Genomic DNA, 121,896 nt, shown 5'->3' with positions numbered 1-121,896 from the left:
ATGGGAAGAGGGAGGGTAATTGAGGCGTTGCCTAGTACACCAGTTCGTAGTGCAGGCTCCCCAGCTTTCTGTTCCACTCGCATACTTGGTTGCACATCTTCCAGTAGTGGTAAAGGTAAATCATTCTCAGACCCTTCAGCCACAGCAGACCCAGCATTAAATGACCTGATAACACACATAGCTCAACAGGTGGGGCAGACCATTAGGGAACAGTTGAAAAAGGAATGTGGGGAAAGGGATGACGGGGCCGCACAAGCTCAGAGCAGTGTAAGCCAGCCACCCAGCGAGCCCACTTACCTTAACCTGACTGGGGCGAAGCTAGTCCTGCAGTCAGATGCGAGAGAGCCTCCAGTCTTCAGAGGAGATGGGTCGGATAAACATACAGTCTGTGAGTGGGAGGAGCTGATGAGAATGTATGTCAAGAAGCGAGCAACACCCCTTCAGGAACAGTACCAAGAAATAATGTTCAAGTTGATGGGCAAAGCTAAGGACATTGTAAGGATAACTCTGAGAAGCACCCCATCGTTAAAACCTTGTGAGAATCCAAATGTTATATATGACATACTGAGGCAACATTTCAGTGACATGACATATTCGTGTATGCCTATGGCCGATTTCTACAGCACAGTTCCAGTGCCAGGAGAAACTCCTGTAGAATATTGGGTCAGACTGAATAAGGCAGTTGATGCAGCAGAAGAAAGCCTGAAGAGGCTCGGACGGCACATGGAGGATCCCTGCCAGGAGGCAGCTATGATGTTTGTGAAGTACTGCCCTGATCCCACCCTTGCTGCTGTTTTCAAGTTCAAGGCACCAGATAAGTGGACAGCCAGTGAGATTCAGGAGCATGTGAATCGGTACCAGCTTGAGATGAAAGAGCGTATGCTCCCCAGGTCTAAGTGTCTCACACCGGTTAAAGCTAACATCCAGACCCCTGCAGCTGATGGTCTAGCGACATCAATGCACCCGGGAGAAACACAGGTGCAGGCGGGATCAAATGAGACAGTAAAGGCCCCTTGTAACGACAGTTGCCTGAAATTACTAATCAGCCTTTTTGACCATGCTTTGTCGCAGAATAACCAGGTTGCAGACAAGCAGCTTCCTCCAGGTCAGGCCCGACCCAGATGTTGTAGAGTATGCCAGTCCCCCGAACATTCTACCCTTGCGCATTGTAGGCAGAAACACCTATGCCTTGCATGCTTTGAACCAAACCATATTAAGAGAAACTGCCCTCGTCGCTCACCTATTCAAAGGCACCCTGCCTCCCAACCTCATGACACCCAGCCTTTAAACTAGCTGGCCCGCATTTGGTGAGGGGATGTGTGGGCACAGATGTTGAAACCCTCGGCAGTGATGATGTTGAAAAGCATTACATTAAAGCATGTGCAGCCGCACCAGATGGTGTTAAGGTGGTAGTACAAAACACACAGAGAGTTGGCCCGTTTGACAAACTGTTTTACACTCCTGTCAGCATTAATAACAGACACCACATGCAGGGTATGCTTGACTCTGGTTCCATGGCGTGCACACTCAGTGAGCAAGCAGAACAGAGTATGCTGAGTGAGAATATACTGCCAGAACCCACTCCCCTGCCTCAAGAAATAGTGCTAGTAGGCTGTGGTGGCACACTTACCAAGCCCAAATGCATGTATGAAGTTGAAATGAAACTGTATGGAGAGACCTGTATTGTTCCCATCCTTGTAGTGCCAGGTCAACGTGATGATATAATCATTGGCACAAATGTCATCCAGTTTCTCATGCATCAGTTGAAAATAACCAATGACTATTGGCGCCTCGTGTCAGGTGGCGGTTGCCCCCCAGAGTGTGAGCAGTTTCTTGACCTCATGGCTAATTCGTCCCGATGGAGAGGTGAAGAACTCCCAGACAAGATCGGCACAGTCAAGCTTCAGCAATCAGTCACCTTGTTAGCAAGACAAGAGCATCTAGTCTGGGGCAAGCTGCCGAGTAATGTTTCTATGTCACCAGGGAGCACAGTGATTGTTGAAGCCACTTCATCAAAGTCCATGCCACGTAACATCATGGTTGGCCGCATCATAACGCCATTGTGGGGTGATAGGTGGGTTCCCATGAAGGTCACTAACCTGTTGGATAAACCAGTCACCCTGAAAAGAAACAGTAAGTTGGCTGACGTGTCCCCTTGTGTTGCTGTTGAGGATTTTGAAGTTTTCCAGGGCACCTGTCGACCCCAGAAATCTGTGCAGGAGGAAGAGAAGGATGATGCACACCTCACTGATTTTAAACAGAGACTAAAACATGTTGGGCTCAGTGAAATTGATATTGACCTGTGCCATGTTGGTCAAGGGGGGAAGGAGAAATTGGTTAAAATGCTTGAGAAGTACAATGACATTTTCTCCAAGCATACACATGACTGTGGCAAGGCCGAAGGCTTTGTACACCGCATCAGGCTCACTGATGAGAGGCCATTCCGCCTTCCTTACCGCCGAGTCCCTCCAGCACATTATCAAAAGCTGCGACAAGTTTTGTCTGAAATGGAAGAACAGGAAATCATCAGAAGGTCCGTGAGCGAGTATGCCTCTCCACTGGTGTTAGTGTGGAAAAAGGATGGTAGTTTAAGAATCTGCACTGACTTCAGATGGCTGAATGCAAGGACCCTCAAAGATGCACACCCACTGCCACACCAGTCTGACTGCCTTGCTGCATTGGGTGGAAATACCTACTTCAGCACCATGGATCTGACCTCGGGATTTTATAACATCCCTATGGCAGAGGAAGACAAGAAATACACAGCATTTACAACCCCAATGGGATTGTTCGAGTACAACAGAATGCCCCAAGGACTCTGTAACAGCCCCGCCTCATTCATGCGAATGATGCTCAGTATTTTTGGGGATCTGAACTTCAGTAGTCTGCTGTGCTATCTCGACGATCTGCTTGTATTTGCTCGGACAGAAGAAGAGGCCTTGGAGCGGCTAGAGACTGTGTTTCAGCGCTTGCGCATCCATAACCTCAAACTAAGTCCTAAGAAATGCCACTTAATGAGGTCATCAGTCAAGTTTTTAGGCCACATTATAGATGGCAATGGAGTGGCTGTGGACCCAGCAAAGGTTGAGGTCATAGCAAAGATGACAAAGGCTGAATTGATGGAGGATGATGGCTGCACCCCGTCAGTTAAGAGGATTAAGTCATTCCTGGGGATGATATTCTACTATCAGCATTTCATCCCTAGCTGCTCCTCTATGGCCAAGCCTTTGTTTGCCCTCACTGCTGGACAAAAGAGGAGAGGGAGAGTTAAAACAGGCACCAATGCTGGTGTATACAGAAAGCTGAAGCCCTCTGACTGGACAGATGAATGTGACGCAGCTCTGTCTAATCTGAAAGAGAAGCTGTTGAATTGTGTAGTCCTTACACATCCAGACTTTTCTTTGCCTTTGATATTGTCCATTGATGCTTCATTAGATGGGCTCGGTGCTGTATTGTCACAAATACCAGCTGGACAGCAGAAAGCTCGTCCAATTGCTTTTGCAAGTAAGACCCTGAGCAATTCACAGAAAAAGTACCCAGCCCACAGGCTAGAGTTTTTGGCATTGAAATGGAGTGTGTGTGAGAAGTTCAGTCACTGGCTAAGAGGTCATCCCTTTACAGTGTGGACAGATAACAACCCTCTCACCTACATCATGACAAAACCAAAGCTTGATGCTTGTGAGCAGCGTTGGGTGTCCAAGCTTGCTCCTTACACATTTGATCTGAAGCACATACCTGGTACCAAGAACGTCGTAGCTGATGCTCTCAGCAGAGACCCCTTTGCAACAACAGTCAGCCATAGGCTGATCACAGAGCAGTACAGTCACCTCCTTGCTGAATCTGAGAGTGTCAGTTCTGAGGGAATACAAAATGCATTCCGTTTGAAGGTCCAAGGTCAACGTGTGGACACACCACCTTTCCGCACCACAGGACTGCAGCCGCCCTCGTCTCAGCCTGGGTGTGATGCTATGGATGTTAAGGCAATCCTGGATTTTCACAGTGAGTGGGATCTGGCTGCTGAAACAAGGGCTGTGGAACTGTTCCAGTCAGTTCAGGACTTAGTGTTGCCAGGACAGGAGTCATTTCCTGTGTCCACACTAGAGGAACTCCAGCATAGCCAGGAACTTGATCCCAGTATTTCAAAGATCTTACCATTTGTCACAAGGAGAAGGCGACCTTCCAGGCGTGAAAGGGCAGGATTTGATGCGAAAGCCATGATGTTATTTAAACAGTGGGAAAGGCTTAGGATCCAAAATGGAGTTCTCTATCGGATCACAAAGGACCCCCTGGGTAAACAAAGGAGACATCAGTTTGTTTTGCCTGACAGTCTCAGAGCAAAGGCATTGAATGGTGTCCATGATATTGCAGGACATCAGGGGCAAGCGAAGACTTTATATCTGGCAAGACAACGGTTCTTTTGGCCGAAGATGGAGTCTGATATAAAAGAGTATGTCAAATGTTGTCAAAGATGCATCCTGGCCAAAACACCAGAACCCTCTGCTCGAGCCCCACTTGAGAGCATCAGAACCTCCGCCCCTATGGAGCTGGTGTGTTTGGATTTTTGGAGTGCGGAGGATAGTAAGCAACGCTCAGTAGATGTTCTTGTCCTTACGGATCATTTCACTAAGCTAGCCCATGCCTTCCCTTGCACAAACCAGACTGCAAAACAGGTGGCTAAGAAACTATGGGACCATGTTTTCTGTGTGTATGGGTTTCCTGAGCGGATTCACTCCGATCAGGGGGCAAATTTTGAAAGTGAGCTCTTGGCAGAACTGCTCAAGTTCTCGGGGGTCTCCAAATCCCATACTACGGCATACCATCCCATGGGAAATGGAGGGACTGAGAGGTTTAATAGGACACTTGGCAACATGCTTAGGTCCTTGCCCCTCAGAGAAAAGAACAAGTGGCCTCAACAAATACAGAGTCTAACATTTGCATATAATGCAACTGTACATGAGACCACGGGTTTTGCCCCATTTCAGCTCATGTTTGGCCGCATCCCGAGGCTCCCCGTTGATGTGATGTTTAAACAGGTGCTCTGTGATCCTGTAGTTGTGGATCAAAAAAGTTATGTGAAAACACTCATGTCACATCTTCATGAGGCAGCTAAGATTGCCCAGACTCATGCCATCAAGGAACAAGACAAACAGGCAAAAGGATATAACAGAAAAGTAAAGGGCACTCATCTGAACATAGGAGACAGAGTACTCATTGCAAATAAGGGTGAAAGAGGAAAGAAGAAACTTGCTGACAAGTGGGATGCAACAGTGTACACAGTCAGAGACAGAAATCTGCAGACTCACACATACAAGTTGGAAGATGACAGAGGCAACATAAAGGTGGTACATCGCAACCTGGTTTTAAATATCAGCTTCCTGCCAGTAGAGACCGCTGAACTGTGTGACACTGGATCAAAGGGAGGGTCATGTGCGTCAGACCAGTTAGATTCCTTGGATGAGGAGACTGCAGAGGACAGGACCAGTGCTTGGATCAACTCAGATGATGATGAGAGTCAGGAGACCCTGAGTGAGGGACTCTCAGGATTGGGCAAGACAAGTCAACAAGCTCCAGAGGTGGTTGCAGGGGATTCAACCCAGTGTTCCCTGGTGGGAGAGGACTGCCCAGACAGAGACACAGACAGTTTGGTAGCAGAACCTGACTTAGACTCCCCGTCTGTGTTAGATACATTTTCTGAAACTGCACTCACTCACTCGCATCCATCATACACAGATCGTGATGCACACACCAAGCCCCTACCAGTAGCCCCAGTGCATGTCGCCGACACGCGGATGCCTCCAACGGATGTTTGTCATGATGTGGGTCCACAAGGACAGCCACGGGCAGGCCCGGACAATGTTGTCATGACGCGAGCCGGCCGAGTCAGTAAAAGAGTTAATCGACTCATTGAGTCCATGGTTCAGAAGCCTTTTGGCTTTAAGCGTTTGGCAAATTCAGTTAGCAGAAGGTCTCAGTCTCTTCTTACGCTGTTTTAAGTAAACCCAGGTGTTTAGAGATCTTTCTGTACTTTGATTCTAGGGGACAGTATCATTATGGCACAATTAAATACATAGTGTGTTTTTAAGGTATTGATGTGTGTGGATGGCCGGGAATGTGTGTGGTGTAAATGGCATCACACTGATCTAAGAAAGGCTGAGGCCTGATCACCCTCATGCTCTTTCTGAACCTATCTGGTAGGTGGCTTATACAGCTGAGACTAGAGCTTATAGCTCGGAGGTTTAAACCCGTGCCCAGGAGCCATAAATTCTGTAGATTTGTCCCTGTGTTCCAATTAGATTGTTCACCTGACTGTTCTGGATTTTGGTGAAATCTAGGAGGGGTGGATGTAACGGGTGTATTAAAAAATAATTTATATTTCACCAAAGATCCATCCTGCAGTGTTATCTTGCTTTGTCAGTATTGGTTATGTATATGTGTTTATTTATATATGTTTATTTTCTGTATTTATATTTTAGGAGCTTTTATTTTGTTTGTGTGACCTTTGACTTCCCGCGAAGTCACTTCCTGTAGCTGCGCGCTATTTTCCTCAGTCGCCTAGAGGCCCCGCTGAGGAGAGGTGAGCGTATGCTAGTGTTCTCAGTTACAGAGCGAATAAACACGGTTAAAGTAACTAAAAGTAATTCAAACACTGCTCGTTCCCTTTGTGCATTTTGTCTCACAGTTCTGTTTGATGTTTTAGTGTAAATTAGTTTTTCTGTCGAGTACAGCACTTTATTGTAACATGCTAGTTAGCTAATCTCAGATGAGAGCATAGGAGCATGCACGTGGCTTCACATGTGGTCCGCTATCCTTCTCTCTCCCTTGAAGGTGTTCATGCAGAAGTCCAGTAGTGAAGTGAAGTCGCTGTACTGTTTTGTTTTTATTTTAAACAGGTATGTGAGCTCCCTCTTTTATTTTTGTGTCATGTGAATTGGTTATATCTTTTGTTTGTGATTTATGTTCACTGTTTCAACTTGCTGTTAGATGCATGTAACTAAAAAAAATATGTAAAATTGCCACTGGTAAATGAAGTCTCCCTAAGGTATAATTTTGTTGATGAAGTAATTGTCACTATATATATATATATACTATATACTATATATATGTTCACGATGCAGTGCATTTTCGTTTTTTATATATGATTATAAATACATTTTAGCAGTATTGGTTGTTAATTGGATTTATTGTGATGTTGCACCTCAGTCGCCTAGAGGCCCCGCTGAGGAGAGGTGTTCATGCAGAAGTCCAGTAGTGAAGTGAAGTCGCTGTACTGTTTTGTTTTTATTTTAAACAGTTCTGGAGAATAAATCCATCCAGCTGGCAAAGTGAGAGCTGACTCCTCTGGTCATTCGCACAACACAACGCAGAGAATTAACGGCAATCAGAGTTTAAGGCCAGACCGGCTACACAAGCTTGTGTGCGCACTTTGATGTGTTCTTCTTGGATCAGGAGAGCAAGCTCTGTGATTGGCAGCGCTTCGGAAGCTGTGTGGAGAGGAAGTGAGTGAACAAACTGCCATGCATCATGGATATTCCTCTCAATCCACCTCACCAGGTACTTCTCTAAAAGTGTGACTCAGGTCTGTTGCCCCAAAGGATACAGGAAACGCACCGATTTCCATGACACAATCGTGTCTGTTTAATGCTCCGTGATGATAACTTTCCTATGAGCGTTTAAAGATCACTGACATCATGGCTTTTAGCCTCATTGTTTCCTCAAAGAGATTTCCCCAGTCACTGAATCTTTTGATGAAATATATTTTTATGCCTCTAGAGGATGGAATATTTTAAGTTTTTACAACTTTACACTTGGGAACATTATTCTGAAATTGTTGCACAATTTGTTAATGGAGTTTTTTTGCAGATTGATCAACCTCTGCCCACATTTACTCCAGAGCAACTCTGCTTCTCTAAGATGCTCTTTTAAAATCATGTAACTGACCTGTTACTGTATGTATGTAGAACTATGTTTGTACAAAGCATAATCTGCTCGCTGTGAACTGTCACAACATCAAACACACGCTAAACCACTTTATATACACTACACTATACCGAGCCACTTCAAGACCTTCTATACAGTTTTTTATTTGTTAATTATTTACTGTCACTGCTTTATAGTTGTATTTATCAATATCAACAGCTGTAACTTTTAGATTAATCAAGTTGACCTTATCGAGATTGTTTCAGTTGTAAACTTTCCACTTCACAACTTCCATCTTACACACTTTAAAAATCACTCAACATTTTTTATTGTCAGTATCACACAGCTCGTTCTTGTATCTCCACTACTCAATGGTACATAGTAAACACGTATTATAACTTTTCACATTATATGTATCTGTCACGGGGTGGAAAGGGACAAGTTTCTAGGTTTTTTTTACTATGCATGTTTTGTCGTGTTTTACCTTTTTTAATATTTTAATATTGTACATTGGTTTATTTTTATGAGTTTTATTGCATGTTTTTTATGGTATTTATTTGGCGACTTGTCCTGGAAAGACTCCGCCCCTACCTGATTACAAACCTAATCACACCTGGGAGGTCCCAGAGGCCAATAAGAGGGCCTGACAGACCACAAAACAGAGGCTTGAGGAAGGAGGCTTGAGGGACGGGCAGGAGCGACGGGCAGGAGCGAGTGGTGTCAGGCGGCGGCGCCTGCAAGCCCGGGGGCCTGGTGGAGCTTGGCGTCAGAGAGGAGGATACAGCGCCTGCAACCAGAGACGCAGAGCGAGCGGTCCGATTGCTGCAGCAACAGGGGGCCAGAGTACGCGTCTGCAGAGAATTTGGAGGCGACGAGACGGGCCGGTGCCAAGTGGCAGTTACAAAGAAGCGGCGGGCGGAGTTGAGAGCTCTGCCCACCCGGGGTAAGTCTCTTGACTTTCCCCTTTTAATGATTCAAAGCTGCCTAAAAGAGTAGTAACTGCCGCTGCCTCCCTCCTTTAGCGCACCGGGGCGCAGAACGTGGAGAGGAAGGCGAGGACGCCGCCGGGTTCCCCTCCTGCACCGCTCCGCTGGATTTTTAACTTTTAGTGACTCTTATATCGTGGCGGACGCCACCGGACTTTTAATGTTGTGTTTTATTGATCTTTATTGTGTTGTCCCCTGGCCAGGGTTGTTTTAATTCATTTTACATTTTTAACTATTTAAATATAATAAATTATATTTTAATTATACAGTTTTAAATTCGTGTGCTTTCCCTTGGCGGCTCCACTGCTCTGTCCGTTTTGGAGGAAGGTTTCCCCTCCTTTAAACGAACACTGTAAGAAAAAACATCACCTTCGCTCCGTTACATATCCAGTCACCTAGATATTTTGAAGTCTTTCCACTTGCTGCTATTATGTTTCAGTCATTAATTGAAGTGTCTCAGTGATATGTGGAGTCCAGAAAGTATATTAAGCCAGTGATGAGTTCAATACCATGACTCTCTCTGGGGCCACTTAGTGGATTAAATAGTTCTACCACTTGCTCCCTATTGCCAGTCTTGGCAGCCGGGGGTCAGTCCGCCAGGGCCTCCGCTCCTGGCCGTCACCCGGCACACAATGCACCCGACCCCTATGGTGCCTCCTGCGGGTGGTGGGCCTGTGGGAGGATGGGCCCATGTCTCCTCTTCGGGCTGTGCCCGGCCGGGCCCCATGGACTAAGGCCCGGCCACCAGACGCTCGCCCTCGGGCACCCTCCCCGGGCCTGGCTCCAGGGCGGGGCCCCGGTAACCCTATCCCGGGCAGGGTAAACTGTTCCCTCGATGTTCTATTCATAAGGGTCTTCTGAATCGCTCTTTGTCTGGTCTCTCACCCAGGACCAATTTGCCATGGGAGACCCTACCAGGGGGCAAAAGCCCCCAGACAACATAGCCCCTGGGATCCCTGGGACACACAAACCCCTCCACCATGATAAGGTAGCGATTCATGGAGGAGGATAAATAACTCATCTTACAAAAGTGTTTTTGTCACATAAGGTCATAAATTCTCTTTTAAGCAACGATTTGCACTGGGTATCACCCGATTTTAATCTTTCATTGGCTTGACACACTGACTCTTTCAAGTCGTCGTGATTATGATAATGATTGTAAAGTCCGTTCAGAGCAATGGTCTTTAACAGCTTGTTTTTGTGGTTGGGGAGCCACTCAAAATGTATATCTAACATAGTATAACATTATTAATATTAATAAATCAATTAGGGAATGTGTATTACACACAGTGAATTAGTGCTTGTGTTTTTTAACTATAGTGTTAATTACAGTAATTTGCACTGTAAATTTAAAATTTAGAAATTAAAGATCATTTCTTAGCAAATAAACGTTAACAAGGGCTGTGCTAGTTAGCGCGTGTATGTCCAAAAATCTAAATGCTACCTGTTATGTTGTTGGCATAGAAAAAGTCACCAAAAAGATTTTTTCGCATCATGCGTTTTGGACATCACTAGAGTGTGGGTACTTGGAGTGCCCCAAAAAGTCTATTAAACTTAAATGAAGAGTTCACATTTCATATGTTATTGTTGATCAGTATTGCAAGGTTGATCTCAGGATAACAGATATGTTCATATGGTTTGTTTTTCTTTGTATTAATTTTAATTTGTCTCAAAATTTCAGGACCTGCACTTTCTCAGTTTTTGGAAAGGCAAGTAATGTAACAAACAATAATGTGATAATAATATACACTTACAGCACAATAAAGGTATGATGTGTTAATGTCACCCATATGGAAAAGATATATATCTAAATTTTATAAAGTTTGTATCTGTCTTGTGTGAAACTTGTATGAAAAGCATACAAGAGTAAAAACAGATATAAGATCCCTTGAAAAATTATATAATGAAACTTGTATGTTTTGGATACTTACTAAAACAATATATGAAAGTAATGAGAAAGTGGCCACTTTCATGAGTTAAGTTTTCTTTTCCATATCGGCACTGTTCTCTTTTACATTAAAAGGCACGGACAATTTCAAAATCCCTGCCAAATATATTAGAGGTCATTCACAAGTAAGCTGAACTCGGGACCAGTCTAAAGACCTGCAGTGTTCTCAAAGTGCATGGCTTTTGGGAAAATGTCTCAAGAGATTTGGGAGTGCCTAATACATGTCTTAATAGGAAAAAAATTCTCAAGGCAGTCCTGCTGTATGAAAAGGTAAGCAATGTTCTTTTAGTATTTATATTTAGTCCATTTAAAAAATACTTAAAAAAAGAACAGATCTTTCTTTGGTAGAACTTCCTGTAATAAAAATTATTATGCAAAAATCAAATATTTTTACAGACCACATCAGAGGTAGAGGGTCCATTGCTACAGACTGATTTTCCTACTGCAGAGACAACACTTGGAGATGAAATGTGTCATACACTTACTGTCAGATTTAAAATTTTGAAGCCAACCTTATCCAGCCATTGTAGAGATCCTGCTTTTTAGATACAAATAAAACAAATTCACTCCAAAATGTCATCTTGAAAATAATTTAAATCTTGAAACAGAGTAATAATGAGTCATATGGGGAGCAAGAAAGTAGATTACAATAGACTTCACAGCAGGTAAACACATATGAAAGCAAGCCACCAAACCATGAGGTGTAGAGCACCCACAGGAGAGCCACACAAAGACCTGAGTGTCACATCTGACCCCATTTTAAAGGAGTAACCAACTCATCCTCCTGCTGCTGACTAACTTTTCACTCCATGTCTTCCACTCTTCTAATTTCTCCATTTGATCTTGTTATTGCCCAATCAACTTCCAAAATCTGAATCAGAATATTACTTTGTCATTTACAATAATTATAGTACTAGATTCCTTTGCTGAATATTTTTGCCTTATAAAACCGTCATTACATAGTGATTCTTTTCAAAATATTTTCTAACAATGTGTGTTAACAAAGACATACAGAAATTTCAGTCTAATTGTTATGTTTTAATTAATTTGTGATTTGTTAGAATGAGGAAGACGTTGTTGCGCCAAAGTCTCCACAATCTGTAGGAAATGTACCTTTACCTTCAAGAAAAGAGGTAATTATTTGTATTTTATTCAGTATTACATTGTGATGCTTTGGAAAACAGTAATTTGTAAAGAGACGAAAACGCTTTCTCTTCCCAGGATGCACTTCAAAAAACTGCAGAGAGCGGCATCCATACCCCAGACACACAATCCCTCAAGAGTGACTCTAAATCTTCGTCTTCAAATGCAAATGCTAAGGTAATTTCATAACTTTCGCTGTTTTTAATACACAACAGAGAAAGAAAACACAGAGTTTATATGTTTGTTAAACACTATCATGTAATTATTATATTAAAAATTGTGTTTTGAACAGTAATCCAAAGTTTGAATTTAAAGTTAAAATCTTTCTGTGATGATCTTTCGAGGTAAAATAAATATTTCTTAGTCATATTCACTTAAAGACAAATTTCCTAAGATAATGTCAAACTTGTCCTGTGGGTTCGTTAGTGAAATTGTAACATAATGATGCTGTTGGATTTTCATAGAGACACTGTAGTGACAAACATTGAAAGTGTTTATATATTTTTTTAAAATGTTTATCTGAATGAATCAGATGAATCAGCTAAGGTCAACACAGACAGTAGCCGTTCAGAAGAAAAGTTTTCACATCTGGTTTGCCACAGCAGAAAAGTTTCTTCTTCATAAATGAGAATGAATGGAAGGAGTTACGGCAACATCAGTCAGGAAGAATATTTAAAGGACTGCAGTGGACAAATATAATTGCCAGTGGAATCACAACCCTTAATCGGTACTGCAGTTTTGGATTTCGGAGACACAGTGTGAAAAAACTCTCCTCAAGATCAAAGGCACCTGTTTTCAGGTGTATGGGGTACTGCAGATTTCAGGACTGCCCTGTCACTGTGGCTGTGGTGGCTTATGACGAAGAGACACTGAAAGCAGAAGTCGTTTTCAAAGGAGGTGAGGTCTGCCATAATAACAAAGGCGGCCTGTGCGTGCACAATCACATCAAAGTGCTGGAGAACTCCTCAAAAACAAATTACCAAGGAGCTTGTACTTGGAGTCTTTACAGAAAGTGCCACAAAAGGTGATCCAATCTGGCAACAGGGATGATGCTCCAATAAAAGAAGTCTTGAAAAACATTGCATGGTCTGAAAGAAAAGCCAGTAGAGCAGATCCCAACGAGTTGATTAGATTACAAAAGATAATTCAACAGTATCAGGACACTGAAAAGGACGTACTGCAGAAGATTCTGATGCATCCAAAGGGCATAATGCTGTGGTCTAAGAAAACCTTGTCAGTTTTTCATCAAAGATGCAAAGAAGACATTGTGTACTTTGATGCCACTGGAAGTATAATAAGAAAAGAAAGTGCTGGAACGCCACCTTACTATGTGTATGAGTTGGTTGTCAGAAACCCATCCAAAGGTGCTTCTCCTCTTCCAGTTGCTACATATGTCACATGTGACCACACAGTAGCAGTCATTAAATACATTCAGGCTATGTTCTTCTTCATTTGTTATGGTTTTGTAATCACAGCACTTAGTGAGTATTATGTGAAATATATCAGCATTAATAACGTGTAATTCATGCAAAAGGTAATGCAATTTTTTCCTTAATAAAAAAAATGACTTAAAATGATCACAGCAGTAACAAATATTTTCTTTTAAATTCAACCCACAAATCAAGGGGCCAGAGGATTCTCCATCTACACTGGAAAGGACAGAGAAACACAACCGGTCTGACAAAGGACACTGCATCACAGGTTTCACAAACAAACTCATTCACAATCAATTCAATAACTATGTCATGTGTTTGAAAAACCAAGTTTGTTTGTACATATTTTTGTAATGATATATTAGATTTTATTATATGTATGTGTTGATGAATGAAAAGTACAGACCACAGAAAAATGACAAATGTCAGTCCAACAATAAATGTAACTTTTACATGTTACTGGCCTTAATATTACAAAAGCAACAGTAACTGACTCAATTTTTAATTTCTTAATGTAGTTAAACATCTCAAATAAATTACATTAAAATCTATGTCAAATTTGGAGATGTTTTCGTGTTGTCAGGTACATAAAATACTTTTAAAAATTAGATTTAAAACCGTTGTAATCGATTACAATGAATGTTCTCATAAGAAGAATTATTTGAATTTAGTTACTATTGTCTTGTTGAAACACAGGTCGCATATTTGTGGAAACAACAGGAAACGGAAGTTGTTGTTTCTGTGGTCCCATCTCAGATTAGAGGTAACAACGTTGTCATACATCACAGTGAGTTCCTGGCCCTCAGACCACACAGCTGGCTTGTTGGAGAGTTATCAGTTATTTAAAAAACAAAAAAGTACTGCATAAGGTTAACGTTAAAGCTGGGGCAGAACATCAGTTTTTCCTACACATTCAGTAAGTACTGCTTTAGATCGACATTCCAGGCATATCCTCATGACTGAATACTAAGTATACGTAAGTAAAAACATCTTTATTAACCTTTGTATTCCAAAACGTTATCATGTTTACAAAGTAATAAAAGGTTATTTATTATACTGCTCAGGTCATTGAAAGTCTCCTGCACCACTGGGCCATTCAGCTGAATCTGGGGAATAATATCTACATTATGAACCACTACACGAGCGGTGTGATCCTCTGTGGAGAGAGAACTAATCAGGAGACAAAGCTTGTCCAAGGTAAAAAATTTTAAATATATTCTAGAATTAATTTTTTTAAATTTTATTAATGTCTCGAGATAAATGGAAAAAGTATTGTTGCAAATTTGTAATTCATTTCTAATATGTCACAGCTTTGACAACTACAGAGCCATTTTATCCTTTGTGAACACTGGAAATGTACACTGGAAGTTTCTGGTTAGTACGAGCAGCATTTCTGTGAAAACAGTTTGTTTCAGTAACACATTCTTCATAATTTATGTACTTTTAAATTTTATATATCTATCGCAGTACATAAATGCAGATGACAGCTGTCTGTATTTGGTCGATCCTTCAAGAAACTCTTTGGAGCAGGAAGAGTCCGACCGTGCAGCCAAAAGATCCTGGTAATTATGCGCAATTACATGTATATAATAACATTAAAATATTAGAAAAGTGACAGGAGGACTTAGGAGGTCTTTTTCTAAAGGTGAACATATGGTTGTAGATGAAAGTTTAATAAAATCTGTGGTTATCAGTTCTTTAAAGAATTTTTAAAAATACTTAAATACTAAATATTTAAAATACTTAATTACACGCATATGTAATTTTAAATAATAAAAAAACCCTGACAGTGTTTAAGCAGTGAGACATTTGAGACAGTTAACATTTGTAGATTTAAAAGAACATGTTATTATTTTTGATACTTCATGTAACATAATCTAGAGCACAGGGCTTTCTGACACAGTGATATGTATTATATGTGTCTATGTGATTTATGGAAAAGTACAGAATGTTCTTTTTCTGCGTGACTTTTATCTTTCATTTGTATATAAATGTAATGTACATTATGTTCACACAGTGAATACTTCAAAATGAGGAGGACATGCTACAACAAAACAGAGTGGGTGAATGTGAGACTTCGAGGAGGAGTACTGACACATCCATTTCAACGGGATGGTTCTAGCTGCAGGGTAATGGTCATCATGGTATGGTACCACATTAACGGAATAATATTTTTCTGTATAATTAGATAAGAAGTTGGGGTGGGGGGGTGGGGGAAGTTAAAATAATCTTAAAAGGTTACATTGTGTAAACAGGAAGTGTAACATTTGCAGATGTTTTCAATTAAATTTTATTTTTTGTTTGATGATGGCCAAAGAAGTAATGGAAGAATTCCCAAATAAACCAGAAATGATATTTTTGACAACAAAAAAAGAGATGGCCCAGGCATGAAGGACATTTGCACAGACAATACTTGAGGCCTCCGGTGTGTATTATCTTCTTCAAATGGACATATTTTTTGTGTCAAACTGATGAACACTAACACATATATATATATATATTATGTTTTAGTATTTGACAGTGACAACAACTGTGCCATGTGTGCAACGGCGAAACCACCTAATCCAGGACCCTCCATCACTGGCTGGTATAGTGTTTTTAAAAAATAGTTTTATGTTATCTACAACAAAGTATTTGACTCTGTGTCTTTAAGGATTGTAATTGATTAAAACATAGAATTATTTACTTCATGTGTTTATGAAAGTTCATATGTTTTTTGTTTACAGCTTCAGTGTGATAACCGCTGGTTCCATTCTGAATGCCTGGACATGACAAATGAACAGCTCAGCAGTGCTCAGAAGACAGAGTGGAAGTGTGTGCTTTGTGTTCCACATGCAGTGAAAGCTACTTGAATAATCTGCTTATAGTTGTTATTGGTGTTTTGAGGAACACATGTGTAAAACACAATGTGTATAACATTCTTGCTTTGTGCACGTACTTTAAGTATTTCCTTTTTGATTTTTTGGGTTGATTTGTGTGATGACAGATAATGAATAACAATATATCTAAACTGTGTAGTAGTAATATGAGAAATCAGTAATCTGAGAAATGTAATGTCTCACCCTGACCGGTCGCAGCAGATGGCCCCGCCCCTCCCTGAGCCTGGTTCTGCCGGAGGTTTCTTCCTGTTAAAAGGGAGTTTTTCCTTCCCACTGTCGCCAAAGTGCTTGTTCATAGGGGGTCACATGATTGTTGGGTGTTTCTCTGTATGTATTATTGTAAGGTTTAACTTATTATGTAAAGTGCCTTAAGGTGACTATTGTTGTGATTAGGCACTGAATAAATAATGTCTAAAACTAATGTTGCTACTTGAGGTGGTGTGTGAATGACGTTTTGAAAAATTTAAATTTTGTGTGGAAAGAAATTTCTTGTAGTTAAGCAAATACTTAAATGAACTCATTTTGTTCGGTAATAGATTAGGATTTAATTTTATCAGAAAACCGTACAGTAATATTGGCTGTGGATAACAGGGTGCAGAGTGGGGGTCACCCAGAGTCAGAATCCAGTGAAATATCTGCGTCACCTCTTATAGTTTTCCTGTAATCTGAGCTCAAAGATGAGGATATTAAAAGTACAGTACTGTATATTGGGTAAATTTTATTGTTAATTTTCTCTGAATCATACAGTAATTTGGGCTGTGGATCACAGGGGGAAAAGTAAAATAGTGTCAGGACACAAAAGACTGCGTTTCTAAGCCGGTCTTCATTCAACTGTAATATGCGTAAGAGTAGTGCAACCACATTTTCGGTGCGGCTGGCGGTGCGGCTAGCTTGACTGTGACTTCGTAAGTGAGGGCTCACTTGACCGTAGTGAACTGAAGAGGGTGCTTTCCAATCATCAAAAGTAACAAAGTCATTGAACACATGATGTAGCTTCTATCTAAATACAATATAGCATGTCCAGACTGCGGGGTTTTGGAAACAAATTAAAACGTACAGCTCTGTTATGGCACGCCGTAACAGAGCATGGGGAAAGGCATACGGCACGCCGTGTGCCTTTCCCCATGCTGCAGAAAGTGAAGGAGGAACTACAAAGAATGGAGAACCATGGTGTCATTGAGAGGGTGACCCAACCTACCGAATGGTGTGCCCCAATGGTGCCTGTCTTGAAGAAGAACACAGCAAGGGCCAGGATCTGCATTGATCTGACAAAACTGAATAAGTCTGTCAAAAGAGGGCGCTATATCTTGCCTACCCCCGAGGAAACCATGTCCAGGTTGAGTGGGGCAACGGTCTTCTCCTCGCTGGATGCAGCCAGTGGATTTTGGCAGATCCCATTGCATCACGAGAGTTGCAAACTAACGACATTCATCACGCCATTTGGCAGGTATTGCTTTAAGAGGCTGCCCTTTGGGATAACAAGTGCACCAGAGATCTTTCAGCGAAAGATGTTGGAGACCTTAGAGGGGCTCGAAGGTGTGGAGTGTTTATGGATGACATCCTGGTCTATGGGGCCACCGTGGAACAACACGACACCCGACTTGAGAAGGTGCTGCAGCGCATTGAGTTAGCCAGATTGAAGCTTAACCGAGAGAAGTGCTCCTTCAGACAGAGCCAGCTTCGCTTCCTAGGGCACCAGATCGACTATTCTGGGGTCAGGCCAGACCCTGAGAAAGTGAACGCCATTCTTCAGCTGCCGTCACCAGAAAATGTGCAAGAGCTCAAACGGATCCTAGGAATGGTTAATTACCTGGGCAGATATATTCCCACTCTTGCCACAGTATGCCAGCCATTGTACGAGTTGCTTAAAAGCAAAAACAGTTGGACCTGGGGCCACCCACAGCAGGCAGCCTTCGAGAACATTAAGAGTGTGTCAGGGTTCCTGGGTCGGTGACCCAGTGCTTTCCGTTTTGTTCATGTTCAGTTTATTTTGCCACTTCCTGTTTCATTTCCTGTTTGTTCCTGTCACCTCGTCTCGTGCCATTAGCCAGATTATGTTCAGCTGTGTACTCACCGGTCTCTCATTATCATCCTCATCAGTCTGTGTATTTAAGTCTTCTGTTTCTACTCGTTCTTTGTCGTGTCATTGATGATGTTTAGGTTATGTTGTTGTTTCCGCCAGTGTTCGGTCAGCCAGTCAGTCAGTCCGTCCTTCGTTCAGTCAGTCGTCCAGCCAGCCATGTCCTTCCTCTGTTCTGTGTGTTCACTCCATCATCAATAAATCACCCAGCTTCACCTACCTGCGAGTCCTGCGTTTGGGTTCCTTCTTCCTCGCCTCCACTCCACAACGCCTGACAGAGTGCGCTTACATCAGCACCTGTTCTTGCCTTCTATGACGTCAACAGACTCTCAGCCGTATCTGCCGACGCCAGTAGCTACGGGCTTGGGGCTGTGCTGCTTCAGCTTCATGGCGCAGAGTGGAAACTTGTTGCCTACTGCTCTAGACGCCTCACGGAGGCTGAAACACGCTACGCACAAATCGAAAAGGAGTGTTTGGCAAGTGTTTGGGCCTGTGAGAAGTTTGATAAGTATCTATGTGGCTTAGATCGCTTCAGACTCGGGCTGAGGATGACACTAGCACTCACAGTGAAGTGGACTGCTACATAGCCACCGTGTTACAGGGCATTCCAGCGTCCCCAAGCCGAATGGAAAGCATTAAAGCAGCCACTGCAACGGATGTTGAACTACAGACTGTCATCACATACATACGCAGGGGTTGGCCTGCATACGGAGCTAGTGTGCCATTGAACATTAAAGCGTACATGAAAGTGAAAAATGAGCTATTGAGGCTGACGGCCTGGTTATGCAAGGCTGCAGAATTGTCATTCCAAAGTCACAGAGAACAGCCATCCTACACAAACTACATGAAGGGCACCAAGGCCTCACCAAGTGCAGGGATAGGGCTAATTCATCTGTGTGGTGGCCGGGGCTCTCCACTGAGCTAAAGAATGCAGTGCTGCAGTGCCACACATGTCTGGCACAAAGGCCAACACAGACAAGGGAGCCGCTCATCTCCACACCTTTGCCGGATCGTCCATGGCAAAGGATAGCACTGGATCTCTGTGAACACAACCGAAATAATTACCTTGTTGTGTCGGACTACTACTCACGTTTTCTGGAAATACTGCACCTACCATCCACGACCAGTGGCCAAGTTGTTCAGAAACTGAAGTCGACCTTTGCTAGGTTTGGGATCCCTGATGAGGTGGTGAGTGACAATGGCCCTCAGTTCTCCAGCTCTGAATTCCAGGCCTTTGCGAGAGAGATGGATTTCGCCCACATAACGTCTAGTCCCCACCACCCACAGGGAAATGGTCACGCGGAGAGGGCAGTACAGACTGCAAAGAAAATCCTCCGGCACAATGACCCACTGATAGCACTAATGTGCTATAGGTCTACTCCCTGTACCACTACAGGCTTCAGCCCAGCGGAACTTATTATGGGGAGGAAGATCAGGACAACCCTGCCTACCTTGGAGAAGAATCTTCAACCTAAATGGCCCAACAAAAGAGAGGTTAAACGAAGGGATGCTGGTCAGAAGGCCAAGCAGGCGTTCTACTACGACCACCGTCATGGTACTAAGCCCCTACCTCCACTCCATCCAGGGGATGCTGTCCTAACTAAGCTGGACCAGGAGAAGGCTTGGGCAACACCGGCCATCATCTCCAAGGAGAGCGTCACTCCGAGGTCCTATCTCGTTGCCACACCCCAAGGTGCGGTGCTGCGACGGAACCGCCGCCATCTCCGCCTCGAACCATCTCCACGAGCTATGCCACAACCCCTTCCAACACCCACTGTGGACACTGAGGAGCTGCCATCTCAGTGCGCTGGTGCGTCCACTCCAGAGACCCCACCTTTGGCCCCTAGTCTGGCCCCAACGCTTGCACCCACTCACGCCGACGTACCGGATCAGTTACGCACGAGATGCGGCCGGGTATGCAAGCCAGTCAAGAGGCTGGATCTGTAGACACTGGGGTAATGGGAGAGAAGGAAGGACTGGGGAGTGGGAATGTTGTATTGTTGCTTTTTTGCACTTATTTTTTGAGCTGCAACCAATACTGCTGTTACCTGGTTGAGTTAATTACCTTAAAGGTTTACCAGGTTTAATAAGTCCTGTTTTGTGGACACTGCCCTTCAGGCCGACAGTAAGCCAATTGTGCCCGGTCCTTAAGAGAACCGACCAGAGGCTATTATAGTGTCACATGTAGGGATGGGTACCGGTATCCGGTGCCATGATGGCACCGATTCTGACATAAACGGTAGTAACCAGACCGAAAAGCAGCGCACATTTCGGTGCTTTATTTCGGTGCTTTTTTTTCCTGAGCTGTGATACACTTTCTTCTTCCTTACATTTGTATTGGCGGTTGGCAAACAACTGAAAGGTGCATTACCGCCACCAACTGGTATGGAATGACACACTTTAGATTCTAGCCAATCATTTTACGTTTCCGAGGATAGTAGGCAGGTCCAGGTACGTACGTTCTTTTAGAGCAGAGCTACAGATTAAAAATGCCCAAGGCGAAGCGGTCAAAGTCTGGCTGTACTTCACAGCAAAAGATGCAAACTCAGCAGCTGCAACAAGTGCTTTAAGCTGATACTGTGATACTGTCAAAGGAGGTAACACCTCAAATCCGATGAAACACCTGGCGATGCATAGCGCTTTTTTTTTAAAGTGGAGAAATGCGCCGTATTTGATAGCTTGCTGTGAGACCTCACGCCGAGCACATCTACTGTGGGTGTGGTGCCTGTTATCGGACCCGGAGTTAGCAACATCCCCCAAGAACCGGAAGAGTAGAATCCTGGCCTCTAGCCCTGCCAGTGTAGCAGAAATGATGACAGATGATGATGCAGCAGCAGCCGTTCTTCTCTGCGTGAGTAGCTTAATGTTGTTTGTGTGTAATTTATGTTGAGTAGGCTAACCATGTTATTACATTAATGCATGTAAGGTAAACTAGCAAACACCGTTGTAGTTACATGTGGCTGTCTTCTTGTTTGATGGCAGATACTCCCTTCACCCTGGCCAAAAAAGCTAAAATGACAAAAGAAAAAGTGGAAAACAGCTAAACATGAGAGGTTTTTTGGCCAATTTTGTGTTCTCCATTCTTTAAGCACCGGTTTGAGCACCGTTTAAGCACCGGCACCGTTTCAAAAGTACCGGTTTGGCACCGGTATCGGATAAAACCTAAACGATACCCTTCCCTAGTCACATGTTATCATTGTGTCGTTGCTGTTCTATTTGGGGTTTGTTATTGGAAATAACATGAAAAGGGGGGGGGGGGGGAGATGTCATATACTGGGTTGCCTGTGTCGAGCGGGTGGTGTTGCGGCTTTACGCCAACATGACATGCTTTGTGGCAGGACTGTCTATGTGCAGTTCTTCTCTTAGTTGCCACACCCGTTGTTGTGCTGTTATAACCCATGCTGGATACACGTTCAATAAAGCAGCATCATAAGAAAGCTACTGAGTGGTCATTCTACAGTGATGTGTAAAGTTTATCTTGCCTGGCTGGGCAGCTCTCTGGGTGCTCAGCACCCCCAAAGCTCTGATCCTAGAATCGCCCCTGGATGTAACTACAGCCCAGCCCATGGAGCAGTATATGAATGACTAACCTCGTATTGTGGATGGATTATCTCAGTTGTTCTCCTGGCTGAAGTTTGGTCCTTTTACAACATCCTGCCATGCGATTACATTTGTTCCTGACCACCGAGAACACTCACGTTAACTTTTATCGAGTGGAAAAAAAGTTAGCTTGTTTATATTATGCTAACATAGCTGTGTCGCTAGCGGTCACGTAGCACATCATTATATACCAGCTAGCCAAACTTCAGTAACCCTACAAACGTCACTGCTGTTTAGTTTTCTGTCTTCATTTATGTTGGAAGTGATAACAGAGCTGTACGTTTTAATTTGTTTCCAAAACCCCGCAGTCAGGACATGCTATAGTGTATTTAGATAGAAGCTAGCGAGCTAACTTTCTGCTAACTTCTAACTCCGTTAAATGTCATAAATTCCGTTTTCATGGATGCCTGGATGTTAAACTCAATTGTACACCTGGTAAAGCAGAACGCTGATCATTTTATTAAAGATGAAAGACTTTAGACAGTTTTCAACTCTCAGTAATGCCATAGTGATCATTTGATATATGGACCTGCAGCGGTCCTACTGGATAGTGAACAATGGTGCTGTTAAATCACTGCACATGAGTGAATGAGTTTGCACTTGGTCCTGAATCCACCAGCGAGCCTCTCTCATTTCATATATACTAAAAACCACTCTGCTGCTCTCTGGCAAGGAATGGTGGTGGTAGATATCAGTTTAAATACTGCATTGATTCCTGATAGAAGAGACCACGACCACCACTTCATTTACACAGACACGTCAGAGAGAGAAAGCGAGAGGAGGGAGCGTGTGGAAGTGGTCAGCTTCTGGGCTGACAGTGAGTTAAAAACCGGTAAACTCTGAGTGACTTTCAGAAAGCCTGGACAACTACTTGCCAGGACCACTTTAAAAATTATAAGAAAGTTTGTGACTCATTTGAAGCGAAACATAAAGACTCCACTCAAGACTTTTGCACTATATTTAGAGGCAGTAAGCAGTACATAAATTCTATCAAGTTACAATTCGACGTGAACTGGCTTGAGACCAGAGAAAATGAAACAAGAAATAGGATTTTTGTTTATTATTATGTTTTAATCTCGATTCCTTCCTTTTTTACTTCCGCCCTTAGACTTGAAAGCCCCGCCCTGCTGTCCGTCTCTCACACACAGAGAAAGTGTGACGCTGTAACGCGTTGAGGGAAAATGACATATGAAGGCACAGTAAAGGGGTGAGGTGCAGTTTTCTCCTCCTACAAACGGGCTCATTTCTCTGCCATTCAAAGGGAAGTAAGTGCAGACCTTCCGAGGACAAAGACAACTTCTGCAGGTTTTCAAAGCATCTCCAAAGGTATGTGATGGTTATATTTATGGTTGAAGCTGCAAACGTGACTGGAAGGCGTCCGGTCACAGTCGTGTCGAAACTTAAATATGCATGCTATTAGTGTGTTTTTACTCCGAGCTCCGTGACCGATAAACAGGGACGTCACGAACCTTTCGCTGTCTAAATTCGGACTATTAGCTGAGGTTAATGGCGGACCACGAAACATTCAGACACATGTCGAATAAAAAAGCATTTTTTGGGGGGCGGAGGGTTATAACACTGACCCAAAGTGAACGAATCCTAAACAGACTGAAGTTTGCTGAAAGCTGACTTTATGGGTGAACTTTTGTGTGGCATTATGGGTCATCGGGCTCGGTATAACAGGCTTGTTGACACGCCTTTATCTTCTGTGATGCTACGACACGCGTGAACAACCCGCGAGGAGCCTGAGGAATCACCTGATTTTGTTGTGTTATACAGCTGTAACACCGTCTGATGACTGCAGCGCTCTCACTTTTCAAAGAGGCAAAGATGCTGCCTTGAGCCAACAGTGCTGACTTGGGGAATAGTCTTAATAAAAGATGATGGCTGAGGGCAGAGGTGGGCTTGACCACTGTGGGCTGGCACTGGCAGAAGTAGATATGGAGTGGAAGTGGGCTTTGGCAAGCGCGCTAAATCGGATACGATACAGAGAAGATTAGCATGGCCCCTGCGCAAGGAAGTGGGCTTGAATATACTCAGATGGAAAACATGATAAGGTGATAAAATATATTTCTCTTCTCAGTGTGGTCTTATTTGGCAGCGGTTAGAACAGAGGTGTTTCGTCAGCAGAGCAAACAGTACTCACCCTGTCAAATCTAAACAGATACAAATGAATGCAACAAAGGAATTTAGGGCCACATTTAGAACACATATTATCGATCGTTTTGTGAATAAAGTTGTAAGATGCCTGTTGTATCACAAGATGGATCAATTTGTTTCACTAACTCGTCTATACAAGGCATTTTGTAGAGGGTACAGCAGCCGTGGCTGTTTGTCTTGGAACAACTGTGATCTCCACATTTGGACTTTTTTCTTGAAATAAACTTCTTCATTACACGAGGGTTTAAACATCAGTATCCTTGCATCGGTCCATTACCAGCCCTTTCATTTTGTACAAATCCAGCCAAATTTGTGTGCGTATTCCTTCTGAGAAGACGGCAGCTCTGACCATGTCTGGTCTAAAAACCAGGCAGGTTGAGCAGCTGCTCAGATTAGCATCTATGAGAATAACTGAATGTAATATGTTTAACCAGCGTTTAATCCCCTGTAGATATTGACTGTTAACCACACTACTCAAGCCTTTTAATTTAGCATTTTTTTCTTTTTTAAATTAATATATTTTATTATACTTATTCTCCTTTAGTCTCAGCTGACTGCAGGTTTCCCCAATTTTTAAACAGCCCATTTGTATAAATACTGAAACTAGTTACCTCACAGCACATTGTTAGTCAGTGGGCTGGTTTTAGTCATTATGTAAGTGTCCTGTTTATAAGGTTGGGGAAAACTTAAGAGGTCACCTGGATGAGTGACGAAACGTTTCTCCCGCTGAAAGCATCCAGAGAACAGAATCAACCTTTTGGGGATGGTGTTTTATTGCTTTCTTCCGTCTCTGTTTGACTCTCTGTACCAGTGGATTAGACCCCTACAGTTCTTTATTTTGGCATCGCCAAGGCTAACTTGGAATAGACTTGAAATTCAGGATAATAAGAGGACAGGCGTGCCTCATTGTCTGAATAAAACCACTAAGTGTTTGAACTTTGTGAAGGCTCTCTGATGCCACTTCCATTTCTTACAATTGATACAAAATACTTTAGTCTATCCTGCACTGACCTGGCCTTTACAGCACGACTGATTTATTCTATCAAGGTGACCGCTAATGTAGGGGTGGGCGATATAAACGATTTAAGATAGAAACGATATAAATTTGGCCAACGATAGAGATTTTGACTATATTGCTCTATCGCGATAGGGCATGTTGATGATGTCATCAAGCTGCGCCTGTTTTGGTCGAAAGCAGCGCAGCGCGGCTACAACCATTATCATCTGCAAATTATGCCGACAGTCATAGCAAAGAGATGAAGCACTTTTGAAATATTGGGAAAGCCAAGAACTGCGCTTCCTCCACTTCCGTAACATTGATTCATTAATGTTGAATTCTCTCCAGCTGCTCTGTTCCCATGTTGTTGCAGTATATTAATAACTAACCTCGTATTGTGGATGAATAATCTCAGTTGTTCTCCTGACTGAAGTTTGGCCCGTGTATAGCATCCTGCTATGCGATTGCATTTGTCCCTGACCACCAGAATCCATCACATTAACTTTTATCGAGTGGAAAAAAAGTTGGCGTTCATCCTCCAGCTTCACTGTGCTAATGTTATGCTAACATAGCTGTTTTGCTAGCAATCACGTAGCACAAGATTATTTACCAGCTAGTCCAACTTCAGTAACCCTGCAAACGCCACTGCTGTTTAGTTTTCTGTCTTCATTTATGTTGGAAGTGATAGCAGAGCTGTACGTTTGAATTAGTTTCAGAAATCTCTCAGTCAGAACATGATATGAAATGTTTAGCTGGAAACTAGCGAGCTAACTTCCTGTTAACTTGTAACTCCGTTAAATTTAATAAATTCTGTTTTCATGGACGTAAAACTTAATTGTTGCACCTGGTAAAGCAGCAACGCTGATGATTTAATTAAAGATGAAAGAATTTAGACCTTTTTTTAACTCTCAGTGTTCGTTTGACTTTGGGACCTGAAGCGGAGGAAGTTTAGGACCCAGATTACTCCTGAAGCTCCTCACTACTGCAGCGTAATGCTCTGATAATCCATCAAGCAGTGCGGCTTACCAAAGTTGTACTAAAACATTTTTTAACAGATTTCTGCAGCCAAAATCAGTTCGAGGTCAGTAAGCACAACCAGAATTCATACATAAGGCACACTCTCGATTTTTGAGAAAATTAAAGAATTGTAAGTGTGTCTTATAGTGTGGAAAATACGTTATACAGAAGAAAAGAATATATCGTGATATATATCGTTACCGCATGTGTTTCAAATTATATCGCGATATGGATTTTAAGCCATATCGCCCAGCCCTACCTCAGCCCTACCCAGCCTTACGCTAATGCACATTAATGACACAACTTAACACCTGCTCATCCTGTGGCCTGATGCATTAGACCTCATCACTGTTACTAATAAAGTAGCAAATACCTTTTGAAGGAATGCTGTTCACGTGTCCAGAAGAGTTCAGGAAACTTGGAAAATAAATGCTAAGGTTGTGCACCTTACTAGGACTTTGTTTTTGGTTTTTTTCTTGTCGCTTATCTGTATCGTGCTCTGTGTGTGTTTGGTTGCGATGAGAAGAAGTGACATTCCCCAGAGTGAGGTTTGTAGTTCCTGTCCTCTAGAGGGGTGATGTATCTCTATTTTTACCTGGCTGTATTACCATGGTAACATACTCTGACCACATAACCAGGTCATGTTCAGATTTTTTGTTTAAACTTGTCTCCAGGTGCCACGTTTCAAGCTTCTTACATTTCAAGTATTTTTAAAGTACAATGTAGATTCTTTTTTATTTCCATTGTTGGGGAGTGCATTTTAAAAGTGCGAGCTGGTAACTCGTGCATTACTAAAAGCACTGAATGAAGCATGGCAGAGCTCCTTCCTACTCTTAATGAATTTTAGGCCACAGGTCACATTTACCTGTACAGTTATTCTGTGCACTTTAAGGACTTTCTTTATCAGCTTTATCTTTCTGATATCCATGGTCAGTTTATAACATCCTTTTCCCTGCATGCTGCTAGATACAGTTACACCAGCTGCATGTGAACATTTTACGGTCAAAGAACTTTGACTTCAACATCTTCAAAGACGTGTGCAGCAGAAAGCGATCAAGAGATTAAAGCATGCAACACATCACAGCACATATCATGTTTGAAAGTTGCCACAAAAGGAAATTCATGAGACCCCCCCTTGGTGTCTGCTGCCCATATCCTGACAGGTTATGATACTGTGTGTAGACAGGATGCTGATTAGTTGAAAAACTACCCGGAGCAAGAGCAGCGTTAACCACAGTCAGCAGAGAGACCTTGACAGATGGCAGTGGACAGTTTTCATCATTTTTAACACTTTCCTTTACTTTTGTGCAGCTAAGATAGAAGAGCAACCAACATTTTTATTAAAACATGTAAACATGATGCAGAGCTTTGCAGAGCCAGAGCGCCAGCTGGTTATTGAATGGATTTTCAAAATAAGAGCGAGGTCCACTGAAGTAATGTGCATGGATGTTTGGTTCTTGTGTGTAGACAGCTGTACACTATGCGTTCAGCACAAGTGGCTTTGGTTATAAATGTGTTTAACTAGGATTTACTGTGCACCGTATTCATTAACCAACAAAGGACTCTGTGTTTGTGTTAGTCTGCCTGATGGCGTCCAACAGCTGCATCAATGTTGAGTTTTTGGATACAGCTGAGGATTCCTTCTACTTTGGAGGTAAAAGGCATTTTATACTTTCTCAGTAGTTGCCCAGTCTGTACATTTAATAATGTCATTATTATAGGTTAATTATACAGTTATTTAAATTTTATTTCTATTGTCTTTTTTTCAAAATGTGAACGCGTCCTCTGAAAATCTAAAAGTGGTTCCACCGGGTAAAGGATTTTAATATTTCTCTTATTTAATTTCATTTTAGAATATGATAGAAGAGTAGTATTGTGAGGCATGATGTGAAGGTCATTGTCGTGTTGTTCTCTCAAAAATACAGATTTGGAGGAGGATGATTTCAGAAAGGCAAAAGAGCATCATTGGTCCATTGAGAGCAAGAACAGATACCTGATTTTAAACCAAGAAGACACATTCGTGCTCGAGACCTGCTGTGGTAAGACAGAGTTCTTCTTGTTGTTATGGTTACTGACTTTTCAGTTTGGTTGAACTTGGCAGGGCTCAGTAGGTAGAGTGGTGGCCCCATGATCACAAGGGCAGGGGTTCGATACCCCTGAGCAAAGGTACTGTCCCTACACACTGCTCCCCAGGTGCCCAATAATCAATATCAATAAAGTATTTCAAAAAAACTTTGTGGTTTTAATTTAGCATTTCCACAAACAAAAAGTTTGTGGAGCTGCAGTTTGGTCTGTCCTGTTTTGCACACAGAACAAACACAGACACATATAGATGAACAGAACAGCAGTATATCATCACCTTTGTTCTTTAAAACAAGACATAGCTGAATGACATGCTGCTCTTGCTTGTCCTTGTTTCCTCTTCAGAGAAGAAACTCTGCGTCAGGTCCTATTGGAGCTCTACTGTAAACGATCAAACCCATAAGGAAAAGTTGCCAGTCATGATCTATGCCCAAAAGAATGACCAGACAATGGTGGTATGTTATAAGGAGCACAAAATTCAAGCTGTACCAATGGTAAGTACAAAAAAATCACGAGTTGGTTTTAGTGCACTCGCAGTTATTCTGATATTCATCTCATTTCACATTAAAAACAAAAAGATAACATCTGTACTGGAAGCATTTTGCTCAATGCTGACATTCAAAGTTAATCAGCAGTATACTCTATGTGTATCTCTGAGGTTTGGCCTGTGCTGCAGAAAACTGGGCAGTCTGATGGTTTAGATAATAATAAGAATCCAGTATATCAGTAACTGTGTGATTTTACTGGCCCACAAAAACCTTTTATTTTTATATTTTTAAAAACAGTTTAATTACCGCCACACCCGCCATAGGGATGTACTTTTTTTTAAACAAGTATTTATTACACTTTGTCACAAGAGTTGGAAGTCCTAACAGAAATAAAATATGCATATAAATTATATCAGTATTTAATGTAATGCGGTTAATGCTGCCTGATATACAAATATATTACCAGAAATATTGACACACCCATTCAAATCACTGCATTCAGGAACTCAGCCACAAAGTGGTAGGCCACAGAAAATGACAGAGCAGGTTCAATGGATTTTGAGGCATATAGTGCCTCCAAACTTCATGTGACTGTCAGATTAGCTGAAGAGCAGTGTGTAGAGAGCTTCATGGAATGGGTTTCCATGAAACGTCTTGATGCAGGCTCAATCATCCGGGTAAGTAAATCCCCAAAAGTTGATTCTGTTCATCTGGACGTAGAGTTTTCAGTCGGAGAAACGTCACAATGTGAATGGTACTCATGGCCATTGATCAGTGGTCTTTGATCAATGAGCTTTGATCAGTGGTTGTTGATCAATGGTCATGAGAATTTGCATAATTAAGATTAAGGAACTGACCTCCCAGCCCATTGTTCCTTCAGTGGGCTGGTTTTAGTCTTTGTGCAAATGTCCTGTTTATAAGATTGAAACCTGCAGTCAGCTGAGACTGAAGACGTCACCTGATGATGACGAAACGTTTCTCCCACAAAACGCTACGTCCAGATGAACAGAATCAACTTTTGGGGGTTTCCATGAAGATGAAGGAGACTGTGGAGTGGGGTTGTTGTCCACGATTGAGTCCGGCACCTTAGTTCTAATCAAAGGAACTTTCACAGACATCTCATCCAAAATGAGTCTCTGACCTCACAAAGGAACTCTTTAGCAAGCCAAGACATTTTGGACATTTTAACGCTCTTAATTTTGTGGTAACAGTTTGGGGATGACCCTTCCTGTTCCAACATGATTGCACAGTAGTAGGATCCATAAAGACCTTGCTGAGGGAGTTTGGAAGAACTTGACTGGCATGCACAGATTTCTGACCTCAACTTGACAGAACACCTTTGGGATGAATTAGAGCAGAGACTGTGAGGCAGGCCTCATCAGCATTAGTTTCTGGGCTCACAAATGCACTTCTGGAACAATGGTAAAAAAACAAAACAAAAAACAATTCCCACCTTAATCTTGGGGGTAGTTGCTATAGCTGCAAAGAGTTACCTGACATCATATTGAAACCTATGGATTAAAGGTATGTGTCAATTCATAGGCCACGTCCTTCGAAGACAGAGTGCGAGGCTGAGAAATTGGCCGTACCATGTACCATTCACAGAGAGTTGGGGAATGTTGGGGAATGGCTGCAATCATCTTTCAATGATTAGGATGTACACATCTGTACATCTGTCACCAATGCTGTGATTGCAGCCATTCCCCAACTCTCTGTGAATGGGACTCATGGCCATTGATCAGTGGTCGTTGATCAATGGTCATGAGAATTTGGATAATTAAGATTAAGGAACTGACCTCCCAGCCCATTGTTCCTATTGTACTGTTTACAAGATTGAAACCTGCAGTCAGCTGAGACTGAAGAAGTCACCTGGATGATGACGAAACGTTTCTCCCACAAAACGCAACATCCAGACGAACAGAATCAACTTTTGGAGATTTACTGTCCTGGATGACTGAGCATGCATCAAGACGAAATTCTGGGATAGGTTTGGCCACGAAGGATACACCCAACCCATCCTTCAAATTTTAGGAGGTGACGGACGCATTTGTTGGCCGCACTTGGAGCAGCCTTCGTCGCCTGGCTGTGACATAATCGGCCTTCAAATGCCGCCTCTGAAGGATGCAGCCCCTTAAGAATGGGATGTCACTCAAGTTCATATGTATGTATGATAGCAGTTGAGCCAATGTATGGTGTACATTATACTTTACAATCATCTTTCATGTGTAAGTTGATCAGGATCAACCAAACTGATATTAAGTGACAAACACCAGGGCTCGCAAAATCGCTAGCCCGACGTCCCGGGGCTAGCGATTTTTCCAGTCGGGCTACCAAAATCTGTCTCTGCCCGTTGTGCTATCATAGGAAGGACAAATATATGTCAATGCTTTTGCATTCTTTGGGAAATGTAGCTGGGTAATTATGTCATTGGCATCGGTGAGCCACTGTCAATATGTGACACATTGAAATCGCGTTTGAATTTGCAATCACGCGAACTGTGTATAGAGAGCGACAGTACTGATTGGTGAGTGATGATAATTTGCGCACCAATTCCTCTGACATCGTCTTATCAATCGTTAGCTTACTATGCAAACATGACAAGTGAAATCTCCCGCAGCTTAAACATGTGAGAGGTTGATCGCACAGAGAGTCGCTGAGCGTTATGTGAGTGCGTGTGTAAAAGCAGCAGGATATATATTTTAGTTCTGCTGAGCCAAATAAGACAGGTCAGGGTGAAGAAGTGACAGCCAAAGAAAAGCTTACCACAAAACAGAAAAGTTATGACAAATCAGACTATAAGGCAAAAAGAAAGTGCAGCTTTATGGTTTCATGGACAAAAGAATTTCTGTGGCTGCAATATGACGAGCTAAATAACCAGGGCTGCACATAAGTGGTCCGCAGGTGCGCATTCGCTGTCAAAATAAAAAACACGCACAAGATAAGAAGTTGCAACGCGTGTTTGTGTACATAAGATTTTGTGGAGGAGGACAGACATTTGTTTAGAACTCTTAAAGATGTTGAAGAAGCTCCTTTAAGCAATTACTGTGGTGTTCCTCCACCTCCAAAGAAATGTCAGGAGTCCGAACCACAAAAGAAGCGTATTCTCGGAAAAGTGGTTGCAGGAGGTGAGCTGGCTTCAAACAAATGATGAACGCACAGAGATGTGGTGCAGAATGTGCCGTGAAAATCCCACTCTAGGACAAAAACAGGCTTTTATATGGACGCAAACGCGCGTTGCAACCTCTTATCTGGTGCGCGTCTTTTATTTTGACAGCGAATGCGCACATGCGGACCACTTATGTGCACCCGTGTAAATAACATAATGTTCTGCCGGCTGTGTTGTTGGTTTTCCCTCGATTTCTGAGTCAACAAGCGCCTTTGTTACTGGGACCAGTCATTTTAAGAAAGGCCCCCATTAGAACCCATGAGAAATGCAAGAAATGCATTATTGCTCAGTCTGCAATATCTTTCCCAGAACAAACACCAATTGCAAATAACAAACTAAAAATAAACCTGAAAAATCTGTTTAGAACAGCTACTATGTTGCACAGAGTGAACTACCACTGGCACAATGTAGCAGTCTTTGCAAACTTCAAAAAGCAAATGGCCTCGATCTTGGTTCCACTTGCCTCTTACCTGTGACTTCAGTGGAAATTTCAGATTGAGGATCTGACACAGACTGATTCATGTTCACAGTTCTTACAAGTTCATAGAAATTTCTGTTCAATTAGAACCAAGTATTTGAGTTGATGATTGTAATTTTTATACAATGTTGTAATTTGTGTTTCAACTATTTTTTGATTAATGTTTTGTTTCCGTTACAATATTATACTTTAATGTATAATATTGTAATGGAAACAAAACAGGAAACAAAATTGTTCTCTTTTTATTCGGGCTACTTAAATTTATTTTGGGCTACCAAAAACTGAAGAGTCCCTGCCCGAAGGGCTACCAGGGAGTTTGAAATTTTGCGAGCCCTGAACACATACTGAACATTTGATACAGTAAAAACTTCAAAAGAAAACAACAGTTTAATCTCCATGTGTGAAAGGTCCACTATACTTGATCTGCTGTGCATCAGGATGAAACAGGGATTGTTACTCTTTTTCTCCTTATGTCTGTCCATAGACGCCACCCACAGACATCCGTGGAACGAATCACCAGGCTTTGTTCTACCAGACGCGCCTTCCTGGAACTAAGAAGTATAAGTTTGTGTTCTCAGTAGATTCCAGCAAAGTTCTTGGAGTTGTGGGTGAAAACAGTTGTTATAAACTGACCCTGCTTTCTGAAGGTGATGAGGTTGATACGAGAGTTCTGTTTGAGTGCAAATAATTAAAGAAGTCTAAATAATGAAGAAAAAGTCATCTGACTTGACTGAATGCAGATATCCGATGTAACAACTTCTTAAAGTCATAACTCAGAGTCACTCTGTGATTTAAATGGAACAAATCTGATCTTAAACCATTTGGAACCTCAACGTGCTCCCTGTTGTATCATTCTAAGATTAAAATGTGTCCATCCATAAATCTTTAGTTAAAGGCAGCTTTGAAATGAGTTTTATCTCATTTGGGATTTTGTTAGTATTCAGTTAATCATTGGACATTGTGAGGTTGGACCCATGCATGTTTGGTTTGGGCCAGTGTAACCTCAGATTGAACCCAAAATTAGAACTATAAGCTCATACAACAATCTAGCTATTAGCATTTGTACATAAGAATAAAGGCTTTGTACTTCTTTCATTGTGTTTCTTGTTTTGTCATGAGTGGTGTACTTCAAAGAAAGTTGAAAACGGCCAGGCTCTGTTAGCATGAGCTAGCTCGACTAATCCCCGTCAGAGATGACGGGTAAGACGACAAACACGTCAGAGGAAATCTGTAAATCCTATAAAAATAAAAGGCAACACCAGCGCTGTAAAGTAGTCGAGACTAATGTGAGATGAACTTTTCTGATGGAACATTATTAATATTCGGCCAGTGTAAAAAGGTTCAAATGGAGCCGTGGCATGTACGCACTCGGGGTCGACATGTATACTCTATAAGCTCAACGTAACCTGCTAACCCATCCACTGCTCTGTAGTACACCCCAGCTGAGCCTTGATGGAAAGAACAGAGTGACGCCAAATGTGGAAGCTGGAATAAAACATGTTTACTGCACAGGTGTTGTGACATCACACTCACTCCAGCCAAACACAAAGAAGTGCTGGTGTGGAAGCTGCATGCAAAGACTGTATGTGTGTACTGTGTATAAGTGCATGTTCCAGGATTATAATGCAATGGACTGCCATATTAAGTCTTATTTTACTGATTTAGGATCCAAATAAACATTTATTTTAAAGCCTTTTTGTTTCTTTGAAATTTGCAGATTGCAGCAGAAACTGATCCACATACAAAGAATAACATGACCCCACAGAGACGCAGTCGTGTCCTGTTCCTGCCTCCAAGGTTAAAATACGATTTAGCCAGTCTGACCTTTATTAAACCTTGAAGCAGAGCATTAATAAAGCTTCATAAGCACACGCTGTCTGCTCCTACAGCAGAGGCCACGGCTCTCTGTACAGCCGCAGTGTTGCAGCGACAGCCTGGTCGCAATGGCACTAAAACACTAGGTGGGGTTAGTGTGTGCTGCTGCTGATAGGTGTAAGAGAAGAGGCAGCATGTGCACACACTGGAAGTAAACATGTTTAAGAGATCAGCCACACAAAGGACGCAAATGAGAAAGAATGAACGAGAGCTCAGACGGCTGTATTCCATCAGACTTGATCAAGTCATGGCTGTGTCGTTAAAACATGTTTGTAGCTTAAATTTGTTCCACGGTTACTCAGGAACAGCCCAATGAACACAAACACTTTTGAATCAATGAAATATTGTCAAAATGATATTTACAGAGAACACACTGATTTCTTTTAAACACGCAGCCAGGACCAGTGTTTCGGTCTTCCTGAGCGCCCACAGTCATATTCACTTGCTCCAGAGCAGGGCGACAGCTTTGCATATGCCCACGTCGTTGTAGTTGAAGTAGCAAAGACCAGTGAAGGTGATCGTGGACAGGAGGAAGAGAGCCGCGTTGGCCATCTTGATCTTTGCGTCCCCGTGAACGTAGTCTGTCAACACCTGCCCGAGACCCCTGCAACAACACAGCAGAGGAAAACATGAGCAGCCAGTGGAGACAGAAGGCCTCCCTTTGCTGAAGCGCTCTAAATGACTGCACAGCACAGCACACATGGAAAATGTTCTAAACTGTTTCTAAACATGTGATGACAGCCAGGAGCCTCAGCCGTCACGTGCTCGCTCTGTTCTCGCTCTGCAGCCTGACACACTAATACTGGAAATACCAGCTGGGACTAAAACGCTGCAGCAGTTGTCCAAACCTTTTGTTTAAAGAGATTTGAGGTCCACATTATAAAATATGATTTCTGAGCTGCAAAATCTTCATCCAGTGAGTCACAGTAACAGCTCGTCTTATGTTTGAGTCATTCAGGCTCTAATTAACCAAACTAACTGAGCATAAGTGTCTCCAATTTGCATAAAACAATTTATATTTTCTGCTGTAATACTTCTGTGACCTCCAGGGTCAGTATACCATTTAAACGTACATTGATAAAAAGCTGCATGATGGTCAATAAGCATAGAAACACTGTTCGTGTCAATAATACACAATCAACTAATAAACCAGCTCTGTAATGAGAGCTGAAGGAGGAAATATTGTTTCTCTCTTAGTCATAAATGCAGCCTGGACAGTGGTCCTGGTGTTGTGACAGACTGGCGAGACCTTATAGAGCTTTCAGGAAGTGAAAGCTCTAAAAAAGGACAGCTTAGCGTCACTGTTCAAATAAAACACAGGCGTCAGGAATATTTTACCTGAGGCTTGCGAATATTTGCAACAACATTTTAGAAGTGAAACCAGGGATCAGCTGCTCGTCTTACCAGTGTCCGTGAAGGGTCAGGGCAGCAGCCAGAGAGTAATCGATGACAGGACCAGGGTTGAAATAAGCGACAGGGCCCATGGCCAGCAGCAGCACGCTCAGCACTCGCTCTGCCGTCCAGTGCAGAGACGCCGCTTTGGAGTGTGAACTCGCTGTGAAGCAAGAGAAACTGCAGACATCAGAAGGCCGAACAATGTGAAGCTCTGAGCAGACTTCAGTCTGACTCAGTCACATGTATCTCAAATTCTACACATTCCACTGGAAAGACCGGGTCTCCTGTTTATTAGGTTTGGCTACTTCACTGAGCCACTTGTGTCTTCACTGAACATCTTTCTGTGATTATTTTTGCAGTTTTTTGTATCTAATGTTGCACAAATTGTAACAAGTACGTTCAGTAATCCATCAGCGTCCTTGGCAACCAGTGAAATTGGCACCAATCTGAGTGTCTGAGGGTGACGACGTCTGCAGCTCTGATCTCACAGGTTCAGTTTGTTTAAGCTGCACAAAGCAGACGTGCAGCTGTGACACTGTCCTTGTATGGACAAGCAAGTAAATGCAGTTTTAAATGATGATTTTATGGTTAAAAATAATAAAGTCATCATTAATGCTCAAAAGCCTCTAATGTAGCTGAAGCGGGCACATTTCTCTCACAGGAAAACTGATTCTTCACTATAACAAAGATGGAAACCTTTCTGTTATAATAAGATAAGCTGGAAATCCACATTGTTACAACCGATGTAGAATTTAAGGGCAATTTAAACACCTGAAATTGTGATATATTGGCCAAGGATTTATTTTCTTTATCTCACTTTGCACGTATTAAGTGCCTTTGTTGACTCACGGTTGGTGTTACGCAGCTTTACAAATGTGAAACTGATCAGATGTGAGGACTGCAGTGACAAAAGAGCGAAAGTCCAAAGAAAAACTGACAAAAAGGAGGACTATTAGTCACTAAAGTAAGAAAAGGTAAATCATATTCTGGCTCATTATGAACGTATTTTTACATTTGAGCAAAAACAGGAAGAAGGCGCCTTCATTCTGGACCCACATCGTGGGTAAACCACATGACCTCCAAACATGTCACCACCTGTGTTCATGTGGAAAAAACGCTGCGTGTACACCTGAGGGCGAAACCATGAAGGTCCAAAACAGGAAGCAAAGCGATCCTGCTCCACTTCAGACACCTGTACCTGCTGAGCGGTTGCCAGGTTTGTGACGCTGACCACGCCCGACTGTGACCACGATCGCATCAGGGTTGTTCCAGGCTCAGTGATGACTGCGTGTGACACAATCGGCCTGCAATGGCTCCTCCTTTCGCCCTCGGGGTGTAACGCTCCATTCTGCTTCTCTCTCACCCTCCATTAAGATTACAGTGAATGCAGAACATGTCTGAACTCGCCATTTTCTGCTTTTGGAAAGTTAACCAGCTCCTCAGATGCCAGGACTGCCCCACTGGACCTCCACTGGTGTTGAAATGTAATGTGTGTCACACAAAAGTAGAACATGTGCTGTTAGAAAGCTGATGTTGATGTAAGTGTGTCAGAGCTGATGACTGCCACAGAGGTTTCTGAGGTTGTGGTATTTAAAATATTCTACGTGCACCTCTCGCTCTGTACAGCACCTGCACACAGGGCGCTACACTTTCTCGTGCCTACTTCTGCTCGTCAACACTGACCCTGCAGATTCTGTGACGAATGAATCCTCGCCGTCAGCAGGTTTGGCCGCTCCAGGTGTTTGTGGGGTACAGCCAGCGGCCTGACCAGCAACGCGCTTTGATAGAACAGAGCTGAGGAGAGAAAACAAAGTCACGAACAGATCTGGCACCTGCTGCTTTACTTTTCCTTTCCTCATAACGTTGTCTATGTTTTGTATGTGTTCAGTTTCTAAATTTCAAAAAGGTACTTTCTGGATTTGCAATGCTGAATTTCACCACATGGGGGCGGTGTTTCACCAGGCAGTGTGTTGACATGTTTTCAAGTGTATGACGTCGCTCCTTTAACCTAATTATTTTTAAACTCCCATCTTTTCCCAGAAGCTTTGCCTTTACTCAAACTTCCAACCTGTTTATTTCCTGAACAATCCCACATCAGTAAACAAAATGCATAATCTTCTCTGCTCACTCCAAACAGCTTATTCTGCTGCCCTATGTGACTGGAGATTGGCTGTTAGCAGTTTGTTCTTGATGGTGTGTGTAGAGAGCCAACAGGCAAATCGTCCTGCAAACCTTGACTGTAAATCTTTCACAGACTGCCTACGGTTTCCAAGGCTATGTTCACACTGCAGGCGAAAGCGCATCAAATCCGACTTTTTTGACCCTATGCAACCTAGGGATGGGGAAAAAATGGATACTGTGTAGCATGGTGATATTTTGTTTGCTAATAATGTATGGATACAGGGACAGCAGAAATCGATACTTTGTTACAAAAAGGTTTTTGTGCTGTGACTTCAGAGCATGTTGATCCTTTTTCTGAGCAAGAATCCTGACATTCCTTCACTGTCCAAATGTGTTTAACTTTTTATGGCAGCAATAAACATGACAGTTTACTTATTTTAATTTAAGACATGTTTTATTTTAATTAAGTTTAAAACTTTTTTATTTAATGTAAAATTATATTTTGTTTTAATTTACTTTCAAATTCTTCAGTTGCTGAAGGGGCTGCATAGTTTTCATAAACTGCATAGTTCAGAATAGCTATAATTGTACCAGATGGTTGATTCAGTTAAGTTGGACTAGACTGTAATACAAACCGTTCAGTTTGTCAACAATCAAACTGAAATGAGAGAAAGACTGAGTGTGAGACTTTGGTATTAGAGAAAATGAATATTGATAAAGTTTACCTTTATGTACAGAATCTGAATATCGCAAAATATTTTTAAAAATTGCAATAATATCGTATCGTGCGTTAAGTATTGTGATAATATCGTATCGTGGGATGTATGGTGATTCCCACCTCTAATGCGACCCATCTATCTGATCATGGTGTGACAGTGTGAACGGCACAAATCCGATATTTTCAAATCCGATCTGGGTCACTTTCGTATGTGGTCCTGAATCTGATACATATCTGATGTTTCAGAAAGCTGCTGTTTGATGGTCATGTCGCATTAAATCCGTCTTTCACGTCACTGACACAAGACAGACGCCAATTATCAGCGCCGGAGAAGACATCGCGAACGCTTCCTGGCCATCTAGTGAAACTGTTGGGAACAACGTTGGAGAAACGTGAACATTTTATTTGTTCTGTATAATCTGCAGATTCTGACAGAAATCTGCAACTATCCTTTGAAGCAGCGCTCCTCTAAAACAGCAATAAGGATCATTATTAGGTTATTTACATTATTATGTAAATAACAAAATAACTTAAAGCAAAATTGGGAAACGTGAAGTCCGAAGTCTTTATATTAAGGTCCATCAGTCAAACAATACTGTTGCTCTGGGTCTAAACAGAGCGCGTTGTGTGTGACGTCTTCTTTTGTGCATGCGGCTGCTTTGAGTGTTCACACTAGAGCGCGTTTGCTGTCGCATTTTATTTGTAGTGTGAACGAGCAGACAAAAAAAAAATCGCATTTGATCAAAAAATCAGAATTGAGCATTAAGTGTGTGAGTGGGCTGAGCAGCTCCTTTAGTCAGAGACTGAAACACCCTCACTGCAGGAAGGAGCGCTTTCGCAGATCATTCATCCCAACAGCAGTTAGACTCTATAACTCCTCAATCACGATGTCATAAGTCACTGGACACTGTGAACATCCACGGTCACCACTTCATGCATAATGGACCTTCCATGACCTTCCAAGTTATATAGTTTATGTCTTCCATATTTCCAACTATATCCATAATCACATACTGTGTATGCTACCATTGTATATAGTGTATCATCTTACTTTTTTTCATTGATTGTACCTATTTGTATTTCCTTCTGATATCTGTACCTGAGCTGAGGTGACGCAAAAATTTCCCCGTTGTGGGATCAATAAAGTCTTATCTTATCTTAAGACCTGCAGAGTGAACGTAGCCTAAGTGCGTACGGTGTGAGGAAACTCTTTTTGTGGTGTCGTCGTCTAATTAGGACCCCCGATAGATGGAACATGGCCTTCAACGGTACCAGGACTCACTGCAGATAACACTGCATCTTAGTTTTGCAAACATCAGTATAAAAACTGCCCTATGGCACGGACCCTACACAGATCAGTTAAACGTGGTGTGGTTGGAGCAGAAACCACACAGAGCAGTGTCCATGCTCGCAGGTGCTGCTAATCAGGCATCTGATCGTCATTGCAAGCGTTCCTTGCTCAACTCTACTGCTAAACACAAAAATGTATTTTCCTTACAAATATGGTACTATTAAAGGTGAAATAACTGGCCTTCCAACATCTTCAGTGCCAAGAAGCACTTTTAAAAAGAAATAATGACCCAAACCAAATTTCCTTACTTTTTATGACAAATGTATTTTTTAACCTCCTGGGACCTGCGTCCACACGCGTGGACATCACATGTTCTCTTGTCTAGACCAAAATACTAAATCCTGCTCTACATGGGCCTGATATCCACTTACGAGGACATTATACTGCCACTCTTCTATTAAAATTTAAAACAAATGTCCTCATATGTGGATCTCATGTTTCTCATAAATAAAAAACTGGTAAAAATAAAATAAAATAAATAAAACTGGTAATTCTTTGTTTTTACATTCATCCGGTCCCAATAAGCCCAAATAGCAAAGAGAAATTAAAAATGCTGCCATGGAAGAGTTCAGGTCTTAGGAGGTTAAACAGAGTTATTTACAATGAGTAAATAAGTTTCCAACATTGCTTTCATTAGCCACTCTTTGTTGCAGTGCTTCCTACATGGACTCCATTTCAACACTGTACATTCACACAACGAGTTTTAAACTGCAATACATCACACAATTAAGTTAAAATAATTAGTGGTGTCTTTACTCTAAGAGACTCTGTCCCCTTCGAGCTCCATAAGCATTGGAGCGTTTCCCTTTGTGCACAGCAGCACTGTGTTAATGATCTGCTGTCACGTCATGTCTGAACTGAAAAATATAAATGAATAAATGAGGAACTGAAAGAAAGCTTTGTGTTTTTAATTAAATTAAATAATAAATGTTTTTTTCCTGGCACAATGGGGGATGACAACAACACGAATAGACAGAAGTGGTGTAGGTCTGGAAGTTCACAATAGGTGCTTCTGTGTTAGCTCACAGTCAAGATCAAGCATTTTAAGTTTCACAATGAACACCAGCGGAATTTAATCAGACAGAGTAAGCGTAATTATAAATATCACACACTGTATATAATTCTTTATAACAACATTTATATTTTCTTGTATTTGTTATGAACATATGAAGGGTAAGTAATAGTGCGATTACAGCTGGAAATCATCCACACAAGCAGCCAAACGAGAGCAGCCTTACCCTAACGCAAACTTTACTGTGCTCTTTAAAATGTCAAAAGAAGGGAGCCGATTTTTATTTTATTTTTTTAAGAGGCCTGTCATTGACTACAAATCTTGTAATTCAGGTCTTTTGCCTCCTTTTTCCTTCAAACTAATAATTCTCCAACTTCTGAATAGTCTTTGGTGGACAGTCGTGAGCGATAACGCCGCGGTCCGACAGCGATGTCACCATGCTAGCAAAGCGCCCTTTGGCACTACTCATCACACCTGAGGGGATTAGCTCCTAGCTGGCGCTGGCCACTGACAGGTAGCAATAAAACGGCTGATGCTGGCACCAGAATGCTTCAGTGAAGCCGTGAACTTGAAAACTGTAGTCTGCAGCTGGCGTCATTTGTTCGTCTACAGCCAACACTCGACTTCACTTCCGTCAAATCGGCCTGCTGTCGAACTGCGGCACTAAAGTATGCACACGTACTTAGAGCAGTCATAAACCCCGGAGAGAAGCAGCGCTACTCACGTTTAATTCCTCTGCGGCACACAGAACTCAACCTGACGACGGCCGCCATGATGAACAACCAACCAAGGTCACGACAGTAACCCGGATGTAATCCTGTCGTCGTGGCGTCACAAAGATTGTGGGTGTTCGAGATGATCACCTACTTATTATTGTATTTTAAATAAATACCAATAAATAATAATAGTATTATATGATGAGCTATGATGACTAAAACATTTGTTTCATTCCTATTAAGTGTCTGTTTTTAGAAGGTGGTCAACCGTGGTGTACAAAACAACACAAGAAATAAATTAATCTAAAATAATTAATACGTTTTATTTATATTATGTTTTTATATGTTTACAGATATTTTCTTTTTTTATTAAGCTTTATATTTTGTGTTTTTTTGTTTTTACTATGGACATAAAGTCTGACAATAAATATCGATTGATCGAATTGCAGCAAATGATATAAAACATTTATGGGGAGCAATAAATCACTAATTATTTTTCTTAATTATTGTAGAACCATCTGCAGTACCTCTTCAATGTCAAACTTTTATTTTGTTAAAACAATGATTTGCTGACTGACTGTTTTAGTCTTCCATACTCGTGGAACATCATCGGACGCATACAATTAGAACTAAATGCCACCAGGATACACTCTGAGAAACATCTGTAGAGACACATGCATGTTTGTGATCAGGTAAAGACATAAATGTGTTTTTACTACGTTGACTCCACCAGTATAATTCATTCCTACACACTTTCATAATTAAAAGGTAAATAAACAGCACCACTGATTTGTTTGTTGTTATTTTATTTTCTGTACTTTGACTTCTTTATGTGAAAATAAACCGTGAATTCTCTGTAATCCTTTATTAAGCCATTCCTTCTATAAAATACGTCTTTACAGCTGGATGTGAAACATGCGTCTGTAAGCTAATAACCGTACCTGTCAGTGTTTGGGGGGTTTGCTGCTCAACATGAAACATCTTTGTCATTTGTTGCGTCGCATTTAGCGCGTCAAACAACGCAATCAGGAAGCGCCGCCGTCTGCAGGGCACCGTGTGATTAGCGCTGTTTCCCAAACCGCGCCGGTGGAAGAGAAGGTCACCTCTGTGCTTGAGCAGTGCTCGGAGTTCCTGTGCAGCCGACGGTCAGAAGACATGGACGGCTTTGATAACTTGAGCGCGTCGGAGAAGGCAGAGGCGACGGAGCTGCAGCGCATGATCGCTGTCGAGCAGCAGAAAGCGCAGTTCCAGGCTCAGGTAAGAGGACGGGGCTGACTGTCCTCCGACAGATGTAGCTCATTGTACGACGTGATCTGACGTCTTACACGTGCTTAGTTGACCGTTAATGTCTCTGTACAAGAGACCAGTTTGTATTAGAACTGGTCATCACACAGCTGGAAGAACATCTGCTTCTTGTCCAGGTGTTGCCGCGCTTGAAGAACATAGAGTTAATATATCCTCTAGATCCACATCCTGAGCTTTAACTGTGGATTCAAAGCTCGGCGTATTCCAGTCAGTACTGTGTGTGGTTATATTGCAGCTTTAAAGATGATCATTAATCGTTTATTTGACCTTTGGTGTCGCTGGGATAATTGGTGGATGTCCTAAATAAGGAGGAGGTTAGCTGAATCACTAAACAGATGTATAAGAAAATATGATGGATGTGGCTGTGGACAAATTTATTAAGGGTGCTTCACAGGGTGCCGTGTTTTATAAGTGACATACACGACCGAGTCAGTGAAGGAGACGAGAGCAGTGCACGTTAGCTGCTCCGTAGACATCCAGTGTGCCAGCTCCACACTGGCCCTGGTAACCTTTCCCTCTCATTCTAAATAAACATTCATAACAGGCAGAAGACGCGTGTTTTTAACTCCATGCACATCAGTTCTGTGATTAAATAGTTTCCTGTACACAGAAACATGCTGTCTTCTAGAGTCCGGCATGTGTTACATGTGTTCAGTGATCAGATTTCAGCCTTAAAAACATAAACTGGCATCAGCCGCGATGCTGTGACATCATATAAATAACACTGAGCTGAATCAGTTCCCGTCTGCTTCATGTGGCTTGCAGGTGCACAGTTTCACCGACGTCTGCTGGGATAAATGTGTGGACACTCCCGGCTCAAAGCTGGACTACAGGACCGAGACGTGCCTGGTGAGCTGCGTGGAGCGATTCATTGACACCACCCTCAGCATCACCAACCGCTTCACACAGATGGTGCAGAAAGGCACTCAGTGATCACGCACCGCAGTCGGACTGTATTATGTTTTTTTATTCCTAACGTGATGGGAGATGACACGAAGAAGACTTTGTGTACGTGGGTGTAACAGCCGGAGTTTGAGAGATGATGGGGACTCTTATGGGGGGAGGGGTGCAGTCATATGATCAAGGAAGGAAGGAAGGGAGAGGGAATCTGCAAGCCTGGAGAAGTCTGGTAATAATAAATCTTAAATGTTTCACCTGAAGACTTAAACGTTGCCTGATTTTTTTCCCTTTCATCGATCTGAAACTTCAAGATTATTCTTTACTTTCCTGAACGACATCTATGAGCTGAAAGCAAAGGCTGGACAGCTCCTCGCTCGGCACCTTCTGCTTTCTCTTGATCTTCTCCATCGTTATGTTCTGATCAATAGTAGACGAGGAAAATGATACAGAATTATAATTGTTATTCTGTCAGTGCATATCGCAGAGGATTCTGATTCCACTCAGTCTGCTTTAAATACTCGATTTCAGGACATTTCTCTACTCCTAGAGTTTTATGTCAAAAAGAGGATATCAATAATGAGGTCATTTCAACACTTGAAAGCTCCACTCAGGTGAAAATCAAATGTCATCATAAGGGACAGGCGTTGGAAGGAAGGTGGGCTTAGAGGAGCAGTCGGGAGTTAGGAAGAATTCAAACACTGGGTTTAAACCTTTTTTATCCAAACAACAGCTGTGTAAATGTAATGGAGTTGTTCACTTAAGCACCAAAAATTCAATGTTTGCATTAATTATATGTTGAGTGACCTGCAGCTCCATGCACATGTTAAAAAGCTAACTGCAAAGAGCTCATCACAGTAATGTTCCTGCAAACAGGCAGATTTTTCTGTCTGTTAGTGTTCCACCACATTAAACATGAACCAGCCGTTTTTTCATGCTCACATCATTTTACTTCGAGTCACACGCTGACAGGGAAAATCCAGAGATTTACTTTGTGGTTCAACATACGTGCAAAATGAAGTCACTGAAGTACCATGTAGCTAAAATGAAATTAAACATAAATGAATGAATCACAGGGCTCTGTCCATTGGTCATCCACTTTTTCTGCAAACATAGAATTTTACAAATATAAAGATTTCTGCACTTAATCCGACTGAAACTTGGTATTTAGACACAGGAGCAACTTTAAGAGCGAAGCCCTGCAAATCTGATCAAAGTGCCTGTAACAGACAAACCTTTTGTCTATCAATTAATAGATGTACATCAACAGTACATTCGTAACAGAAAATATACATCACACTGGAGTGACTACTACTACTAATACTACTGCCTGTTATCCTCTCAGGGCCACCAAAGTTAGGTCTCAGAGGCTTTTCGGTTAGCTCGGGGGCTCCAGGAGCAACAGGACTGAGCTGAACAGTGTTCGTGATATCAGACAAACGCTAAAGGAGTGAACATGGAATAAATGTTTGCTGCGTGAAACACTACAGTGTGAGACTGTTAACATTTTTAGCTGCCCTGAGTGCAGACTTGATGGACGTTTCGATCCATCCGTGAGGTGTGGCTGTGTGCTCCCCGGCAAAGTGTACCCGCCCCTCGCTCTGGAACAGTTCTCTGGCGTAGTGCCCCTGCTGGTAGGGTGTGAACAGCACAAAGGCTCCCAGACTGTAAGGATCCAAGCCCCACTTCTTCACCAGCCCCCCTGTCCACAAAGGCCTGATGTACTCTCCATGGATCTTCACCAAGTCCTCCAGGACCACAGCCATCAGCTCCCCATCATTCACGCCCTGGAAGAGGGCGGAGTCGTCAGAGCAGGTGTAGGATGCCAGCAGTGCACCTGCGGATGTCCCGGGGAAGCTGTGGCTGGGGTAGTAGATGAAGCGAGCGGGACGGTCTGTGATGCTCTTCCCTCCTCTGATGCCCTCTTTATCCCAGAAGCGCTCCTTGAAACTAAGCACCACCTTTGTGGAGCTGGTGTAATGAACTGAGCGCAGGGCCTCCATCTTGTCCCCAGAGAGAGGCGGCTGAAAGTCAATGAACAGGGTGGCCTTGGCTGTGGCAGTGACCAGGGTGTAGTCCACCGTTAGGTTGGTCAGGGAACCCGAGTTGTGCTGGTCCTGATAGGTGACGGTCACATTTCTACCACCTGTCTGGTTTATGAGCTTGACCTTGGAGTTGAGGAGGATGGTGGCGTTTAAGGCCTGATAGAAAGCTCTGGGGAGGTGTTCAAAGCCATCAGTCACCTCAAAGTACCTGAAAGAAATTCAAGAAAACATCCCTTAATACACAATACTCTGCTAAAGCTGAACTAATCATTTATTTTCTATAAATTTGAATTATGCCAATCAGCCATAACATTGTGACCATTATGTGCCCCTTTCACTGCCATGGAAGCTCTGCCCCATCGAGGCCTGGACTCCCCCAGACCCCTAAGGTGTGCTGTGGCATCTGGCACCAAGTTAGCGACAGATCATTGATCCTGTAAGTGGCGAGGTGTGGCCTCCGTGGAGTGTATAATGGTGTCCATGGTCTGCAACGATGCTCAGGTAGGTGCTACGTGTCAAAGTATCATCCACATGGATGGTAGGACCCAGGGTTTCCCAGCAGAACATCGCCCAAAGCATTACACTGCCTCTGCTGACTCACCTTCTACCCACAATGCATCCTGCTGCCAGGTGTTGCCTGGGTCAGCGACAAAATGTGACTCACCAGACGAGGCCACCTTCTTCCATTGCTCCGTGGTCTAGTTCTGATCATTGGTGGTGTTGGTGGTGGTCAGCACGGGCACCCTGACTGGTCTGCAGCTACACAGCAACCAAACTCTGTGAATTCTGACACTTTTCTATCACAGCTTGAACCTTTTTCAGCTGTTTGATCTTCGTCTGTTGGATCGGACCACATGGGCCAGTCTTTATTGCCCACGTGCATCAGTGAGTCTTGACTGTCCACGACCCTGTCGCTGGTTACTGTTGCTTGGAGATGCTCTGACCCAGCTGTTTTATCGTTAGGTTTGCCCATTTTTCCTGCTTCTAACGTCAACTTTGAGGACAAAATGTTTACTTGCTCCTTAATATAGCTCACCAACTAATAGGTGCCATGATGAGGAGAGAATCAGTGTTCTTCACTTCACCTGTCAGTGGTCACAGTGTTCAATTCAATTCAATTCAATTTTATTTATATAGCGCCAAATCACAACAAATGTCGCCTCAAGGCGCTTCATAGATACAGAGAAAAGCCCAACAATCATATGACCCCCTATGAGCAGCACTTTGGCGACAGTGGGAAGGAAAAACTCCCTTTTAACAGGAAGAAACCTCCAGCAGAACCAGGCTCAGGGAGGGGCGGGGCCATCTGCTGCGACCGGTTGGGGTGAGAGAAGTGAGAGAGAGAGAGAGTGTTATGCCTGATAGGTGTATACAACAAGTAATAAGAAAAATTACACATATAATGGCCTGTATTTGTACAGCGCTTTACTAGTCCCTAAGGACCCCAAAGCGCTTTACACAACCAGTCATCCACACATTCACACACTGGTGATGGCAGCTACATTGTAGCCACAGCCACCCTGGGGCGCACTGACAGAGGCGAGGCTGCCGGACACTGGCGCCACCGGGCCCTCTGGCCACCACCAGTAGGCAACGGGTGAAGTGTCTTGCCCAAGGACACAACGACTGGGACTGTCCAAGCTGGGGCTCGAACCGGCAACCTTCCGATTACAAGACGAACTCCCAACTCTTGAGCCACGATCGCCCCATATAACATATAATGACGAAACAAAGGAGAAGTGCCACATGAATCTGTTCCCTCAGCTCTACAAAGTTTAAGCAACTATTTTTCCCTTTTGGAGAACAGTCTAACAATGGTGGCACTATGGAAGCCCAACCACTCAGGATCAGAAGCATATCTTAGCTTCTCTTCCCTGGCTTCTTAACATCCCCCTGTGACAGTTATATGAATATTTCTTACTCGACGTTGTCACTGATGTCAGTCTGCATGTACATCATCTCGATCAGCGACGTGTAGAAGAGGCTGTTTTCATTCAGGATGTCCCCGATCATCCTCAGGGCTCCACGACTCAGATTGCCCTCCTTCACCAGATACTCCTGTGAGGACATTTCCCCCAACAGATTACAGCTGTGATCTGTATGACATCAAGTGTCAAGGTGATTAAACCTTTACCTTCACTGTGTAGGAGTCATATTTATCCAATGTGGCACTACAGCCGATTGCCTTCACATCATCTCTCACCTGTGTGAAAATCACAACATTTACAAGACCAGATTCACACTGACATGTGCAACAAAGCAGCACATGGACAAACCTTCCACAGCGCCTGGCTGAAGAGCTGAGCGGCCGTTTTCCCCCTCTCCCTGTCAGACAAGCTGTAGTTGAGCACGCTGGGGTTGTTTTCAACGGTGTAGGTTTTATGTAGCTCTCCATTTACCAAGTAGTAGGTGTTGATGTCATCTTGGATGAAGCGGTTCATAGGTATTTGTAATTTGGACGCAAAAGAAAGCAAAATCCTGTGACATAAGCACATTAGTTATCCTGTATGAATATATACGGTATTTTAACCATTTAGCTAGAAGATCTTTAGTGTTTTGTTAGACTCTTCCTAGTTACTTAGAGGCTCAGAAATAAGGGTTCTGAAATCTCTGAAAAAGCTAGAGGGGGTGTCTATTTGTGTCTATTTGCCAAAATGTCACAGTCCCACTATGGCATGTGCATCTCTTTACTCACTTATGGAAGCTTGGGATCCTCATGGCCCCCAGTTCTGCATACCAGCCCTCTCTTCTGTTCCTGAAGGTCTCCACACGTCCTCCGATACGATTACTGGCCTCGATTATGGTCACCTTTGGTGTCCAAGGGGACACACAGCGATGACAGTTTGAAAAGCATATGCACTTTTAGTACCAACAGTAATGACTCAGAAAATTACTCCCAGAGCGAGTGTAGTTTAAATATTTTTCCCTGACTGTAAATTACCTTATGTCCAGCATCTTCTAGAAACTTGGCAGCTGTCAGTCCGGCGATGCCCCCGCCGACGATTGCTACGTGTCGAGGCGTCTTTGTAGCAGGAAGACCTTTCTTCACGATGTCAAGAAGCTCGCTGTAGTCTGTGTCTTGGAGGCATTCAAACAGGGGATCTCCTATTATCCCGTTCACAGTGAGCACCACAGCCGCCACCAGAACCAGAGGAACTGATGGTGACAGAAAAGATGTTAACTCAGCCGATGAAGTCAAACTGTGGCTCATAAAAAATCCCCCAAGGGGTTGCCAAGTAACCACAAAGTCCCAGTTTCCTTCCTTTACTGCGAACTTTATAAATAGAGGAGAAATGACAAGAAGATACCGGATTTTCCAAGTTAGTGTTTTTTATGAGAGTGACCTCACAGCAGATTGTTTTGCACTCACAGAGTTTGCACAGTGCCATGTGAGACGTCATCTCGACGATGGAACTCCACAGTCTGGGCTTTTCTTTCTCACCGTGAGAGGAAATGGAAACCTAACGGACACAAGCTCTACATTAAGTTGGCGAGGCTCAGGCAGAACAGTTACGAACAAAGAAAAACCTAAAATTGTCTTTTTAAAAATATGCTGGAAACAATATACAACACATTAAATCTCCCAAACGCACCAGTAGTGATCTCAGTTAATAAATTCAGAGTGCAGGGCCGTGTTTCACTCACCTCTGTCAAAGGTAGTGTCTCGTAAGTCGTCATGAGCCTATTCATGGCTGAGGAGGAATGACCCACAGACCCTCACAGAGCTAACCTATCAACCCTGTGACTCACCGTATGAAATAAGGCTTTCTGAAAAACCCGGACGCATGGCATGTGTGAAATTGCACACAAGGTCATTTTAATGAGCGACTGTGTGGCTCCCTCAGGTCTTCCAGAAATATTTTCCCACACTGGCTCCAGAGTCAACCACACTGAACAAATCAGATTAGCGAGGTTATACTAGTCATCAGCATACCGCGTTTTACTCCGTCTTCACTCGTTTTCATATCTGACCTGAAAAGGCTCATTTAGTGGTGGCCAAAAAAATGCCCGTCAGACCTGAAGCTGCATTACATCACATTCATAATCTGAGGAGCTCGGAAAGAAAAGCGTCTGGACGTCTTTAAGTTGCTTGAAAAGCAAAAGTGAAGACTACGATGACCTGGATGACTGAGAACCTTCACAGACATCACACTCATAACAACATCTGTACTTTTATTAAGTTTACTATAACTGTCTATACAGTAAAGACCACAGGATGTGCAAACACTCACCTCTCAGCTCCTTCTGTGTCCGGGACATAATAACACATGGAAGGCATTTATATGATGTGGAAACTGAAACCAAAGTGACATGGGTTAAGTTTCATTTTCTGACTTTCATGTCCTCAGCTTTCATTTCTGGAATGAAATAACCGAAGGGAATCTGACACTCAAGAGATAATTTTATAAACAAAGGAAATAACCGAGGAAGTATTTAATTACCTTTAAAGAAAAATGTCTGTTTCCAGCGTAAAAGCTGGATTTTACAGCAAGAAAATCAGTAAACACTTACTGATTTTTATAGCTCACACTCACGGGCTGTGAATTTAACAATATCGATGTATAGCTGAGCACAGCATTGTTCTAAGTCATGGGTCAGTGTATGGAAAAACTCCAAGGCTGATGAACTAATGAGGCTTTGGGAGTTAAGTCAGCCATGTTAATGTATAATGTGAAAGGTAGAGCTCAGCCTGCACCCTGAGAGAAGCTCAACTCAATAAATCTACTCAATGTATGTTTGGGGGGAAAGTACCACACAAGGCAGAGAGTTTGTTCTTTTGAACTAAACTAAAATCCAGCTGCTGTTGATTTAAAGAAATACTTCAGTTGAACCTGCTCTTCTTGTCTGCTCTCTTTCTTTTTAACATTTTGAGATTGTTTCCAAGTCATGTGAAGAAAAGAACATTTTAATCGTGAGTGGTGAGGTATTCATCAGCACTTCTTCTGCTCACGAATGAACTTCCTGTTTAGATTCTGTGGTCCTGGCAGTGTATTTTAAAGACTGAGAGTAAGTCGTTTTAAAAAAAATCTCAGTAGTTTTGGGAGGATGAACCATTTTTAATAAAGAACACACATCGTGTCGGGAAAAGTTAAACCATCGTGAAGAGATCTGAATGGGATGAGCTGGGAAACGACTGGAGCCAAACTGGATCTGAGCTTGATGAAATCTGAATCCACGATTCTTATCTGTGACCAGGACACAGTGGGCTATACTGAGACATTAGACATTCGTCGTGGATCCACTGAGACTCCTTTGGTGATTTTTCAATAGACGTATCTATCAAATTTAATGACTGAATCTGTGAACAGATTTCAACATGTTCACTTTAACATGGATTTAACTCAGTTTTCGAGTCCGTTCAGTCTCATCCTGACTCACATATTCACATCAGCTTCAAGATTCAACTGTGACAGCCCTTCCGTTGATGTGACCGACCACAGTGAATGAGTGAATAAATAAATGATTGAATATCAGAAACTTTACAGAGTACAGATACTTTTTTTAATCGTTGTAATATATCCACGGGTTAGTGCTTCCATAATATTTTACACGCCCCGCCACAATCGTATCGTAAAGTAAACATTTTCAGTGCAAGCAAACTGGCTGACAGACTGACAGCATCGCCTCCCATGGAGGCACAGAGTTAGAAAGATGGAGACTTCAGATTTTATTGTGATCTGATGATAAATCCATTATGCAAGTTGATGAGTGTAAAAGTGTGTACACAAAACAGCAAACTAATATTTAATTGGTATTTCGGGATTTGTAAAAATGCAAATTACAGACTGATTTCCAATGTCTCCATGTGTTTTTTATGTGTAATGTCTTTCCTTATATTGGTGAATAGACTCTAGTGAACAGGACCTACAAAGAGGGATTTTTAACTGGATAAATCAAAGATATATAAAAGTCGCTTTGCCGTAAACTGATTTCGTTGTGACGGGAATGCTGTTTGTGTCTCACGATGACTTGATATCATTCGCGAGGGACACATTTGAAATATATTTCACATATTATAGGCCAACAAGACATTTACAGCAGTTTAAATACGGGCGATCACTTTTTGGCAAATACCGGAAGTCAGTTGCCTCCGAAGCCTTGGAGCCTGCCCCAATCGATACGTCATAGCTCGCAATACAGGAAGTAAACAAACCAGACCGAGGAGTTGACGCCGAGAAGCTCACGAGACCTCTCGTTGAGTGCTGGACAGCTCGTGCAGGGTGCGTGTCTGTCTGAGCTCGCGCTGTAGTTTGTTGTGTGCGTTTATGAGCAGGCGTCGCGCGCTCCTGGAGTAGCGTGTCTTTGGTTCAGCACTGTGAGGTTGCTATGTGCGTGCTGCAGCTCTCTGACAAATACAGCGCGTTATCTTCATTTCAGCATCTTTACAAAGAAGCAACGATGCCGCTCATATTCCCAGCTACCTCTCGTCTCTGCTGCTGTTACTGACGCAGGAAGCAGCTAAAGGGCAGACATTAATCTGGACATCTTGCTTAGCTGCTGCCTGTCGGACGAACACCGTCATGAAACATTTCTGAGCGGAGTTCGCTCTCAGCACGACAGTTAATGCCTTTGGGCTAACGCTCGTACCACCGTTAGCGGACATAAATGAGCGTAGCATAGCTACACCGGGTTAGCTAGTGAAGCATGTAAACGTTATTTACTCCCGAAGCGCGGTAAACCAGCGTTAGCTTTTAGCGTGCACGCGCAGGCTCAGCAAATACGTGCCCGCGAGACACATCGAACCTGAGGTCAGTGAATTTTATAACACTTCTTCTGTTTGCTGTACGTGAGAAGCAGCGTGGATGATACGTTTGTGTTACACATTCATCCCCTTTACTTCAACTTAACCCCACTCTGCTGGCACTCAGCTTCCCGCCCTGTTTCCGATGTTACACTCAGGTGTTATCGTTTTGGTTATTTAAGGAGTGATGGTACCCGGCACGCCTGATCTTCACTTCTCCAGCTGAGGCCAGTGAGAAAGCAAACCCTGCAGCATCATGGCTGAGGTGTGGGGACAGAGGAGCTTGCTGGGCGTCGGTGTGGTGTTGGCCTGGCTGCTGCTGTTCCACCTGCTGGTCAACATCTGGCTGCTGTGTGTCTTCACCAGCCTGCTCTTGGTGCTCTGGGGCTGGCTCGGTTCGCAGACTGTTCTTGAGTCCAACAGTGTGATTCACCTGGAGAGGTTTATCACCTGGGAGCAAGTAAGTCTATAATTAATGATGTTGATGTTTTACAATATATGGATGTGATTATAAACAGTTTGGGCTAAGTTAACCAGACTCCACTCATTCTCCCTCATTATGGTATTACTAATTTTCAGATTCCAAATTCTGAGGAGGATGAAAATGATCTGGACCAGGAGATCCACAACACAGTGAAGAAAATCATCAGAGACTTTGTCACCTCCTGGTACTCCACTGTGTCCTCTGAGAGTGCTTTTGAAACAGAGATTGAAGAAGCCATGATCTCCATGGCCATGAGGCTGAAACTGCGAGCAAGAACAGCTGACAGGAAGGTACTGAGCTTTGAAGGAGCAGGGAGGTTTCACAAGGTCTAACAATGTGCTTGCAAGAATTTTCTGTAGTTAATGTGAAGGCCAGGCACACTACAAGCACTTGAAGAACGAGTGTTTGTGTTAACCTGCTTACAGTTGTTGTTGTTATGGATGAGGAGCACTTGTAAATGTGCATTAAAATCTATAAAGAGATTACCAAAAGTCCGGGATGGTTAAAACCATCTATTAAAATAATGTATACAGTAATTGCTCCACCAGTGTTGATAAGTGTTAGTAAACAAGTCAGGACTGTAGCTGGGTAAATATTAGGAAAGGTGTGACCCATTACCACAGGTCATGTGACTGTTGAGGAGTTCTTTAACATCCTAGGACCTGCGTCCACATATGTGGACATCACATTTTGGGTTATTTAGACTAAAATACTCAATTTTGCTCTACATGGGCCTGATATCCACCTACGAGGACATTATGCTGCTACTGTTCTATCAAAATATTAAATGAATATCCTCATATGTGGCTCTGATTTTTCTTAAAAACAAAAATAAGGTTGAAAAAAACCCTGGTAATTCTTTGTCATCGGGCCCCAGTCAGCCCAAATATCAAAGAGAAATTAAAAATGCATGTCGTGGAAGAGTTCAGGTCTCAGGAGGTTAAAGATGGGCTCAGGTAGGTTTTTTCAGGAACCAGAAATGCACAGACTGAATGAAATGAAAATCGTCCTCTGAGGTTTAAACCAGGACCTGTTAGGACCCCGTGTCCTGCTGACGGTCCAGGTTTAAGGTTAACTCTGCAGGATTATTACCTTTTATTAGCGTTGCTGTAGCCCATTGAACACTGGACTTTTGACTCAGAGGGATTATTTAACAGTCGCTGACTTCAACATTTGAAAATAGATTGATAGTGCATTATTGCATAGTGCATTACTCCTCGCTATCTAAAATATAACAGGACACCGAGTATATTCTCGAGCTTCTCACACTTCTGATAACCAGCTGTCTGCTTGATGTTTATTCAGCTGTGTAAAAACTATAACTTTAATCTCATCCAAACCGATTTACTCAGGAACAAATAAAATACTAAAAAAAGCCAAACAATAACATTTGTAAGTTATCTAAGTGACTTATATATCATGTTTAACCTGAGTAGCGAAAGACGGCGGTGGGTTTGAAAACAATTAGCCGGGAGTCCGGTGTTCTCACGGCTCTAGTTAGCCTAGCCCCCGGCTAGCTATCGAGCTAGTGGGTAACAGACGTCTCCGAAAACGTCGGAGCGCTTTTGAAAATATGTGGTGTCTTGATAAACTGAGCAGATATTTGAGGTTTACACAGCTACATTCTCGCCTGAAAATATGTTAAACGTTTATTTTTTGACCCAGAAAGAATAATAAGAGTAATATTAAAACTAACTAGCTACCGCCATTGTTGGAAACTGAGCTGGGCCGCGCTATGAATTCTGGGACACAGCTTCTTCTTCTTCTTCGGGGTTTAACGGCAGCTGGGATCCTTGTACATGCAGTGCTGCCATCTTCTGTTTCAGTCCGTTATTACACTCTTAAATCCTACTACTTATTCCTGCGACTTTTGGGATCTTACAAAGCTTCAAACGACGCGTCGACTATTAAATCAGTCGTCGACGATTTTGATAGTCGACGTAATCGTGACTAGTCGACTAATCGTGGCAGCCCTAGTATTCACCACAGAGATGCTCTAACCCCTTCTGCCTATTCGATCTTTGTCGGTGTCACTTTAGTCATTTTTCTTACATCCAGCATAAAACAGAACATACTATTTACTTGTGCCATCTTACAAGATGATCAGTAGTATTTGCTGCACACCATTATTAGTGTATGTTACTGTATATTTGACCATTAACGGCAACATTCACAGGAATTATTACAAGATTTCTTTGCTTGTGAAGAAACTAAATTAACATGCAGAATTAAAAATGGAGAGAATCAGAATTTCTCTAACGGGTCGTGTAAATGTGTGAATTCTGCAGGAACTGACCCAGAGGGTCCTCGATCTGTTCGGCTGCCATCTACAGGACTACATGAAAGCCAAGCAGCTGGTGACCGAGCAGCAGGTGTCTCTGAGAGCAGATGAGAGCAGCGAGAACGAGCAGCTGTGGAAGGCTTACTCCAGCATCAGCACCCCTCACCTCGCCGTGACCAGCGAAACAGTGGAAGTCAACTACGTGAGAGCAATCGCAGACTTGCTGCTGCACGTTTTAGTGCCTTCACCTCACTTGGAAACGCGCACTGGACGGTTTGTGGTTGGAGAGCTGATAACCTGTAACGTCCTGCTGCCTCTCGTTGCCAAACTGTCGGACCCTGACTGGTTAAACCTCCTCATACTTAAAATATTTGTCAGCCAACCGCCAGAAACAACAGAATCACCAAATTCATGCCCGCTCCTACCCTCTCCACCTAGTGACCCAGAGGTCGCTCCAGCATCGCAGGCGGCACATGTTCCTCAAGAGAACAGCGACGTTCCTGCGCAGAGAGCGGAGGCTGAGAAGATCAATCACACAGAGACCGCCACGCCCGCTGCCTATGACGTGCCCGACTCCGCGGAGGCGGACTTTCCACAACACAACGCCGAAGAAGATGAAACCGTTCGACCGTTTTTAAGGCGCTACACAAGAGGAAGCAAGTCAAACCCATTTTACCAGGAAAATGACTCCGACCCGGATTCTCCTCTGGCTGATTTTAAACGCAGCTCCAGCGATTCTTTGGTCATGATCGGACAAGATGATGGTCTGGACGACAGCAGGAAAGATTGCGCCGCATCTGTCGAGACCAACTACGGGTTGGATCTGGAGGATGTTTGCCACAGTCCAGTGGATGACCAAACCAAGTTCCTGCTGAGTTCAGAATCGGAGGAGCAGAGTAATGGCTGCTCAGCATCGCTCAGCACAGCAGAGAGGGACTCCAGTATCAGCACGATTCGTTCCTTGGAGAGAGAAGGCAGTTCCCCGTCTATAATCGCCAACAGAGGCCTTCTTATAGGCGCAGAGCAGACTGGGGTAATGAATCCCAATGAGCTGAGTGTTGTCAGTACACTGCAGTGCTGTTCCTCTGTCCCCACGTTCAGTTTTGAGCCCCTCAGCAGCCCCGAGGGACCCGTCATCATCCAAAACCTGCGCATCACTGGAACCATCACAGCTAAGGAGCACCGAGGCACCGGCTCGCACCCCTACACACTTTACACCATCAAAGTAAGGACCATGTGACTTTGCTACGTTGTTGGTTGGTGTTTACTGGGCTGATCGATGACCTACAGAAAAACAAGAGTGCTACAGCACTGCTTTCAGGAGCGTCCTCCATCAGGCCATGATAATGAGCTTTTCTGCATTTGTGCAGTTTTTAGCACTGACAAATATAATGATGATAAAAGGCAGTAATTGTAATATTTCAACATATTTAACTTTCAGTTTTATTTAATAACTAAGAGTTTAAAACCCTAAAACACGTAGAAACAGGACTCGTTCTGATGTCTGATGTTCTGCACTGGGAGAAAGTTTTTAAATAAACCACCATCAGTGCTCGGACGTTTGGTTAGCAAGGTTAATCCATCAGACAAAAGTAAATATTAGACAAAGACAACACAACTAAACACAAAACACAGTTTCTAAAAGAAGGATGTTCTTTATTAAGAGGAAAAAATCTCAGTTACTCAGTATTCAGAGTGATGCAGTTTGTCCCTGCGCTGATGAGCGACCCGAAGAGGGCTGGGGCCGAGCTTTAGCAGTGACTGAGTGAGGGGTCTATTTGGAAACTCTCAGGTGGACATGAAATAAAAAAGCAAAATTAATTTCAGATAATTAATATCAGTTTTAGACGTTAACACAGTAACACTTAACACAAAGGGTAACATCTAGGTGCCGTTTCCCCCTCTGGGGGTGAGGGTACCTGGACCTGGGGTATAAATATGTTTAGGAGTGTGATTGTGTGAACAGTGTCTATTTGTCTGTCTTTACGTTGGGTGAGTGCTGAGTGTTTGTATATGTGTATATGGGGGTGGGAATGCAGGTTGTGTCTGTGCGCCTGTTCGTCTGTGTCTATATGTCAGGTTGGGTCTTAGACTCCGCCCCTCTAACCCTCCAAAGTGTGGAGGCCTTTCTCCCCCCTCCACACTCCCTGCCAGTGACTGATGCCCTCAGGTGTCGGTGCGTTGGTGGTTCTTGGTGTGCGGCGCTGGGCGGTCAGGTATGTGCCGGCTCACTCACAGTGAGCAGGCACGGTCGGGCGCCCGTGGCTCGGTCAGGCTTTTCTGGGGTGTGGGGGGCCCTCAGGCCTCTAGGCCTGGGGCTCGGTTCACTCTGGCACAGCTGGCTGCCCACAGAGCCCACGGCACGTCACTGCAACCCCCTCTGGCTTCTGCTCTGTGGCTGCTGGGTGACCCCTCGTCTGGGGCTCTCCTCAGCTCTTCCCAGGAGGCTGGCACAGATGTCCCTCTGGTGGTCCTCCTTGGGTCCTTGTACTCTGGGGCCTCTGGATGTCTGTTGCCTGGATCTCCTCCATACCTGCTTCATGCCCTGGGGGCGGGGCTATGGCTCCCCACACTCCCTAGCAGATCGTTACATGGGGAAACCTACACCTACAGACACAAACTACACCTTTCTTGCTGCTACCTCACAGCACATTGTGCGCTGTAGGTCCTGCGTGCTGCACAACAGCATTCAATATTTAGTATTTACTGTTATTTACTGTTAGCCATTAATGTGGTGGTGCTGTGTTTATTATGTTGCTCTGCACTGTCCCTCTTCCCCTCTGTTTTTCTTTTCCTTCATCCTTCATTTCTTTCTTTCTCCCTTTCTGATCCCCAGCCATGTCTGTCCCATCTGTAACAACTGAAGATAAAATAAATAACAATTAAAAAAATAAAAGGGGTCACAAACTTCATGTTTTCCTGCACTGACTGATGGGAATACAGTCACAAACGTGTGGCCTGTACTGGTGCATTCTTACGTTCACTGGGATATCAGTGAAGCCTTACAGTTAGTTCTTTATCTTCACAGTATGAGACAGCAATGGCTTGTGAGAACCCAGGAAGCATCCAGGCCGGCTTTGAGGATGCAGAAACTGTACAGACGGGCTGTGAGAATCCATCTTCTGCTCAGTCTGTAGCCTATCACACGGTCAACAGACGCTACAGCGAGTTCCTCAACCTGCAGACACGACTGGAAGAAAAAACAGAACTGAGGAAACTCGTCAAAGGTACAGAAGTTTTATATTGTGCTCGACGTTTGAAAGGAGTGTTGCATTAGACCTTTGAGAACCTCAGAGAGTTTGTTTGTTCCAGTCTGACTCATCTGATCTTTTTCCAGGCGTGAAAGGTCCAAAGAAAATATTTCCAGACATGCCGTTTGGAAACATGGACAGTGATAAGATAGAAGCCAGGAAGGGCCTCCTGGAGACCTTTCTAAAGGTTGGTGGAAAACCTTTGTGTAGTGCTCTCGTGTTGTTTGTTGGCCTGCTGCTACATTTCTGGTGGCTTCTTTTTGTCTCAACCTTTTCAGCAACTGTGCGCCATCCCTGAAATAGCCAACAGTGAGGAGATGCAGGAATTTCTCGCTCTCAACACAGACGCCAGGATCGCCTTTGTCAAGAAACCTTTCATCGTGTCACGCATAGACAAGGTGAATATTCTAACACGAGTGACACATGAGTGTTTGTGCTTCGTTTGCTGAGACGCAGCGCTGATGTGGAAGAAATGACCTGCTCTGGTTTCAGTTTGTGATGTGGCAGCTGCTGTTGGCGCTCGATAAATAAACCTGAATAAATGGAATTAACACAGCTCATATGTGTTTACTCGTGCAGATTGTGGTGAACGCCATCGTCGACACCCTGAAGACGGCGTTTCCTCGCTCAGAGCCTCAGAGCCCCACAGAGGATAATGAGACTGAGGTGGATGGAGGCAAAATAGGTGCCGATAAGAAGACCAGGTAAGAAACACATGCAGGCTCAGTGAAGCACGCTCCTTCCTGCATCATCTCACCCTCAGAGCTAGCTAAGACGCTGTGACGGCTCACTTTTGTGTTTTTTGGAGTAGCTGCTGCACAAGAGTTTGAGCAGGTCGGCCACGAGTCAGAAGGTCAGCGGCTTGAGTCGGGTTAGATCTCACAAGTTAAACGTATTTTTTAATTTTTGTGCTCCAGGTGCTGAATGTTTGTTTTTCTTACAGATGCAACATTTAAATAGGGATGCACCGGTATTGGTGCTGATACTGTAAAATGTGTGTGTACTCATACTCGTAAAAGTTAACCGATACCATGAACCGATACCAACTTATTTCATTAATCAGAGGGTGGCTTGTCATTTCTGTTGTAGTTTTTTAGATTGGCCACTAGGGGGCCAATTATTATTTTATGTATTAGTTATTGAATAATAATTATTTTGTTTGTTTGTTTACATTATGGACACTCTGCAATAATTTAAAAGTTTATTTTATTCTCAAACCTAATTTGTATTTATTTTATTCCAAACAGAAGTGTTTATTTATTATTCTGAAAGCTCGAGACAGTGCCAATAGTTCAGTGATATTTTGTAAAATTACAATGTGGAGACTCTGCAATAATTTAACAGAAGTGCTTATTTTTCACTTGAAATTTTTTTGTGGTCATTTTTATTAAGATTTTATTTTTTATCGACAGGGAATATAATAAAACCTGTCTTCCAATTCATTGCATTTGTGTGTGTGTGTGTGTGTGTGTGTGTGTGTGTGTGTGTGTGTGGTAGAAGTATCGGTTTTTGTACTCTGTATCGGCAAGTACTCAGATCCAAGTATCGGTATCGTATCGGTTTGAAAAAATTGGTATCGTTGCATCCCTAACATTTAGTATTTCTATTTGTACTTTTATTACGTCTTTCCCAACCTGTCCTGCCACCTGCATAATGTAAAAACTGAAATAAGAGCAATAGAAATGGAGAAACAAACAGATCAACCCTGAACAAGAGGAGTCTTGGAGATCTTGGAAAAGCAAAATGTGTTTGGCGCCACAGTTATGATCTGAGTGCACTGTGTGTGTGTCACTGGTGCATTCACATCATAAATCTGACTGCAGTTCTTACTGAACGTTTACTGATGCAGAGCTGTTGTTCCCGACGATGAAGTCAACCCAGACTTAAGCTGGGAACACTGAAGAGGCTTCAAAGCAGAGTGAGACGCCCGTGCAGTAGCGTGGATTTTTACTGGTTTAACACTTGTCTTTGCAGTGGGGATGATTGCGGTACAGTTATTACTGTGTAATAACAACCAGGCTTGTTTTAAGTCGGGCTCAATAATCGCTTGAGTTGCTTTCAGTCATGTTTGTTTGTTCTGTTTGTTCCAGATCTCGTCTGAAGTTCTCCAGTAAAAACGTTCCCTGTATGAACGGCTCAGATGTGAGACCTCCGGTTCTGTTCAGTATGGAGGAGGCCAGCACAGTAAGCAGCTCGGGTGCACGCTTTTTAAATGATGCAAAAGCTTCTTTATGAGTGAATCAACCAGACTAAGTTAACAATGAATTAAAATATGAATGTAAGTGTTTTGTAAATGCAGACCTTCTGTTTGCTGATGTGCAGAATATTCTGTAGCAGACCAAGAAACTCAATGAAGTTTTTGCAGCTTTCTGCCTCGAGGCCTATGGCAGCAGTAGACCAAAGGGGGGCCACTCCTGTCAGCTAAGGAAGCATAATTCATATGATGGTTTAATGGTTGGGCTTCTTTTTGTAGAGGCATACGTTGGGCCTCTTACTGCCAACTGAGCTGACCCTGTTTGTGCCTGTATGATGACAGCGGGTCTATGGCTGGCCCCAGCAGGCGAATACAAGATGTGTTGCAAAGCTCAAATCATCTCAGTCATTTCCTTAACACAACACTGAGTTCACTGTGGCCTCCACAGTCTCCAGATTTACATTCAGTAAGGCACCTCTGGGATGTGGAGGAACTGGAGATTTACACCTGTAGCCCCTCCCTGAGCCTGGATCTGCTGGAGGTTTCTTCCTGTTAAAAGGGAGTTTTTCCTTCCCACTGTCGCCAAAGTGCTGCTCATAGGGGGTCATATGATTGTTTTTCTCTGTATGTATTATTGTAGAGTCGACCTTACAATATAAAGCACCTTGAGGTGACTGTTGTTGTGATTTGGCGCTGTGTAAATAACATTGAATTGAATAGCTGCAACCACTATGTGACCATCATGTCAGCATGGACCAATCTCTGAGCAGAGTTTCTGTCAAACTGCTGAGACGGTTCTGAGGGAAAATGGGATCCAGCTGCTTTACTTTCACTGAATGTTATTAAGTGCAAACCTTTTCTTTTTAACTGTATCATAGAGGACCGTACCAAGCTGATTAAAGTTTAAATAACTAAAAACTCTGTTCTGTGATTCCAGATGTTTAATGGGATGTCTCTGGGATATCTGCAAGCCTTTATCAATGAACAGGAGAAACAGAGCATGAAGGATGAGACAGAGAGAGGGACCTGTGCAGGAGTAAGAGAATTTGGAGGCCATCTGGATCACAGGAAGAGTCGGGGACGCGGTAAGGACACGGGCTAATATTGGCTTCACATTGGTTTATGAATGTTTCAGTGCTGCGTGTGAATTTAAACCAGTAAAGTAAATACCCAGTAAGACTATTGAATAAAATAAAACTGGCCATGATCACCCTCAGTCACACCCAACAGCTGACACAGCAGCACAGATCCAGCAGTTCTGAAATCTGATGGTTTTGATGGTTTTTTTGTCTAAATTACTGGAGAAATCATCATGTTGCCTTTGGCTGATGTCACTGCAGAAGATGGATCAACTTAAATGGGAAAGTTAGAAGCCAGAGTTGGATCTTGAATCTTGAAAACAACGTTCCCTTTGTGAACGTGGTCGGGTTGTTGAGCTGCATAAGCAGGGTGTCTCACAGCTGCTGAGGAGGGACGCAGTAAGACAGTCATTTTGAATTTCTTAAATGATCCTGAGGGTTATGGAACAAAACATTTAATTGGGAGACCCCAAAAATGTCACCAGCACCAGCAAGGTCGTTACTGGTGCTGACTGCAGCCCCATAACCATCAGACGGCGTCTGAGACTGAAGGGCTGCAAAAACAAAACGCGTCTTCAAAGACCTCGTCTCCTTGAACGCCACAGAGCTGACCGTTTGGACCAAACATTGGACACGAGGTGGAAGGTGTTGGCCTACATCAGCTCATGGCTCAGTTTATACTGTTCTACACAAACACTTGACAAATCTTATCTGTGCATGCTTTATCCTCTCCATGCAACCCACCTGTTGTCACTCCACCTCACGTCTTCTGCTGCCAGTGATGGAGGCTGTCATGTGCTGGTTACTGGTTACTACCATTACTGCAGCTGGCCTTCTTCACTCTGGACTTCCTGATCCATAGATGTGACAGTCAGTAAATGTTGTTGTAGTTGACGTGACTTTTCTGTCAGTATTACCAACATGTTGTTAGTTACAGCAGCTGGTATGGAGCCCAGTAGTTTTCATTACCAGTATATAGACTGAGGCACGTGTTTGACCTTCAGGTCAGCTTCTGTTGTGTCTGAATCAGATTTTACTCTGATACTTAACATTTGATTCACAAATTATTTAGAGGCAAAGCTGAGTGAGAAACCTGTTTCTGAGGCATGGTCGCGTTTGAGTCCAGCCACATGAGGGCACTATTGATAAACGCATGAGAAGGAGCATTGGTATGCTCTTCACATCGACACTGCATCAGTTATACAAAAGTATCGGGCCAGCCCTCGTTTCTTTGTATTTAGCTGGGTGCAGCGATTTAGTGAAGCAAACATTAAAGGAAATACAGTATATAAGGAAAAATAGACTCTGTATAATTCTAATGAGCTTGGGGGGGGGCAGTCCATGACATGGACTGGCTGACTTTCCAGGTGGCATTACCAGCTGCATCAGTCTGACGGTACTTTTATTGCTTTAAATGACAATCTGGCTCAAAACTTTTGCACAGGTCTGTATGTCGAATGTGTCACTGAAACAGTATTATGTTTATACACGTATGTCTTTCCATGCCGTGCTCAGTTAACACTATATAGTAGACGTGATCTTTAGCCGTACCACAGTAAGAATGTGGTTGGACGTATTTATGCATTTATGTCTTTGTTCCTTTTTCAAAGGCTTCGGACCTGAGATGGCGCTGGCTGAGGTGGCTCTGAACATCCTGTGTTTACTGATGAAGGAGCAGTGGAGCTGGCTGTGCATGGAGAACATTCAGAAGACCATCAGACTTGTGTTTGGGACCCTTATTAACAGGTGAGCAGTTATTTAACAGTGGTGAGAGTCAACATGCAAGGATGAGGATTTACATTCAATTCAATTTATTTATATAGCTCCAAATCACAACAAAAGTCGCCTCAAGGCGCTTCATAGATACAGAGAAAAGCCCAACAATCATATGACCCCCTATGAGCAGCACTTTGGCGACAGTGGGAAGGAAAAACTCCCTTTTAACAGGAAGAAACCTCCAGCAGAACCAGGATCAGGGAGGGGCGGGGCCATCTGCTGTGATTGGTTGGGGTGAGAGAAGGAAGACAGGATAAAAGACATGCTGTGGAAGAGAGACAGAGATTAATAACAGATATGATTCAATGCAGAGAGGTCTGTGAACACATAGTGAGTGAGAAAGGTGACTGGAAAGGAAAAACTCAATGCATCATGGGAATCCCCCGGCAGCCTACATCTATTGCAGCATAACTAAGGGAGGATTCAGGGTCACCTGGTCCAGCCCTAACTATATGCTTTAGCAAAAAGGAAAGTTTGAAGCCTAATCTTAAAAGTAGAGATAGTGTCTGTCTCCCGAATCCAAACTGGAAGCTGGTTCCACAGAAGAGGGGCCTGAAAACTGAAGGCTCTGCCTCCCATTCTACTTTTAAATACTCTAGGAACAACAAGTAGGCCTGCAGAGCGAGAGCGAAGTGCTCTAATAGGGTGATATGGTACTACAAGGTCATTAAGATAAGATGGGGCCTGATTATTTAAGGCCTTGTATGTGAGGAGCAGGATTTTGAATTCTGGATTTAACAGGAAGCCAAAACAGGAGAAATCTGCTCTCTCTTTCTAGCATAAAAGGAATAAAAGCATGTTAATGGTTGGCAAAGTTGTGCTGTCCACCCCTGCGCTGCAGGCTGTTCCTACCTACACGACTCAGTTTTTATTATACCAAATTTAATACGTTTCAGAGGAGTTACTGAGAAGCTGCAGCACACACAGACAGTACACGGCAGTGACTGAGTACACTGAGATGTTAGTCTTTGTTAACACTGTGATAGAATCGGTTTACAAGCGGCAACGACAACATTTTAATGACATGTTGTTGACGCTTGCACATTCAGCCTCATCCTGGATGGCGTCTGCATTACTGATGGGGCTTTAGGTAACTTAACAAAACAGCCACTTTCATGTTAACAGAGTATAACGAGGCAGCAGCGCAGTGACTCAGCGCTGTCGTCTCACAGCAAACCATGGTTTTAAACGCTTGCATGTTTCATCGTTTGGAGGTTTGGAGTCTGAGCTGTCATTCAGCAGGAGATGGGAGACAAATGGAGAGGTCACAGTCCATTACAGGATGAGCTAAATCACACAGCAGCGTTAGCTACATATTAAATGTATACAAATATAAGCCACCCATTGTGTTAATGATTAAAATAGGGGCGTAAAAACAGTCAAAATGTTGGAAGAAGGAACACCTGAAGTACATTACTGTGCTGTGAACAATAATATGCATTTATTTTATTTTACATTTTAAATCCGTCTTTCTTTTTTTCATTGGTAGTGGGTTAAATGTCACAGCTCAGATGTTCTAGCACTTTCTCGTGGATCCACATCCTTGCAGGTCTGCTGTAGTTTCCCTTTGGTTTGCTGATGACTGTACGCGAGCTCTGGAACGACTCCACCCTACAGTCTGGTACACGTTGAGTACGGTTGTCATCACTGCACCGATCTGTCTCTGGCCCCCTCGTCCATCTTATGCATGTAATCAAGCCCCAAAGCCCCTCTCAGGGAACCAGCTCACTCCAAACCAGACCTGGGCAGCACACCAGAATGTCTTCATCTTCTTAATTACAATGATGTTTATTCGTGTAACATTCCAGAGACGAAACCTCACTGAGATGCTGCACATGTTGTGCTTTTGGCACCTGGGAGCTACTTAGTGCAGCTACAACACTTCATTGGTGCCGAAGCATCACTGAGCTCATTTCTCACTCACAGTAACGTTTAGAAACAGCCCAGAGTGACTTTCCAAGTGAATCTGGCTGATGCTGCTGCAACCTGAGGTGCTTATTACAAGGCTTTCAGCTGCAAAGTGTCTGTGTGCCGTAAAGTCTCCGCACGGAGCCAGGTCAGGACACGAAGACACACGTTTCCTCGTGGAAATTCCACAGAGAGGGCTGTTTATGAGCTGGAAGGCAGTCTGGGTTTGTGCAGTCGTTACAGAAGAGGGTTCAGGACGATCCATGTGAAAAATGAGTAAATAAAAGTCTAATTCAAGAAAAGTGCCCCACTTTTTTGAATCCCGGTGTTTTCATGTATTCTGTGAGTCTGTGTGGACATGTCTGCACTGCCCGGCCTCTGAAGAGAATGCAGACGCCAACCCCCCAAACATTTGTCACAGATGGGTATAGCTCCACTGCCAGTAAACGGGAGGCGGTGTTCTTGGGTTGTAGCGTCTGTGCCATCAGTCCTGTGACCTCACGTTCCCCGGGGTGTTAGCACCAGAATATCTAGCTTCATATTGATACCGAGTCCTCTATTTTAAGAGGGTCTGCCCTTCAAGTATGTAAGGCCTTGTGCTTTTGTTTGGCCTCGTCTATATTAGGCAGCAGCCTGTCAGCATCGCCCCGACAGCTCTGTCCTCTCATCACAGAGGTTTGTCTGTGTAGATCAGGTGAGATGCTGTCGGTAGAACCGCTACATGTGAAACTCTCGTCTTGTGCAGTTTCAGCCGTTGAAACAAATGAACAGGCTTATAAACCATAACACAAGATTAAATAATGATTCCTGGAAGAGCTGCGCACAATTATATAGAAGCTTTCTGTGAAAGTCCTGCTGCTGAAAGGGAAAATCGTCGACGACTGATTTAATAGTCGACACGTCGTTTGAAGCTTTGTAAGATCACAAAAGACGCAGGAATAAGTAGTAGGATTTAAGAGTGTAATAACGGACTGAAACAGAAGATGGCAGCACTGCATGTACAAGGATGCCAGCTGCCGTTAAACCCCGAAGAAGAAGAAGCTCTGTCCCAGAATTCATAGCGCGGCCCAGCTCAGTTTCCAACAATGGCGGCAGCTAGTTAGTTTTAATATTACTCTTATTATTCTTTCTGGGTCACAAAATAAACGTTTAACATATTTTCAGGCGAGAATGTAGCTGTGTAAACCTCAAATATCTGCTCAGTTTATCAAGACACCACATATTTTGAAAAGCGCTCCGACGTTTTCGGAGACGTCTGTTAGCCACTAGCTCGATAGCTAGCCGGGGGCTAGGCTAACTAGCGCCGTGAGAACACCGGACTCTCAGCAAATCGTTTTCAAACCCACCGCCGTCTTTCGCTACTCAGGTTAAACATGATATATAAGTCACTTAGATAACTTAAAAATGTTATTGTTTGGCTTTTTTCAGTATTTTATTTGTTCCTGAGTAAATCGGTTTGGCTGAGATTAAAGTTATAGTTTTTACACAGCTGAATAAACATCAAGCAGACAGCTGATTATCAGAAGTGTGAGATGCTCGAGAATTTACTCCGGTGTCCTGTTATATTTTAGATAGCAAGGAGTTTATTAAACTTCACCGAAACAATCTGCAAATTTTATTAAAATTTAATAAATTATCATCTTGTCTTTATTTTTAGTTAGCACATACCTTAAACACTTAAAGCTGTAAGCTAATGATAGTTATATAAGAGCAGATGGTGCTGGTGCAATAAGCTGTATGTTTTACGTCCAATGGATGATGATCTGATTAGTCGACTAATCGCAAAAATAATCGGTGACTAGTCGACTATCAAAATAATCGTTTGTGGCAGCCCTAGTTAGCAGAAGCCGGCCTCAGCACCTCAGGACCTTTGTAGCCTTTGTTTATAGCAGCTCATTGTCTGTGAGAGGCAGACGTGTCGCTCGTTTTTCTGCTGCTTCACTCGGGGCTGAAAAACCTTCACACAAGCATCCACGTCTATGAGAGGATGATATTTATATTCTGCTGCCCTCCTCCACCATCACACTCGTTGGTTTGTGTTGAACTCTACGTTAACATTGCATTTTAAAACTTAGAGATGGACCGATCTGTCAGTATTATATTTAGCCAGTGTGATGCTAGTGTAGGGTTAACGAGCTATGATCTGAATAATAAATTAGAGTGAAACCAAAAACTGAAACAGCTTATTTTTCACGTCTTCACCAGCAGGAAGAGTTTCAAACAGTCCAGAAGGATTTTCAAAGTAAAACTTGTAAAAAGTCTTTTCTGTTATTAACAGCGGGACACATTTTTCTGCACCAGTCTGCAGTGCTAAAATAATTAGGGTTAAATGATGTATAACTACATTACGCTAGTCTACTATGAGCACTTAATGCTTTTTACTACAGGCCACGTTCAACATACATGCGCACACCTGTTCTGTCCTTAATGTGGCTTTAAGATCACACTCAGTGCTGCACAGGGGCTTGTTTGAGTCCTTTGCTCAAGTGCACATTAGCATGCAGGCTGAAGGAGCAGGGGTTTGAAACTTACAGCATGTGATCGTGTTGCACGTCTGCTCATTGCAGTGACCGTGTGTTACTCTGCCGTGAACAGCATCGCCGCTCTGCTGCGCTCACTGGGAGAGTGAATCGGTTAGAGAGTAACAAAGAGCAGAGAGAGAACAGGAGACCGTTGGGTTCATTGTACACATAATTATAGTTGCAATCACTACATCGCCTGTCCAGCTCATGCTTGGGATTCTGTCTCAGTCTTTCAGTTATTCACTGTTGACCAACGTTTAAAAATGATGTTCAGAGACTGGGACAGAAATATTCAGCTGTTACATCTACTGCCGTGTTCATATGAATGTGCAGTAAGACCATGCAGGGCTCCGAGCTGCCATGGACGTCTGTGCAGGTGCAGAAACACCTGGAGCTTGCTGAGCTTTTATATATGTTTATAGCTGTTTAGTGGGAGGCAGCAGACACCTCGTCACAGGTCAGCCAGGCTTGAAAAGACGAGTTGATAGAGTGAGTGAGATGAAGCCAGGATCCAGCGGGCCAAATCTGGGTCTGTGTGTGACATGTCTGGCTGGAAAAGCCGTCTCTCCTATAAATGGGGTCCAAGGCGAGACTCTGGTTTGGGAGATGTCTGATTTTATGGACTGGAAAGTGGGACGGTTTAAAATGAATATCGTCTCCTTCTGTTAGACGGCAGTCTGGGTGGAAAACTCAGCTGCAGCCAGCTTGTTGTTAGTGTCTACATGTGCTGGTGATATAGCAGCGAGTGCAGATGTCTGCAGGCGTCTGTAGTCCATGTTCGGTTAAATGTGGCTGTCAAGATAAAATGTCGGTTGAAAGTTGACCATCCTGAGGTGGAAGAAAACTGTGAAGAGGACATACTGGAGCTTAGGAATGTGTACAAGCATGTAAGGTTGCAGTAGGAGGAAGTATGACAGTCCTGCACGTGTGATAGGAAAACTGATGCAACAAGGGCCTGAGATTTTCTCGGAAAGCCGTTGGACTAAGTTTTAGCTCTTGTGTAGGTGACTCTAGTCTGCACACTGCACCCTCGTACTTGTTCCTGGACACGCCCAGGATTCTCAGGACCTTTGTCATTGGTCTGAAGGACGTCCTTATATGCTCACTACACGTTTGGCTTCACCAAACTGCACGTGGCATCTCACCTCTGCCTCCTGTTGCACCTGTCATACAACACGATTCTTTATTTTTACTCCCTAAAACGGCTCATTAATGCTTCCATAAACAAGTCAAACATTACCACCAGACCTCGCTGACAGCTCGATGATGGAGGTGAGGATGAAAGGGAGCCCTGTCAGCGGTTGTCACGGCGAACGCTCTTTTTCGTTTGCTCGCTCTGGTTATTCTGCTGTTAATTAATACCCAGAGATCCCACTCTGACGTCCAGCGCTCTGCTTGGGTTTCACTCGTGGTGAACGAGTTGTTTGGCCTCGCTGACTGCTGCAGTATTTAGCCCGTGATCTCACTGTGGCATTGGGACAGAAGCGTAAATTTGCTGTCAGAACTGATGCTAAGAAAATCCTGCTTTTCTGTCTGTTTGATGTAATCCTCTGTGTGGCTGCTCTGAGCAGGCCGAGTGCTTCAGAGCCACGAGGAACACCCTCAGATGTTGAAGGACCTGTTTGTGGCACAGGAAGAGAGCCTGGTGTGGGCCCACACTCGAGGGCGTCCATACGCTCATGTTTGCTTAGTGCCAAGTTTTGATATATTGAGCCGTGTGTGAGGAAAGGTGCTTGTGTGGATGAATCTATGTGTGGCAGCTTAAGTAGGAAGACGAGCAGAAAGCATCAGAGGAATAAAGGCAGATGTGACGTTCTTGTCTTGCAGATGTTTCAAAGGTTAAAAATGCACGACTGATTTTGATTAATGAATGATTTACATCAGAGGTCTCCAACCTTTTTTGTGCCACGGACCGGTTTATGCCCGACAATATTTTCACGGACCGGCCTTTAAGGTGTCGTGGATAAATACAACAAAATAAAACTAGTACCGGTACCGAAAAAAAGAAGATTTATTCATAACACATGTGAAAAGACCCAGGAAAACAGAGTTAACGATAAAAACGATAACAAAATAATGCTGAAAACCGATAAAAACCCTGAAAACTATACATTTCACACCTGAGCCTCAACTCTCGCGGCCCGGTACCGGTCCGAGGCCCGGGGGTTGGGTACTGCTGGTTTACATAACACCTTATTTTTCACTTGTTTAGCATCATGGATGCATCTTTGAATGTTTGGCTTCCAGAGGCACATAAAACAAATCATTTGGGTTTAGAGAAAAAAGACAGTTGGAGAGCTTTTTCTTTTCGTGCCCGTTTCTGTGGAACAACCTCCCTCAAGATGTTCGGCAGGCTGCTCTGTGGAGGTTTTTAAAACTAAGCTGAAGGCACATTTGTTCACCTTATCTTACAGGTCTTAATTCTGTGGCTTTTAAATTTTTACTGTTTTTAACTTGTATTGTGTCTTTTACCTGTATCGCTTTTATTATTATTATTTTTATCTTTTTAGTTTCAAATAGTTGTACAGCACTTTGTTTGTTTGAAAGCGCTTTATAAAGTTATTAATTTTAAAATGCAACTTTTTTTATTTTTGCTGCAGCTGGAAAAGCAGACGTGTGTGTCGCTCCACATAAACACAACACTTATCGTTGGAGCTCCGTGCTGCTACATCCAAATGCAGTTTACCCGCATCATCATTAATCTGCTGCAGTGTCGCCACTGAGCAAAAAAAGACTGTGCAAGCTGGATAGTTCAGATGCTCTAATCTAAACTTATTACATGTGAAAATAAGTATTAGCACAGATTTAGACCAGGTTATTATGAGTGTAAGAGAATAGTCGTGAGTCAGGTGTTGGAGACGAGGATATTTTCACTCTTCCACTTGTGACTCTACGTTGTTATTGATAGCATTTATTCTTTCGGACTTTGGCCGCCGCGCCTGTGTCAGAGTTCATATTTTATCATAACAGACGACATCATGCCTTATTACTGCATGAAGACCAGATGCTTGTGTCTGACAGTGCTGCGGGTTTAAATCACTGATTGGCCTCTTTGACGCAGCTGGTTGTTTCCACAGAGTCGTCCGCTGTTCCCGGGGCAGGTGTGACGTGAACAGAAGATGAGTTCACTCTCAGGGTAAAAAGTGCAGGTGGGCAGAGGGGTGGGCCACGCATGACAGAATATTGGTATAGGTGAGGGAGCGGGGTTTCAGGCTGTGTCAGCTTCTGGTGTGGCATCCATGAACAGGCCGTTACAGGATAAATCAGATCAGCTGTTGTTTTTAGCTCAAACTGTTTAACCCTTTAAAGCCGGTCGGAGCGGGCACGCTCCGTTTTGCATAACTACTTTTTAAATCCCGGTAGCTCTGCAACCACGTAAGCTAGCGCAATAATTTTTTTGCATATGAAACCAGAGGAATTGTACTTACATCTTATGCCATCAGCTTGTCCTCGGTCACAGTTTCCTTCCACATATACAGTGGGGCAAAAAAGTATTTAGTCAGCCACCGATTGTGCAAGTTCCCCCACTTAAAATGATGACAGAGGTCAGTAATTTGCACCAGAGGTACACTTCAACTGTGAGAGACAGAATGTGAAAAAAAAATCCATGAATTCACATGGTAGGATTTGTAAAGAATTTATTCGTAAATCAGGGTGGAAAATAAGTATTTGGTCAATAACAAAAATACAACTCAATACTTTGTAACATAACCTTTGTTGGCAATAACAGAGGTCAAACGTTTACTATAGGTCTTTACCAGGTTTGCACACACAGTAGCTGGTATTTTGGCCCATTCCTCCATGCAGATCTTCTCAAGAGCAGTGATGTTTTGGGGCTGTCGCCGAGCAACACGGACTTTCAACTCCCGCCACAGATTTTCTATGGGGTTGAGGTCTGGAGACTGGCTAGGCCACTCCAGGACTTTCAAATGCTTCTTACGGAGCCACTCCTTTGTTGCCCGGGCGGTGTGTTTTGGATCATTGTCATGTTGGAAGACCCAGCCTCGTTTCATCTTCAAAGTTCTCACTGATGGAAGGAGGTTTTGGCTCAAAATCTCACGATACTTGGCCCCATTCATTCTGTCCTTAACACGGATCAGTCGTCCTGTCCCCTTGGCAGAAAAACAGCCCCACAGCATGATGTTTCCACCCCCATGCTTCACAGTAGGTATGGTGTTCTTGGGATGCAACTCAGTATTCTTCTTCCTCCAAACACGACGAGTTGAGTTTATACCAAAAAGTTCTACTTTGGTTTCATCTGACCACATGACATTCTCCCAATCCTCTGCTGTATCATCCATGTGCTCTCTGGCAAACTTCAGACGGGCCTGGACATGCACTGGCTTCAGCAGCGGAACACGTCTGGCACTGCGGGATTTGATTCCCTGCCGTTGTAGTGTGTTACTGATGGTGACCTTTGTTACTTTGGTCCCAGCTCTCTGCAGGTCATTCACCAGGTCCCCCCGTGTGGTTCTGGGATCTTTGCTCACCGTTCTCATGATCATTTTGACCCCACGGGATGAGATCTTGCGTGGAGCCCCAGATCGAGGGAGATTATCAGTGGTCTTGTATGTCTTCCATTTTCTGATGATTGCTCCCACAGTTGATTTTTTCACACCAAGCTGCTTGCCTATTGTAGATTCACTCTTCCCAGTCTGGTGCAGGTCTACAATTCTTTTCCTGGTGTCCTTCGAAAGCTCTTTGGTCTTGGCCATGGCGGAGTTTGGAGTCTGACTGGTTGAGGCTGTGGACAGGTGTCTTTTATACAGATGATGAGGTCAAACAGGTGCCATTCATACAGGTAACGAGTGGGGGACAGAAAAGCTTCTTACAGAAGACGTTACAGGTCTGTGAGAGCCAGGGATTTTCCTTGTTTGAGGTGACCAGATACTTATTTTCCACCCTGATTTACGAATAAATTCTTTACAAATCCTACCATGTGAATTCATGGATTTTTTTTTCACATTCTGTCTCTCACAGTTGAAGTGTACCTCTGGTGCAAATTACTGACCTCTGTCATCATTTTAAGTGGGGGAACTTGCACAATCGGTGGCTGACTAAATACTTTTTTGCCCCACTGTAACTTTGCAAAAACTGCATAAAAAGCACTTGCAGCAACAAAAACATAATATTCCAGAAACACGCTTTGCCGATCCGATCAGCTGTTCATAACACTTCCTACGTTGGATAAGACGTCAGCGCGAACTATCGCATGTCCTCCATGACCTGCCCGAAACCAGAAGTGACGTCATTTTCACGGAAATGTATTTTTTTTACCATCAGGGCCTCATGAGCCTATACTGGTGTTTTTAAAAGTTATGTTTGACTTTATGACTTTCTGTGTCGTTTCTGGGATGCTTAGGACTCATATTGCACTGCTGGAAATAGTTTATTTTGATGCATATGCTGCTTTTTTGCAAATTTGCATTATAATATTTATTTTCGTTTTTCCTGCAGTGTATAAAAATTGGTGTGTTTAAAAAATAAAACTATGAAGACACTCAAAATAAATTTCCTGTGGTGGGAAACTATTTTGTGCAACTTTTTTGTATTTACAGTTTTGAGGGATAAGCCTCTTAAATTTCTCTAACTAGAAATATATGTTAAAAAAACAAAAACGATTTTCAATTTTTTGTAGTTTATTGCACTTTTTTGCAATTTATGTAATTACTATGCACTTAATGCAGACATATTATTAAATTTTAGGCTATAATGGTTGTATTGATGTATAGCAACTTGAAATGCTCCCAAAAATGGCTCCACAGCATGTAAACATATAATATAAGCTCTGGCAGACTTGGTTCTATGGTCGGTCTTAAAGGGTTAAGTTGGAAGTTTTCTCTGTATCATGTCACCAACATGACATTATTTCCTCTTGACAAATATTGTGTTGTGTTACGCTCCTATTCCTGCTGAGCTATGCAGTCGTCTCCCTGGGACATTACAGATCAGATATCTACATCACAGCCTCAGCGTGCCGTCGGTCAGAGCTCGCCGTCCTCCTCGTCTGTTTGTCCTTATCTGGGTTTAGAAACTTGTAGAGACAGCGAGTGCTTGTTTGGCAGGAAATAAAAGTCAATATAAGTCTTTGTTGTTCACAGTCTTGATAAAGTTAGATGGAGGGCGAGAGGTGCATGTTTAAATGCTGTCAGGATGTTTGCAGAATAAAGATGTCTTAAATAAGGACAGGAGCAGGATGAAGTCATGTCCTCTTCACTCCCCTGGTGTCATGTTTTCACCGCTCACCTGAGATGTGGCTCCAAAGTCACAGTTGATCTTCTGTGTCCAGAGACATACTTGAGAAATGACATGTCTGCGAGCTTATTTTAGTTCAAACAGGACCTGGTTCTACTTTTCTGTCTTTACCTTAAATGGTTACTAAAGCAAATCCTGCCGTGCAGCACTGCTCGGCCTGCTCAGCTGGTGTTTTTGTCCTGTCCCTCAGGGTTTACAAAGCATCTCGCTTTCCTCCTGATTGTCGCTGATTGCTGGTTTAGTACAGTGCTCTCATGTCTGTAGGTTTGCCTCTATACGCCACCACAGTGCCTTGTAAATAAAACTATCAATATGGGATTGACGTGCACACTTTCAGCTTTAATTCAAGGTGCAGTTTAAGAATTACAGCTGTTTTTACACCCAATCACATTTAAATAGGCATGCACCGATACTGATACTGATACTGGTATCGGGTATCGGGGCCGATACTGTAAAATGTGTGTGTACTCATACTCGTAAAAGTTAACCGATACCATGAACCGATACCAACTTATTTCATTAATCAGAGGGTGGCTTGTCATTTCTGTTGTAGTTTTGTAGATTGGCCACTAGGGGGCCAATTATTATTTTATTTATTATTTATTTAATAATAATTATTTTGTTTGTTTGTTTACAATATGGACACTCTGCAATAATTTAAAAGTTTATTTTATTCTCAAACCTAATTTGTATTTATTTTATTCCAAACAGAAGTGTTTATTTATTATTCTGAAAGCTCGAGACAGTGCCAATAGTTCAGTGATATTTTGTTAAATTACAATGTGGAGACTCTGCAATAATTTAACAGAAGTGCTTATTTTTCACTTGAAATTTTTTTGTGGTCATTTTTATTAAGATTTTATTTTTTATCGACAGGGAATATAATAAAATCTGTCTTCCAATTCATTGTATTTGTGTGTGTGTGTGTGTGTGTGTGTGTGTGTGTGTGTGTGTGTGTGTGTGGTAGAAGTATCGGTTTTTGTACCCTGTATCGGCAAGTACTCAGATCCAAGTATTGGTATCGTATCAGTTTGAAAAAATTGGTATCGTTGCATCCCTACCTTTAAACAAATTGTTTAATTGTTTAATTTAAACAAATTGTTTAAATGTGTCTGTTTTTAATAACTGGATGAAATAAAGTCTGCAGACATTCGAAGTGTGAAGGCGCTCTTTCATCTCAAGGCTCCTCAATAATGACCGAACAGAGAAGCTGAGCACAGACGCACTTATCCAGCACTCTTCTTCTTTCAGTGGGTACCCACAGCTCCAGGTGGGAGTGGGAGTGTAGATCAACCACTAAACTGACAGCTGAAACCTTCATGCTCAGCTTTGTCTTCACCACAACAGGCTACTACATCATCTGCACTCCTGAACAAACCTGTAGCTACGTATATATCTGCAGGAACTTTGAAGGATGGTGGAAGAGGCTGCTTACATGCACATAATTGCACATTCCTCCTGAGCAGATCCTGCCGTGTGTCACAGTGATGTGAATGTGGTTGTGCAGTATGTTTTGTGTAATTGAAGCCACATTAATCCTCGTGGCAGAGAACTTTGCTCGGGCACTTTCCTCTTAATGTTCCTGAAAACATGTGTCTGACAGCAGAGCTGGAAAACAACTCTGGTGGTTTTCATGGTGGCAGTAACGCTGTAGTGTCTAAGTTTCTACCAGACCACAGTCGCTCGTATAGAATTACTTGGCGTTTGTTAGCCCTCGCTGGTCGAACACGCTGCCAAAGGGAAAAGTATCATCTCTGGTGCCGTGCAGCTGCAGCAGTGATGACAGTACACGCAGAGTTTGCTGTAACGTGGACACGGACCCTGGCGTGTGTGTGCACCCTTTAACTGGCCTCCTGCAGTTTCGTCCTTGGTGTCACGCACGCCGGTGTGTGCGCTGCTGTGACACACGTGTGAAAGTGTGAGCCTCTGTGATGACAGTCTGGCTCAGGCTGTAATATTACATGGCTTTGTTTTGACCAGACGTGGGGACCAAGGCGCCACAACAGTCCCAATAAAAGCAGCCTGGCATGTGTGCGCTCGCACTCAGGCATTCAGAGAAAAGCTGAGCCAGACTGCCGGGCCGAAGGCTGGAAGTCAGCACCGCGGCCCAAATGAAGGCGTTGATGTGACGAGCCTCGAGTGGATGTGTGCGGACGCATCACGTCAGGGAACACGGTGCAGTAGTGTGTGACGGGCTGCGTGCGCTGTGGCTGTGTGGGACTCGACGGATACGTACAGATCCTGTGATTGTTTTGCCTTATAGCCATGGCCCAATGTTCTTCACATCATAGTTCACATTCTGTTCATCACACAGAAATTCTGAATCCATTCAGTGAAATAAAAGACGACACTGAAAGCTGCTGCTCGAGTTTTCTTATAAACAAAGTTACTGTGAAACAGCTGGCTGCTCTGGGCCAGAGGTGTGACCAGGTCGGCGAGCAGAAATGAGCCAGGCCACGGTGATTAGTACAGCGTAACCTCTGGACGTCACAAGGTCGTCAGTGTGAGTCAGTCTAAAGCTAGGATCTGTTTTTGTCTCACGCTAAATATAACAGTGCTCTGAAACTAAATGTCACCTTTCAAATAAACTCTTCGTTTGGTAACCGATGTTGTAACTTTATTGCAGTTTATTGTTTGATAACAGCATTTTGGTTATTTTGTAAGTGATTTAAGTGTTAGTCACATGTTTAGTGAGAGCTGTTAATTATAGATTTAAATTTCTGCTAAAGGGGAGCATTTAACAGGTATTTTCATTAGAAAACTGTGTTTCCCAGAATCCTTTGCGGTAGACGAAAGTTACTCTGGGTTTTTTTAGCTAGCAAAGAAAGTTTCGGGAAGCCATTATGTGTTGCTCTGATGTCGAGCAGTTTATTTGTTGTACATTCCCCTTTTTGAAGCCTTATATAAAGACTATCGTTTCTACAACTGATGTCCGATCCATTTTTTTGGCTTAGTGGATTCACCATAACAACCGAAGCTAAAACCTGTCAATAACCATAAATGGCATGTGTCAGGTTTTGTACTGTTGATTGTCATTTATGCTTAGAAATATCTACTTATATATACTTAGAGTTTTATAATTAGTTGTAGATTGTTAGAGGTTTGATCCTTAATAGTCTGCAAACTTTGTGTGTATTAGAGAGCACTCTGGGAGCGTGGGAGAGGTCGTACCTGCTCTTATTGTTTTATGGCAGGATAAACGTGGCTATATCTGTTTTAGGCTAAGTGCCTTTTGTTTAGATGAACTGCTGGACTTCCAGACCAGCAGGTTTAGGGAAGTCTTTATGGGGTCACACTCTGACCACACACACACATACTTACACAACGCACAGGCAAGGTACTCTTTGTTTGTATGTAGTCGTATGTTAATGAGCCTATCATATTCATGTAACCTCAATAAAAGAGCAGTGTTATGGGGGAGCAGACGAGAGCGACTCGGGTCAAGCGAAGGAACGGCGCTTGTCGTGGTTCTCTCCCTCATGCATGAGTGACACGAAGAACTTTGCCTACTTGGTGTTTAATGCTTTTTGCTGTGTAGTTGAATTGTCCTTAACGTTCCAGCGAATAGGTTTATGCTACAAACCTATCAGTATGGTGGATAGAAACAGGTTAACATCCTCAAGAGCAGAAATGGAACGAGGTCATCATGTGAACCCTTTCCCCAAAGATGAGATCATTTAAGTAAAGAAGGAGGGTCGTGATGTGGTCAGAAAAGCAGTCACAGAGCAAAGAGCAGAGGGTAAACAGAGTTTCACTGCAGCAGAGTCTCATGAGAGCAGAAGCTGTGGTAGAAGAGTGAGAGCAGGACTAAAACAGTGTGCGATCAGGTTTCTGGGTTGTGTCTTCTACTTCTGCTTGAAGCAGTGCAGCTCAGAGTTTTCACCTTTAACAGTGAACTTATAATGTTTTTGTGGGTCCGTCAGCACGCTGTTGACATAATACAAAGTCTATCACTGACTGTTGGAGTATTAGTGCACTGAGAAAAGCAGTGATACTTTAATGGACAGACGTGCACTTTTCAGGCTCAATGAAATATGATTCACTTTGTTTACATGTTAAATATCTACATGGTAATAAAAAGTGCAGTATAGTATAGCTATGGAAAGTCATGACAGTAAACTGTGACACGAGGAGCCATCAGTGCTTCCAGGACAGGTTGACTGTATTTGTAGCAGCACAGCTGTGATGTGGTTAAAGACGTCCAACAGAGAACAAGCAGTTTGAGACAGCAGGATAAGAGACGCAACTAGGGATGGGTATCGTTTAAGTTTTATCCGATACCGGTGCCGAACCGGTACTTTTGAAACGGTGCCGGTGCTTAAAGAATGGAGAACACAAACTTTGTCCAAAAACCTCTCATGTTCAGCTGTTTTCCACTTTTTCTTTGGTCATTTTAGCCTTTTTGTCCAGGGTGAAGGGAGTATCTGCCATCAAACAAGAAGACAGCTGCATGTAGCTATGATGGTGTTTGCTAGTTCACCTTACATGCATTAATGTAATAACGTGGTTAGCCTATTCAACGTAAATTACACACAAACAACATTAAGCTACTCACGCAGAGAAGAACGGCTGCTGCTGCATCATCATCCTCATCATTTCTGCTACACTGGCAGGGCTAGGGGCCAGGACTCTCCTCTTCGGGTTTTTGGGGGATGTTGCTAACTCCGGGTCCGATAACAGGCACCACACCCGCAGTAGATGTGCTTTGAGGTGTTACCTCCTTTGACAGCATCACAGTATCAGCTTAAAGCACTTGTTGCAGCTGCTGAGTTTGCATCTTTTGCTGTGAAGTACAGCCAGACTTTGACCGCTTCGTCTTTGGCATTTTTAATCTGTAGCTCTGCTCTAAAAGAACGTACGTACCTGGACCCGCCTACTATCCTCGGAAACGTAAAATGACTGGCTAGAATCTAAAGTGTATCACAACTCAGGGAAGAAAAAAGCACCGAAATGTGCGCTGCTTTTCTGTCTGGTTACTACCGTTTATGTCAGAACCGGTACCCATCCCTAGACGCAAGGCAGTTGAATGACATGACGGTGCGCACTGATAACAAACGGACTGGCTTGTGAGCACGATGAGAGCGAACAGATGTTCACAACTGAAATTTAACACATGAAACAAATCTATCACACTTTTGTTTCACACAAATCAGACAAAATCACAAAATACACCTGGGCGGCTCTCAGCATGTCTGTAACCTCTTTTTACAGAATATCACAAGACAAAAGTTTAACTCATGCATCCTGACAATATTTGAATAAGCTCAGATATTTGGCATTGGGATTAATATAAAGAAAGTCTATTTCACACAGTGCATTCAGAGCAGGATTAAAATTGCTGTTTCAAAAACAATCACAAGTGAATCCTGTCCAAATGGGTTTAATATTCCTCAGGAAGCTCCCTCGAGGCCCGTTGAAGCAGGAAAATCATGTGGTGACTGAGCTCTACCATCACGATTAATCCCAGGCATTCAACATAATGTCCTTTTACTTAACTGCCCTGATATGCATCTCCAACAGCAGCGATAGAGCCTTTAAAACTTTACAAGTTTTCATTGTTTCTTTTACTCTGAACTCCTTTGTAGTAAAAATACAGTCAGCGCTCCGAGGTCAGAGCCAGGTGCTCGCCTAAACCGGCTCTGCAAACTGAGAAGCTGAGGTAAAATTAGAGGTTACTCACGACGATGACCTGTTAATTATCTGTTAGCAGCCAGCCCTCGCTCACAACTGTCATGGGTATAGATAGAAGTGGAGACTAAAAGTGATACTACAGCTTTATTTATACACAGCGTTTATGGATATAGTAGCATAAAGGTGTTTACAAAGTCATACTGGCTACTGCGAAATCAGCAGGTTTGCTGCGTGTTCTGTAATATTGGTCGTGTATCTGAACAGATGTGAAGCATGCACAGCCAGCTTTGATTTGTAGCCAACATCACCAAACACAAAATGCCATCCAAGGTAAAGTCTGACATCGTACTGGGATAGCAGCAGTGCAACAAGGAAATGTCCTCATTATTCCAGATCCAGCTGTTAGTGGTGTTAGAACAAAGTGGAAGTGATTAGAAACTGCAGCAACTCAGTTTGCCATGTAAAGTCACGGCGTCGGGTCTGTGGATTTTTTCCACAGTCTTTCTGCAGACTCGATCGCTACAGACCTCCAAACGTCATGTTTCAGATTAGCTCCAGAGCCTAGAGAGCTTCATCGAATGGGTTTCCATGGGCGAGCAGCTGCATCCAAGTCTTATGTCACCAAGTGCAAAGCAAAACAAAAAGCAGTGGAGTCAAGCACGCAGTGTGGAGACATGTTCTTTGCACCAACGAATCACACTTCTCTGTCGTGTGGTGTGGAGACGAGTCTGGGTTTGGTGTTTGCCAGGAGAACAGGGCTTGTCTGACTGCACTGTGAAAATGTGAAGTTTGGTGGAGGAGGATCATGGTGCCGTTTGTTTTCAGGAGTTGGGCTCAGCAACTTGGTTCAAAGGAACTCTTAGTGCTTCACCATACCAAGATATTTTGGACAGTTTCATGTGCAGTGATGAGTCATGAAGCGTGTTATATAACTTAGGGCAGCAAGGTAAATATCGATCGATGGATGGCATCACCGAAAACGAGCTAAATACAAGTCGCTTACAGGAAGCAACAGAGAAACGTGACAAGTATGATGTTTAAAGTCGAGATCAAATACCAGGATATTTGTATGAGTCAGGAGCCTGTATGGTATCACCTTCCAGCGTTTCGCTGTTCGGAGCTTCAGACAACATGACGTTGGTTTTGCCAGCATTCAGGACTGATGAAGAGCAGTCTGACACAATCAGTTTGTGCATACTTCACCCAGCGAAGGCGCTGGAGTATAGAACTGTATCATCTGCATACGTACGGTAGCAAGAGAATTTGAGCTGCTCACAAATGTTATTATATAAAAACAGTGAGTTCGGTGTGGAAGAACTTGAGTGGCTTGCACAGAGTCCTGACCTCAACCTAGGGCGGCTCGATTATGGCAAAAATGATAATCACGATTATTTTCACTGAGATCTTGATTATTTGACGATATTTATTTAACAATAACAATGTGTTGAATAATGACTTTAAAAAATAATATAAAATAGTGCAAATACTGATAACAGTGCAAATGTTTGCAATATAAAAGATAAATGAAAAATGATGTTTAGTGACCTTTGCAGTGTTGCTCTGTGGTGCAGCTACGACACTGTAGCAAAGTTTACACACTGTGTCTACTTGATCCACGTCTGACTGAACCCATAATGTTTCCACACCACTCAAGTTTTTTACCTCTTTTCAACCAACAGCAGTCACTCTCCTCTCCAAATAACTTCTGCTGAGCTTTCCGAGCTTCCCTCGGGTCCTCTTAATCAGCGGTCCCCAACCCCCGGGCCTCGGACCGGTACCGGTCCGTGAGTCGTTTGGTACCGGGCCGCGAGAGTTGAGGCTCAGGTGTGAAATGTATAGTTTTCAGGGTTTTTATCGGTTTTCAGCTTTATTTTGTTATCGTTTTTATCGTTTACTCGGTTTTCCTGGGTCTTTTCACGTGTGTTATGAATAAATCTTCTTTTTTTGGTACTAGTTTTATTTTGTTGTATTTATCTGCGACACCTTAAAGGCCGGTCCGTGAAAATATTGTCGGGCATAAACTGGTCCGTGGCGCAAAAAAGGTTGGAGACCGCTGCTCTTAATTGTTGTGACACGTGTTGGAAATGCAGAGAGGTGCGCTCGATTTGCCACACGGAGCAGCGCGAGAGTAAAGCACGAGGGAGGGGCTAATAATCGGCTCAGTCATTTTTAATGATCGTTGAAAGCCCAGATCGTAATCGAGATTAAAATTCGATTAATTGAGCAGCCCTACCTCAACCTGATCGAACGCTTTTGGGACGAATTACAGCGAAGACTGCACGCCAGCGTTCTCATCACACATCAGTGTCTGATCTTCCAAAAGCTTGGCCCAAAATCCCATAAACACACTCAAACCTTGTGGAACGGGTGGGGCAGTGCAGTGTCACGCATACCTGCCACTGCTGTCAAGTCCTGTGATCTGGTTGTGTGTTTCAAACTCCAACACCAGCTACACAAGTTGCAGAATTTGAGTTTATTACCCAGCAGTGACTCTGGGGACAGAAGATCGTCAGAGTGGATGACAGGGATAGTCGGCTTTCTCTGTGCCATCCTCCCTAATTCTGAAGTTGGTCCAACCACAGTGTTAGCTCAGAGGCGACCTGTCCTCAGTGTCCCCATCTCTCAGTTCAGAGTAGTTCTGAGTAGAAATAAGCAGGTTATCAGACTGTTGGTGGAAAGTGAAAACATGAATTGGGAATGAGTTCATGTTACATGAAATAAATCATATTTCATGTAAAATTAAAAGAACACTTTTGGTTCAAGATGTATCACATCTGATGTCGTTGCAAAACAGCCCGGCCCCCTGGCATGTCGATAGTGTTGTGCTGGTATGAGCAGCAAAATAGTTTGTTTGTCTTGTTCAGTATCTCATGTTTCCATGTGTTTAGCTCTGAAAAGAAGTTTAGGCTTTTATGAGAACTGTACTTTAGCCTGCAGCTAAGACATGTGGAGCTAATTTAAGCTAACAGCTTTGTCTCTGTGAGTGCTGATGCACTCACTGCAACCACAGACATTTAAATTGTGTCTATTTGGTATTACTGACTCCACATCCTGTCTGTGGTAATCCACGAGTCTGTCCTGTGTAAATCCTGACAAGTTTGTCTTTAATGCTCAGAGTTTAGAGGGATGCCGGCTCAAACGATGACTGACGCTTCGTCTCACTGCGAGATCAGACAGTCTGTATGTAGAGCAGCTTTCACGCCTTTGTACAGTCTTTGTTCACATTCACTTTCAGTGCCTGACATACAAGCAAAATAAAACATCAAGACTATAAGTCTGACCTCATGTGATGTTAGTGCCTTTAATTTTAGCCTGGTCCATTCACAGAGAAAGATTTGTTCTTACTTTCTACTCTGATCACTCACAGTGCGCCTCGTTCTTACAAACACTTTCTTCAAACACATTCACACCAGTGGATGCATCAGCCTGGAGCAGCCAGGCATCAAACCGCCAACCTTCTGATTAATAGATAGGGTTGGGTACCGGTATCCGGTGCCATGATGGCACCGGTTCTGACATAAACGGTAGTAACCAGACCGAAAAGCAGCGCACATTTCGGTGCTTTTTTTCCTGAGCTGTGATACACTTTAGATTCTAGCCAATCATTTTATGTTTCGAGGATAGTAGGCGGGTCCAGGTACGTACGTTCTTTTAGAGCAGAGCTACAGATTAAAAATGCCCAAGGCCAAGCGGTCAAAGTCTGGCTGTACTTCACAGCAAAAGATGCAAACTCAGCAGCTGCAACAAGTGCTTTAAGCTGATACTGTGATGCTGTCAAAGGAGGTAACACCTCAAATCTGATGAAACACCTGGCGACGTATAGTGTTTTTTTAAAAGCCGAGAAATGCGCCGTATTTGATAGCTTGCTGCGAGACCTCACACCGAGCACATCTTCTGCGGGTGTGGTGCCTGTTATCGGACCCGGAGTTAGCAACATCCCCCAAAAACCCGAAGAGTAGAGTCCTGGCCCCTAGCCCTGCCAGTGTAGCAGAAATGATGATGATGATGATGCAGCAGCAGCCGTTCTTCTCTGCGTGAGTAGCTTAATGTTGTTCGTGTGTAATTTACGTTGAGTAGGCTAACCACGTTATTACATTAATGCATGTAAGGTGAACTAGCAAACATCATCATAGCTACATGCGGCTGTCTTCTTGTTTGATGGCAGATACTCCCTTCACCCTGGACAAAAAGGCTGAAATGACCAAAGAAAAAGTGGAAAACAGTTAAACATGAGAGGTTTTTGGACAAAGTTTGTGTTTTTTCCATTGTTTAAGCTGCTTCCAGCCAAGAGTGATACCATATATGCCCCATAGCTGCAGAAAAGGCTAACATTGTTATCTTTTTACAAAAAAACAGCTGAACATGAGAGGTTTTTGGACAAAGTTTGTGTTCTCCATTCTTTAAGCACCGGTTTGAGCACCGTTTAAGCACCGGCACCGTTTCAAAAGTACCGGTTTGGCACCGGTATCGGATAAAACCTAAACGATACCCATCCCTATTAATAGATGACCCGCTCTGCCTCCTACACTGCAGCTGGCTGACTTGCTGCCACAGCGATTGTCCAACACTTGAGCCGCAGACTCTGAGCTGGACTGAGCGCTATCATTTTGTAGGTACGAGTGTTACAGCAGGGATCTTGTTTTTCGTGCTTTTATTGCACGTTTGCAGGATGACCACGGTTGTAATAAAACTCACGGCTTGGCCTCGACAGTCTGCTGCCAGTTATTCTTTCCTACCACTTCAAACATCGTCTCGTCATTGTATTGATCGTATTTGATTAGCAGGCTGGAAACTTGGAGTATTTTATGCAGGTCATCTGCAACGTGTCTGCAGTTAACACTGGCTTCTGGACCTAATGCTGCCAGCAGCTTCATTCAAACTACAGTTTGATGCCAACTAGGACACTCTGTTTTTGAAGTTTCACACACTGCACCATTTTTATTTGCCCTCGTTTGGGCAAAGGTCCTCTGAGACCTGTCCTACAGGCTGCGTATAGAAAACGACTTTCTTTATTTGTTAAGAAATGAGGGCAGCCCTGTTATTGTTTTTATGCTGTTTAATGTTTGTTTAATGCTCTTTGCCTGAGCAGGAACACATGTTCATGAATCGCTGTGTTATGTAGACACTGTGTGGGATCCAGTTTAGGTTCAAAACTTCATGGGTAATAATGTCTCACTGTGAGGCGACAGTGCTGATCTCTGCAGCACCGTGCTGTCTGGTGGAGTTACTGGAGTTTTAATATTACCAGCCTGTTTGCTTGTTGTCTAATTATTAAGTCGTCACATCCTGTGTAAAGTTTTGGAAAACATGCATCACCACATCCCAAAAGGTCGATTCTGTTCACGCAGCGATGGAGGAGGAGGCCTGAGGGTCCATCTGTCACCACCTTACAATGCTGTGATTGCAGCCATTCCCCCGCTCTGTGAATGGGACTCATGGTTATTGATCAGGGGTCGTGACAGTTTGCATATTAATGAAGTTTCAGTCATTGTGTAAATGTCCTGTTTGTTGGAAACCTGCAGTCAGCTGAGACTGAAGAGGTCACCTGATGATGATGCTGGAAGATGAACAGAATCAGCCTTTTACGATTATTCACCTGCATTATTGTTCAGCATCACCACAGTAATAATGTCGTAGTAACTGTAGTGACTGACTCTCAGTTTAAGTTAAAGCTTGAAAGAGTAAAATAAAGATGTCCCAGCAGCACTGACAGAACTTGAGTTGAGAGACAAAGTTATGTTTCCAACTCCGGCTCCTCCAAAGCCCGTCTCTCCTCCCGTCTCCTCCCTCAGACCCAGAACATGGTTGGCCCTCCCTGAGTCTGATGTCTGGTTCTCATTTGGTTTCTTCCTGTTAACAGGGAGTTCTTCCTTCTTCCTGTCACTAAGGCTACGTTCACACTGCAGGCAAAAGCGCATCAAATCCGATTTTTTTTGACCCTATGCGACCCATATCCGATCATGGTGTGACAGTGTGAACGGCACAAATCCGACCTGGGTCACTTTCGTATGTGGTACTGAATCAGATACATATCTGATGTTTCAGAAAGCTGCTGTTTGATGGTCATGTCGCATTAAATCCGTCTTTTACGTCACTGACACAAGACAGACGCCAATTATCAGCGCTGGAGAAGACATCGTGAACGCTTCCTGTCAGTGAAACTGTTGGGAAGACAACGTTGGAGAAACGTGAACATTTTCTTTGTACTGTATAATCTGCAGATTCTGACAGAAATCTGCAACTATCCTTTGAAGCAGCGCTCCTCTAAAACAGCAATAAGGATCATTATTAGGTTATTTACATTATTATGTAAATAACAAAATAACTTAAAGCAAAAATTGGGAAACGTGAAGTCTGAAGTCTTCATATTAAGGCCATCAGTCAAACAATACTGTTGCTCTGGGTCTAAACAGAGCGCGTTGTGTGTGACGTCTTCTTTTGCACATGCGGCTGCTTTGAGCGTTCACACTAGAGCGCGTTTGCTGTCACATTTTATTTGTAGTGTGAACGAGCAGACAAAAAAATCGGATTTGATCAAAAAATCTGAATTGAGCATCAAGACCTGCAGAGTGAACGTAGCCTATGTGCTTGCTCACAGAGTATCGTTGGATTGTTGGGGTTGCGACAGCTGCTGTTGTGATCTGGTGCTATATAAATACAATTCTACTTCATGGTTTATAGAAATATCAATTCTTAATTAGGTGAGCTCAAAGTTGGAAAGATGTGGATCCTTGTAACGCTCGACTACAAAACTGAAACTGTGTCAGAGAACTGAAAATGAGTTTCAGCTTCATCAAATATTAGTTGTAGTTATATATATATTAGTTATCTGTGTTTGGGACAAATCAGACATGCTAACCTAAACACAGCCAACACACACTCATTAAATACCAATAGGTGTTTAAGATTAGGTCTGAAAACCAGTGTGCTGAGGTCTGAGAAGAAGCTGCCAGCCTGCACACGAGTCGTTCATCGTCTCTTTCACTTGTCAAAATTAACATCGGCTTGTCCTCACGGCTCAGCTCTGTTTGCTTTTCCAGTCTAGCTGTGGGTTAGACTGGGCTGTGTTCCAGTAAGGATGTGGTGTAAGCAATTGTGTTTGTGTTGCAGTGTCTGTAGAAAGTGAACTCCCCGTTCACTGTGGCTGGAGGAAGCTTACCAAAGGCATTAAAGCTAAACAAACCCTCGTCACTGTCCATTTCTGTAGCTTCATGTATCTGTGAGGCCCAACTTCTGCTGAGTTCATACAAATACAAGCAGCAGGCTGTGAGCGTGTTGTACTGACCTTAGTGCTGCTGCAGCTGCATGCTGTTAGCATGAACTGATGTTTGAACACAGTCATTTTACTGCCTTTACTATCTGATGCTCAGTTTTCAAAAGCACTGAAAAAATCAACATGTGGATTTTTTTCTTTGGAGTTATTTCCCTAAAAACAACAGCTGCTACATGTGCTGTATTATTACCATGCACCTCTACATGCATTACCCCATTGATGAAGGTGTGCTTCAAAGTCTCATACACAAAGAGGTCAGAGGTCTCACACCTGAGCTGTTTGTACTCGGAGAGTTTAACATCCTCACTTTCTCCAGTCTCACAGCTCTGCCAGTGAATGTCTTCTCTGTGTTTATGCTTCTGTCATCTCAGTTAAATCACTGTAATGTGTCAGCTGTATGAGCTCCAGCATGGTTCGCTCAGTTCAGTTTGAAGTACACAAAGAAGCTGTAAACTTACAGGATGCAGTGATGTGTGCGCTGCAGTAAACACTGCAATCCACGTTCAGTCAGAATTTAGTTTCTTTTTTGTTCTAGAAAATGGACAAAAGTTATAAACCGTAGTAGATCAGAAGGTGAGATTTTAGATAAATCTGAAACTGGAAAAAGAGACACATTTTATTTGCTGCATCTCTGCTTCAAAGTCTGGAAGAATTTGAGCACAATTTAAACAGCTGAACTTTCTTCGGTGGAGTGAGGTCACAGAAACATAAGAACCAGTTTCCAGCTTGATGCTGGTTTGTAAAAAGAACAAAAAGTCAGTTTTCCTCGACCAGCAAGCAATTCAAACTTTTATATGAGGATACAGTTTATTCTTAAACCTCAGACAGCACGAGCTATAAAACTTCCATTTATGTGGAGTCTGTCAGTGCAAAGCTCCAAACTGTTACTGTAAATGTGTAAATTACTGTAGCTCATCCACGTTAGCATGGCAGGCCCTTAAAGGAGTGATAAATGCATTTCTCCTACAAGTGTCCAGTAACCACTAAAGCAGGATATCATGGCATGAATTACACGCTTCAGGGTGTTCCTGTATTTATCTGTCAGGAACTGTAGCACTTTGCATTCATAAGTGTGATTTATTCTAGTTGTGTCTTAATTATGTGAATATCAGCTGAGCTTTAACCAGCCTCAAGAAGAATTCATTGCTGTTATTGGGGACCAGGCTAAGCTTACATTACCTGTGTTGAATTTTGCACTGAAAGTTGAAAGTGTTCACTGGATTCCAAGTGTTTCAAATAAATTCACATTTTTCAACAACCAAACCTTTTCAGCCTCATGGTTTCTTGGAAAACATCATTCACTGATTCATTCTGCTGCTGGTAACTGGGGCTGCCACAATTAGTCGACTACTCACGATTACGTCGACTATCAAAATCGCCGACGACTGATTTAATAGTCGACGCGTCGTTTGAAGTTTTGTAAGATCACAAAAGACGCAGGAATAAGTAGCAGGATTTAAGAGTGTAATAACGGACTGAAACAGAAGATGGCAGCACTGCATGTACAAGGATGCCAGCTGCCGTTAAACCCAGAAGAAGAAGAAGAAGCTGTGTCCCAGAATTCATAGCGCAGCCCAGCTCAGTTTCCAACAATGGCGGCAGCTAGTTAGTTTTAATATTACTCTTATTATTCTTTCTGGGTCACAAAATAAACGTTTAACATATTTTCAGGCGAGAATGTAGCTGTGTAAACCTCAAATATCTGCTCAGTTTATCAAGACACCACATATTTTCAAAAGCGCTCCGACGTTTTCGGAGACGTCTGTTACCCACTAGCTCGATAGCTAGCCGGGGGCTAGGCTCACTAGAGCCGTGAGAACACCGGACTCCCGCTAATCGTTTTCAAACCCACCGCCGTCTTTCACTACTCAGGTTAAACATGATATATAAGTCACTTAGATAACTTAAAAATGTTATTGTTTGGCTTTTTTCAGTATTTTATTTGTTCCTGAGTAAATCGGTTTGGCTGAGATTAAAGTTATAGTTTTTACACAGCTGAATAAACGTCAAGCAGACAGCTGATTATCAGAAGTGTGAGATGCTGGAGAATTTACTCCGGTGTCCTGTTATATTTTAGATAGCAAGGAGTTTATTAAACTTCACCAAAACAATCTGCAAACTTCATTAAAATGTAATAAACTATCATCTTGTCTTTATTGTTAGTTAGCACATACCTTACACACTTAAAGCTGTAAGCTAATGATAGTTATATAAGAGCAGATGCTGCTGGTGCAATAAGCTGTACTTTTACGTCCAATGGATGACGATCTGATTAGTCGACTAATCGCAAAAATAATCGGTGACTAGTCGACTATCAAATAATCGTTTGTGGCAGCCCTAGTGGTAACTGGAAGCATCTGCAGCCACAGTTTTGCTTCACAGAGGAGAAAGGCCTCTCTGTGGGGATGTCCATGACTTCAGATTTCAGCCAGTTGTTCTCAAAATGTATTAAAACAGACAATTTGACACTGATAGATGTTGATTATGTTAGACTTAATACAATTAAGGGGGGATGTGTATAAAGAATATAAAATATGTCAACCCCTGGTGGTGGTGGTGGGAGGGGTGTTCCTCGAGCCTCAGGTCTCTGGGAGTTTGAGGGTTCGGAGCATCATCTCCTGGGATTATAGTCTTCTGGACAAAGCCTGGAATCTGCTGGAGCCAGCTGTCCGGCTCACAGTGCTCTGTTACCACTTTGCCTCCCACATCTGCTCCAGTTGTTTCTTCACCCCCTGGTACTTCTTCTGTGTGCTCCTTCTTGCTGGTCTGCTGGGAATGACACATCTATTCGAACTGTCGTCCACCACTGTGTCCGGCAGGACGACTCCCACAGGACCTCAGCCCTGTTGTTCTCATCCACTTTTGGTGGCGTCTCCCATCAGAACGTGGAGACCTCTAATCCATGTTGTACACTCTCCTGTGCACTCTCCTAGTCTCTTGTGCCTCTCAGTGTATACTATAACAGCTTTCATCAGTTTATCTTGCTACTATGTGCTGTTTAAACTCACGAGGCTTTATACAGTCTGCAGCCTGGGTGCTGTCAGCTGTGATGGACGGCAGCCTCTGCAGATCTGGTGCTTCGGCTCTGTGCCTCTAACCAGCCTTTCCTGCCCACTGGTAGCGTATATGACTCAGTGGTGCTTTGGGTTGTTTCTGTGAATTAAAGTTCTTCACTCTTAGAAACACCGAAACAGCATATTTCCTAAAATACCAAAAGATATTTTACTTCTTTATTTGCAGTTTTAGCATTTTTGTTTGAAACTTGATGGCCTGTCAAAGTTAACTAAAGTTCTTACAGACGTAACTTGAGTCGTGTTGGAAGCTTTTTTTTCCTTTACAGTTATTCGTGAGATGTGTTTTGGTGGCTTAAAACAGCGAGACATTAGAGTAAATCATTGTAAACCAAAAGTGATGCCTGGCACAGCGTCCGTTGTGTCTCTGTGCTGCTCTGCGGTAACTTGGGCCTCATTCCTGTTTTCTTCCACAGCTCTGAGGTTCAGAATAAATGTTGCATAACAGCGTCTGTATGGACAAACATTTAGTTCCCTGGAAGTAGTAACTGAAATGCAATTTAAGAAGGACTTAAACCTCATTAAACCTCAGCTATCCAACTTCACCTGTCTGCTCCGACCTCAGCCATCACATGGACGTTCAGTGGCATACGCCCTACGCTGTGATGTTGTGTTTAGCTTTTACTTTGGCTTTAAATAACCTCTCCATCAGTCTGGGTGGTGACTGATGGTGTTTCCACTCCTCTGATGGTAAATCTTGGTCTTAAAGAGGTCAGGTCAGGATGAAAGAGGTCAGAATCTTCCAGCTAAACGCAGCCTGTTGAATCTAATCATCACAAGACCTTAAATGCAGCCGTGATGTGAAAGGCTTTAGGGAAATGGGATCAGTTTGAGACCTGTCAGTGCAAGACTCTGCCAGGCTGTTCTGATGACCTCAAGAGCTTCAAATCTGCGTGGGAATGCAATTAGGCGTTGGTTATATTTAAAAGGATTGGCCGGTTGGAGGATATGATCTTCAGCATTAGGGATGTCAGGCATGAAGACGAGGTCACAAAACATTGAACTGATGAAGTCAGGAGGTTAACCAACTGTTGGTATTTGGCCTTGAAATTAGATGCATGATTATGTAGTAAATGTTAAAAATCATCATTGATATATTAATCTGGGATTTGGGATACCACAGCGGGACAGTCACAGCAAAGGTCTGGACTTTTACCATCTGAGGGTTATTTCTGAGTCTAAGTGGCTCCAAAGGTGTGAATGTAAAGGGCTGGCTCTGATTGGCAACCTGTCCAGAGTCATGTCGTTGTTCGTTATTGACTGTGGGACAATGTGGGAAATGTAAAAGGAATTAAAACACCTTAAAAAAAAAAACAAGCCTACATTTCCAGCTGTTCTGGTTCCACGTGCACCAGTCAAAGGTTTGGACACAGCTTCTCATTTAATGGTTTTTCTTGATTTCATGACTCTTTGTAGATTCTCACTGAAGGCATCAAAACTATGAATGAACACACGTGGAAGTATGTAGTAAACACAAAAGTGTGAAACAACTCAAAACATGTTTGATGTTTTACATTCTTCGTAATATCCGCCCTCTGCTGTGATTCCTGCTTCGCTCACTCTTGGCCTTCTCTCCATGAGCTTCATGAGGTCGTCTCCTGAAACGGTTTCCAACAGTCTTGAAGGAGTTCAGAGATGCTGAGCATTTGTTGGTCCTTTTGCCGTCACTCTGCGCTCCATCTCATCCCAAACCATCTCCACTGGGTGTAGGTCAGGTGGCTGTGGAGGCCTCCATCACTCCTTCTTGGTCACAGAGGCCTCACACAGCCTGGAGGTGTGTTTGGGGTCATTGTGCTGTTGGAGAATAAATGATGGGATGTGGCTGCAGGATGCTGTGGTGGCCATGCTGGTTCAGTGTGCCTTCAGTTTGGAATAAATCACCAACTGTGAAACCAGCAAAGCCCCCCCACACCATCACACCTCCTCCATGCTTCACAGTGGGAACCATGCATGTAGAGACCATCGTTCACCTTTTCTGCACAAAGACACGGCAGGTGGAGCCAAAGATCTCCGATTTGGACCCATCAGACCAAAGCACAGATGGTCTGATGTCCATCCTTGTGTTTCTTAGTCCAATCAAATCTCTGCTTGTTGCTTTTCCTCAGTCGTGGTTTCTCAGCAGCTGTTTGACCGTAAAGGCCTGATTCACACAGTCTGCTCTGAACATGTAGAGATGTGTCTGGAGCTCTGTGCAGCATCTATCTGGGCTCTGATCTGAGCTGTTAACGATTTCTGAGGCTGGTGGGTGATTGTATCCTCAGCAGCAGAGGGACTCTTTCCTTTCCTGGGGCGTCCTCATGTCAGCCAGTTTCATCGCCGTGCTTGATGGTTTTGCGACTGCACTCAGACACATTCAACGTTTTAGCAATTTTCTGACTGACTGACCTTCAGTTAGTAATGATGGGCTGTTGTTTCTCTTTACTTAGCTGTTTGGTTCTCGCTATAATATGAATTCTAACAGTTGTCAAACGAGGCTGTCAGCTGATGGTCCCAACGCCATTAACACATAACTCCATATATCTTCATATATTTGATGTCTTCAGTTTGTATCTACACTGTAGAAAGTAGTAACAATAAAACCATTAGATGAGGTGAATGCAAACTGGTGGTGTACTTTAATCACTGAGAGGCAGCAGGTCGTGGACGTGCGTATGCAAACCTGCATGTTGCACCAGTTCAGAACACTAACATGGGGACAGTGAACACTGTCACGCTGTTTCTGTGAACTGAAAGCTCTTTGTGTTTTATTCATTTCAGATGGCTCGATGTGAGTGTGTCCAACCTCACATGTACCAGGTACTGGGTGGTGTACCTGCAGGTCATCCAGGAGGCGGTGTGGCCCGGGGGAGTTTTGCCAACTGCCCCGGTGTTTGAACGCAGCCAGCAGCAAAAGGATGACACCAAACAACAAGCGTTACGCTGTCTGATGAGACTCTTACCAGGTACGTCTCAGGCTTGTTATGATCCTTGAATCGGCGCCATTCCTGTTACAGTGTTTGCTCTTATTCAGTCAGTTTGAGTTTTTACATCTCAATCTTTTTGTCTAGATCTGGTCTCAGATGTGTTGGGCTCAGAGAAGTACCGACTCAGCTGGCAGACTGCTCTGGACTCTTTCCAGGACCCCCACATCAACAGGTCAGTATACCCACCTTGTGCCCTTTAGGTGGCCTGTCTGCTGTCAGACGCACCTCTGCTTCTCAGAAATGAGTCATCAGAAAATTATACAAAATATGGTTCAACAGTTCTTCCTGTTGTCATGCTCAGTTTTTATTTGATTTCCTTGATAAACAAAATGATCTAGTATCTGTTTTCTGTGGGACGCCATATGAACTAATGGTAGAATCCGCACAACCTGTAAGAGCTCCGTTTAGTTTTTGGTCTATTTGTTCGAGCGTCCACAGTTTTCAAGATATAACTTCTGTCTGAACGTAGATCCAGTAACAGCTCGAGGTGATTTAGACTTTAGAGTGGAGGAAAAGAGAGTTTGCCCCCGTTCCTGATTTTAGATTTCCACAGCGCTGTGAAATGTGCACTCCAGTTATCACAGTTGCGTGATTGCAGTTGTTGAGTGACCCAACCAGGGAATCACTCCACAGCTTCACAGCATTATGCTCGGCCTTGGAGGGCATGGTCAAGTGTTTGACCTTCACTCTTACTCCACAAGGTTAAAGTTGATATAGAAAAATAATTTCAAGTAAACATATCCAGTATAAAATATCATGAGAGGTTGTGGAGAGATCAGTACAAAACTACAATACCTTTTTTTGTGCCGTACGACGTCTCAATGTTGCCATAAAGTTTTGTCAAATCACACTCTGCATATCTTAAAATCACAAGTTTTTACTGCGTGTAGAAGCCAAAGACTTTAGTTTTGTTTCATTCTGGTTGATCGTCAGCATGTTGTGATAAAGACTTCATGAGTTTTAGTATAGCCCCGCCCTTCAGGACCAATTCCAGTTTCCAACAATGGCGGCAGCTACTTAGTCTTAATATCACTCTTATTGATCTTTCTGGGCCACAAAATAAACTTTTACATATTTTCAGCTGAGAATGTGTAAACTTTGAATATCTGCTCAGTTTATCGACACATCACGTTTGCAAAGTGCGCGGACGTTTTCATAGACGTCTGTTACCCACCAGCTCTATGGCCGCCCGGGAGGTCAAAGGTCACTTGAGCTGATGAGAACAGCGAGCTCTCTGACCCCTCGTGTTCTTTGGCTACTCAGGTTAAACATGATATATAAGTCACTTAGATAACTTAAAAATGTTATTGTTTGGCTTTTTTCAGTGTTTTATTTGTTCCTGAGTAAATCGGTTTGGCTGAGATTAAAGTTATAGTTTTCACACAGCTGAATAAACATCAAGCAGAAAACTGATTAAACTGAAGTGTGAGACGGTCGAGAGTTTACTCCGGTGTCCTGTTATATTTTAGATAGCAAGGAGTTTATTAAACTTCACCAAATCAATCTGCAGATTTCATTAAAAGTTAATAAACTATCATCTTGTCTTTATTTTTAGTGAGCACCTTAAACACTTCCAGCTGTAAGCTGATGACAGTTAGAGCAGATGCTGCTGGTGCAGTCAGCTGTTTTACGTCCAATGGATGATGATCTGATTAGTCGACTATCAGAATAATAATTTGTGGCAGCCATAGTTTGTACTGTTCCTAACAAATCCATATCTCCACACTGACTCTTCTTTTATATGTCACCAAACCAGCTGGCATATCTGTAAATGAAGATTATATAACCGTGTCTGGGTTAGCTTTACTCACTGCAGGTGGTAACTCGTTTATTGTCCCACAGTCAGAACAGCGACCTTTCAGTTTCGGTGTGGAATCAGTGGACCTTTAAATTGAAAGCTGATATTTGTATGCTGTTTATGAGCCTGCAGGGAGCGGCCTCATAAACAGCATTCATACTGGAAGGTATCTGGACATGTCGGGAAATCATCCAAATTTAAATCAGCTATATTGTTTTATTGTTATGGGAAGACCCCTGGGACTTTTATCCACATGTCTCATATTATTAACTTCTGCTGCTTGCAGACATTTGAGGCTTTGCTGTAATTTGATTCACTTACACTCGTGCCTGTTAGTGTTGCCATTTAGTGAAGTAAAAATAGAAATGGACAAACAGTAAGTGTGACATACTAGTTAACACTTATTTAGTCTTTAGCAAACTAGCAGCATGAGGTTGAAGTGTGATGACCAGGAAACGTTAAAACTTCACTTTGTTCAGCTCCCTGCAGGTTTGACGCTCTGGACGTGTCTCAGTGCTCGAGCAGACGTTTCTCTAGTTCTGACCAAAATAAACTGACATTTCATCCAGTTTCTCTTGTAGCTCTGGTATTCTGACACTTCAAGCTGAGATGGTGTACTTTGTAAATATGTTGTGTGCTAAATGTGGCTATGCTAGCATTGTTATGATAGGATGCTTATGATAACATTTATCTCAAAGCACCGCTGTGTCAAAGTCAGAGCGGGTGATAAAAGCGAGCGTCAGTCACACAGAGACCAGTCACCAAAAATGTGTTTCCACAACCTGGTTGTAAATTCATAATTAGATTTAATCGTTTTTGGGCTTTTTTGCTGCTGATAAAGTCCAGAGAGATTTTGAATCGGAGAGAAGATTCCAGTAATACCCAAAACTAATCTGACAAAATCAAAACATTTCCTTTTCTTTTTAAAAGTGTATTATTGTTTATTTGTATTTTTCCAGCAGTAAGAGTCTATAAACCCTAATAAGCTCACCTCCACACAACCTGGTGGGAAGGAGGCGTCGGCCCTGTAAGAGCAGGCTTCAGCCTGCCTGGTGTTAGCAGAGCAGAGGAACAGCAGACTAAGACAGCCATGATGTAATCTGGTCCATAAGTTTTTATAAACAACAGAAAGAAAGAGAGCAGCTGACAACAGAAAGCTCCTGATTCTGCCTGAGTACTCGGTGCTCTCTGATGGACACGCCAGAGACAAACAGGTGTATCTGATCAAGTGGGCGTGAGTGTACGTGCTCACCTGGAACGATGCTGTACAGTTTACTGCAGGTCGAAAAGGGTTTAAAAAACAAACGGTGCAAAGAAGTAGTCGCGTCCACATCATGTGATGTTTTTAGGAGGTAAAAACTTTTACAGCTATTCTTTGTGTCTGTGTGTAAAATCTGGCTTTTTTGAAATCCCATTATGCTCACAGGCAGTGTCGCTGTCTTAATAGAGCGGTCACTTGAATGTATAATGTTTGCAGAAGCACTTTAACTCTTTCAAAGATGACATTTGTCAGCAGCTCTAACAGGCTGAAGGGGGAACAGTGAGATATAATCAGTCCGAGCTTCTCTGGATAAATTGTTACAGTCTGAATCCTAATGTGGACTTTGAACTTGTCCCGCTGTGCCCAGCAGCTCTGCTTTGCTTCCCCATTTGTTTATTGTTGTTTATTTCTGTGGTGCATTCACATAATCCTTTAATTATCTGCATCCAGCTGTTTACCATCATTTCCAAACATTGTGCCACAGGTTGATTGGACCTGACACGGCACCTGCAGTGTTTTGGGTCGTTGTGTTGAAAAGTTTGAGTCAGGCTGCTCGTGAAGTGAAGAAGTGTCCACCACAGTGTGTTAACATGAGGTCGTAGACCTCTGCAAGGAGTTAGTGAGGAAAACAATGAAAATGTGGCTTTTTTTAAGGTATGTTAAGATTGCACAAACTATACCGAAAACCCATCACTACTGTGTTGAGCTCCTTTCAAAAATATACTAATGTAACCTATTCTGGTCATAGCCATCGTTCTCCATCCATTATCTTAACTATCATGGCTGTCACTGGGAAAGAGGCTGGAGGAAAGGCCGTCTGTTCAATGGTAGGGCTCAGACGGAGGCAGCACATCATGCCACCGTCTAAAGAAACTGCTAACAAACCAAGTAATTAATATCCGTCTGTCTGCAAAGGGTTACAAAGTCATTCCTAAGGCTTTGGGACTCCATCCAACTACGGGGCCGTTATCCACAAATACAGAAAACTTGGAGCTTTCCCAGGAGTGGCTGGACTACCACAATGACTCCCAAGAGCACATATTGGGGTGGCTGTAGCTCAGGTGGTAGAGCAGGTCACCTACTGACCGGAAGGTTGGCGGTTCGATCCCAAATATCCTTGAGCACGTTACTAACCCCATGTTGCTCTCCGATGCGTCCAACGGATGAATGTGTATGAAATAAGCACAGTTAGAAAAAAGTGAAGCTTGAGTGAATGAATTGCTTGTATAAAGCGCTCTGAGTGTAGCTATATAAGAACCAGTCCATTTACCATTTACATGACTCATCCAGGAGCTCACAAAAGAATCCAAAACTAAATCTAAAGGACTGCAAGCCTCGCATATCTCAGTCTCAGACTGGGCAAAAAGAAAGCACCTCGGTGACCTTGAACGTGACAAGAATCTTCTGTGGACTGACGAGACAAATGCTGAATCTGAATAATTAAACCAACACTGACGCTCCAGTGCATTTGGGCGGTGATGCACACAGGTGTGGAGCTGAAGTGAAGTTAACTGAGTTGATGACAACACTGTTACCAAAAGTGCAACACAAAGTTACAGAAGCATCATTATTAAGCTCATTTTAACCACGGTGTGCAGTTGGGTATGAAACTGTTGCAAACACTGACCCTGGTGCGTATTCCTGCCTTTAGACCGATGTGCTGTTGATGCTTCCCTAACAGAGATGTGATGGATCAGGATGTATCAGCGAATGTTGTTGTGTTTTGAACTGGAGAATGCTGAGTGACGTATGCTAAACGCTATAATAAGCTCAGATGCTGTAACCTAACACACTTTCACCAAACAGCTTTCTAAATGCATGTTAGTAAAGAGCAGTGTCTAATCACACAATACTCTAACAGGTTGGTGACGCCAGCTGTTTCATGTCTCTGTTGTTGGTGCCGTGTTCCCTCAGACACCTGGTGTTCTGCATATTTGATCTGCTGCTGGAGTTCCTGGTTCCTGAAATACCCGAAGAAAACTTCCAAAGAAGCCTGCTGCAGACGCTCGGCAAGAACCCAGAGAAGCTGCTGGCATGAGGAGACACATGTAAACCCACCTTCCATCATCCTAGCTCGTCTACAACTCCCAGCAGTGTGACAGCAAGGCTGATATCATGTTCTGCACTGAGAGTGTGAGTGGGGGATTTTGTCACCCCGACTCAGGTCCACTAAGATCTGCGTCTGATTATGTGTTGATGTAGTGACATACGATACGATGTTCTTGAACATGGTGACCTGGACGCACACACTACATTTGAACCAGATGTGATTACATGAGAGCACCTGGTGTGTGTTTGATGTCACGGTGCACTGTTCAGATCTAAACATGTGGTAAAGCCTCCTGCGATATCCACTTCCAGCCTCTTCCTGTCTGCTAAACACCCCAGATTTCATTAAACTCCCTTCAGATGGTCTTCACACCCTGCCCTTAGTCCCCTCCACGGCCTTTTGGTAGAAAAGCTTAAGAAGCAGGATTGCTTCGTCCTTTTCCACTTGAGTCTCACAACGCTCTCCCAGAGTCGCCGTATCAGCTCGTTTCTGACTCATCCTTCAGTATCGCTCCGGATCTGTACACACATGTGATTGTTACGTTACACATCTGGATAGAATCTAACCTCTAAGTGAGGTGAAGGGTGGGACAGATGATGTTTTACGTCACAGTCCTTTAACAGTCGATGCCGACATAACAGAAGAGTCGGCACAAAGACGGAAAGATGGAAGGAAGGATGTAGGAAGTGTCCTGGCCTAGATCCATTTTAATGTCTTGCTTCAGTCTTTGCTTAAATTGCAGAGCTTGAATTACTAATTAACCAGTTTTCCTAAAGAGTTGATACAATATTACTCAACTTTTCCTTTGATCTGTGTACGCTGATGACTGATGAGTCACCGCTGCATTGAGGCAACAGTTCTGCGCTCGTTCCCAGCCTGTCAGCATAAAGAGCTGTTTGCTGGGCTCCATCGTACGCTCTGACAGCAGAACGTCAGTAAAAACTGACCACTGTGTATTTAAGCTCATTCATTCTCTGGATAAGGATGTGCCAGCTTGTAGATCCCGTCTTTACGTGTAGGGTGTCCAACGTTGCTACACAGGGTTGAGATCTGTCCAAAGTTTAACCTCTGCGTCTGATGAGCGTCCTCGCTGTGACTCCTTTATGTACTGTCACACTGAGCTATTTCACAAACGTAGCTTTCTTTCTTTGTAACGACCCTCACACACACTGAGTTGACTCTTTTTAGGGATTATCAGCCACAGACTACATGTGGAAGATGGTCTTGATTAAAGCGAACCTTGAAAAAGAAAGCAGCACCTTAAACCTGAGCAGGTGTGCGCTCCTCAGGTTGGCTTTAAAGACGTAAATGGTGTTTTGCTTTGTTCATCCTGATCACCACTTAAAACGTAATAAGTGTGCAGTGTCCCCTGTTTCTGTAGTAAGTTGTGTCTGGTTTCAAAACGTCTGCATCCACCACAACTGCAGTCTGAGCAGATTTAAAGTGTCGATACAGTTCATTATACTTCCTGGAAGTTATACTTCCCCTCACATCAGCTGGTTTCCATCCATAGAGACACTTTGAGAAGATCAGTGAATAAATGCTCTTTACCGTCATCACCTGTCACACAGATGATGGACCTGTGGAGGTTTCCTGTGCTGTCAGAAGGAAGTGATGACACAGCTGATAGCACCTCTCAGAGAGTTACAGCTCTGTCATCGTCCACACAGATGCAGCTCGTTTTGTCTGTCGTGGAACAAAAACGATTCTTTGCACTTTGCTGTTTTTTGTGGGAATGGGGCTGAATCAGTTACAGCGGCTAAAAACCAAACTGATCGACAGGAAACCCAACTAATGTTGTGCAGCTCCCCTCCCCACCACCGAACAGCTGTGGCTCATCAGGGATGTGGGAACTGGACCTGTGGGGGTTTCCTGTGGTGCCTGTGTGCAGGTATTCAGTCAGATCTGTGAAAGGAAGCTCGGCTCCGTGTTTAGTGTTGTCCTGCTTCTGCCATCATAGATTAGCTGCTCTACATAATACCCATACGGATGCTGGGAGCCACGGTTTCCCTACAGAACAGCGTACTGTACAGACATCATCAGTTTATACATTTTTAATTTTCAGGGATTTTCTATTGTGCACTCTGAAAATGTTCATAAAGACGCTTCTTGAGCTCGTATATATGACCTTGTTGCCTGATGACCTTGAAGCGATGCTGGTGACCCTCCCATGAGAGCACACGGTCTGCAGTCACTTTGAACGTATTGTTGAAAGTTCTGGCACCTTTAACGGCAGCCTCAGCGTCTCACGATCACATGTTACAGTTTCTCAGTCCTTATGAACAATGTTACAGCGCTTCATTGTTGTTACCCTCCCGTCTTATGTTGAGCACATCAGATGTGACTGAATCTGCACATTCGCCTTGTTACAAACTGAGATGTTGTTGTTTTGCACTCCTGTCCTTGTATCAGTCTTGTCTCAACTTCCTGTCTTTCCTTTCTATGATATTAATGTGTCACTGTGTGTATTATGAAATTATTTATCTGCCCATAAAATCGAGACAGATGTGCCAGCGACGACAGGCCTCTGCTCTGCCTTACAGTGTGACTCTGCAGTGGACCCTCAGCTCAGCCCTCTGTGCTGAAACACTTCACAAGCTTTGTGTTTCTAACTGTGTGCGACTCTGCTGACTGCTGTGAAGGATGGATATTATCTTCCTACTGTTGCTGCAACCGTGACAAACCTGATCATCATTGTATTTGCTTTATCATGATGTTTTATTATGATTTTACTAAATCAATATGTCCCATCAAAACAAGCTCAAATAACATTAGATGTTAGCATGTTAGCCATTTTTAGGTAGTTAGCAGCTATTAGAGGTGTAACGTTTACAGCAGCTGGTCCAGCACAGTGTTTCTCTAAGAATGAAGACGTGCTGTTCTACGTGGCGGTGATAGAAGAATATCTCACACATTAAACTGAGTAGATGTGCAGAGGAGTCCTGATGTCTGCCAGGCTACAGTGTAAGCTCTCAGCCTTTCACAGGAAGCATGACGGCACGCTGTGGGCTTTACAGACATGATGGTAAATGAGACATTTTTCCCAATAATGAAAAGGTTTTAATATAAGAGTGTCATGTGAAACATGAATTACCAGTCAGTCAATGCTGTAAATACTTTCACGACAAATCAGTGACGCTAGGGAAACAGGAAGGTCCTAATATGGTCATGTGTGAGCACAGCAGCCACTGCTGTTAGAGCTTCAGTTCCTGAGGGAAGGTTGGTTGGAAAGGTTTGTTTCATGCAGATGATCTGTGCTGTACCAAGGCCCAGTGTGAGCTAAATATGGCTTATTTTAAACTGTCAATCATGCAAAGCTACTCTAATGGAGTCTGAGAAATACAACATGAAGCTGGAAACAAATAGCTCTGCTTTACTCAGTAGCAGATGTGAGATTATCTTTGTATCGTGTTAATGCCAAAATATACAGCAAAGAGCCACATGTTTGTAAACAGCAGACACTAATGCATCATGTTAACCTGCGTGTTTGCTGCCCGTCTGCACCATAACTTGTGACCGTGTGCTTGTGCTGTCTTTGTAAACCTTCACATTAAAAACAATAAACTGACCAATCCTGAGCTGTTAAATCTGCGACTCTTCTTCACTCATTATTTTCTTGGACCCAGGTGGAGGTGACACTTTTTACAACAGACCTGTGAGCGTCGTCTTTTATGAGATTATTAAAATAGACGTTAACTGTCTCCCAGAATTCTGCCTGCAGTTAAATGTTTTCCATAGTGTCTTTATTCCCCCTGTTGTGTGGCCATTTGACTTTCTCCGTCCTGTAAGCACCTCGGTGATTTCTAATAGCCCACAATAAAGATCAGAGATGATTCTGATGAGATACACAGTCGCTGTCACACAGACATCAACATCCACTTGGAGAAGTGAAAACTTTCCATTATTCCCAGCATTTCTAGGAATTCTGATCTACGTTTGATTAAAGGTTTAACCTGAGAGCACATCCTTGGCAGATGTTCTGTGGAACGCCTAAGCAAACATCCCATAAAACACTGGGAATAATAAAATGTTTCATCATCATGCTTCCATGGAAACCAATGATAATACAGTTTCAGACTGGAACGAGCTGCTTTGAAAACACGTGACATCAGCCACATAAAGGTGAAGGGGCGTTGGGCTGGAATCTGGGCTGATGCCAAATGTTCCGGTGCAGTCGTCTGTATCAGTGTGGTGCTGTACGACCGTGGTGGAAGAAGCTTCTCTGAACATCAGAGGAGCAGGACGTTAGTAACATACGACTGTACGATGTGAACACACGGGGGGAACCCGGACACATGAAGCTTTAACACGCTGTCCTCTCAAGGCGACCAGAGAAAACCATCATTTCTGTCATGTAGGACGGTTCTTCTGCAGCAGGCTGTAATTAGTCGAGTGTTTGCATCCCTCATGAATATGATTTGAATTTTTTTTTTTAATCTAAAATGATAATGAAACGATTATCAAGATGAGTCCAAAGTGATTCTGTGTTATTTTTACATATTTTTGGTTGTAAGACAGAAAATCCTCCCTCTGAACTTTGACCAACCGGATATTTGGAGCTTTTTATTTATTACTGACATTTACTGATGTTTGCATCTAACCGAGCAGTTTTTACCGGCTCAAGCTGACAAAACAAAGAGCAGGATATTGTAAATGCACCACAGATATAAAATGTCCCAGACAGAAATCGCTCTGTTGCACTGATCGATGTTATCGCCTCCTCTGATCGTACCACACGATCAAACATTAAACGCTCAGTTTCGATAACAGAGTCCCAAAGAGCAGCAGTGCCAGCAACAGCCTCCGTTCCTGGAAGTCTATTCAGGGAGCTTCTCGGAGGTCTGTGGGGGCGGGGGACCCGCACAGGAAGACTGACATCTATTAGGTTTGATTTCTTAAAATAGTTTCAGACGATTTTATGGCAGAACAGTTAATCTGCACTAAAACATTAACTGAAATCTATTACGGTAAGTTTGGCAGAACAGCAAAGCAGCCTTTAAATTAAGTAATTCCCCCCAAATTCCATGAATTTTCCTAACTGGTCATCCAACACAGCAGTCCAAGACTAATCCGACACGACTGAAAATTCCCTCCACGCCGTGCGAGAGTCGTTCCTGGATCACAGAAGGATTAATGAACATAAACAGGAGATTTCATGATTTTTCTTTTCAATTTGACATGTCTTCATCTCACAATGCTTCCAAAACATCCCTGCGTCCAGCTCCAAAGCGCCTCTGATGTTTATGGAAAACTAAAGACTGTAATGCAAATCTCGTCATATTTGATGCAATGTTAGCAAAAACACTAAAATCATTGCAGAACGTCTGTGGCAGAGCTAACTTCGTAGTGTGTCCACGTACAGAGACACACATCCAGATCCATGTCTGGAATTCCCAACCAGAGGAATCAGCGGGTTTGACCTCTTGTTGCTGCGAGCAGCCGTACTGCCTTCTTCCAAACGCTCTTAATTAAATCGGCCCGGTGCGGTGGGGGATGGGTGGGCAGATTAGCGCCGTTTTAGGAGTAAAGTTGCGCTCACAGCAGCGCTGACGCTCTGTGACCCTGCACAGCGTTTGGGTAGAGGCCGCCGCGCCCACATGACCAGACCACCTCGCAGAGTCTCTGTAGCAACTGCAGCCCCGGACACTGGAGGAGGCTGCAGGTTTGGAGCAGGTCGCAGGTTTCCATGACTACAGCCCATCCCAGCTTTACTGCAAATTAATAACCTTCACTTGTGTGTGTTATCTGCTGATATGTGGCGGTAAATGTAAAAAAAGGAAAGGATTAAAGTGAAGCGTCTACAAACAGACGACAGCTAAATAAATCTATGGAAAAGAAACATCAGCTGGGCTCCGTCAGAGTTTCCATCAAGCTCTGAGATGGACAGCAGCTCTCTGATGGAGCTCTGCTGTGTCAGGTTTGGTGAAACCATTTTATTAATGAAAGCTCAGCATGTAAACACAATACGAGGTCAACAATGAACCTGTTTGCACTTTGACCTTTTGTACTGTAGCTGAGGAGGTGAAGCAGGCTGCGTGGGAAGATTCCTGTCCCTGCAGCATCCAAGAGCTGTGTGTGTGTGTGTGTGAACTCGGAGCCTTGATCAGGCTGCTTATTAACATCAATGGCTGTGACTATTCAAAGTTTCCCTTTGCAGAATCTTACAAACATGCATTTGTTCACCTAAATGCAGCGTGTGAATCCCGCACGTCTAACATACATGAGGGATGCAAACTAGTTTAAACCGGCTCGTCGACTGTATTGAAGGTTCCCGGGCTCTGCCCTTTGGAGCCTCACTAAAACAAAAACATTCAAACTGTTTGTTCGATTTTAATTCCTGACACTTCCTGTAAAAACTCTGAAAGAGCTGGAAACGTGCAGCCGTGTGCACAACAACATAACGACAAAACAACAACATCCCATCATGTCTAAGAAGACGAAGGCATCATTATATGGAGATCGTGGACCATTTTTGGCTGCTCCAATAAAAAGCTGAGCTGTTTCCACTGCCAGATGTGACGTCACACTCAAAGCGCTCTGGAAGAATATTGAGACATCAGCCGTGATAAACATGTGTCTCGTGTACAGGATGAAACAAAGACGAATGTTTAAAGAGCAACATTAAAGGACATTTGTTGGTGTCCATCTTGTCCAAAACCCAGAGTTAAATCTGCCGTGTCATTATTGCCCCACACACACACACACACCCCCACCCACACACACACACCCACCCACACACACACACCCCCACACACACACACACACCCCCACCCACACACACACACCCACCCACACACACACACCCACACACACACACACACACCCACACACACACACACACACCTGGCAGCGTGCGTCCAGCTGCTGTTGTTTTAAAGTCTTGCTTCTCTGCTGATTTACATGAAAACCACATGTTCTTCATCTTCAGCAGGTTACGCAATCTGCTCTCATCAAACCTTCCATGCACACACACACACACACACACACACACACAGACACACACACACACACACACAGACACACAGACACACACACACACACACACACACACACACACACACACACACAGACACACACACACACACACACACACACACACACACAGACACACACACACACACACACACACACAGACACACAGACACACACACACACACACACACACACAGACACACACACACACACACAGACACACACACACACACACACAGACACACACACACACACACACACACACAGACACACACAGACACACACACACACACACACACACAGACACACACAGACACACACACACACACACACACAGACACACACACACAGACACACACACACAGACATTCTTAAGTACTGTCTGACACTGTGGGCTCTTGTTGGGGGAGGCACTCCACCTTCTGCCTAACTCTTGTTTCCCTTTCTGTATTACATAATAGAACACACATGTGCGCACACACACAGACACACACACACAGACATGCATGTGTGGTTCAGCTGATTGCCCTTTAAAGGACAAAACTGAAGGCAGAATTCTCTATTTTCAAAGCTTCTTTCGCTGTTATTTAAGATGTGACACAGGGAGCCGTGTTTAAAAGCTCTGTGAGGTGTTTGAGTTCTTCCTGTTTTTGCGTCGTGAAACGACTGAAGCAAAAATCACGTCTGGAACTGCCTACAAAGCCCACTTCAGTCCTTTTCTTTTTAAAAATGAAAGCGTTTCATGCACGTTCGACAAAGGGCCCGCTCGTGCACACAGAATCCCAACAGACGCACACACAGACACGTTTGTGTGTTTTTGCACTCGAGTTTTGCTGCTGTGACAAATCAGGACTCGTGTAATGTGCAGACAGTTATTGTTGTTATCCTGAAGTAATTTGCTCAGATGAAGCATTTTTAGTTTAATGCAACATAAAACTACACGTGTGGAACGATCACACCAGTGGATCATAACGTACGACTGCTTGTTGTTTTGCTGTCGTACAGTTTTTGAAGCACTTTGGAACAAACTTCATTTGACAGCTTCAGTTTCCAGAAATCCTGGTTGGACATCAGGCTAGAGAAGGAGGTAGAGGAAGTATGCAGCCTGAAGCAGGAAGGAAGTTGGCTGCTTACTTATTTATGACAGGATTTCACTGGAAGCCAACATCTTCATGTCCAGTAAAATACTTTAAAACTGAACATAAAATATGATAAAATGAAATTAATATAAAATATTGGAGTCATATTCACCTGCACACACTTCCTGGCTGACTCCTATCACTGCATCACATCATGTCTTCACAGCAAACCTGCTGGATGCTGATTGGTCGAATGTGTAAGACACATGTAATACCTCTAGATGGCGACATAAGCAAACTGATGCTGTAAGCTGCATTCATGGAGGTGACCACAGGGAGGCGCTGTATGATAAAATGAGAGTAATTCACCTGTTACAGTCGCTGAGACATCCACACTGTAGTTAGAGGGTAACAGCTGGTTAAAGCTGGGTATTTGTACTGGTGATCACATTGTAAATATTATGATCAATTTATTCTTTTGCACAGCTGACATGAGTCATTATGGCACGAGTAACACAAGTGTGTGAGTGAAACGAAGTGAGGGAGCTGTCCTCAGTCCTGCTGTTTCAGCCTTTGAACTCGTTTGGACTCGTTTGTGGTTTTAACCTGCAGAGAGCAGCTTGTGTAACGACAAAAAGTTAACTTTCAAAAAAGTCTGACAATCAGATAAAAGATGGTTTTTGATACCAACTATTTATTGCAACTTTCAACTTTGAGCAACGAATAGTAAATAAACTGGGGCTGAACTTCTCTAGTCATGTGACTTCTCTTACAATCTTATATCTGCGCCCACAACCAGGTTAGAGTTGGTGCCTGAATGCTTGAGATGCCTCCACCAAGTTATTGAACGCCCATCTAGGGTTAGTGTTGGATTAATGTCCATCTGGGACGTAAAGGTGGTAGAGCAGGTTTTCTACCAGTTGGAAGGTGGGTAGATCGACCCCACCTCCCTGAATCCATTGGTGTTTATGTCTGAAGTGCACAGACACACACTGTGTGACTGGGTGAATGAGGCTTCCAGCAGTTCAGCTCTTCCTATAGAAATTTCTCCTGTTTGGAAAACCAAAATAGGAAGTCTTGAACTGGAATTTCATGAAATTATTCATAATTCATTTGAAATGTAATTTATGAAAATGTAATAAAGTATTGGAGTATTTATCATGTGGCTAAAATAAAATGCACAACGCTTGACAGCTTGGACTTACGAGGCTCAGATCTAGTGCTTCAGTTCCCTCCTCCTGTGATACAGCTGTTTATATACAGTATATTGATTAGTACAAGGATAATACTTTAATAAGATACAGCAGGGAGTTGCCCAAACGTAATCATCTAATGTACGCTTTACGTAGTTTTTTAAAGCAACGGGTTTGTCTAAAGTTCTGGGAACTAATTTGATTTTACAGCTGTGTCTCACTGTGTTCGTGCAGCAGCTCGTCTGCAGGGTGGACATGTTTTGTTTGTCTTCTTGCAGTAAAAGTAAGTCTTGTTTCAGATTCTGACACAAACAGCTTGTTTTCATTCGTGATGGCAAAATCTACAGGAAACATAACTGCAGACCCCTGAATCGATCCATCTGTGCGGTACGGCCGTGCAGACTCTATCTGTACAGACAGAAACGCTCTGCAGCGTCTCCCTGTTTCTGAGAGAAGAGCAACAACAGCTGGGGGTGGGAGAGTTAGCTCCCAGTACAGCCAGTTGTTAGCTGGTAACCAGCTGGGCCTCGCTGTTGCAATGCAGTCAAAACAAGCTGCACAGCTGTATTTGTAACCAGACCCCCCCCCCCCCCCCCCCCCCCCCCGTGTAATTGACTGGCACTATATTTGTTATTGTTTCACCACAGAGCTGCGTGGAGCCGGCGAGTCAGGAGGAATGGTGAGTTTAACAGCGCGGCCTCGGCTGGATTCGCTCATCAAGACTTTGTTACAGACGGTGATGTCATGGCGAGGAAAAAGGTGGAGGAGCAGTGGCCTCCTGTTAGCGTGCTCATTAGCTGAAAATATGTTTGATTCATAGAAGAACGTTTGGTTTGCAGTTTGTTTCTCACAAGCTGGTGACAAGGATAAAAATACTGTTGTGTGTGAGAGCAGCAGAGAAACATCCAGAAACACTGCTTAAAGAAACAAGATGAAGCCCATCTTCTCTCTCTGTAGCTGGGACTGTTTCCTTCAACTTACTTTGTTTCTGTGTTAGAATGTGTTTGTTGATTTTGTTGCTCTGTTTTATGGTTCATGTCATCATGGTCAGCAGCTGCTGCCTCATACTGTTACAAATAGTTACAAAGTTACAAATCGTAGTTTGTCGTATCTTTTAAACGTCTTTTTCTTGATAGTGTTCAAATATTATTACCTGTTATCTGTTGTCAGTCACTCAGCACACGAAATATTCTGCACACCTACAAATCCCCCAAAGCCTGTTACAGGAAATCTGTGCATCACTCACTACAGTGAAGGTTCTACATGTACAGATGTTTCCTAAAGCATTTCAGCCGTCAGGTTTCATTTGTAGCTTGGCAGGTTTCTAATGTCCACTCAGTATAACTGAGTACGACAGCTTAGATGTACTGAGTCTAGTTTAGCAAATTTTGTAAAATCTGATTGGCTGAGAATTTTTGAAAAGACAGGTCAGAGTACTTGTATAAAAATGTGTTTTTGTGTCTCAAACACAGCACAGTCACAGGGATGCTGGTGTTCTTAACAACTCTGAACTAAAACACTGACCAGGTATCGTTAACCGCATTAATCTCTGGAAGTAACAAGCAGTGTTGGTCAAGTTACTTGAAAAAAGTAATCAGTAACTAATTACTGATTACTTCCCCCAAAAAGTAATCCCGTTATTTTACTGATTACTTATTTTCAAAAGTAATTAGTTACTTAGTTACTTTTTAAAAACACGATTTACAACCTGAATAGGTGATAAAGCGATAGATCTTTCAGCCCAATTCTACTTTTTCTGCATAATCATCATACAAAATGTAATCAAATGGAAAAGTCTCTTTTTAAAACTTGTTTTATTAGTTTTAATCTTTTAACTTTATGCATCAAGCAAACATTTAATTATCTGCAACATTCTCTGACTGGAAGAAATTAGTTTAACATTTAAACCTATTTTCTGCACATTCCAGCACATAAAATAAAATATTTTGTGTGTTTACACTCAGTCTTTCAAATAGATGCAAGTAAAACACAGCAGAAAATAAATAAAGTCAAAGACTAGCGGTCCTGTTGCTCTATTTTCACCTGTAAAGCAGGAGTGGGGTAGGCGGAGGTTTACCCTGGTGCAGGTGTGCCGCGGTCAGTGGAAGAATCCGCGAGTTTCTCTGTGAGTTTCCCATTACGTCGTAGCTACTCGGTGCTTGTTTGGAAGTTTAGGGGTTTTTTCGCTGTAAAAAGAAGTTTTCTTCCCACGCACAACGGACACTAATGTTTTTGTCACTTTTTATGGAATCAAACTCAAAGTAAGGTCAGTACTTCCACGCTTTAAACGCTGCACGCTCATACTCTCTCTGCACTCGATATATGATCCATTGTTGATCTGCACACAGCTGTTGTCACGAACGTCGCACTCGCTTACGTCACTGTCATGAGACATTCTCGCAAAAAATCAGGGTTTTAGTAACGCAGTAACGCAGTGTTCCTATGGGAAAGTAACGGTAATCTAATTACTGTTTTTGCAATAGTAATCCCTTATTTTACTCGTTACTTGAAAAAAGTAATCAGATTACAGTAACACATTACAAGTAACGCATTACTGCCCATCTCTGGTAACAAGTCACGCTTCTCCGTCTGGTGCTTCGATGGACAAGTTTGGGTTTGGATCAGTACTTGTCTGGCTGCACTGTGCAAGTGTAAAGCTTGGTGGAGGGGGCGGTCTTGTTTTTCAGGAGTTAGCCTCAGCCGCTCAGTTTCCAGTGAGACTCTTCATGGTTCAGCACACCAAGACATTTTGGGTCATTTCCTCCTCCCAACTTTGTGGGAACAGTTTGGGGATAGACCTTCCTGTTAAAACTTGACTGCACACCAGTGCACAAAGTAATGTCCACAAAGACGTGGATGAGCGAGTTTGGTGTGTGAGAACCTGACTGGCCTGCACAGAGTCCTGACCTCAACATGATGGAGCACCTGTGGGTTGAATTAGACCGCCAGCGAGGCCTTCTCATCCAACACCAGTGTCTGACCTCACAATGCGATGGAAGAATGGTCACATAAACACATTCCTGAAGTTGGAGCTGTTATAGCTGCAAAGGGTGAAACCCTGTGACTGAGAGTGGGATGTCACTCAGGTTCACGTGTGAAGACTTTGGGCAACATAGTATCAGACATTTTCTTGAAAAAGAAACCTTAATTGTTTTGGTAATATCAGCTGACATTGGCACACATGTTTCTTTTTTTACTTTATGTTGGTTCCTGTCTGGAGTAATGACATCAAACAAAGTCAGTGAAACCAGGCTCACCTCACTATTTCCTCGCACGATCACTCCCCTTGGCCGTTTTAATATTTTCACTGAATAATTCATGAGCTGGCAGCCACAGGCTGACACCTGCAGCCACAAAGTGAGAACACATGGGTGCTGCTGAAGTAATGGTGCCACGTGTTGATGCTGTCAGGCCACTTTTCCTGACAGTCTGGTCTGCAGTTGCACTTGTGTCCAAAAAAAAGACGGACAAAGCAGCTCACAGTGCAAAACTTTGTTTCTACCTCAGGTTTGTGAGCCAACGCAGGTCAACACAGGCGCTACGCAGCCGTACAACCTCTGGGCCGACTCCAGAGAGACAGACGGAGCCTCACGGAGCTTGGATACGTGTTGGAGGAGGTTGAACCATGTTCACAGTTTTCCCTCATTGGCAGTGGACACGGTTGGTCTTACAAACTGTGATTTAAATGTGATAGTCCTGCCCAGGAGTCAGAAGGGTCCTGGTTCTCCCCACGCCTGACTCTGACTTCATTACTCATTTAAATACACACTTTAATTACTGCTTTGCAGTATTTTGATTAAGACAGATAAAATACCTTCTTACCTTTTCCTCCTTCATTCCTACTTTCTGTTTTAACAGCAAAGTTTGAAGTCTGAAAAGTTCCAGATGTTTGTAGAAAAAGTGCTTTAAGATAAATTAGAATTGAACCTTCGTGTGACATTTTCTGATGTAGTATTGTAGTGCACTAACAGGTGTGACGTGTTCTACAACTGTTTATCATTCATGTGTGTATTTACAGCTGGCTGGTATGTGGACTGACCTTTGACCTTGGCATTCTTAGCACCAAGCGCAGGCCAGCCTGTGTTTTCAGCTTCTGTAGACAAACTTCAATCAAACAGGAACTAAAAACTTGTTTCTGTTAAATCAAAGTACAAGAGAACAGAAGATTTAAACTCAAAGACTTTAAAACCATTAATCCTGATGTGTCACATGAACAACAGTTTATTGTCTCCGCTCAGTGACGGCTGTGACTCGTGTTTTAAAAACATTTTTAAAGCACAGCTTTCAGTGTAATACTAAACGTTCTTTACTGTCTGTTAAATGTTCCAGCAAAGCTTTGAGGTTCTTCTCAGTGTTAGTACAGGATTCGAGGCCTTGCTGTTAGTATTGCACCGTGGCCGTCGGAGACAACTCGCCCATGTCCCCTTGAAAACATGTGAGAGAAAAAGAACAAATAGAGCTCCATCCACGACTGAAACAAACTGAATGCAAAGCAGGAAATAGCTTTAAACTAAAGTACGAGGCTTTAGCTTCATATTCAGCATGATCATATCGGATCATATTCATATTCATTCAATTTACATTTTATTTGCATGTGCCAAATCACAATAACAGCTGCATCAAGTCACTTAATATTGTAAGGTAAAGACAATAACACAGAGTAATAAAACGTGTTTCTCATGTTTGCACAAATGGAAGAAAGCAGTCCTACATATGTGTTTAATATGTGCATTGAAGGACATCCTGGCTCCTCACAGTGTTACTGGAGGTAACGCCATCCAGAGTAAGCATCTGGTTAGACACCATGTTTCTAGGATTTTAAGTACAATAACCTCAGTGTTTTCCAGTGATATCAGTTCATATTACTGCAAAACTGTTTTGAAATTGTTACCAGCCAACAGGAAAAACCCCAAAAACAATAAAGAAGAAATGAAGTTGGTCTTAAGGACGTCTATCCCTCACTGATGCTCGCTGGGGAAAATTAAGATTTATAATACTTTAGACTCTTTTACCATCCTTTACGATCAAGCTAATAATCCTTCAGTTTGAGTTGATTTTGTATTTACTGAGCTCGTGAACATCACGTCCTTCAGGTAGGCCTGCAGCATGTCCCACTAAAGATCATCAATAGGATTAAGAAGCCATCAGGCTTCTCACTTTTCAAATACAAATGAGAGATGTCAGACATACGGATTTGTCTCCAGGATCAGTAAAGTTATTCTTGTTTTTATTTGTGATGCTGAAGGAATATCTCGCTTAACCCTAAAACCTGCGTTGTAGTGCAGACGCCCCTAAATGGAGTTCAGTCGGCGTATCTTTGAGGCGTCACTGCTGCACTGTCATTTAAATCTTACTCTAGACTAGCCAGCATGGGCGCGGTGGCCGTGGTGTTACAGCTAACTGGCGTGCATCCAGCGCTTCGTACAAACTTTGATCATTTTCCTGCTATTTCAGGGTCAAATCAGCTGATGTTCAATGATGGGAAGCAAATTTGAACCCCAAAGACTTTTAAACCGTTGTTCTCTGTTTTAAACTGCCCACTATCATCGATCTATTTTACAGCTTTGACTCATGTTTCAACACAACACTGGATTTTTTAAAGGTTACTTTTTACATAAAACTGCAAATGATTTGCTGTATATTTAACGTGTTTCAGGTTTCAACGTCTGTTCAAAGGGGACCGAGTCTGAATCAGTGCCCTTGGTATTCGTAGCTCCTCGTGTGAATTAAACGGCCTTTGGTCTGACTGCTTATAAACCCCATTTTTCCTTAATTAACCGAGCTGTGAAAATGGACACAGTGGTTGGACTGAAAGCCTTGATGTCAGCGATGTCTAACCTCCACATTAGTGTTAAGTCTAAAACCTACTTCCTGCAACGAGTTTAAAGTGACAACGTTTATGTTAAAATAAGTTATAATGCTTATTTTACAATCTTGGAAGCATCACAGCCGTGACGGGCTTTGATATTTCGGCCCAACGATGGCCGACAGCTGATCACATGACTTTGGTTTATTAGCACCTTTAACCATCTGAGCAAATTAGTTTGATCTTTACAACCATTTCCCCAATAAGTAAACTATACTGGTACTGACAACTGACGCGTGATGGACCGTTTAAATAGTCTCATTCCTGTTGATCCATTTGTACATTTTTCATTATGACCTCAGTTAAAGTTAAAGCTTTGTTCATCTCTGGCCAGGATAACAGCTGATCCCATGACCTTCACATTATTAGCAGCAGATTCTAACCAGCTGAGCTAACAGACTGAATTCAAAGGACTGTTGGTCTTTGGACAAAATCTCAGGCGTTATCAGCACAACAGGCTCGGCTGGTTTTTAAAGAGCAAATTTGTTCCATTTTTAAGCAAAGACGCATCTCAGTGTTTGTATGCAGCAAACAGACTCCATGATACTGTTTGCAGCCTCCTGACACATCTCAGCTGCTGAACAGTGGGATTGCAGTATCAGCTACAGACATCATGTGGATACGTGAATGGACCCGACTGCAGCGAATGATGATAAAGATCAGTATTCCCATCACATTTAATCCTGATAGCTAAAGGCTAACCTCTGAGTCTTTCTCCTGATCCAACACCTCATGCACAGCCGTCCTTAGCTGCATGACTCCTCACAGCATTAAGAAAAGGAAACCTCCAATCATCAGTGTGAAAAGTGACGCATCGCTTCCACAGACACTGTAGGCAATTCAAAAAGAAAAAAAGCTCCCACTCAGACGTGAATGAATTTCTTATCTGATCAGAGAAAGAAAAGTTTTATAGAATTAGTGTCGTCTCTTGGTCTTTACAGTTTTTTACAGCCGCTAGGACACATTTCTCAATACTTAGGTCACTTTTGCAAAACTCTTCACACAATTCTCCTAACTGACCTTCAGCTTGGCAGAGCAGTTCATTTCACATTCAAAATGCACGACAACTACCAAAACACTTGATTCAGGTCTCAAATAAACTCATTCCTCCAGAACACTATGTCACGGCTTGTGAAACGGACTCAGGCGCAGACCACTAGTTCCTTCAAACAAAAGTGAATTTATTTACAGTGATTCCCACAGGTGCAATATATATACAAAGGTGTGCGGGAAAAGGGTCGGGGTTCGGGGTCCAGGAGTGACAGGGGAAGGAGTCCAGGGTGGGGGCTTTCCATACACAGACGACCGCTCCTCTCTTCACCACCACTCGTCTTGCACACACTCAATCGCAGTTGCTCAGGGTCCAGGGGAGATCTACACACATAAAGGGAGACAGTCAGCTTCCAGGTTCACAAGTACTCACGAGTTCAAAATAACAGGCTTGCAGGGTGACTGACGCTGATGGCTCAACGATCCAGCGACGAGTAGAGCAGACTCGCCATCTTTAGTACTCTGATTCGTAATCAGCAGCAGGTGTGCTGATCATCCCCAGGTGCGTGGGCCAGGGGCGGGAGCCCATACTGAGCTCCGCCCCGGCAGGAGAAAGAGAGTGGGAGAGGACGAGAGAGAAAGAGAGCAGAGGCAAGAGAGGAGAACAAACAACACAAAACATAGCGCCTGACTGCTGTCAGCTGGCGAGGTGCGGGGACCATGACAGTACCCCCCCCTTAACGGGAGCCTCCCGGCGACCCACCAGGCTTGTCCGGATGCAGGCGGTGGAACTCCCGGAGCATGGGCTTGTCCAGAATGGCCGCACGCGGGACCCAGGAGCGTTCCTCCACGCCATAGCCCTCCCAGTCGACCAGGTACTGACAGCCACGCCCCCGGCGCCGTGAGTCCATAATGCGAGAGATGGAGTAAGCCGGCAACCCGTCCACGAGCCGGGCGGGAGGAGGGGGCCTGGAAGGAGGGCACAGAGGACTGGACCGGACGGGTTTGATTTGTGAAACATGGAAAACATTATGGATTTTCATATTGCGAGGGAGTTTTAACTTCACAGAGACAGGGTTGACCAAGGCAGAGATTTCAAAAGGGCCGATGAAGTTAGGTGTTAGTTTTTTGGATTCGGTCCTGACAGGAACAAAGCGGGTAGAGAGCCACACCTTCTGGCCGACAGAGTATTCGGGTGCTGGGGTTCGGTGCCGGTCTGCGATGCGTTTGTTGTTCTCCTTTGTGCGTAGTAGGGCCGCCTGAGTTGCCCGCCAAACTCGTCGGCACCTGCGCAGATGAGCCTGGACGGAGGGTACAGAGTGCTCACCTTCCACAGCAGGAAAAAGAGGAGGCTGATATCCCAAGGAAGCTTCGAATGGAGACCGGCCGGTGGCAGAGGCGGTCAAGCTGTTACGGGCGTACTCGATCCACGGCAACTCCTCACTCCAGATGGTTTGATTGGTGGAGGCAACGCAGCGCAGGGCGGTCTCCAGTTCCTGGTTGGCCCGCTCGGACTGGCCGTTGCTCTGAGGGTGATAGCCTGAGGATAGACTGACCTTTGCTCCCAGAGAGTTGCAGAACTCCTTCCAGACCCGAGAAGTGAATTGAGGCCCTCTGTCGGACACTATGTCTTCCGGGATCCCATGCAGGCGGAAGACGTGCGTGGCGAGTAGACGTGCGGTCTCTAGAGCTGTGGGAAGCTTAGGCAGAGCAATGAAATGAGCCGCTTTAGAGAAACGATCGATTATGGTGAGTATGACGGTGTTACCTGCTGAAGGAGGTAGCCCAGTGATGAAGTCCAGTGCTATGTGAGACCATGGCCTGGAAGGAGTGGATAATGGATGGAGCTGACCCGCCGGGGGTTGGTTTGATGGTTTGTTTCGGGCACAGACCGTACAAGCGGTGATGTATTCCCGAGTATCTTGGGTGAGTGAGGGCCACCAGAAGTACCGCTGGAGAAACTTGATGGTGCGATGTATCCCTGGATGGCATGAGAACCGGGCCGTGTGAGCCCATTGCAGGACCTGGGATCTGACAGAGCGCGGAACATAGAGTCTGTGGGTGGGTCCCCCTCCCGGGTCCGGTTCGGCTTCCTGAGCCGCCCGGATGGCTGCCTCGATCTCCCAGGTGATTGCCCCGATAGTACAGGTTGCCGGCAGGATGGAATCCAGATCCGCCTTTTCTTCAGCCGCGGAGAACTGACGGGAGAGAGCGTCCGGTTTGACGTTCCGGGAACCGGGTCTGTAGGTGATTGAGAAGTGGAAACGGGTGAAAAACAGGGCCCATCTGGCCTGTCGAGCGTTGAGACGTTTCGCCGTTTGAAGGTAGGCCAGGTTTTTGTGATCGGTCCAGACCACGAAGGGTTGAGTGGTACCCTCCAGCCAATGCCGCCATTCTTCCAGGGCGAGCTTAATCGCCAGCAGCTCCCGGTCGCCCACATCGTAGTTACGTTCTGCAGGGGTGAGACGACGGGAAAAAAAAGCACAGGGGTGCAGCTTACCCTCCTTCTGTTGGGAAAGGACGGCCCCCACTCCTGAGTCGGATGCGTCGACCTCTACCACGAACTGAAGAGTGGTGTCAGGCTGGACCAGGATGGGCGCTGAGGCAAACCGTTTCTTGAGCTCCTGAAAGGCTGATTGGGCGGCGTCACTCCACTGAAAAGCAAGCTTGGGAGAGGTTAACTGGGTTAACGGTAAGGCAATCCTGCTGAAGTCCCGTATGAATCTCCTGTAAAAGTTAGCGAAGCCAAGAAAGCGTTGCAACTGGCGACGGTTGTTTGGCTCAGGCCAGTTCACAACAGCCTTGACTTTCACAGGGTCGGGTCGGAGATCTCCACGCTCGATTATGTACCCTAGGAAGGCAACAGTGGGCACATGAAACTCACATTTCTCGCTTTTGACGAACAGCCGGTTCTCCAGAAGGCGTTGCAGTACCAGCCGGACCTGGGTCTCGTGTTCAGCCTGGGAGGAGGAGAAGATCAGAATGTCGTCTAGGTAGACAAACACAAATCTGTTAATAAAGTCCCTTAGAACATCGTTGACCAGAGCCTGGAATACTGCAGGTGCGTTAGTGAGGCCGAACGGCATGACCAGATACTCGAAATGTCCAAGGTGGGTATTGAACGCTGTCTTCCATTCATCGCCATCTCGAATCCGAACCAGGTGGTAAGCGTTTCTTAAGTCCAGCTTGCTGAATATGGTGGTGCCCTGGAGAAGTTCGAAAGCAGAGGTGAGCAGAGGCAGTGGATATTTATTCCTGACCGTAATGTTATTGAGTCCCCGATAGTCAATACAGGGTCGGAGGGTCTTATCCTTCTTTTCCACAAAGAAAAAACCCGCTGCGACGGGTGAGGAAGAGGCACGGATGATGCCGGCAGCGAGGGATTCAGTTATATATTTCTCCATAGCCTCCCGTTCCGGCAGCGAGAGGCTATAAAGGCGGCTGGTCGGTAAGGGAGCTCCCGGCAGCAGGTCTATGGCGCAGTCGTAGGGCCGATGGGGTGGCAGCGACTGGGCTCGGTCCTTCCGAAACACCTCAGCGAGATCGTGGTAAACAGACGGCACGTTCGCTAAGTCGGAAGACCGTGGTGGCTCTGGGCCGGTGACTGATGTGTTCGGAGGTAAGGCAGCCTTAAGGCAGGTCATATGACACTCCTCCCCCCAGCCAGTGATGCCTCCTTTCCGCCAATTAATAGTGGGGTTGTGTTGCTGGAGCCAGGGATGCCCGAGAACTAACGGCGTCTGGGTGGCGTGAAAAACAAAAAAGCTAATCTCCTCCGAATGATTGCCAGACAGTGTGAGGGTGAGCGGTTCAGTGATGTGCGTGATGTCGGGGAGGCGCTGCCCTGACAAAGCCGTGACATGTAAGGCGTGAGGCAGTGACTCCACCGTTACACAGAGTTGTTTTGCTAGTTCAGAGTCAATGAAATTTTGTTCTGCTCCTGAATCAATGAGCACAGAAAGAGAATGACACTCTGAGTGGACCAGAAGCTTAGCCGGCAGGGCTAAGCGTGGAGGAGATTTATCCTGATTCAAACCGCCCACCAGTACTCCTACCATCACTGGCGGGCGCGGCCTTTTGCTCGCGATGGGCAGGAGGCGATCATGTGTCCCTTGTTACCACAATAAAGGCACTCACCGGCCGTGATGCGCCGCTGGCGTTCCGCAGCAGTAAGATGGGAGCTGCCAATTTGCATGGGCTGTACCTCTCCGTCGGCACCCTCTGGTGTCCGGGAGGACCGGTAATCGGCCGAGGCCTCCGCCCCTCGTTGCCCCGCGGCCTCCTGGGAACTGGAGTTCCGTGCTTGACGACGAGCCCGTAGCCGCTCATCCACCTTAATGCACAAAGATATCAGTTCATCAAAAGCAGTGGGAAGGTCCCGCATAATCAATTCATCCTTCAGATCCTCTCGAAGGTTGTTTAACAGTGTGCTCCTGAGCGCCTCCGGTCCCCAGCCGGTTTCTTCTGCCAAAATCCAAAAGTCGATTGAATAATCTGCCATACTCCGCTTACCTTGCTTGAAGTTAAGGAGGCGGAGCGCCGCAGCCTCGGCTCCAGAGCCTCTGTTAAACACAGTCTTAAATTTAGCCACAAACACCTCAAAAGAGATCCCAGGGTCGGAGTTTAGTACCACCTGGGCCCATTTTAAAGCACGATCCCTTAGCATCTGTACAAAGAAAGCAATCTTCGCCCCGTCATTGTTATGGAAACGCCGCTGTTCGCGGAAAATCAATGCGCACTGGGCCAGAAAACCAGCGCACTTCTCCGACTCACCCGTAAAGGGTTCAGGCGAAGGCAGAGGACCGTCAGAGGAGGGAGTGACTGCCGATGAGGGGCTTGCTGTGGCCGCCGCGAGTGTTTCCTGCGGGGCAGGGTGAGCTGGCTGGGGATTCCCCGGCTGTACGCCCCCTGGTGTAGTCAAACGGGAAACCGCTTGGGTTAGTGCGGCGATCTCACCTCGCAGCTGGTGTAACATTTGTTCGTGGCGGGTCAGCGCTGCTTCCTGGGCAGCCAGTGCCTGTCCGACGGTATTCTGGTCTGCTGAGTCCATGTTGTGGCTGGATCGTTCTGTCACGGCTTGTGAAACGGACTCAGGCGCAGACCACTAGTTCCTTCAAACAAAAGTGAATTTATTTACAGTGATTCCCACAGGTGCAATATATATACAAAGGTGTGCGGGAAAAGGGTCGGGGTTCGGGGTCCAGGAGTGACAGGGGAAGGAGTCCAGGGTGGGGGCTTTCCATACACAGACGACCGCTCCTCTCTTCACCACCACTCGTCTTGCACACACTCAATCGCAGTTGCTCAGGGTCCAGGGGAGATCTACACACATAAAGGGAGACAGTCAGCTTCCAGGTTCACAAGTACTCACGAGTTCAAAATAACAGGCTTGCAGGGTGACTGACGCTGATGGCTCAACGATCCAGCGACGAGTAGAGCAGACTCGCCATCTTTAGTACTCTGATTCGTAATCAGCAGCAGGTGTGCTGATCATCCCCAGGTGCGTGGGCCAGGGGCGGGAGCCCATACTGAGCTCCGCCCCGGCAGGAGAAAGAGAGTGGGAGAGGACGAGAGAGAAAGAGAGCAGAGGCAAGAGAGGAGAACAAACAACACAAAACATAGCGCCTGACTGCTGTCAGCTGGCGAGGTGCGGGGACCATGACACACTAGCAGGTTGACAGCCGACAAACACACTTTGTCACCCACAAAACAATGACCTAAAAAACACTAACAACATGTAGCATTACAGTGTTTTCTTGTGTAAAACAAGGACACATCTCTGTTTATAATTTTAATATATGTTACTGGAATGAATCAGACATCATGCAGAATTCGTTAATATTTGTTTATGTATTTTTATTTTTTTGCACTAAGTAATCCCAAAATACAAGAATTTGTATCCACACCATCCACTGATACACATACAACAGTAATGCTAATCTACTCGGTCTTCTCCATTTGGTTCTCATCCACATCACATCTTATGTCATGTAGGGCAATACACCGAGGAAAGAATAGAGTAACACCTGTGTAGATGTTCATCTACAATGAGAATCAGCTGGTTAAACTGCATTTTTAGATTTAAAATATGTTTCAATAAAATATTGCTGAATAATTGTTGAATTTTGCTGTCTTATTCAGTTTTGCATTATGTTATTGTTTTGACCATAAAGTTTAACAGTTTTGAAAACAGTATGTAAGTACATGCAAAATGTCCTGTACGTACAAAGACTTTTGGCAGTTGTTGTGTCTGAGTGAGAAAATAATTCATGAAATTTGAGAGATGTAGTCATTGAATGCATTTTGTGCCAAAACAATGATAACTGATCCTCAGTTTAGCCCACATAGACTTCTGTTGTGCTCACTGTGTGAGGAGTTTTGCAAAAGTGACCTAAGTATTGAGAAATGTGTCCTAGCGTCTGTAAAAAACTGTAATACATCTGATTTCTTTAAAAGCCACTCAGACTATTTTAACTGTGATGTGAATGTTGCAGTGATCTCTGAATATGAGCTGGTTTGCACCGTGTTGCAGTCTGTTATCGATCCTAACAGATCTGCTCTGCTCTTCCTTCCTCTCTCCTCTCAGAAGCAGTCTCATTACAGCCAGCGACAGGCCTCAGCTGCTCTCTCAGATCTAATCATACAAGTTGGAATTCAAGAAACATTTTGGGGTCCTGATTTGAAACGTACTGATTGGATAATGAAGGACAGCCCCTGAAGAAAGCCCAGACCACCCACCCTCCCATCAGTCTATCCATCTTTCTGCTCATCTGCTGAGCTGCAGATTGAATGGAAGCATCTGTTTTTATCACTCTGGCTATTATAATTGAAAGATATCTGAGAGAGGGAGTTTCTATCCAATCATCGGGGTAATCTCTGTAGAGAACGTGTTCTCCTAGAAAGCAGCCCATTTACTTTTTTAATAGAAAACATGATGAAGTCAAACCTCATTTCAGCCTCTTGGAGTGAAGAAAATGAGCTCGAGAGCTAAACTGTCGACTTTCTGTCTGATAAGGCCTCAATGTGCTTCAGGCGAAGTCTGTAAGATGCTGCATCTAAAAGTGTTCCTGCAAAGCTAGCGGTTTAACCTTCAGGCTAACCAAAGCTGAGACCTGCACACGGTCATACGAGTAACACAGAGGTAACGGCACTCTCTCACTCAGAGATGCTGCGTACCATTCAGGTGTAAGTGATTACAGCAGGTGTGTGAAGAAAGCAGACGTGTGTGTATTTGTCAGGGACGGTTTCATAAAGGTACAAATTGAATAAAGCATCCTCCAATTCCACAGTTTGTTCAGAGCACTGCTGGATCCATGTCGATCTTTCCAGGAAAACCTTTACGCCCGTTATCATCCTTCTAACATGTTAGCCAGGACCTATTACTTTAACAGCTTTTGGACTCTCAACTCAGGATATGGTTTAAAAAACATGATGTCATTTATGTTTTT

General features: G+C 43.6%; 5 protein-coding genes, 1 non-coding gene and 1 pseudogene across 6 annotated transcripts; 5 read left to right on the top strand and 2 right to left on the bottom strand.

Moving 5' to 3' along the window:
• The first annotated feature begins 12,797 nt into the window (after window positions 1–12,797).
• Window positions 12,798–18,260, top strand: LOC148106456 (uncharacterized; annotated as a pseudogene).
• A 4,856-nt stretch (window positions 18,261–23,116) lies between these two features.
• LOC148106454 (uncharacterized) lies at window positions 23,117–33,469 on the top strand. The gene is made up of 6 exons (XM_087841304.1): window positions 23,117–23,312; window positions 27,740–27,814; window positions 27,961–27,972; window positions 28,086–28,199; window positions 28,588–28,736; window positions 32,859–33,469. Exons 2-6 carry the CDS (start codon window positions 27,748–27,750, stop codon window positions 33,060–33,062), a joined length of 546 nt encoding a protein of 181 aa, XP_087697430.1. The 5' UTR covers window positions 23,117–23,312; window positions 27,740–27,747; the 3' UTR covers window positions 33,063–33,469.
• LOC148106455 (U6 spliceosomal RNA) lies at window positions 23,940–24,041 on the top strand. Its single transcript, XR_015719493.1, has one exon. It is a non-coding gene; the product is annotated as a U6 spliceosomal RNA (small nuclear RNA).
• Window positions 33,470–33,853: 384 nt separating the features above from the next.
• sdhdb (succinate dehydrogenase complex, subunit D, integral membrane protein b) lies at window positions 33,854–41,662 on the bottom strand. Its single transcript, XM_087841307.1, has 4 exons — window positions 41,571–41,662; window positions 37,328–37,438; window positions 35,654–35,804; window positions 33,854–34,853 (listed from the first exon to the last, which is right to left on the bottom strand). Exons 1-4 carry the CDS (start codon window positions 41,617–41,619, stop codon window positions 34,688–34,690), a joined length of 477 nt encoding a protein of 158 aa, XP_087697433.1. The 5' UTR covers window positions 41,620–41,662; the 3' UTR covers window positions 33,854–34,687.
• Window positions 41,663–42,717: 1,055 nt separating this feature from the next.
• Window positions 42,718–44,021, top strand: timm8b (translocase of inner mitochondrial membrane 8 homolog B (yeast)). The gene is made up of 2 exons (XM_006807215.2): window positions 42,718–42,819; window positions 43,633–44,021. The coding sequence occupies exons 1-2, from the start codon at window positions 42,718–42,720 to the stop codon at window positions 43,798–43,800; spliced, it is 270 nt and encodes an 89-aa protein (XP_006807278.1). The 3' UTR covers window positions 43,801–44,021.
• Window positions 44,022–44,879: 858 nt separating this feature from the next.
• il4i1 (interleukin 4 induced 1) lies at window positions 44,880–49,589 on the bottom strand. The gene is made up of 8 exons (XM_035915042.2): window positions 49,455–49,589; window positions 49,180–49,270; window positions 48,751–48,965; window positions 48,505–48,617; window positions 48,086–48,287; window positions 47,944–48,012; window positions 47,731–47,867; window positions 44,880–46,017 (listed from the first exon to the last, which is right to left on the bottom strand). The coding sequence occupies exons 1-8, from the start codon at window positions 49,497–49,499 to the stop codon at window positions 45,249–45,251; spliced, it is 1,641 nt and encodes a 546-aa protein (XP_035770935.2). The 5' UTR covers window positions 49,500–49,589; the 3' UTR covers window positions 44,880–45,248.
• Window positions 49,590–52,111: 2,522 nt separating this feature from the next.
• snx19b (sorting nexin 19b) lies at window positions 52,112–101,935 on the top strand. Its single transcript, XM_087841293.1, has 14 exons — window positions 52,112–52,558; window positions 52,734–53,011; window positions 53,131–53,325; window positions 55,324–56,541; window positions 58,345–58,543; window positions 58,654–58,754; window positions 58,846–58,965; window positions 59,147–59,271; window positions 60,658–60,751; window positions 61,699–61,846; window positions 63,451–63,586; window positions 93,034–93,218; window positions 93,324–93,411; window positions 98,213–101,935. The coding sequence occupies exons 2-14, from the start codon at window positions 52,808–52,810 to the stop codon at window positions 98,334–98,336; spliced, it is 2,937 nt and encodes a 978-aa protein (XP_087697419.1). The 5' UTR covers window positions 52,112–52,558; window positions 52,734–52,807; the 3' UTR covers window positions 98,337–101,935.
• The last annotated feature ends 19,961 nt before the right edge of the window (window positions 101,936–121,896 follow it).

The sequence above is a fragment of the Neolamprologus brichardi genome, chromosome 1 (genome assembly GCF_056152115.1).
Source record: "Neolamprologus brichardi isolate AB-2024 chromosome 1, ASM5615211v1, whole genome shotgun sequence".
NCBI lineage: Eukaryota > Metazoa > Chordata > Actinopteri > Cichliformes > Cichlidae > Neolamprologus > Neolamprologus brichardi.
The sequence above is the reverse complement of the archived record's forward strand: the minus strand, read 5'-3'. Positions and strand labels throughout refer to the sequence as shown.

Excerpts from the sequence above, each read along its gene's own strand:
- LOC148106454 (XM_087841304.1), top strand. The coding sequence starts at position 27,748 with ATGGCGTCCAACAGCTGCATCAATGTTGAGTTTTTGGATACAGCTGAG. Across the intron at positions 28,200-28,587 it reads CGTGCTCGAGACCTGCTGTG|AGAAGAAACTCTGCGTCAGG; the intron begins GTAAGACAGAGT and ends TTTCCTCTTCAG. Across the intron at positions 28,737-32,858 it reads AAATTCAAGCTGTACCAATG|ACGCCACCCACAGACATCCG; the intron begins GTAAGTACAAAA and ends GTCTGTCCATAG.
- sdhdb (XM_087841307.1), bottom strand. The coding sequence starts at position 41,619 with ATGGCGGCCGTCGTCAGGTTGAGTTCTGTGTGCCGCAGAGGAATTAAA. Across the intron at positions 37,439-41,570 it reads GTGCCGCAGAGGAATTAAAC|CTCTGTTCTATCAAAGCGCG; the intron begins GTGAGTAGCGCT and ends TTCTCTCCTCAG. Across the intron at positions 35,805-37,327 it reads TTCGTCACAGAATCTGCAGG|CGAGTTCACACTCCAAAGCG; the intron begins GTCAGTGTTGAC and ends CTTGCTTCACAG.
- timm8b (XM_006807215.2), top strand. The coding sequence starts at position 42,718 with ATGGACGGCTTTGATAACTTGAGCGCGTCGGAGAAGGCAGAGGCGACG. Across the intron at positions 42,820-43,632 it reads AAGCGCAGTTCCAGGCTCAG|GTGCACAGTTTCACCGACGT; the intron begins GTAAGAGGACGG and ends TGTGGCTTGCAG.
- il4i1 (XM_035915042.2), bottom strand. The coding sequence starts at position 49,499 with ATGAATAGGCTCATGACGACTTACGAGACACTACCTTTGACAGAG. Across the intron at positions 47,868-47,943 it reads ATGACTCCTACACAGTGAAG|GAGTATCTGGTGAAGGAGGG; the intron begins GTAAAGGTTTAA and ends ATGTCCTCACAG. Across the intron at positions 46,018-47,730 it reads GACATCAGTGACAACGTCGA|GTACTTTGAGGTGACTGATG; the intron begins GTAAGAAATATT and ends AATTTCTTTCAG.
- snx19b (XM_087841293.1), top strand. The coding sequence starts at position 52,808 with ATGGCTGAGGTGTGGGGACAGAGGAGCTTGCTGGGCGTCGGTGTGGTG. Across the intron at positions 53,326-55,323 it reads CAAGAACAGCTGACAGGAAG|GAACTGACCCAGAGGGTCCT; the intron begins GTACTGAGCTTT and ends TGAATTCTGCAG. Across the intron at positions 63,587-93,033 it reads TTTGGGACCCTTATTAACAG|ATGGCTCGATGTGAGTGTGT; the intron begins GTGAGCAGTTAT and ends TATTCATTTCAG.